Here is a 144,179-nt window from a genome sequence, read left to right on the forward strand (position 1 = left end):
AATTCCAGGTAGGAAGATGAAGTCCTAAGTGCAAGAGGGAGAGAGTTCCAGAAGGATGGGGCTAGCACCGCAAATCTGGCCCCCCCGGACTTCTGCTTCCTAAAACGAGGGACTGACAGGAGAGCCTGATGAGTGGAACGGAGCTCTCTGGTCGGGAGATAGGGTGAGATGGCTTCGCAGAGGAAAGCGGGGGCAGTCCCCGACCTGGCCTGATACGTGATGCAGCCCAACTTAAAGAGGGCCCTCTCCCTCACCGGTAACCAATGCAAAGACTGCAACAGAGGGGTCGCATGGTTGAATTTAGGAAGGCCATAGATCAGGCGAGCCGCCTGATTTTGTATCAGTTGGAGCCGGCGGATCAGGTAGGCCGGCGCGCCATTATAGATCACATTCCCATAGTCAAGGCGCGAAAGCACCATGGCCATAAGAATGAGCTTAAGTGCGGCGGCAGAGAAGAATCGGGAGACCTTTTGGATTATGCGGAGAGAGAAGAAGCAGGCAGACACCACTGAGTTAATCTGCGTGTGAAGAGTAAGCAGGGGGTTAATGAAGATGCCCAGGGTTTTGACCTTGGGAACTGGAAGGGGGGGGGCAAGGGAATGGGGCCAAAAGGAAGGGGACCAGGGACTGCAACCACCCCCCGCCAATACCAGTTCGGTCTTGTCAGGGTTTAATTTGAGGTGGTTGCAGTTCATCCACCTTGGATGAAGAGCATGACCCTCTGGAAATTCGAGGCAGAGGAGGGGGAAGAGGAGAGGTTAAAAATAAGTTGGAGGTCATCGGCGTAATTAAACACCGAGACCTCCATCTGCTGTAAGGAAAAAATAAGGGGTGAGATGTATAAATTAAATAACAAGGGGGACAAGGAAGAACCCTGGGGGACACCACAGGTCACTCTCCGAGGTGGGGCAGCAAAGTCGGCCAGGTGGACAGCCTGCTCCCTGCCCGTTAAGAAGGAGCGGAGCCAGGCAAGGGCCATGCCCCCAATGCCCGCCGCCTCGACACGGGTCAACAGAATGTCATGGTCCACCGTGTCGAACGCGGCGGACAGGTCCAACAGGACCAGGGCCTGGGGCCGGCAGGTGTCGATGCCCTCCCTCAGTTTGTCCATCACCGAAACAACTACCTTCTCGGTAGAGTGCAGCGGGCGGAAGCCCGCCTGACGGGCAGAAAGGCGACCCGTGGATTCCACAAAGGAGCTCAGGGTCCTGGTGACATGGGCCTCTGAGACCTTTGCCAGATAAGGGAGAAGGGAAATGTGACGGTAGTTGGCAGGCAGGGAAGGATCAGTGCCTGTCTTTTTCAAAATCGGAATGATGACTGCCGATTTGTGGGCATGAGGAACGGTGCCAGTGTTAAAGGAGTGATTAATTAGAGTAAGTGGAGGAGAGTAGCAGTTAGAAAAGAGCTCTTTCAGGGCAAATGCCGGACCAATGTCCTGGGGGGAACCCGATTTAACCTGGGCCAGTAGGGGGAGGAGAGTTTCTCGAGTCAGAGGAGGAAACTGGGTAAAGGATGAAGCAGGGGGAGGGGGGTGAACAACGGATGATACCAGAGGTGAGGAGGGAATATTGGCCTTAATGAGGGCTATCTTCTCGAAGAAGAAGGAATTGAGGGAATTGCAGAGTGTTTGAGATGGGGGGATTTTTGGAATTACCCTGCCAGAAGCAGCGAGCTCGTGGACTGTGGCGAATATCTCCTTAGATTGATTTTCCGCAGCCAGGATTCTGCCAGAGAAGTACTCCGCTTTTGCTTTTAATATGTCTCTTTTATATTCGTTAAGTGCCGAGCAGTAACTTGCCTTGAGAAGAGGGTAGTAGGTACGCCGCCACGCTCGTTCGGCTCTGCGAGCCGCTAGCTTTTTGTCTCTAAGTGGGGGAGTGAACCATCTATTGGCCGCGTGGGCACGTTTAATAGTCACTCTCTTGAGGGCGACAGTGGTGTTGCACGCCTTTTGCAGCCAGTTGTTGATGGCTGTGAGCTGAGTGGAAAGGGATAAGCCACTAAGCTCAGGGCTAGAAGCTGCAAGGGAGGAGCAGACCGCAGGAAGGTCAGCCTTGTCCCACTTTCTGGCCCAGATGTTTTTGGGCAAGGGGGGTTTGGGCTGATCCATTACGGCCCTCTGGTGTAATGAACCAATGACTGAATTAAGATAATGGATGCATAGACAGGGCAAAATTTTGGGAATAGAGAATATCATGTTTTCACGGAAGCATAGAAGAATTAATTTTTTAATAAGCTGGCACCCTCTATAATTAACCTGTCAATCAATCAATCAATCAGTCATTTGTTAAGCACACTACATACCCGCGAGGGTCTCAAGGCACTGGGGGGGAGGTGGGGGCCGCTACTGATCGAACAGCCAGGTCTTTAGTGTCCTCCTGAAGGTCAGCAGGTCTTGGGTCTGTCGTAGGTTGAGTGGGAGCGTGTTCCATGTCTTGGGGTGAGGTGGGAGAAGGATCTCCCGCCGGTGGTTGTTCTTCGGATGACCGGGACGGTGGCAGAGGGGAGCTGGTGGTTGGGGGTGTAGAAGGAGAGCCGTCTGTTGAGGTAGGCTGGGCCGGTCTTGTGGAGTGCCTTGTGTGTGTGGATGAGGCGCTTGAAGGATATCCTCTTGTTGACGGGGAGCCAGTGCAGGTTTCTCAGGTGGGGGGTGATTTGGCTGTGTCGTGGTACATCGAGGATCAGTTGTGCGAGGCGTTTTGGATGCATTGCAGTCGATTGATGAGCTTGGTCGGGGCTCCCGCTTAGAGAGTGTTTCCGTAGTCAAGTCTGCTGCTGACGAGGGCCTGGGTGACTGTCTTTCTTGTATCTGTCGGGATCTGTATGTAGATCTTGCGGAGCATGTGGAGGATGTTGAAGCAGGAGGAGGAGACGGCATTGACTTGCTTGGTCATTGAGAGCATTGAGTTGAGGATGATTCCCAGGTTGCGTGCGTGGTTGGTGGGGGTCTGGGCTACCCCAGTGCCATTGGCCACCAGGAGTCGTCCCAGGCTGACGGGTTAGAGCCGAGGATGAGGACCTCCGTCTTGTCCGAGTTCAGCTGCAGACAGCTGATCTTCATCCAGTCGGCGACGGCCTTCATTCCTTCATGGAGGCTGGCTTTGGAGGTGATGGAGTCCTTGGTGAGGGAGAGGATCAGTTGAGTGTCGTCGGCGTAGGAGATTATGTTGAGGTCGTGCTGTCAGGCGACGTGTGCAAGCCGGGCCATGTAAATGTTGAACAGTGTCAGGCTGAGGGAGGATCCTTGGGGTGCACCGCAGATGATCTCGGAGGCTTCGGAACGGAATGGGGGAGGCGGACGCTCTGGGTTCTGCCGGAGAGGAATCGGTGGTCCATTCCAGAGCCTTGTCTCGGATCCCTGCGGGGTGGAGGTGTGCGCGTAGTGTGCGATGGCAGACGGTGTCGAAGGCGGCGGAGAGGTCTAGGAGGATGAGTGCTGCAGTCTCCCTGTTGTCTAGCAGCGTCCTGATGTCGTCGGTGGCGGCGATGAGGGCGGTCTCGGTGCTGTGGTTGCTATGGATTCCTGACTGGGAAGGGTCCAGGATTCTGTTCTCTTCGAGGTATCGGGATAGCTGTCTGTTAACGATTTTCTCGATTACCTTGGCCTGGAAGGGGAGCAGAGAGATGGGTCAGAAGTTCTTGAGGTCTCTTGGGTCTGCCTTGGGTTTTTTGAGTAGGGCGTTGATCTCTGCATGTTTCCAGCTCTCTGGGAAGGTCGCGGTTTCAAGGGAGAGGTTGATGACGTTGCGCAGGTGGGGTGCGATGGAGCTGCTTGCTTTGTTGAAGACGTGGTGCGGGAATGGGTCTGACGGAGAGCTGGAGTGGATTGTGCTCATGGTCTTGATGGTGTCATTAATGCTCACTCTGGTCCAGGCTAGCAAGGGGACATGGTTGATGGTGTGAAGAGGGTCTGTTGTGTTGCTGTCTGTTGGGCCTGTCTGGGTGTTGAAGCTGTTGTGGATGTCTGCTATCTTGCGGTAGAAGAAGGTGGCGAGGGAGTCGCACAGGGCTTGCGACGGCGGGATGTCGTTGGTGTTGGAGCTGGGGTTGGAGAGTTCCTTCACGATGTTGAAGAGCTCCTTGCAGTCGTGTGCGTTGTTGTCGAGGCGGTCTTTGAAGGAGGTCTTCTTGCCAGCCCTGATGAGGTGGTGGTGGTTGCGGACGGCGTCCTTGTGTGCTGCGTGGCTGTCGGGAGTTTGTTCACTGCGCCATTTCTTCTCTAGTTTCCGGCAGGCTTGCTTGGAATCTAGGAGTTCTGCTGTGAACCATCTGGCCCTCTTGCTGGTGTCTCTGTGGGGGGGTTTCTTCAGCGGGGCAAGGGTGTTGGCCCAGTCCTCGTTCCAGCGTCTGAGGTTGTGGGCAGCGACGTCGGTGTTTGAGGGTTCGGTGGGTGGGCTGAGAGCGAGGTTTGCATGTAGTTGGTCTTTGGTGATTTTGCTCCAGCGGCGGCGGGGGATCTGTTGGGTGCGGTGGTGTGTGGTGGGTTTCTGGAAGGTGAAGTGGATGCAGCTGTGGTCGGTCCAGAGGAGTTTGGTGGTGTGGCTGACGGAGACGTGCGGGCTTGAGGAGAAGACGGGGTTCAGCGTGTGGCCGGTGTAGTGGGTGGGCATTGTGACGAGTTGTCTCAGTCCGAGGTTGGGGAGGTTATCGATCAGGGTTGTGGAGTTGTTGTCGTCGTTGTTCTCAAGGTGAAAGTTCAGGTCTCCGAGGAGGATGTAGTCGGTGGAGGTCAAGGCGTGCGTGCTGATGAAGTCAGCGATGGAGTCGCTGAACTGGGGGCAGGGTCCGGGGGTCGGCAGACGAGGGTGCCTCTGAGCGTGGAGTTGGGGTCTGAGTGAATCTGGAAATGCATTTGTTCGGCGGTGCTAGTCGAGACCCTGATGCTGTCCTCAGACATTAGGGACCTTGTATGGTGGAGATACCTTTGGGTGCACCATATATTCCCAGCCATTACTGGTCACACCCTGGATCACATGTGAATCCAACATGAAACCAATTGGTCACTTTGACTTGATTTCCAGGGGTGGTGGGTGAGACAGTTGGATAAATGTCGCTGAAACTATTTCATGTTGGTGTGGGGGACAGAAGTTGTGGTTGGTACCTAAATGGTTTATAAACATGTCCTCACCAGCAACTGGTTGTAGGTGAGTGTATGTTGCAAATTTAAACTCCAATAAATGCCAGTAGACTATAGAAGATTAAAAAACAGCATGTCTTGTGAATGGAATTCCACTGAGTTTCAAAAACAAATCTTTACCAACTTTTGTTTGCAATGCTCGGGGCAATTTACATTCCTCCAAGGAGGGCAGAACATGTTGGTCAATTCCTCTTTCTGATCTGGAAGGGAGCTGAAATGCAGATGATAATATAGCCCGAACATAAGGACAATTTGCGCCCGAAACAGCCGTTTAACATTCTGTTCCTTTTTCTTTGATTGACCAGAAGCCAACAATGGTGTCCGATAGGCATTTCAGACCCCTTGAGGGTGCAGATAGGCGGAGCGTTTTTTTATCACAAGTCCACAGAAGTGTTTCCTAGTGATTTTTGTATTTGGCTCCCAAGCAGAGTGCTTGATCAGTTGGAGTTGGTGCTGCACCCAAGGTGGATCTCCTTTTAACATGGATGTTTTTCATCTCCATGTCCCAGTGATAAAAGAACTGGTGGAAGCTGGAAGCCGATGCTAGTTATAGTGTTTGGGCCTCTTCTGAAACCCATATTAAAAGTTTGTCTATTGGCCCTACCTGGTCAAATAATCTGTGCAGTCCTTACTGATCTGCCGTGTAAGAGGTTCGAGTTGTCCAGGATGATTGTGAGTTTGTTGCCCAAAGATGGGTTCACTTAGAAGATAGTTTTAAACCTTTCTTATTTTTGTCTCCTCTTTGCCCCTTCAATTTCCCTATGTGTCTTCATCTTTTATACACTCCCTGCAAATATGTCTAACAACATGGCCATTTACTCTAACCCGTGACAAAAGGATGTGCTAGTTGCCCTTTCCTTCTAGGAGAGTAGGATCCGCAGGAACAGACTCCGTATAGTTGGGCCGCATCAGAAGTAAATATCAGGTGTTCTAGGATATCTATCATTGCCTACTGGCTATTTAGCCTGGAATCAACTTACAGTAACATTTACATGACTTGGATTAGAATATCACTTCACTTTTTCAATCAATCAATCAATCAATCAATCAGGATTTGTATAGCCCAGCTGCTTCACCCGTGCACTGTGAAGCTGTGTACTTCTGTGAAGAGGAACAAACTGAACCAGAGATAGGCCTCCATGTTGCAGTCCTCCATTAAGAGTCAGTGAACGCCTCTAGGCATTAGACTACAATGTGTGTGCTCTGAACCTGCCTCGGCTCATCCCGGGAACTGAAAAGGCCAAACTACCTCGATGCCTGCCTTAAGAGCCTTCCCTAGCTGCTGCCTAGTCAACCCAAGAGACAATGCACCAAGATGGAGGCTGCTCTCTAAATCAGTAGCACCATCTCTTCTCTGAGATAAAACTGTTCCATGATTGTGGTAGAATTGCAAGGAGTGTGGTAACATTAAAGATCCCCATGGGATGACCTACTACCTTATAGTGGTGCTCTTCCTCTCCCCCTGGCAGCCCTCCCCTTGCTTCTACCCCTGTTGTTTTGCAGGCCTTCCCTTGTTTTACTGCTGCTTAACTATTGTATATTGTTTTCTGTGCTGACTCTGAATCTGGTGGTCTAAACATAAATCCCTCCTCAAGAGTAACCCTTGGCTGTTCGACCTCACTACCTCTGCAAGGCCGAAGCCCTAACAGGAGGAACTTGTCACTTCAGTGAGCTGCACATGGATACAAAAGTGTTATGTCTGTTTTACTTGTTTAGAATGCTGTAATGGAAGTTTGCTGGCTTGTGAGCAGAGCTGGCTGTGAGTCTCATGAGTCTGCAGACAGATGTCAGCAGTTGCTGCTGCTCCCACGAAGCAGTGGGCGAAGAGGGAGGCAAGGGGGTAGTTAAAAAAATAATTAAAAAAAACACCTGCCGGCCGCCGCCTCTCTTCCGTGTTCTTCATGCTCTTCCTGTCTTCTATTCGTACAGGAAGCAACAAGGCTTCCCTAAGCCAATCAGAACACTGCATGCAGCGTTGTGATTGGTCGACGCTCAGATGGCGAATGGGAGCCTGGGCATTGTCTCCACTCAGGCTGTAAAGCAGCCTGAATGGATAACATGCAAAGTACGCATGAATGTTTGGCCGGCCCCATACGGCCAGACAAATATTCTTGCACACTTAGGAGAGTGCCACCACTCCTCCCCCTACGCTACCCAACCCTGCCCCACCCCACAAAACTGCCTCGCACGGAAAAATACAATGATAATAACATGGTGTTATTATGATTGTATTATTCCTTTTTTGCCGTGCTGAAACGCAATGGGATGATGCTCCTGTGCCTTAGTGGAGGAGCCGCCCCTGGATGGCAGGGTCCTGTGACTGGCACGTCAGTTTTCGTTAGCGTGGGCCTTCTGGCTGCAATAAACCTTCACTTAAATCCTGCGATTAGTGTCCTGCGTATCATTATAAGGCCATTGCCTTATAAAGTGCTACTCCTGTTTTTATTCATCTTGCATATTTAAAAGCGCTCCCCCTGTTTTTACTCATCATGTACATTTGTGCAATGCTGCCCAGCACACGGGGGCATGTTTTACTCTACATGTTGTTGTTTGTCACATGGTGGTATGTTCCACGCTTTTACGATTTTAACAAATCAAATACAATTATTTTAAATTCTTTCCTGCGTATCATTAGATAATTGAAAAAGTGGCCTGTAGGGTTGGCTTGTGGATCCTAGTGATGATGCTCAGTTTGCGGATATAACCAAATGCAGCAGGTTTCCTGAAAGCCACAATTACCCAAAGCTGCATTTGAGTAACTGGAGGGGTTGCGTAATGTTAGCATGAGATGTATGACGTTACAACGCATACTTTTACAACGCCTACCTTTACATCGCAAGTTTTACAACGCATACCTTTACAACCCATAGTGCTTTTAGGCGCTGGATAGTGAATAGTTTAATTTACTATTCCAACTCCAGTCCCCGTGGATAGTAGGGAAGGTTTTGGATAGTACATTAAACCTATTCCCTATCCTAGAACGCCCCCCAGCGCTATGCGTTGTAATAGTTTGCGTTGTAAAAGTTGCGTCGTAAAGGCACTGCGTGGTAAAAGTTGCGTTGTAAAGGATGTTTACCGTTAGCATGGCCATGTTAGAACAACTCAAGTGAGGTGGTGCTAGGTGAAGGATTGTGGAGGCAGACAGTGCAGCCATCCCCTCAGTGTCGGGCACTCACAGGCATGCCACACTTGACATCACTTTCCAGATGGAACAGGAAGCTCAGCACTATGCATGGTGTGCAACATGGGCCGTCAGTCAGGCATCCCACTTGAATATTGCAACAGAGGCCCAGAGGACAAGTGCAGGGCTTAAGTCTCATCCCTGTGCAACCACGTGTTTGAACAGGAATCGGAATTATGAGTTGTGTAATCATCATCACACCCTGGCAGTTTTCGCCTGAACAATTGGGGCAGGTCAAACCTGTTGTAATTTATGGAAGTAAATGCCAGTAAAAAGGCAAAACGTGCTTGATTCAGTGTGTTAAATACCATTTCTCCGTGTTAGGCCTTATTAGGAAGTTAAAGAGTCAGAATAGGACATATTTACCACGTGGTAAATACCTCACCAATTCTGTCTAACTTATAATGAGGGCTATAGTACGGGGTCATGTTCTCTTGACTTGCCTCGTGATGTTTATTACCCAGAGTGCACCGTTCTACGGAGTCGTGGAAAGTGTTTCAGGCCTTACGTGGTCCATTTTGGAAAACTGGAGGGTATGCAAAGTGATATTATACATTTGGTAAAACTCACAAAAAGTATTTTACTAACAGCCAGAACTAAGGGCCTTATTTACAAGGCCCCTTCCTCGCCGGATCATCACTTTTAGTGATGTTCCGGTGTTGTTCGCTGTAGGGCCATATCTACATGGCCCAGTAAAGCCACCCTGTGTGGCTTTTCATGGTTTTGTAGACATGGTGTGAGGCAACACAGGGCAAGTCGTTGCGTTGCCTCACCCTGCGATAGGGGCACATGCCATGAGCATTTTATTTATTTATTTGTATTTATTTTATTTCTTTATTTTATTTATTGAGCTTTTAAAGCGCGACAGCTACCCAAAAGGGTTTCCCGGCGCTGAGATAATGCAACTAGCAGAAAGAGAAAGAAAAAAACGACTTAATTATTGATTAAAAAGCCAGGTCTTGACAGCCATGCGAAAGCGATTATAGCAGTCCTCTGATCGAATATCGAAAAGGAGGGAATTCCAAAGCTTGGGCCCCAGGAAGGAGAAAGATCTTCCGCCCATCCTGGCGAGTCTAAACTTAGGGACAGTAAAAAGAATTTGGGAGGAGGAGCGGAGAGAACGAGCAGGGGAATAAAAGTTCACTAAGTTTTGCAAGTAACTGGGAGCTAACTTTCTCCTAATCTTATGCATGTAACTTAGCGCTTTAAACTTCACTAGACTGTCCACCTTCAGCCAGTGAAGGTCACGAAGACGACCAGTGATATGGTCGGTTCTGCGACAGCCACTGAGTAGACGCGCCGCGGCATTTTGCACAAGTTGGAGGCGTCGAACGACTGCCTTGGTCGCCCCCAGGTAGAGTATGTTCCCATAATCCATTCGAGAGGTGACCAAGGCATTCACCACAGACCTCTGGGTGTCACTAGGCAGCATCCATAAGATCTTATTCAGCCAGCGCAAGATGGTAAAGCAGCAGATTACACACATGCTCCACCGGGGAAGGAAGTGGACCCAGCTCTGCAGGCCAGTGTCTAGGGGTCCAAAGGTCAGGTTTATGCCCAAGGACAAGGACTTTCGTCTTCCCTCCATTCAGTTTGAGTAGATTTTGATTCATCCACTTGGCGATTTCCCCAAGTCCAGACTGAAGGAGGGAGGTAGAGGCCGTGTCCGATTTGGAAAGGGAAAAAACAACCTGCGAATCATCGGCGTACGTAAACAAAGTTAATCCGACGCTGTCTGCAATGTGGGCCAAAGGGGTAACATAAAGATTGAAAAGTAACGGGCTAAGAATCGAACCCTGAGGAACACCATGGGGTTGGGAATAAGTCTTAGAGGTAGCAGTGTGAGAAAAAATTTGAAAGGTGTGATCAGAAAGGAAAGAAGCCAGCCAGTCAAGGGCAGGGCCTTCAATGCCCATGGCAGCTAGAGACTCAAGAAGAGTTTTGTGTGAGATAGTATCGAACGCCGCGCTGAGATCAAGTAATATCAGCGCGGCCGTCTCCCCTCTATCAAGCATTACGGTGGGTGTTCCCATGTAATACCCATGGCATTTGACACATTCCCAGATTTACGAGATTTCATAAACCTGGGAATGCGTCAAAAGCCTACGCCTCCCCAGGAGTGGTGTAGGGGAGGTGCAACGAGGTGCAATCATAATATTTCTTCTAGTTTTTTCCTCTTTTTGCACAAAAACAATCACCCCTAAAATGCAGACACCTTTGCTCAATGGCGCAAGGCTGCCTGCGTTGGCGCATGGCAGCCATTTGAGCGCCAGCGCAGGGGGAAGGACAGGAAGGCGCTGTATCTGATAGATACAGCGCATTCCTACCCTTTTTCATTGACATAGGGCAGCACAGCAGGAAGGCTTGCGGCGCTGCCCTATGTCAATAGAGTGTAAATGAGGTCCTGAGTCTTTATTCAGTAAGGAAGAATTTACTTATATGGGTTGAAAGGTAATAGTCCTAATTTGATATGTTTTTGCAAATTTTTTTGTAGGAAGGTATGATCTTTCTGCATGTGTACCCCCAACCCACTCTTTGCCTGGTGCTAAGCTGGTTTTCGACTAGTCTGGCTGGGATCCTGCTAATCAGGACCCCAGTCAATCTGCTTTCTCCTTAAACTGTTATGCTATGTACTTAGGTACACACTAGATTGGATACTGGGGCACCCTTGTCAGTCCCTAGTATATGGTACCCATGTACCCAGGGCATAGGTACCCCAGAGGCCTCCCATGGGCTGAAGCATGTATTATGCAACCCGTGAGAGGCCATGCAAAATGGAACTACAGGCCTGCCATTGCAGCCTGTGTAAGTTGGTGCATTCACCACTTAAGATATAGGTTCACTACATCTAAGGGTCCCTACACTTAAAACCTTAAGTCACCCCTATAGCAGACCTTAAAAATCCTGAAGGCAGGGTGCTTGGTTCTACGTGAGACGGTGCCACTGCATGAGCAGGACACCTCTGCCTTCAATGGAGTCCATTCACCCGGGTTGTTAGTAAAGCAGCCATTTAGAACATATATAGTGGCATTATGCGACCCCGTAATGACCAACTCTAAAACGGCTGAAAGTAACCATATTGTGTTTGGCGTCAAACATTGTGGAATCATACCCCCACACCGGTATGATTCCACCCCTCAGAAGCAAGCTTTGAGGGGTCCCTGGTGTTCCCGGTACCATCCTTCTATACCCGGGCTGTACAAAATGGTTGCTACCGACCAGAGACACATTTCTGCCCTCCTGCTGCTGAGCCAAGCTTGAGCAGATGAAGGTGGAACAATAGGCATCCTGTCACAGGGAGGTGTGACCACCTCCCAGACAGGATTTAGTGTATTAGGGCTGGGTGGCTGCGCTTGCCAGCGACCGAAAGTCTGCATGAGGGGCACATTTGGTGTCCCTGTGCATAGTCCAGTTCAAACCAGTTCTGGGAGCCGTTGGCCCCTGCTATGGCGCAAAACTGGACAAAGGACATGGGAGTAACCTCCCCACTGTCCAGACCCTCCCCTGGGAGGTTCCCCTGAATCTGTCCAACCCTCCTGTGGGCACAAAAGGACTTACCTGGCTGTAGGACCCGAGAGTCGACGTGAACAAGATTCTGAACCGAAAACCACTGAACTTCGACCGTCCGGACACTCTGGACTTCATTTGGCCCGACTTCATCTCACTCTCAGTCTGAAGCATCGTCTGTGCTCGTGCACCATACAGGCTCTGTTCAGGATATGTGGAGCATCAAGGACAACCAAAGGTATGTCCCTTGGAGTGAAGGAGTCACTCCCCTGCAACCGCAGGTACCATATCACGATTGACTGGTCTGCTGCTCCTGAGCTCCTATGGACTCTGAAGCTCCAGCAACACAGAAGGTGGGTTTCTACGTCCCTCGCGGTCCGAGCTGCCCTCTTACCAAGTTTGAGGCCAGAATCCTTTGTGGGAGCTGCAATACCCGTACCCCGGTGCACTGTGTTCATTTGCAGTTGCATATGCTTGTTGCCATTTCCCGAGCAAGTGCAGTGGACTCCGTGTAACCCCAACCTCTGGCACCATTTCCTACCAAGAACTCCGGCCTCTTTGCACCGAGTGCTCCGTGGGCTGCTGTTTGGTGAAAGTGCTCGAGGTACTCTCGTGACTCCTGTGCCTCCGGCATGTGAGTCCACTTGAGGGTAAACTTTGCTTTTCTTGGACTCCCCTGGTTGCTCCAGGCCTGCCCTGACTCCCCTTGCTTTGGTGAGTCTCCTGGACCTTGCTGGTCCGAACCATAACCTTCCTTGACCTTCGGGGTGGGTTGCCATTGCCAAGGCTTGTTGGTGCTCAAGCCAGACACTGACCCCTCAGCACTCGGCATCCTTTGTGGGACAGCTCATATCCTGCTCCTGGTTGTCCTCAACGTCTCCTGGTCCCTGTGGCTGCAGAGTCAAGAACCCCCTCAATGTACCTGAAGCATCCGACATCTGTGGGCATTCGTCTACCGAGCCCCTGGTCACTCCTGAGTGACCCAGACTCTGTCCCCTCTACTTTCAGATACTTTCCAGCATAAGCTCTTCTTTGAAGTCCTCCAATGGGTTCGACGGTGGTTTCCGACGTCACTTCAAACCTATGCACCCGGCACTTCTGGGATAGGTAACTCTGGTACTATGGTGTTCATGGGTGGGGTGGCTCTTCAACATCCTAATTTCCATGAGATTTCTTTGAAGTCCATTGGGAAGGGTCCTTAAAACATTAAAACTTCAACTGCGACTTCCCCATAGAATTGTACGGAGCAGGTTGTTGTGTTCCCACACTGCACCCGTCCTCCGTGGGGTCACTATTTACTCACCTTGGGTGGTTCCTTGGGGTCCCAGCGATTCTACATCCACTAGATACTGTCTTGACTCAAGTTGTGGTTTTTATACCACTATTTTAGTATATGGTTTGGTCTCCCCCTGGATTCCACTGTGTATTTGTGCTATTAACTATTGTTTCTGCGCTACAGTATTGAGTGCTTTGTGAGTATATTTGTGTAGAAGATACTGTGTCGTACTAGAGAGTGTTATATTAATAAATACATATTTGTATAACTACTGTGTGGTTCTCCTTTCAATTAACCAATACTATACGGTTGCATTCTGGTAAAACAAGCTGCTTAACATTCCTTCAAAACTAAGCCTGAAGGCCGCTCTCCACAGCTACTACTTGGATAGCTTTCTAAGGTTATCTTTGACCTCTTAAATCACCATAAGGGTTGTTTGGACTGGTGCAATGTTCCCACTTTAATTAGTGGACAGCATATACCAGGCCAACTTCTCACAATTTTCTACATTGTTGTATCGCCAATAGCAATATGCGGCATCCCAACATGCCTGTAGTATCAGGGTGAAGCTGAAGTGACATGAGGCTGAGACCGGAAAGTTGAAAAAATAGGCTTTTATTAAACGAAGTCCAATAACAGGATCACGCGGCTACACAGGAGACAGGCAGGACAGCAAACCCTCAACTGACCTTTGCTAGGCAACCCAAGCCCACAAGATTCCAACGAATCAGAGCCCCATTGACAAGCCAGGGTTCTGATAAAAGTTAAAGGATGAAAACACATACCCATATAATACATATCACAACACCCCCTTGCTTCCACAAAAACAATAACAAAAAACAACAATTAGCTAAGAATACAATCATGCAATTTAGAAGGCAACTTAATGGTACGGTGGCTGCGAGAGGATAAACACTCCCCCTCGAAAACCTGGATTGCAACAATGAAGCATGGTTGCTATGTACATCATAGACAAGGTTCCCACCAACTACGTGAGATTTGGAACCTGGTCCATCACTTCCATGTCCAGTAAGAGATGAAGAAACATTCAAATCTGCAACTTCAGAAGAACCATGCTCAATAACAGCAGGATCAAATGTGTCACCAGCATGGACATCATAGGCCAGATTTGAGTGATTCCCATCCTCTCTGTCCGCATATGTATGCCTGAAGATGTCAACTTGATCATTTGTGAGCTTCACCACACAATCTTTACTCCACCAACATCTCCCTTCTAACAAAACAGAGGGTTTTTAACCCTTACCACTCATACCGGAAGGGAAAAACTAGATTGCCTTTAGAGACCCTAAAAGGTTTCTTAATGAGGACCCAATCGTTCACAGCTAAATGCTCAACTCTGACTTGCTGTCGTATAGTTACTTTTGCATAAGTTGTTTGCAAAGCACCGTATCGCTGCCAAGAAATTGGTCTTCCCCCATATGTCTCTTCCTGACTAAAGCAGATCCAGCAGCTAAATTGAAAAACCACTCAGTAATAAGTTTGGACCTTGCTTCTCCTCCCCGAGTGCTTTTAAAGGAGTGACTCCAGTGGTAGAATGAGGCGAAGTGAGATATGCCCAAACCTTTTCTCGCAAAAATCAGCAACATCAACGTTGGCTGCAACAGCAGTTTGAATGCCTTACTTCAAGATACAATTGGCCCTCTCAACAAGTCCATTAGAGGACGAACTGTACAATGCAACCTGACAACGATTAATTTCAAACTTTTCCAATAAACTTGTCACTTGCTTAGAGACAAAAGATAGACCATTATCAGTTTCTATGGAACAAGGAGGGCCTTCAATCTTGAAAATACTCTCAAGAAAAGAGATCACAGTGGAGTAATTAGAGGCCTCCACAAACGAGTAATATAGCCATTTAGAAAAATAATCAATAGCCACCAGAAGATGTCTTTTGTCGTCCGGAAGAAGATTGAAGGGTCCAGAGACATCTAAGGCAATCTTTTCCCAAGCCTTTTCATGAAAGGGAATAGGAAATAAAGTATTCCTGTTCAATTTCCAGTGTTTATCTGACGCAACACATTGGGGACATTTTGCAACAAAACTGGCAACCTGTCCATCCAGACCTGGCCACCAGTAAATTTGTTTGAGCCTTTTACCTGTAGATGACATACCCATATGCCCCCTCGTGAGCAATGGCAATAATCCTCTCCCTCAAGTATAGAGGAGGCACAAACAACCCATTGCTTATGCAAATACCGTTTTCAAAAGACAGCTCATTACTGATTTGCGCAAAGCTCCTCAAATTCCCCAGAGAGTGCTTTGCTAGCAGGCCACTTAGTTCTTATGAAAATCTCCACCTTCTTCAACACTTCATCATTTCCCATAGCTGCCAGCCAATCGTCCTGAGTGATAGTTCCGTCAAAGACCGACACAACATCGACCAGACCAACTACACAGTCATTGTCAACGTCATCCACAATATCAGTATCACAAGGTAAGGGAAGACGAGATAAACAGCCTGCTCAGATATTTCTTCCACCTTGAATGTACTTGACCACTAGATCATACTCCTGTAATTTGGATAGTAACCTTACCAAGTGTGCTGAAGCCTTGCCCAAACCATTACCAGCCAACAGGAATACTAAAGTTTTGTGATCAGTGAATAGTTCACACTTCTTGCCCCAAATATGTGTTTTACATTTTTTGCACCACCCAAACAATTCCTAACGCCTCCCATCCAATGGTGCTGTAATTACACTCAGCCCCAGACCGAGCTCTCGAAGCATAAGCAATGGTGGTTCTCTTCCCCTTCAACCCATTGTCCAAAAACAGCTCCAAGGCCTTTGAGACTAGCCTCCACAGTTATGAAAGACTTACCACTAGGAACAAACGGGCGCAAAGAGGGAGCATTGACTACTAGTACTTTGACCTTCTCAAACACCTCATGAACTGAGTCAATCCAGTCAAAGTTCACTCCTTTCTTGAGCAGACATCTCAAATATTGAATCATTAAGGCATATCCTGGAACAAATCTAGCGTAGTATTCACAAAGGCCAAGAAAAGAACGCTGCGTATCCTTGTCAGTGGGCGGTGGGGCATTTTTAATGGACTCCACCTTGCAAAATCTGGGTTTGATCCTCTCCTCAGAGATGATATGTCCTCAACCTCCTTTACTAAAAGTTTCATTCATTAGGGTTCACTGTCATACCTCTGGACTGTAACACCTGCAAAAGTTTGTATGTGTTCATCTTTGGTTTCAGTAAAAATCAGAATAATATCCTGGAATACCTGCACATGCGGCATATCACCAAACAATCCATCCATAAGTTTTTGGGAAAACACTCGCTGCGGATGCCAGTCCAAACAGCAACCTCAAGTACTTGAAAGCACCTAATGGAGTCACAAACTCGGTAAGAGAATGAGGGTGACAATCAACAAGAATGTTACAGTTGAGAGACCTCAACTCCACGCACAATCGGAGATCCCCAGTCTTCCTTTTATCCAAAACGACCGGATAAATCCACTCCGAGACATCAATGGGTGAAATGATACCCTCAGATTTGAGTTTCTCCAACACAAGTTTAAGATTCTCCCTAATGCTGAGAGGAACAGACCTAACCCTGTGTACAACCGGCACAGCTTCATTCTTGAGCTTTATGCATTGCTCAAACCCCTTCACAGTCCAACAACATCCTTGAACACCCCAGGGAAGGACGCAATCATGCTAATCACTATGTTCTTCTATATATCCAAAGATAAAAGGTCGGTGGTAGGTGGTCCTAAAACAATGGGAGGGTCTTGCCCTGGGCGCAAACGGATCCCCAACTATGCAAGATCTTTCCACCCTACAATATCTCTCCCATTCAATGCCACATACACTTTAGTTTTAATCGTTCTGCCCAGGCATTCAGCAACACTCCAAAAGAAACCCAACAAGCCGATATCCTGTTCCCCAAAAGCTTTGGGATTAATGTCAGGAGTCGGAAGAAGAGTTCCGGTTAGCCACAAATTATAAAAGGTACGATCCGCAAGGATAGTAACAGGCACACCAGAATCCGCCATGACAGAAATCGACCTACCACCTTGGCTACGCGCCTAAACGCTCGGATGTCCTAACGTGCGTCCTTGCGCCCTTTAACTTCTCCCCGGCCATATTGCTGTCTCCTAAACTACCTACCCCTGGCTATTACGCTTGGCTCAAATTCCCTCAGGCATGTAATTTTTCATGTCCTGATGATGATCCCAATACTGTTTCTACGAAATCTAAACATTGTCGACCTTAAATGCACCGTAAACGTAATTGACATAATTACTAATGTGTAAAGTTGTCTCTCTATATATTGTTGGCTTGTTGAATTTCTTTACACAAGTTAGAAGCATTTCTTGTCCTGCCTGAGCTCTTTTTGTAAGTTTGTGTATTTCTGTTTATTTTCTGTCTTTTTGATATGTTGACTTGGACGCAGGATTGTGTCCCACTTTATTCTAATGTGTCCTATGATTTGATACCTTATTAAATCCTCTGTCCGACTGGACAGCTTCAAATATAGCACTGATTTCAGGCCTATATTCATTGTTTTCTGTGTGAATTTCCCTTGTCAGGGACTACTTTGTAATTGTAACGTACTACTACCCAAGGTCCCTGACCATTACAATTGGGTTCCCTTGTTGTTTAAACACAGTGTGGAGTGTGTGGCACTTCTTAAATCTTCCATCTTGTTATACCTCTGTGCTCAGCCACCCACACCAAGAACCTCAGGATCGCCGATAGAAAATTCAACATGACCTATTAAGTCAATGCTGTCACCACCTCGTGCTTCCATACCCCGAAGATGCGGAGGAAGATTTTCAAATGGCTCCAGTCAACACCTGGAAAACTGCCATGTATGCCCTGGTCATAAGCAATCTGGATTACAGGAACATCCTCAATGCTGGGACCAACAAAAATCTCACCAGAAGGCTGCAGACCAATTAGAACTCAGCAGCCAGAATCACTCTTAACTTCCAACATCGCACTCACATAATACCACACGCCACTGGCTTCCCATACACAAACAAGCTCAATTCAAACTCCTCACCCTCACTTTCAAGGCACTACATATTACTGTCCCAGCATACATCAACAATATCATAAGCTTTCAAAAACCTTCCAGAAATCTCCGCTGTCTAGAATCTTATTTGCACACATCCCACTCATATGGAAAACCAGACCCGGTGCTCGAGCCTTCTACATCACTCCTACCGTGTGGAATGAGCTGCCACTACACATAACAGCCTCCTCTTCACTTCTTGAATTCTGCAAGAAACTAAAAAACGGACTTTTCGTGTAATTCACTAGGCCATAAGTTTGACTAGGCTCACACCTGCTTAACGCCAGGATACCTTCCTGGGTGATAGGGCGCTCAACAAATACGCATAATATAACATAACGTTACATATCATCACCATCAAGGGAGCACCTAATATTAGCATTAGAAAATGTCTTTCCTTCTTGAACAATTTTTCTCTTCTTCTGTAGGAGTCAGGAAAGTGTGTCATGAGCTCCTCCATCACTTTCCATTGGTTTCTGTCATAACTGGAGAGCAGGCCAAGTGAGTTGGTGAAATGTCACTGTGTAGCCACTCCCACACATTTATGAATGGCATTAGCCATTTTCCTTTCCTTATTGAGCAGAAGCATGTCACCGATAACATAAGTGAAGGTATTTTCTTGTGCCGTGTACAACCTGGGATTCTGATGGCACCTGCACCGGATGTAAGTTGGAGCTGCCTTACATTTGTTTTCTATGCACAGTGTTACAACTAATGTCTTCACTAGGGGCCCAATGTAGGTAATCCCAGATTACCGATTCTTAAATACTGAATCATACCGATTCGGTATTTAAGAACAGGCAAATGGGATGTAGGTAATTTTACCAAAAGAATTACCGAATCGGTAAGTTTCGGTAATTACCGAATCGGTAAATACCCATTCGGTAATTGCCATTCATTCCTATGGGCCTGGAGGCCCATAGGAATGAATGCCAATTACCGAATCGGTATTTACCGATTCGGTAAAAGGGGGAAACATTGAAGGGTGGCAGGGTGTCACTTTGACACCCTGTTGCACCCCTCAATTGTGTATGGGTGCACATGTTGCAGACATACATGCCCTAAGGGCATGTATGTCTGCAACATGGCACTGTTGGAAAAGCAAAAAAAATGCTTTTTCCAAGGTTTTCATTATTTACCACCAACTTGTAGTTGGTGGTAAATAACGAATCCTAAAAGGGGGAAAGCACTCATTTGAGTGCTCCCTACAAAGCAAAATCGGTAAATTACCGATTCGTTATTTTAAGGAATCAGTAATTTACCGATTCCTTAAAATACCGATTCGGTAAATTACTGAATCAGTAAAATGCCCACCTACATCTCATTTCCCGAATACCGGTCAGTAACGGCCGAAATTACCGAATTTCGGCCGTTACCGACCGGTATTTGCCTACCTACATCTGGCCCCTAGGTCTTTGAAGATTTCCACAGAATACTTTACCCCTGCTTAAAAGCATGCTAAATGCTGGTCGGACCTATCAGTTTCAAGAGGCTTTTAATAAGGAGCTGCAACTTTCCATTGTTGTGTTCTGATGCACATTGGATGACCGCATGATATGGAGTTGTGTCACCAGGAGTTATGTGTTTAACAAGGAATGACTCAACTGGTGGGTACACATTATATTCGTCATAGGGGTTTGTCTGATCTTCCAGGGTTTTCTAGTCTTGATCGGTGTGCATAAACTGAGTAGGTGTTGAGGAATGTGAAGGTGGTGGTTATGGCATTGGTTCCTTAGGCTTTTTCTGTGAGATTTGAAAGGGCCTCAGTTCCTCTGAAATTACCTCTGCTAAGGTAAGATGGCTTATTTTTAGCATGGGCTGGGCTAATGCGGCAGGCCGTGCAAGGATGTGCCTGGAGACAGAATCAATAGGCCTTCTCTGCTATACATCAGGTCTTCAGTGCAATTTGGCTCTATTAGGGTGGAGCTTGAAGCTGGTTTTGAGGATGTTTTGGAGTAGATTTTGGCTGCTGATGGTGGGCATCTCAGCTCTGAGGATTGGGCTCTTGGATCTCTCGGTGAGGGGCTGTGGTCTTGGCCTCAACAGTTTTCTTGCATCGAAAAGCCTTTCAAGCCAAACAGGCAGATTCATCATGGTCCCTCGTTGAGCGGTTGCAGGTTAGGCGCTGGTTCGGATACTGGAATTTACTACTACAATTTAGACAAAATGTGAAAAGTGTGTCCTCCAACCCCTCCCTCTCATTATTTATTCTCCTACGAGCTTGCTCAAGGCTTTTTATTTGATTCAGCTCTGAAGTGGTCTGTGGTGGTACCTGTTCTGCTGAAGGGATCAGCTGCGTCACAAAGATCTCACCTGTGGGGGTTGTCATTTGTCGATGGTGAATATCTCATGTGCTTCTGGTATATATAGCCAAACAGTCACAGAGCAATAAAGCATACGCCTGAAACCAATCTAACATGGAGTCTATATCCTGGTGCCTTTTAGGTTTAGGAAGCAGGATCAAGAGTCACCTCAAAACCAAAACATCTACTTCAAAGACAAACATTGGCAAAGCAAATAGGTTTTTTCTATGCAAGACTTATTGGTGTCAATGTTCTTTATTGATGTTGCACAGCAGCATGGGCAGCTGTAATCGGTGCCAAGCAAGTGACGGTGGAGGGCGGCATTATCCACTATTGAGACCCCGAATCTGCGGCGGTAAGATGTGAGAGCGGAGGCCGAGTGTTACTGGAGGACGAGACGAGGTGTTCCCGTCATCCGCCCTGCGGGTCGCACCGTTAAGAGACCTCTGATGTTGGTGGATGGGTGACTCCCACTGATGCAGAGGGCCCCCCTGACATTCAGAGTGTGTGCCTCCGATGATTCCTGGACCCCCGGGGACTCAGCACAGGCTGACCAGATCTCATCTGCCTGACCCTAAGATGGCGGCCATTGTGCACAGAGATCATTGTGCCCATTTACCTGGGTCTTGCCTGACTCCAAATGGCGTCCAGCTTTCAACTAATGACTATGAGACCCCATCTAAGCATGGGGCCTGTTATACTCTACCTTCTTGGGCCGCCCCCGAGGATTTTTACTTCCACTGCTGATCTGGCAGATCTGACCCTCCTACCATCCCCCTATGTTTGCATCCCCTATGCTTCTGAGTCATTGAGAATTTTGGGACTGACTGAACTTAACACCAAGGTCACAACCCACTTGCCTGAACTCAGGATGGCCGCCTCAGTTGGTCTCTCCACGATGCTCCACCACTACTGGACAATAGACCATCGACCTGATCTTAACCACATCCCTCACCTGACCTTGATCCTGTTCTCCCTCAAGGACATGTACTCTTCAAACTTTTCCTTGACTGTGGGGACCCTGCCATTTGACCGATGCCCTGTGGAGCTATCTGTTAGATGAAGAGGAGATGGGTTGTGGATCCCCCCTCGGCCGTCACTTACCCAGCCGGATTTTGGGCAAACGTTACTTCGTCTCTCTGTCGTATTTCCCTCCTACCCCTTCACCCTACCCCCTTCCCCCTCTACGCTCCCTTCTTCTTGCCTTCTATCCCTTTAATGTTTTTCTGTTGAGACCTAACTATTTAACCGATGCCCGGAGGAGCTACCCGATAGCTGAAGAGGGGATAGGCTGCGGATTCCCCCTCGGCCGTCACCTATCCAGCCGGACCTCAGGCAGACTTTCCCTTCATCTCTCCGTTGTATCTATACCCTACCCCTTTCTCCTCTATCCCCATCCCCTTCCCCTTCTCACTCATTTTCCTTATCTTCTATGCTCCTTAAATGTTTTTACTGATATCATTGGTAACTTGTAACTGATGTAAGTTTGCAACCATGTGGAACCTTATGTAAAGCGCTCTGATACCTTCGGGTCTAGCCAGCACTATATAAAACTCTTTAAATAAACAAATACAACACGGTTTAAAGTAAATAGAAACAAAGTACTATAGTGTGGTCAATGCGGGCTGCGCCATAATGCTTTTTTTAAATTTCCTTTAAGCCATGATGCTCAGAGGCCCCCGATGCTGTGCAACATCTTTTAAAAAACATCGACACCACCACAAGATCTCACATAGGCAAAACCTATTGGCTTTGGCAAAGCTTTTTTGTTGTTGAGCTGCCTACCGGTTTGGCAGATTATGTCTCTTCCCTTGTGATTTGTTGAAAAGCCACTCATTGCGGTGCTCCTTCTGCCTCGGTCTCTATGCTCCGTCAGAAAGCGAGGAGGGCTAGCTAAAGGTATGCACGCTGCCGGGTGATGGGCTGCTGAGTGGAAGGGCGAGTGGTAATGGATGGTGCTCATTAGCATAGATTGAGGGGGATTTCTAGTGTAGTAAGTGCATTAACCTACTAAGCTGTCATACTAGCACCAGCAGGTAACAACGCAGTAAACATCCACCCTACTGAGCTGTCACTTTGGTATAGGAACCTGCAAGCTAGAGGTAGTATGGGTCATATACAACAATCCAATTCCCGCCTTCCTAGCTCTCCTATTAGCATCTTCACAGAGTCAATACCAGAGGTCTATTAGTCCGGTCCAGAAGAGTGAGGGCCTGATTCACAGAACTAACTTAAGACAAAATCCTAACCTCACTACCATTTTGGTATTCACAGAAGGCACTTACTCATTGATGAGTAAGTGCCTTCTGTGAATACCAAAATGAGTAAAATTGTAAAATTGATACTTGTATAGCGCACTACTCACCCGCAAGGGTCTCAAGGCGCTTGTACGAATACCGCTGTGGAACCCATCCTGGCTTTCCCTGTGAGGTGTCCACTCCTGGGCACCCCCAAGGTGGAGGCCAGGCATCCTTAGCGTTGTGGGGGCCGTTGTGGAGATTAAGCAAGCTATTGCCCAGAGTTGCAGAGTGGGACTCCATGATTGGAATAGGCACCGAGGCGAGAATGATCAGGTCCGTGGAATTTTGAGCCCAAGACCCGCCGAGGCGGGGAATTGAACCCTGGTCCCAGGCTAGACCTTTGCATCAGGGTCTGCCGCTCTATCCATTGAGCCACACTTCTCCACAGAGTAAGTGCCTTCTGTGAATACCAAAATGTAAGTTTAGGATTTTGTCTTAAGTTAGTTCTGTGAATCGGGCCCTACGTCCGGATCTCACTATATACAGACCTTCCAACTCACACGATATTGGCTCCCTTCACACGGTCGCCCGGCGAGCAGACGATGTCACACAGTGTGAACAGAATTGACTGGGAAACTCCTGCAGAGCAGGCTTCCACCCAATTGTTCAGAGGCTGTGGGCAGCCCACGCCTAATAGGGGTTGTGAAACTTCCCTAGGACATCAGTGGCAGCCTCAGAAGTTGTGTTTTTGTAGGAGTGGGAAGTTGGTGAGTTAAAGTGCCTCAGGCTGTGCTCTGCACAAAGCCCCGCCCTCTCAAAGGCCCCTCCACAGACTCACGGATTGTAGTATCACCTTACCTCTGGTGTTCATTTCTGGTTTCCTCCTCTCGTGCGTCAGTTGCATTGTTTTTTATCACACCTTCCTGCTTCACTCTCCACGGTATAACCACCTTGATGACGGTAGCTTGCCCGCCAGCAGGAACATGTTCTGTAACCTAGACTGGTGGGATAAGGCACCGGATCCAGAGATGCACACTGCACGCTAGGATCTAGTCCGTGAAAGTTAGCTCAATGGATAAGTGTACTGCCTCAACATCTGTACGTAGACTGCAGGCCACAGCTGCCGATGCCAGTCAGATAGCTCACTGGTTAATGCACCTGCTCTGGAGATGCCAGTCAGATAGCTCACTGGTTAATGCACCTGTTCTGGAGATGCCAGTCAGAAAGCTCATTTGTTAATGCACCTGTTCTGGAGATTTGAGATGTAAAATGAAGGGTCAAAAGTTTGAATCGCAATAGGACAGCTCAGCAAGAAGTACATTCTTGAGTCTGTTATTAGGTTCTGAGGCTCCAGGTCAGGTGTGTGGCTTGGTCTCTGTTTCCTTACCCCTGAAATTAGCAGACTGAGAAACAAGCACCAGGATGTTTGCGCCAACCCCACCTTCCTTCATCAAAACGCCAGCGAGAGGGGAGGAGGATAGTTAAGAAGTATAGAAATCTGTTGGGTCTAATGAAATGCTGCTCAGCGGGGCTTTAATTGGGATGAAAACGATGGGAAGGCATTAAAACAGGCGTGGCCTAAGAAGCTTATCTATGAAACTTACAAGAGTCCTGGCCTGATACATGTGAAATAATACCTGTACCTGACAAATTCACAAATGGCCTTACAAGACATTCAAAATGTGCAAACAACAAGACATGTAATTAACAGTTTATTATGTACAACGATTAGTCTGCGCCGTAAACAATTACACACTGGTAGATTTAAAAGTAGGCATCACGTTAATCGCTCACAATTGTCACCCTTGGGGAGTCCAGCGTAAACCCCGCAACTCGACTGGAACGAAACAGTACATTCAGTAGTGGAATATTAATCGTAGACTAATTTAGCTCGCTCCATTTGTCACGTAGCAGACTTTAAGTGATATTACTTTGCAGCTTCAGCGTGTGACAGGTTGGCAATTTGTAGGTCGAGGACTCGTCGCACTGCTGTAAGCACTGGGCGGAGCTCCAAAGATTTTATGTTTCTTGTTTTTTTCTTTCAGCTGGAGAAATAGAGGGCCCATCTGCATGGCTTGGTACTGCCAGGCTGTGACCCACATAGACCCCTCCTGCTGTGAAACCCTGATATTTTGGTCTTCTTCCATGTTATACCCTGAACGTTAAAAGATCTTTGCAATGAAGAGGAGAACACAGGAAACAACATTGGTCAACTCTGATTTTTAGGGATTGCCTGTCACAGCTGAAACTGTCTGGTAGCGAAATACCTTTTCTCTTGTAGGTTTCCAAATCTGGCTTACAGCCCACCCATTGCTTACCATTGGTTGGCTTTATTGTCACTCTTGTTTGCTTGCCTCTTATTCAATTTATTTCCTCGTCTCATCATGTCCGCCTTATGCTGTTCACTCTGCTGGAGCATAGAGTCCACTCTTAACCATCCTTTCGATTGTTTGATTGTATTCTTCCACTGCTCACTTTTAGGGGACTGCTTTTTATTTTTGTTTAAGCACTACACGAGTGCATGTGTTTTCCAGCTCTATCACATGTGTGATTTTCCGCTGACAAATAGCAGCCCTTGCATTGTATCTCTCTTGTGTGGTTCTCTCTCTCCTTCTCCTACAACCAGAATTCCCTGTGTACTTCTCTCCCTCACCCCCTGTGTTGCTCTCTCCAGTGTGTACTGCTTTTCCTTTCCTCCCAGACTACCGCGCCAACGAAATGATACAGCTGCATCATCACACATTTGATTTCTTTTGGCAATCAGACAAAAATGCTTCTTTTGGATGCCATGCAGCATCGCCAAAAAGTAGTGGCAAAGCCAAAAGACCTCAAAGTTGAGCCCTATTTGAGCTGCCAGTGTGTTTTTTGGGAAGCTGGCAGGAGTAACGCAAAATATTCTCCCTATATTTATGGTTTCATTTGGGAAAGTAGAGCAGTTCGACGCTCTTAGAGTTCACAATGTAGCTGTTCCTATTTCCCAACTGTCCTGGCAAGAGAATCCATTGCATTTGGCAAGTGTGAATATATGTCGCATCAATTTAGGTAACAGTCCATTTTCCAAATGTTGGAAAGCACCATTTACTTTTCAGTGGTTGCAATGTGAGCCTGAGGCACAGGCAAGATGTTAATGATAGTCTCATGCACCCTACTTCCCAACTCAAGAAACACTGTGGTTAGAAGTATCCATCAGAAACCCGATTCCTCTCCTTGTGAATATTTTCCAGGCAACAGACTGGATTCAGAAACTTTAAAGCACTAACCATGCACGCTGGTAGGCGGCAGTTCTGGCAGACAGGGGCTACTGGGTGCCACTGTAGTGGGTGAGGTTTGCCACTGGTGTCCTTCCCGCTATGGCTTTTGACCAAGTGCACCCTTTCAGCACTTGACCTCTTAGCAGTGACATTGAGCATAGAAAGGCTTGTCAGGGACATAGTGGGGGCAGCAAGAGCCAACAGACACAAAAACATATTGTGGGCCCAGTGCTAACCATTTGGTAAAATAAAGAAGTTTAATCACACAGCTTAATGTAATATTGCACACAGCAATTAGGGTTCTTAGACAAACCCCCAGATTCATCATTGTCCCGTTTTGCGAGTCCTCAATAGCGATTAAGGAATTGCTATTAAGGACTTGCAAAACGGGATTCATGTAGAAAAAGCAATTTTATTAGCGATTTCTACAGCTTCCTTTTGCGATTAGCAAATTGCTAATCGCAAATAAGGATTCGATTTCAAGGGTGCCAGGGGTGTCCAAAGGACACCCTGTAGCACCCCTGAAATGTCAATGTAGACTGATGTTGCGCACACACATGTCCAAAGGACATGTGTGTGTGTAACATACAACTTAGAAAAATGCACTAAAGTGCATTTTTCTAAGTTTTCGCTATTTACCACGAAGTCAGACTTCGCGGTAAATAGCGGCCAAAAATATCGAATTCGCAATTTAAAAATGGTTAATGAATTGCATTTAAGGAATCTCAAATAGAGATTCCTTAAATGCAATTCCTCGCAATTTCGCTATTAGCGATTTTTGCATTTGGGATGATGAATCCCAGATGCAACAATTGCGCTTGCAAAGGGCCAGATTCTCAGAATTTGGCCCTTTGCAAGCCCATTTTTCAATGATGAATCTGGGTGAAAGAGTTGTAACCTTGTTTGCGATCTTCAGTGAAGTGCTACACCCTGTGGTGCTTTGCCCTGGTTGCTCATTTTTGGTACCTTCCGCCACTAACAGAGTTTGAGTTTCTTGCCTTGAACTGTGCCCTCATCAGCAAAGGGTTTTGATGACCTTGTGAAGGCATGCTTAGTATTCTAACTCCAGTCCTAGACCATATAGTGAAAATGAAACTTTCCATAAACTAGTTCCGTAGGCTTATTTACTACTGTAACACCAGTCCAGCCATATTTTGGTAATGTTAAATCTTCCTCAAACGTTTTAGGAAAAGTTGGTAATTTTAAATTGTGAGAAGTGCTGCCTGAGGGTGCCGTTGAAGAAGAAGAAAAACTCAGAATACTTTGTACAACCCCTGTTGTGTAATTCGGAACAAGGCATTGGTTAGACACCTGCTCCAAACGTTACATGCGCACAGCGGTCCAGTTCACTCTCATCACATCACGCTCACATAGTATAAAATCATTATGTGTGTATGGTAGAGTTATTTCTGCTATTACAGTCTCATTCCACTCACAGTTTAGCCCTGCAGTTAGCTACGTTGTATAGTTGGTTTCAGCAGTGCCGGGCAGGGATCCCGCTCCAGCGGTTCTTGAACTGCAGGGACTGCGGTTCTGAACTCACTCATGGGTGGGCAAGATATATATGGAAGGTCTAAAGGTGAAACTTGTCTGTAGAAGCGGTGGCCTCCACAGGCTGAGCGCAGATAGCATGCTTGGATGACTGGTGTGGCTCCAGACCAGTTATCAGGTGGGTGTCTTCAGCAGTTGCAGCCTTCAGGGGTGTCAGTGCTTCGCCTTGGCAGCAATGAGGAATCTACTTATTGGACGTCGGCAGCACCAGTCTCTTAGGCACATCACCATGATGCCAAACACACACTGCGCTTGGCAGTGTCAAGTCTTGGCAAGAACCACTCAGGGAGACTGGAGGCCTATGTGGGTCACTCCTGGCTTCACTCGCTTGTAGTTACTTGCATCCTGTGGTTATTCCGCACATCGAGAACATGCTCAGCTTCTCCTCCTGAACAGTCAGCCTGCAAAGTCAGGGACACTCCCTCCCTTTATCAGCAGGCAAGCAAGTTACTAGTAAGCCTGGGCGGACAACTATGCTACGCTAACATAATTTGCGCTACTTCGCACTAAGCGAATTGCACGTAGCACAGTGCGAACACGCGTAGTGTAGCGGTAATTTTTTGCTTGCTTGCGGTCCTCAACGCCAAGCTGGCGATCGTGAGCAAGCAAAATTGCATCCCGGCGAGACTTATTCCTCATTATCGATCAGCAACATCAAGTTGGCGATCGCAAGTGTGGAAAATAAACCTCCCGGCGAGATTCTCAACGCAGCGAGGTCAGGTTTCTCATTGCGAGAGGTCGCATATGCATACGATCACGCGCGATGAGAAACTACCAGTTCGCACTGAGAAAGTTGCTGCTCAAGTAAAAATCTACTCGAGCAGCAGGAAACGACAGCTCGCACTGTGCAAGATGCCATTTTCAATGATTGCACAGTGCGGACAAGCATCCGGGAGAGTGCAATCATAGCGAACCGCACACTACGCAGTTCGCGTAGCGCTACATGTAGCTCACGAAGTGCACTTTGCGTAGCTACGCATAGCGCTTCTTTGCAAACTACACCCAGGGTTAGTTACTAGGATCTCAGCAGACCCTTACCTTATCCCGCAGAAAGAGCAGACTTCAGGTGATGTCCCGTCAGCTTTGGAAGACAGTCTCACAGCAGTCCTTAGAGTACTCAGCCGGGCAGTGCCTTTTTTGGTCATGAAGAACGAAATGATTACTTACCTGTAGGAGTAGCTATGGGCATAAAGCTCCACCCACTTTCCGCCCATCTTTTTAATTGGCCCCTGTCCTTTGAAATTGGTGGCTTTTCATTGGTCAATAGGCTTAGTTGTCCCTCCTTAGTACCGCCTTGTCTGTTCTTGTAACCTCCCATGAGGACAACCCGTTACTTGTGTTACTCCCTAGGTTTTAATTACAGCCTCAAGGCACTATTTTCTTAAAAGGCTATAGGCAGGACACACACTGTCCTAAGCTAGGCTGGCAGTGGTTACTTCACTCACTAGAACATCTCACATTTCTATGATACTGTCTATAAATTTCCCTTCATCCACTCCACACAGAGTACAACCTAATCCAAAATTAATGTAATAATTATTTTGTCACATTTTAAAGCTTCTAATTGTATATATGGACATGGCTATTTGAATGTACTCTTAGTACTGTCTTGCATGCAATGCATTATGGGCAGGGTCGATTTACCATATCTTCTGACGGGTACAGTACCATATGTGACCAAAAGATATACCCTTTTGGCCGCATATGATGCTGCACCCTATAAAATGGCTAGGTAAAAACATTGCCATTTATAATGCCAAGACCTCCAACTTTGTAGACAGGCAGTGCTGGTGCCTTGCTCACTAGGACCCCTAGGAGCAGCTTGCGGTACTGCATCTAGACATGTAGTGCTGGTGCCTTGCTCACTAGGGACCTCTAGGAGGAGTTTGTGGTACTGCACCTAGACATGTAGTGTTGGTGCCTTGCTCACTAGGGACCTTTAGGAGCAGCTTGCCGTACTGCACCTAGACATAGTGCTGGTGCCTTGCTCTCTAGGGACCTCTACGAGCAGTTTGCGGTACTGCACCTTGACATGCAGTGCTGGTGCCTGGTTGCATTATTATTTGCAACACCAATACCTCAAACTATCAGTAATGCACACCTAATGCCCTGCAAATGCTTGTTTTCTTTGACTTGAAGGAACTTTTGTTTAACAAGAAAGACAGCGAAGGTCAACTTTGGTGCCGAAAGCTCCGCATCTCTGGGGTCTGGGGTCAGCCTGCCCGCCTGCCCACCCCCCCGCCCCGCCCCGCCCCCCCCCACACTCATGGGAACTTTTGGAGACAAGGCCCTTTCTCAGGGCTTGCCTCTTACTGTGTCTTTTGGTCTCGACATGCGGGATGCCTTTTTGCTTCCCTTTGATCACTGACACTTTCTGCTTCGAGGCTGCATTCACATGCTTAAAGCCCAAAGACTTCAGCACAGCTGTGGTGTGCCCTTGGTATATTGGCGCTTAGTAGGAAGTTTGATTTAGAATGACCTGGCGGCGTCTGTAATTAATCCATAACTAACATTCGAGAATATCCAAACCTATACATTGTGTTATCTATCATAGGTAATGGGTGACAAGGGCTAAAGAAACCGCACATGTCTAATTTCGAGTACGTTAGGCACTCTAAATCAGGTACATATCAGAAATAGTCGGACTTCAAAAATAAGGTACACTACAACTGGTGCACCTATGACCCTAATTTAGAATCTCGAATTATCATAACGAATAATGTACAAATACACGATAAATCATACCCTAAATGCAATCTTTTAATTGTAGACTCTGCTAATGTCGAGAGTTAAGAATTAAAAGAAACTAATCGTGGCCAAATATATGAACAAAACTACCTCCGAAGATCCCACCTCCATCTGAACTAATAAAGGTTGGTGTAAATATACAATCTCGACTTTCTCTGACCTTTAGGAGAATCTATCGAATAAGGAATATAATCTAGGTTTGTCTTATTAAAGGTGATCAGAAATAAGAACTACAGAGAAATATCTGCCTCATCTGTTCCTATACGTGAAAAGAACCGCCCAAAAGTGATATATGTAAGATAAAACTGGGGTAAGAGCCGTTTTAGTGTACTGAAGATTAGTAGAATAATATGTAGGACAAGTGATACATTCTGAGTTTATTTTATTCAGAGGAACCAACAGTGGAAGCCTCAACAGTACGATCGTTTCAATTGGCTATATATACCAAAATAGAGAATAGTCCCCAAAACCACACCTCTACAATAAATCTGGGGTAAGAATTGTTCTGGCTTTTGTCTATCATCTTGGCAATCTATGTGCACAAGGTGTCAAAAATAGGTTTCTAAATTATACATTTCTTCTTTAGGCATGTTTTTAGATTTATCTCTAAGGAAAAGTTATTACCTATTAAAAGACATTGGACACAGTCAGGTGTTCTCGAACTTAAGGTAAGACTACAACAGGATAAAATCATTTCCCTAGGAATCCTGAGTAGATAATGTAGATAAAATCTGAACCTGATCAGAACCACCCTAGTACGTCGGAAAATATGGTCCCTTATCTGTCCAAAATGAGCTAGAGGTTGGGGTTGTAGTGGACTGATGTCGTACCTTGACCAACTAAACTTAATTTTATATATATATATATATATATATATATATATATATATATATATATATATAAAAAATTTGAGCCCTTTACCCTTTTGACGCTACTTGTTTTCTGGTGGAATATGATGTCTCAGAACTAATGTACAAAAGAATTTGACAGATGTAATACTAGAGATTAGATCAAATGTCCTTCAAATAAAGTCTAGTTACAGGCACATTATATTTTATTTATCCCTTTGATGTTACTTGTTTTTTGGTGGAATGTGATGTCTAAAAACTAATGTACAAAGGAATTGTTAGATGTAACACAAGAGATCAAACTAAATGTCCTTCAAATAAGGTTTAGTTATAGATACATTACATCTTGTTTGTAATTGCAGGTACCCTGTACACATACAAAGAGAGTAGAGCGAAACTCTTTCTGGTTTGGTCCTGAGGAAGGTGGTCTGAACCCACCGAAACGCAAGTAGACCTGGCGTGGATATCGCACAAATAATATGTGTGTTACCTCAGCTTTAGAAATAGTTTTTTTGAGTTTGTAAATTTGTCAAGTGGTATGTATGAGTAAGTGTGTATGTTGGTTGGTGTGTGACAACCAGGGTGTTAGGTTTTATTGTAAAGCACTTTATGTTTTCAACACATTGTATTTTCACTGTAATTTTTAATATGAATTGGATCATTATCCATGTTTATGAAAAGATGTACACATAAGTAAAGATTTAAAAAGGAAAAAAATATTTTTGATAAACTAACGAAAAAAGAAATAAAATATGTAACATGAAAGAAGGGATTTCGTTGTACCTGTATTAATTTGAAGGGTCTCTGTTTAATGTTGTGAGTTTTGCCACACAAGAAATTATGACTTGACCACGGGGGAATATCATTAGTATTGCCCTTGGTATATTACCTGCATTTTTCAGTGTCGGCCTCCTTCGCTGTCTTCAGTGTTTTCTCTTGCTTGACCTCAGTGATTTCTTCAGCAACCGAGCCTTCGCTTTTAACCAGTTAATTTAATTTTGGGTTGCCCTAGTTCCTTGGCAAGCCCAGAAGTTTGAGATACCAACATTTGTGCAGATTGCACCAATGCAGTGTGCTCCTCTCCACTTAGCCCTTGCCTTCAGGGTCTTTGGCTGGAACTCAGTAATCACAGTGCACCCCTCAGACTTGCAATACTTTGAAAGAAAAGTTGAAGACGTCATGAGCGTCCTTCTATGCAAACTTGTGGTGGCAGTTAAGCAAAATCTAAATTGGGTGTGATCCGCCCCCCTTGCTCAGTCTCAGGACCACGTGATAGATGTTACCTTCACAAACTCTTTGAAGATTTTAGGTTTCCTTAAGTGTCTTTGTGATCTTCCTCGAAGACAGTCGGCAAGCCAGGCCCAATGACAGAAAAAAGAACCTGGAGATGCAAACCACACTGGAGGAGCTTCGGAAAATAGGTCTGACATCATGCAAGGAGTGACCTACCATCAACTGGTTGCTGATGCTCACAAAAAAATGTATATATATATATATATATATATATATATATATATATATAACTCCGAAACGCGTTGGGCACCTGTTTGCATTTAAACGTCTATTTGAACTACGAGGCCACGGCACCAGTGAGTTTTATTTACATCTCTTGTGTACTGGAGTTCGAGAATATATATATATATATATATATATATATATATATATATAAAAAAAGCGAGGGAGAGAAGGGACTAAAATATGCATTTCTGGACCCAACCATAGATGGCGGAATCCTGTGTCGCATGTAAATCCAGAAAAGATTCATGCTGCAAAACATGGAATTGTAACAAAGTGTGGTGGGTTGAATCCTACTTTTACACACATTACCTAGACAAGGCATATCAATCCGCTATCATTCCAATTGAATACACATTTTCCAGACAGCGAATGGCAATCTGCTTTTCCAGGCTTCAGAACCAGTTTGGGTTGGTTCTCTTTCAAATTACATTTTTGGGCAGCTCCTCAATCATAGCTGTTGTGGAAAGTGATGACTCGCAGCAGGTAGCAAGGTTGTGGGAGCCAAGCAAAGGAATCCAAAACAGGTTCATAATGAAGTTTGGGCTCTCTACATCTGGCTGTCATCAGAACTCCTAAAGCAGATTCAGTAGCCGTAGCCAGGAACAGAAATGAGGCAGGCCCTGCCTAAAAACTTCCTCAACTAGAACTGAAAATGCTGGGAGTGCCATGGAACAACCAATCAGCAGTTCTTTGCTAACAAGCTCGCCATTGAATTTCCTCCTTCACTTCTGCGTTTAGATTTCCACGCTCCAGCATTAGGAATGCCAGTCAGCATATTTCCACTGTAAGTAAAGTCCACATTTGTAAAGCGCACAATCACCCGTAAGGGTCTCTAGGCGCTGGGGGGCCGTCGGGAAGATTAAGCGAGCTATTGCCCAGAGTCACATGGTGCTGGGCTAACCTGCCGCCGGAGCCGGGGATCGAACCGTGGTCCCCAGATTCCAGCGTCAGTCGCCCTGGCCGCGGCGCCACACCTCTTCCACCTGTCTGGAGGACTGTCTCCAACCTCAGTCTTGTGCCATGCTAATCCAAGGGTCCCTGTAGTGAGACACATTACACGGTCAAACAAGCGTATATGTGCCACAAAGTCACAGCATATACACAGAAAGTCTGTGTAAGGACCTTGGATTGATGTAACAGCTGAAATGTGCACGAGTAGTCAGTAGGCTGCACTGCACTCTCCCTTATACAAAGAAAAAGATTTGTCCACAATAATAATCCACAAAAACTTGGTAAGCTGCCACTAAAGCTTTGTGCGACTTAGCAGGCCATGGACAGTAGTCATAGGCCTGCTATAAAGGCATCCTTCGTGCACTGCTGCAGGTTACAAAACAAGTTCTGGAACTTGCTTTACCAGGGACAGGTCTAAGCATCTGCGCGCACACTAGATTATAGTGACGCTACGCCCAACAAAATGGTCAGGATATCACTTTCAGGTACATTTGGGCACTCAGTGCAGGGGTACATGCCAGTTTACCATTAATTGGCATTCCTGTCCCAACACTCCTACTGACAAACTTTTTCTTAGTCTAGTGCTCAGCTTGTCTTTGAAGTCAGGTTCACACTAGATCAAAAATCCCAACCAAACTAAAAATAAAGTAAGAAAAACGTTGTTACTCACAGAAACGCATGGATGGATGGATAGGTTTTTATATAGCGCAATATCACCGCCAGGTCTCAAAGCGCTTTGCATTGGGAACCCGTCCTGGTTTTTCCCTGTGAGATAGCCCCTACTGGGTGTCCCCAAGGTGAAAGCCAGGCATCCCGCCGCGGGGGGCCGTAGTGGAGATTAAGCAAGCTATTGCCCAGAGTTGCAGAGTGTGAACCTGTGATTCGAGTAGGCACCGAAGCGAGAATTACCGAGTCCGTGGACATTTTGGCTCAAGACCCTGCCGCGTCGGGAATTGAACCCTGGTCCCGGGTCTGATCTCAGCGTCCGTGTCTGCCTCCTCTAACCAGTGAGCCACACTTCTCCACATTCCATGCACTTTTTGCCTATGGTCCTTCCCCTCGCTTTGTACTGCAGGTGTGTATTTTCACTGCTCCTTTATTTTGCATCGCTCATTTTTTTTTATTAGTAGACATTTTCATTATTGGCCTTGTATAACACAGTGGCCCGAGTCTCTGCAAATATTGCGTATATTTATATACGCAAATAAGTGCGGAACACATCAACTTCTCTATCAAACTGTTGTTTCTTTGTATTAAATGTAATTGTGTTTTCTCGTTCGGTTAAATTAACCTCGACTAATGTTTCATTTAGAAGGCTGCTGCAAGTTTGGTTTCCAAAAATCTATTATTTTAAATCTTAAGTGTTCCTGCCCACTTTATCCTGTTTTACATATAAAAAACTGTGTATGGATTTAAAAATGTTACTCCAAATTATTAAAACTTCAAATTACAGGTAGGGACGTATGTAGCACTGGACCATAAGAGACCAAAGAGCAGTCTGCATGTTTTCCCTTTCACGAAGGAGATGATTTACATGCACACAATTACTCTAGTTTTCTCAATAGTATTGTTGACTGTCTGCATTTGAGATTTTCCTAAATTACTGATGCAAATGTTTGTGCCCATATTCTCTTCACTTCTGGGTCACACAACGGTGTTAAAACTGCAGCCAGTTGACTTCTTTCAGGCCACATAAACGGGTTTCGCTTATTGGCTACCCCAAAACAAAGCTACATTTAATGACTTATTTGAGAAATAAGAACACTGAAAGCTGATGCGATGGAACCAACAAAGATAAGATAAATGAGAAAGGGGGAGAAGATGCTGTGACAAGGACTTAACATTCCACCCCCCTTCCAGAGGTTCTTTTAAGAGAACACACTATCACCGTGGGCATAGCTCAATTCCTAATATTTGGCAGGCCCCCAACATATCGCTCATTTTTATGAGAAGACATTTTTATTATTGGCCTTGTATAACACAATGGCCCGAGTATCGGCAAATATTAGCAGAGCAATGCTTCAACCCCATAAATGTGCGAGGCGCTGTACAGTGTAGAAGGCAGGGTAAAATAAATTAATTTCAGCTTGTAAACCAGTGTGGATGTCTTGTAAAGAGCTTGTTTTCCTGCTTTTGTAAACGCTCCAATGTCAGCTTTTGAACAGCAGCTTTTTTAAATCCAGGATGTACACAGGAAGTGGCAAGCCCCATTTAGCTTGGTGTTTCAAAAGGGGAACCTTTAATGTGAGACGCTCGACCTGCAGTCCCCAAAGCCGAGTCACCGTGCACACGAGGTAGCTGGTTTGGCAGTATTTGGTTTGTACCTCGGCATTGATCGGGTTGCTGCCATTTTGAAGGACCAGAATCCAGACCCACGTGTAGTGTAGGTCACGGTCTGACGAGTGCTTAATTTGTAGAAGAAGTGCCGGAGCCCAAACGTTTGCTCCGCTATCAGCGGCACTGTACACGGTTGTGGTGCTAAATAGCATGGCTGCGTAGTCTTGATTAACCCTCATGCCTCTTTAATCCACCACCAGACACTCCTTAGCCCTCCAACTCACTCCTGCGCTTTTTTTCATCCCTCCTTTTTCCCTTTGTCATTGTTTTTCGCCTTTCTCTTCCTTCTCTTCTTTTCCCCCTTTTGTGATTTTCTCTCTTGTTGCAGCTCAAAGTCTGAAGAGGAAAGAAATGTGCCTGTGCCCAAAAAGAGGTGTTGGTGGGCCCCACCGTCAACAACGGCATCAATTTAGCATTGGTCTGACATATTTAAGGCCTTTGTGTCTTTTACTGTAGTTCTACACATTAACCCTTTGGCTGCTGCCGTCGGCCAACAGTCGTCACGTGCACTACCTTGGTAGTGCTGCGAACGTCCGTTGGCCGACGGTGCCCCACCCGATTTTTGAACGTTCAGCACTGGAGCTGAACGTTCGACACAGGCAAGGTGTTAACTGGTTCTTCAGTGAAACCAGTGTTTCTGTACTTGTTAGCATTCACTGCAGCCGCCAACCATGCTATGTCCAATAACTGAGGGACATTGTTGCTCTCTCAACCTTGTACAGGGGGCAGGAATATCCCCTGCATGGTTTTACAGTCAGGCACCCATGCCCGACTTAACCGCTTCCATGCGGCGCCGATTTCCCCCCCTGTGCTGGACATTCCAGAACAGGGTGCGGTCGTGACGGAACCATTCCGTCATCAGCACAGCTCAACCGTGACTGATGACGGAATGGTTCCGTCACAAGCATCGAAGGGGTTAACTAAACTGCAGTTTTCACTGGTATTGACTTTTTTGTGAGTCCAGCACGCAGAAGCAGCTGTGCTTGATCACCGAGGCCTAGGCTGTGTGACAGGTTCTGGGACCCAGGCAAATGGCTCTGTGGTCTGGAGGTGCGCAGTCCAAAGCAACTTAGTGAATCTCAAGACAACCAGCCCAAAGACGTTGCCCCTGTGTTGAACCATGATCTGCTGATCAGGAACACACACAGAGCAGTGAGTATGCCAGTCCTTAGGAAACACAACAAGCATTGGCATAGCCAATAGGTCTCGCCTTTGGGGCCTTATAAGTGTTTAGCCATGCAACAGTTGATGTTGTTGCACCAAGGATACTGTGCTGGATAACTAAACACTTATAAGGTCCCAAAGGAGACACCTATTGGCTATGCCAATGCTTGTATCTCACTATCCTCAACTCTTATTTTTGTCTCTTTCTTAGCTTCTCCTGCCCTCATCGGCCGGTGGATGTAGGCGAGGTAATCTGTACTGTTCATCATTTTCACATATTCAAAATCAATAAAACATGCTTTAAACCAAAAATCGTACGCTATCTCAATGGGACGGAGGTCTATAACCTACAGGCATCTCCGTTTCGACGACATGCGCTGAACTCATTGATCTACTTATTACCAACTTTTTTTAACCACTTTTACACAACACACTGATACCCCAATGCGCAGATGGATTTTGAGCTTTAAAAATGTTTATTTTTCGGAATATTGTCCTCCACCACACAGGCACACCTAACAGCCCTGAAATATCTCAGTACTCCTCTTCCTGCCCATCTCCTCGTGTGCGCCTCATAACTTTTTGGTTGGGTACACTGCTGTGATTGCCGGGAAATCTCAAACACACTTAGTCCCATCATGAGAAACCCCTATGTACACAACAGAAATAGCTCAGAGTATATCTATGCTGAGCATGACTTCCTATGAATATCCTATAGGTGCCACTAATGCACTTCATACCAGGTGTTATAGCGCCATATGCCATTAGCAATCCTGATCTACATGTAAGACTAACTCTTTTGGGTCAGTATTACAGATGCTGTAACGTTACCCGCCACGATGGGTTATGGTTGCACACACCAAATATCGTCTGGCCACTTGGTGCCATGGGGGATCTTATACACCTGCATATCTCTAGCTCTCACCCCAAGTGGCTCAGCGTTTCTATGCAGTTCTGATCATTCCTCTGAACTTCCCCTCGGATGGTGTTGGGGTTTACTTCCTGAATGGAGAGGTAAAAGGTGACTGTAGTCCATTGGGATATTGGACCACCAAGATCATCCTGCTTAACCCCAAAAGATTTTCTTTTTTATTTCTGCGCGCTTTAGTGCACACTAAACGCATCCACAAACCATAGCCAGCAGCACCTCTAAAAAATGTTTTATTTCACAATTCAATCCATTGAATAAAAATAAAATGCACCCTTAACTTAGCTAAAAAAGTTCCTAAAAAACACCCCATAAAATTAAAAAAAGAACATGGAGCGAAAACCTGCTTAAAAAAACGAGGTCTAGGGGTAGAGGTTTCCAGACCCCCCCCCATCCAGACAGGATGCCAGGCCATTATCAAAACACTAACCCGGATGTGGATCAGTCTAATTGTCTCTTTGATTTTGGCAGGCTTTGTGAAGGAGCTGCACGCTGCTGCCCCACCACCACGCAAGGTGGATCCACTGAAATGAGCACCTTCTCAGACATTACGTTGGGCGAGAGATCTTTCCCATCATGGCTGCAATCCAACCCTGGCGTGTCCGTCTTCCCCTGGTTGATCGGTCACTTCTTTTGTGGCGTGCTGAGCTTCTGCATGCCCCTGATCTTGTCCAGCAGGTCGTTCACGAAGGTCTGAAACGAGAAGATCGATTTAAACCTGGAAGGGACATCTCAGACATAAGCCCACCCCCAGATGATTATTAATGTGTACATAACTAAGACTTGTTGGTGGTGCACCTAACCAGGTAGGAGTATCTGGACTCGCATTCACACATTTTGTGTTGAGGTTTGTCATTCCATCTTTCCTGAACGACAACTTCAAGTAAAATGACCTGGGATGTCACAGTCCAGTAGGTCATATGAAACCATTGCCTTTGCTAAACATATCATACACCTGCCCCGGGCACTTTGGTATTACAGAAGGGGCCCAATGCTTGTGCCACCCCTTCTGTAATACCAATAGCACTGGCGCACATAAAGCACCAGCATTTTCTAGAGGGGGTGTTCTGTTATTTGCCTGGGGGCGTACCACATGCAAATGAGGGAATCCCTTTGCCTCTGCACCCTTGCCCCATTACAGACGCGGGTGCAGAGGCATAGAAGCGGTCAGGAGGAGCACGGACAGTGCGCCAGTTAAGAGATGAGAGCATCCCTCTGCAGGAGGTCCTATGGATCGCCCCAGACATCCCCTTGTGGGTGGATGCAGTCACTGACGGCACCCGCCTGCAAGGGGATCTCTATTCTCCATTAAAAGTGCAGGTGGGTGCTGCCTGCACGGTGAAAGCCTGGATTGCGCTGGGTGCACCCTTAGAAAGTTGCACCCAGCGTAAACTTGGAAAATGTGCCCCATGTGTAATATGGCCCCTGATGTATCCTTTAAGATTAAACACTGACATAAAACAGGGAAATTCAATGCGACCCAATACTGCATTAATGGCAGGACTAAGTGTTGACATCAGTGGCGCTGGAAATAGGGTTGCAGGAGGTGCTACAGCACCCCTTAAAACTTTAAAGAGTTTAGCTAGGAAAGGCCCAATTAAGGGGCCCTGCAAAGGTTTCTCATTGGCCTTAATTTCTGTGAGACTTTCAAATATCCCCTCTGGTTTTCGTGAGGAGACATATGCCAGCGCGCCACTCTAAAAATCGTCCCAGCATCACTGGTGGAAATACTGGCAAAGCTTAGTACGAGATGCTACAGAGATTTACAACATTAACTCGTGCATGGACTACTAAATTAGCACACACCACGATTAACAATACAAATTAAAAATAAATGTGGCTGCCCGCGTTTTGTGCGTCCTGTACACCACGTGGAGCTACCTACCACCTGTACAAGTGTGAAAGAGTGAGTGCAGTGTGCAGGATCACTGCATACGGTGTCAAGGCATTCTGGATTTGCCAGGATAGAACCGATTTTTCACCAGCTGTCCCAGCAAATTTAAGGAAATGTAGTTCATGTCCTGGTTTTTAGAGAGGGTCGACTGAAAACGGTGGGAGGCATATTTTTATGTTTTGCAAAGTAGGGAGGGTAGGCAGCTGTTATAAGAAAGCAATTTAATTAACAGGAATGCTACTGGCTTTAAAAATTGAATAAAAGTTTTTAAATTAAAAAAAAAAAAAAAAATAATTTGCATTTTATTTTTCTTCTGTACTTCCCTGCTAAGGAGAACTGCCATTCTGTGCGCTTGGGTTAAGTAAAATTGTAGTCCTTCTATTTTTGGGAAATATCCCGGTTTTTGGCTTTAAAATTCTGGTCACCCCATCACTGCAGCATTTGCAAGGGTCTGCGGTGCCCAGGGAGAGCCAGGAGTCCAGAGGCCCTGAAGGAAGACAAACATGGTCTCTATCAGGGAGGAAGGATGAGGTAAGGGTTGTGCTCGAGGGTGATTGACGGGGACTGCTGCTTCCGGATGGTGGCATTTGCAGGAGCTTGAGTGAATGTGGAGAATGGAATTTTCCAGAGTGAGCTGTTCTCCAGCTAGAGAGCAGGTGCTTGAGGTTACTGCCCACTGCGTAGCCCTCACACCGCCAAGCCTGGCATCGGCGATGGACAGTCCTCCTGCCTTGCAAGGCGATTAAAGATGGCGTCTGGCCCGTTTCTAGAGGCAGGACACTGAGCGAATCAAGGGCTGGAGCCGCTGGAAGCAGGGCTCGAGTTAGGGTACCACGCGGGTGGACGGCATCCCCCCCACTGATTTTACCGGGAGCTCGATACCTGGAGCAAACGGAACCACACATTCACTCTTTGGCCTCTCTGGGGCGATATCTCGCCCTAGAGAGGCCAAAGAGTGAATGTGTGGCTCCATTTGCTAAGGGGTGAGCGAGGGGAGGCAATGATTCAGATGGTGCAAGCCACCTTTCGTGACGTCACTTTCTGTTGTGACGTCAGCGCCCCTCCACCTCTTTTTTTAGGACTTGTGGCCTGGCTGGAAGGGCATTGCATAAGGCTTTTTGCGAATCAACAGCTGCAAGGCTTCTTGTTGCGGACTCTTTTAAATTATGCTACCACTCCATAGTATGAATTGAACCCTTCTGGAATACACAATCAGATGGAGGAAAGGGCCCTGCCCCAGGTGAAAGAGACGCAGGATGTTATAAGTGTGCGTTAGGCACAAGGCGGAAGAATGTGGTGTGCAATGCGACTCAGTGTTTTATGAATACATGTGGATACTACCTGGCTCTACGCAGGGTTCTTATTTTTTTCCCCAAGGATGATAAGACTTAAATTCCATCTACCCTTTTTGCACATGTGTAATTCTTTTACCTCAGTGTGCCCTACATGGAGAGTTTCTTGAAGCTTTAAGAAGATGAAGGCGCAAAAATTGCTCCTGCAAGAGGAATGCTCTTGAATCGCAGTGTTTGCCCACATTGGACATGGATACAAGGCCGTCCCTGTTCAAAAACTAGATTTCCAAAGGGTCAGTCATTAGGTAAAGAAAGTGGTAAGTGAGTATTAGCTTGGTTAATTTCCCAAGTCCTTCTTTTGCTCCACTTCAGGGTATCAAAGGTTGAGATCTTCAAGAAAGGTAAACTGGATGACAGGCCCTCAGTCTCCTGATCACACAATTACACATTATGCCCTAAATCTAAGCCACATAATTCAGATAAACGGGGGGTTCTTCAGTCCTATTCGTCTTCAGGAACAAGCTCTTGTGCCACAGCTCTACGTTCAAAGCGTAATCCAAGATCACAGGTCACACCGCGGCATACATCACACGTGTAACACAAAGCAAATTTAAGCCAATATAGTGTAACCAAAGTGTAAGCCGCTGGATAAGGTAATCTGCGGGGCCAAAGTCCCATAGGTCATCTCAGACCTGCTTATTCCACCACAGTTAAGCACAGTTAATGTCAGTAAGTAAAGCAGACTGTTCTGCTGCAGCCCTTTTTCCGAAATCTGGAAAAGCTATCCTGCAGAACCTATTTCCCTTTTAAAACAAGCTCTAACACCACTGCCACATGTCAATCATTAAGTGAATTGAACTGAGGAGTTGATATTCGGTTAGGCATATGCTCTCTGCGCTTGCAGCATCACAAAACAGTCAAAGTAAAATTGGTTAAGTAAAGTGGGGTGAAACGAGCTCTCACAGCACTAGAATGTGCAAGTGTACATTCCATCTGATGGTTTAGGAAGGAGCACCATAACACAGAGAGAGAGAGGGAGAGGGCGAGAGAATACATAAAATATATTCTTGTGTGTACTTTCAGACTGCTCTCTTCATCCATTGTTCAGTCAGTGTGTCAATCGCATTTTACTCCTGCCCACTACAGCATAGGGCACTATTGTGACCTAAAGTATGAACCTGTTGTGGTATTGTCCTCACTGTATGGAATCCTGGAACTCGACTTAACAGAACTTTATTCCACACTTATAGGCTCAAGTACTCGGAGGTACTACAATCTCCTTCTCCATCACTGCTCTCGCTTCACCAGCAAAACACAACTAGAGATTGTGCGCTAAGTTAGTTAACAGAAGATCTGCAGTCCTATTTGTCATTTCAAATTTGCTCTCACTACAGTAGCACATCCATAGTGTAAACCAATGAGAACATTATTCATATCCATTTCAAACTACTCTACTCAAAAAGAAGCAGTACATATTCACAATAGTTACTACAGTACTGGTGAAACACCCTCACCCCCTCCGATACAAAATTTGTATTTGGCTCCATAATCTTCACTACCGTTTTTTAAATCAAAATGACTCCACATAGCTTTTGCCAAAATCCAAAACTTTGATATCCCAAAAATGACATGCAGAGTTTTACAAATATCAAAATACATTTCAATTTGATACAACTGTATAGACTTTTTTGGATGACAAAATACAGTTTGGGATTTTAAATGAACTTTTGGATTGGCTACCAGGAGTAATTTTGATTCCAGAACCGTGCAGTGAAAATTATGTAGCCAAATGCAAATTTGGTGTCTGGAAGATGGTAAGTGAACAAGTGGGATGCCATGCTATTTGTAATCTGAAGCCTGGCCTCACACGACTTTTAGCCATTATTTCATGCATATGAAACCAGTCCTTGAATCTTCCTTTACATTCAGAGCATAAGGCATCAAGTAAAGTAAACGGTGGTACCGCAGTCCTTTTTGTCATCTGAACACAGCTTGCACTGCAATATCCATCTAACGTGCGCCCAACGTAATTGGAAGTATCACAGATCTATTTTTCATCTGAAGCCTGCTGCAGCCCCAGTTCTATGTAAGCAACTGCTATGTAAGCCATCAACAGAGTAAACTACATATTCTTTTTTTAAAAAATTGCTTTAAAAAAAGTTGGTAAACTTTTTTTTCATTTTAAGAGCTTTTTCATTAAACAAGACTTATATGGCACGAGTAGTGACTGCCAAACGAGGGGTAACCGATTTAAATTGTTAAGCCTCTCTAGGTTGAATGCATCATTTACAACTGGATATATTTTGTCTGTAGGGCCGGGCTAAGATGCTGTTCTTAAGAAGAAAAAGAAAAAATAAACAGCTTAAAATTTTTGATATATAGATGTATATATAACACACACACACACACACACACACACACAAATTAAAAAAACAGATTCTAACTAGAACGATAGCTAGATCGATAGATAGACTGACTTGCTAGCAAGGTTTGGGTGCTTTAAAAATCAACATTGGCAACGCCAGCAGGTCAGGCGCTGCCCTGCATCCTTTTGGCTTTGCAATTGTTTTTGCAACATTTTAGTTTGTCGGGAACCTCAAGGACCCTTGTCATGTTTAATAAATGTAAAAAAAACAAAAAAAAAAAAAACACTGTAGCTAAAGGGAAAAAAAGGAATCTCCCAAAAAAAAATTGCTAAAATAGTTCCTAGCGCAGAAAAGAACTAAATTGTGTGGGTGTGCTTGTGAAAGAGTGGAATGCCATCACTCACAGGGAAGATAGCCAAAGGCGGAGGTGGGTTGATACACCACCCCAGGCTGTACGCTGTAGTAGACCAAGAAAACTGAACGACACAATGGAGGAAAATTGCTGGCCGAAAGCATATTCTACATGTAACTTTAGGAAAATAAACAGGTCCTGACATTATTGCCTACTGCACACGCCTTCACTACAGGATGTAAAAGCTGGGCAGCACGGTTTGCTAAATAATGGAGGGCTGGGCGAGAGGACTTTCGATTGTGGCGAAGGCAAGGACCCGATTTTAAAAGATCGGATTGCCTAAGCTTCCCCATAACCCTTCTTAACAGTGCATGTCAGGACTACACCTAATTATTAGAGATGCAGTAATAACCCAGTTGTGAGGAGGGAGGTGGTGAATAAAGGAGGGGGCGCGGAGAGGACTGCCTGGTGCCAGCCGGAGCCGAGGGAGCCATGGCAACCGTTGCCCTGCCACACCCGCCCCCTGAGACTGCTCCACCACAAGGGGGCGGGAAGAGCTGCTGGCAGCTGCCACGACAGGCCACACAGGCCCATGTGAGGTAGGCTGCAAATAGACGCTGATATTAAATCATCGCACAGCTCTGCTAATGCCCTTCAACCCCCGTCATGCACCTTCTACTATTCTGTGGCTTGGCTCTTACACACAAGTCTGCTAAAGCACCTTGATCCCGCCTGCGCTGCACCCTATGCACCCTATTATACTGTCAGTCAGAGGCCTACATAGTTATGCATGGGTACCTCAATCCTTCCCTGCAGCACCCCCACTAAACGAGGACCCACAAAGAGCTCTGCTAGGGCACCCCAAATAATTACAGTGTATGCCCCTTACAAAATCAGCACTTTACTTTTCAGTGTATGTACCCACATAGGATTCTGTGGATGCACCTCTGCCCGGGAGTCGCCCCGAAATTGTCACATCTCTGGCTTCTCCTCCCCCTAAAACACAAAGGAGCAGATTCACTTACCTCAGTGGGTTTAAAGCACTCCACCAAGAGCTCCTGCAAATAAGAAAAGAAAATTGTTACAAATATTCGCCCACTTTCAATCTGGAAACTGATCATACCTGCAAGTTCTAGGGTCACCGTTGGCTTCACTCAACTCTGGTTGGAGCCTCCACTAACTGATCCTCGCAGCCGCAATTCACCCGTTCATGAACTCCATATGCACCACGTCCTTGTGATCTGTACTCGCTCACCTTGGCGCAAAGGCTTATCCGCTTACCTCGGGACTACCACTCCCTAACTCATCAGATCTCCACTCATAGCCTCCACCCACCTCCATTGACCTTCATGTGCCATGCACGTATCTCCACTCGCTGCTTTCTCATCACCCCTCATAGCGGTCACACAAACCTCTTCCAGCCGCCACTCCACACTAGTCACACGCTCTACTCACTTTGACCCGGGAGCTCCTGTCTTCATCGTGCTCCATATCCAAGAGCTCGTCCACGTCAATTTCAAGCTCCGGAATTTCTTCCTCCTGCGAGTAAAAAGGGAAACCATTAATGGCTGGCAAAGTCCACATGAGTGTGTAATTAATTCTTCTCTGATCCAGCCAGTTTGCTGAAACCACTTCTACCCATTCACCCAGGTCATTAGCTCTACTGGGTCTAAGACTGGCCCAGAGATCGGTTTACTATAGGTTCTGTTGTGTATGGGTTGGGCTCATCCTGTGACCTCCAGAAATGAATGGTCCAGGGTTTGTGTCTATTTACTTGCATTGGCCTCCTCTCTACCAGCTGTGTAAGGAGCTCTGCTGGGTCCAAACATGGTTTTAGGGAGTGGCTCCCATAACTAGAATAATGCTTATTGGTTATTTAATTTTAAAGTAGATATGTTAAGTATGTGCAGGAAGGTATCATCTCAGTGCTACTCGTGAAAAAGTGCTTCAACACCCCATGAGGGATAACAAGCTCTATATAAATACAAACCTTTTTTCCCTCTTCTATCCTTCCGCTATCCTTCTGAATCCAAATAACTGACGAACCTATCCACCACTCAAATTACTTTCATATTTCACTATACTAATTCAACAGTAATCCTTTATGGGTTCCAGAGTAGCGTACTACTCGCCGAAAAAAGCACTTCAAGGGTAGTAAGAGCTATATAAATGCAATTACAATACGATACTAAGAACTTCACAAGGACTGTGCTGAACAGCGAGCAGATTTCAGGTTTCTTTTATTGGGGTTTGTAGCTTAGATTACTATTGGTGGGTTTAGCTCGTGAACTATGTATGCACCAGTGAAATAGTCCATGCCCATTTCAGTAGCCATATTTAAAGAAAGGCAAGCTGACCAACTGCAATGTGGCAGCCATTTTACATTCGTTCATCTACCTTACTCCAAAATGGTTGCTGCACTGTTCAGGGATTTATTCAGAAATTAAAAAAAATAGTAAGTAAACAGACCTCAAGAGCGCTGATACATTATTTTATAAAGGCCTGTTGGGGGAAACTCACACGTAAACCAGTGCTGCATTTAAAAACCCACTTGTTTGTATTTCTTTTAGTGCGTTAGACTTTAAGCGTATGTTATTGATAATTCTTTGCACTAATTATATTTATGGTCCATGTGATAAAAAGAAAGACTATGTTTATGGCACAAGCAGGAAGAGTTCAGGCTTGGGCCTGCGCTCACACATGCGCTAAAAACAAACAGAAAAACTTAACTCATAGACAGGAAATAGACTTGCCTTACACTTTAAACATGGTGTTTCTTCTATGTTTCGAGTGTAACTGCACAATTAAAAACAAATGCTTTATCCTTCACCCAAGGTAAGCAACTTTCCACAAGGCTTGGAAAAACACATCAATGCAGAAATGCCTGATAGTGCTTACCCTCCACCCAGGACACGAAAACGCACTCCCTGTATTGAACTGCAATACCATTTATACAACTTCGTACCCTCGACGAGGCATCGAAGTTTATTTTCGAGCGAATAGTACGCTACTCCTTGGGAGTGGGATGGTTGGAAATGTGGCCCAGTTATGTAGGGCAGGGTTCTCCACTGTCCGGCTTGGAGGGCCAGATTTTTAGCATATCCACATTTAGATAAATGTAGTTTTCTTAAAAATCTAGCATGGATCTGGACATCCAGGACCGACATTGGAGAGCCCCGATGTAGTGTTTAGATGTGGTTTGTGATAACCAAGTCGAACTATTATTGTGATCTGTGCTGCCCTCTAGGCATGAAGCTGAAGTGAAAGGGAGTGAAAGGGCGCTTAACCATTAAAGCTGTCTGTGGATGGGCTGGGAGGGTGTGAATACAGAGTGGACTCTTTGGGAAGTGCTTGTGTTAAGTGAGTATGTCAGAGAAGTTTCAAACTGTAACCGCACAGTATATAAACTCAGCGCACAAGTTGGGGGTACACTTGGGTGGACGGTGTCCACCTACTATTTTCAACAGGGTGAACACTGTACACCCTGTCAAGAAGTTGAGCCCCACCGAATACCTTGCTGAACTCGTCCCGATGTAATTTACAAACACCGAGACACATTCAGCAGCACCTGCACATTGTCTGCTTTCGATTCCCAACAACGTGCAGGCAGCTTCCTTGTTTCAGACTCCTACTGGGCTCATAACAAAGGCTGAATTTGATGGGTCATCAGGCTTCCTTTTGTTCAAGTCTCCTGGCTGAAAGCAGTCAGGAGACTCACACCTGCATGCAAATGCAGCAGAGCGGAAACAAAGGGTCACACCTTGTTTGCACTTCACACATACTTAGGAGAGGCAGCTTTTTTTTTTTTTACTAGATATGCCTGCACTGCAAGAATGTCAGATGTGTTGGTCTTTCCCAGTATTTACACAAAATAAATAGACTTTATTTAGCGCCTACTACCCCTGAAGAAGCGTTGAAATAATTTAAGTACTACTTTTTTTTCCTTATATATTGCAACTCATCCCAATGCAGGGTGTCAGAGCACTTTACATCACACATACATATTACTTATACAATAAATTAAATATGTTTGTTAAGCAATGTATAGGATGTGTTCATAAAACAGTGGAAGATTGCACGGTGTAGAAGTCACATATGTTCCATAACTCACTGTGCTACATTAGAAGGATTACAATGTATGTTACAAGGATGTAGCCTTATGGGTAGAGGGTCGACCTCGAAGCTGGGAAATCCGGTTCGAGTCTCGGCAACAACGCTCAACATCCTGTGATTCTGGGCAAACCACTTAATCTCCCTGTGCCTAACAAAAATGAATGTGTCCTTGTGTAACAAAACTGGTGCTCATGTTAAGCGCTCTGATACCTTCAGGTCTAGTTCGCGCTGTATAAAAAACTCTAAACAAAAAAAATAATTAAAAAAATGCAACTGCAAGTAACATAAGGATCTCTGTGTTCAAAGCAGTAACACACTTACCTATTTAAAAAATATAAAATCTATAATTTGCATATTACATGATGTGCTTTGCAGGCGACACACATGCTACTTTGAGTCAAAACGGAGGCTAGCCAAACACAGATCTTTCCAGCAAGTGCATTAACCTCCAGAGTTATCTTTCCTATTATTGATCACTCAGATTTACTGAGAACACACAGATCTCTGCAGCAGGTGCCTTGACCCCATAAGATACTTTAAAATGCAGTCTTTGCAACCAATTAAATAGAACAGATTTAACTGTCACTTTTCTTCTTCTTGCCACTTTCTTTGTGGCAGAGTTTTTAAAAAAATGACTGTATAAGTCGAGGGCCCGATTTTGCGTTGGGGTTAAGTCCATTTTCAGGTACAACCCAGACGCAAAATCTATTTTGGGATTTACAGTACCACTCAAATCCGGTTTAAATGGGTTTGCAGCACATTGCCTTGCCATGCGTTGCGTTGTGTTACCTTACGTCAGGAAGGCATTACATGGGTGGTGTTAGGGCATTAATGTGCACACACGATTTATTTTAAAGCAAACCCACCCTCATTTACAAAGACTTTGAAATATAGGTTTGCACCAAACTTGTGATTCCACCTGGGGCTAGCGTAACAAGGAGAAAAATATCAATTTCTCCTCGTAATTTCAGCTTTGCATCTATGCTGCGTTTTACAGCCCACGTACAAAGAGGAAATAGCTTCATAGGATAGTTTTTGCGTGGCTTTGAGAAAAAAAAATACACAAGGCAGCCAACTGCGCTAGTGCATAAGGGAGGTTTTACATAGTATGTGCATTGGTGTTCCCGTATATCCACCCTTGTATTTTGTGTGTAAATTATTATATGCAGTCTTCTAAAGGCAGGCACACTAGCATTCCATGGATCAGCTCTCCATTTCCACTTTCCTGTAAAAGAATCAAGGTTATTCTTCATTTATGCGAGGCAGCTAGGGGGTTCAAGCCTAAGAAGGTCCATGATGGCTTTGAGAAAGTAACAGTGCCTCCTCTTTGTAGTGTCAGTCTGAGCAAGCCCAGTATTAGTGGTACAGTATTCAGTCTGATGCGCTTTCACTGGAGTGGAGGGACAGTGTCCCATCTTGCGTCTGCAGCCTGGTGCTGAGCAGAAGGTGGATGCTACGGTAGAAGCAGCAAGTGTCCACAAGCTCCTCCGCCTATGTAGTAAGCCTCCATGAATCCAGCGGCAGGTCTTGGGTCCTTCTGGATTGTTGGGTAGTTGAATCGTTGCTCTTCCTCTAAGAGCATTGGCTTGCTTCTCCTAAGCTGCACGCTGCGCCAGGGCGACCGCCCTCTCTGTGTCCCCACGGCCCACTCCTGGCATAGGGGGGTTTGTGACAGCGCATAAAGGAAAACAGCCCCTTCAGGTCACAGTACTGCACAGTGCAACATCCCTCTTCTCAATAGAGCATTGCACCAGAACGACAGCCCTCAGGCATTAGTCGTCACCGCAGCCCCCACCAGCCATACAAAGATAATGGGCAGCACACAGGTTTTCTGCATTCACTTTGCGCAATTCAGCCACTAAATGGACATCTCTTTATTTCTCCTATTTCCCATCAAAGGTTAATTGTTTTTCTTCAATTCTTGGTGCATGAGGTTAGGGTGTGGCTTTAAGGCAGAAGCCACTTGAAAGCAAAGTGTTAAATGCATTATATATGTGGCTTAGATTCTTATTACTGTATTCTAATCGGGAATGACTGAGAAGTGATGCAGGATTGTCACACCTTCACAAGCACCTAATCATAGAGAAACAATAATGAACCTCTACCGTGTTTAGCCCATCTCTCGATACCAGCCCAAGTGGGTCACCCGATGGTATTAAAAGGGCTCTCACCCACTGGAATTACAAGTGGCATGCTTCATCATAGAGTCCTCGTCCAGATAGCTAATGTATCTGGGAACCTTGGTGGCTAAGGAAGCTCTTTGGTTAGTGGGTACATTTAAAATAGTCTAGGGTGTCTTGAGGATTCATTTTATTTTCCCGCGCCGCGCCGCACGGCCACCAGCTGCTGCGTGCGCTTCCCCCTCCACTGTGCCTTGCTGCCCGACTGCTGCCTCGTGACCACGCCCCCTCCTCCGAGCGGCGTGGTCCGTGATCGGCGCTCCTCTCCTTGTGCCCCTGGTGTATTACTGTATTGCCTAAGTAGAATTGTTATTGTCATAATTGTTGTTTCACCCGCTGTATTTGTCATTATTGTTGTTTCTCCCGCTGTACTTGTTATTATTGTGGTTTCTCCCGCTGTTTTTCCTGTTTTGCCGCCCTCCGTCGTCCCTCCCCGCTCCCCGCTCCCCGCCACCACCGCTGACCCCGCCCCTTTTTTTCCTTGTTCCCTCCCCGCTCCCGCCTCCCAGCTGCTCCGCCCACCCGCGCACTTGGCCATATATGGCGACCGTGCGACGCAGGTGAGTGTGTCCTAGTCCTAGGACGCTCCCGCGCCGCACGGCCACCAGCTGCTGCGTGCGCTTCCCCCTCCACTGTGCCTTGCTGCCCGACTGCCGCCTCGTGACCACGCCCCCTCCTCCGAGCGGCGTGGTCCGTGATCGGCGCTCCTCTCCTTGTGCCCCTGGTGTATTACTGTATTGCCTAAGTAGAATTGTTATTGTCATTGTTGTTTCTCCCGCTGTACTAGTTGTGGTTTCTCCCGCTGTTTTTCATGTTTTGCCGCCCTCCGTCGTCCCTCCCCGCTCCCCGCCACCACCGCTGACCCCGCCCCTTTTTTTCCTTCTGTTCCCTCCCCGCTCCCGCCTCCCAGCTGCTCCGCCCACCCGCGCACTTGGCCATATATGGCGACCGTGCGAACGCGCAGCGGGCGCGCCGACTGTGCGCCGAAGGCGCGCCAAAGGTAAGCCCGTCTGCGCCCGTCCGCGCCTGGACCGCGCCCAGTGCCAGGACCCCTGGCCCCCACCGACGGAAGCCGACCCGACGAACCTACAGCGCCGCCGACCTCATCGCACTCAACACCGGCGCCATCCCGAGATGTCACCGCGCCTCCCCGAGGCACACCCACGGACCCTTCAGCTGCCACGCCTGCAAGTTCACCTGCATCCGGACCTACCCTGCACCAGCACTCGCCAAGCCGAACACCAGCAGCAACCACCTCAAGTGCATCCTGCTCAACACCCGCTCCATCCACAGACACGCCGTAGAACTCTGGAACCTCCTCGACACCACCGCCCCTGACGTCGCCTTCCTCACAGAGACCTGGATGAACGCCTCCTCAGCGCCCGACATCGCCATCGCCATCCCAGAGGGCTACAAGATCACACGGAGGGACCGCACCGCCAACCAGACGGGAGGAGGCATCGCCATCATCCACAGAGACACCATCCGCATCATGACCAACACCGACGACACCCTAACCACCGCCGAACACCTGCACTTCCAGATCCACACCGACCCGAAGACCACCCTCAGAGGCACCCTGATCTACCGACCCCCGGGTCCACGCACACGATTCAGCGAGGACATCGCCGACTTCATCAGCCCGCATGCCCTCCCCTCCGCCGACTACATCCTCCTGGGGGACCTCAACTTCCACCTGGAGAACAACAGCGACCGCAACACCAGCACCCTGCTCGACAACCTTGCCAACCTCGGACTCAAGCAACTGGTGACCACCCCCACCCACCTCGCCGGACACAAACTCGACGCCGTCTTCTCATCCAGCAAAGACGTCACCTTCAGCCACGCAACAGGACTCCACTGGACGGACCACAGCTGCGTCCACTTCACCTTCAAAATAACGACGATCCACCAACACCAGCAACAGGTTGCCCGAAGAAGCTGGAACAAGATCACAGCCGACCAGCTCACCGCTTCCCTGAGCCAGCACCCTCCCGCCAGCTCAGCGAACCCCAGCCAGGCCGCCGACAACCTCACGAAGTGGATCAGCAACTGCGCGGACGAACTCGCCCCACTGAGAACCCCGCCCAGCAGACCCGGCAGCAGAAAAACCCCATGGTTCACCGACGAACTCAAGAGCTCCAAGAAGAACTGCCGAGCCCTCGAGAAAGTATGGAGAAGGGAACCAACTACGGACAACATGACCACCCTCAAGCTCGCCACCCGGAAACACCACCAACTGATCCGCGCCACCAAGAAAAATACATACAAGGACCGGCTGGACAACAACGCACACAACTGCAAGGAACTCTTCAACATCGTGAAAGAGCTCTCCAACCCCAACGCCGGAAACAATGATATCACCCCGTCGCAAGACCTCTGCAACTCCCTCGCGTCCTACTTCCACAACAAGATCACGGACACACACAACAGCTTCAGCATCCAACCAACGCACGCCACAACCGCAACAACGCCACCCACCACCACCCTCCGCACCTGGACTCCGATCAGCACCGAAGACACCATCCGCACAATGAACTCCGTCCACTCCGGATCTCCGACTGACCCCTGCCCTCACCACATCTTCAACAAGGCCGACGCTGTCATCGCACCCCACCTGCGGGACATCATCAACACCTCCTTCGACACCGCCACCTTCCCGGAGAGCTGGAAGCACGCAGAACTCAGCGCTCTTCTCAAGAAACCTACAGCAGACCCCACCGAACTCAAGAATTACCGTCCCATCTCGCTCCTCCCGTTCCCGGCCAAAGTCATCGAGAAGACCGTCAACAAACAGCTGGCCGCCTTCCTCGAGACTAATGGATCCCTCGACCCCTCACAGTCTGGCTTCCGAGCCAACCACAGCACCGAGACCGCCCTCATCGCTGCCACCGATGACATCCGAACCCTGATGGACAACGGAGAAACAGCGGCCCTCATCCTCTTGGACCTCTCCGCGGCCTTCGACACTGTCTGCCACCGCACCCTAGTACAGCGCCTCGGCAACATCGGAATCCAGGAGAAGGCACTGGAATGGATCACCTCCTTCCTCAACGGAAGAACACAGAGAGTCCGCCTACCACCGTACAAGTCAGAGGCCACCGAAGTCATCTGCGGCGTCCCTCAAGGATCCTCGCTGAGCCCCACCCTCTTCAACGTCTACATGAGCCCCCTCGTGGCCATCGCACGCCAACACAACCTCAACATAATCTCCTACGCCGACGACACCCAGCTGATCCTCTCCCTCACCAACGACCCCACCGCCGCCAGAGCCAACCTGCACGAAGGGATGAGAGATGTAGCCGAATGGATGACGACCAGCCGCCTGAAACTGAACTCAGACAAGACGGAGGTCCTCATCCTGGGCTCCTCGCCCTCCGCCTGGGACGACTCCTGGTGGCCCCCCGCCCTGGGCACCGCACCCAAACCGACGGACCACGCACGCAACCTGGGCTTCATCCTGGACTCCTCCCTCTCCATGACCAGACAAGTCAACGCCGTCTCCTCGTCATGCTTCAACATCCTACGCATGCTACGGAAGATCTTCTGGTGGATCCCCACCGAGACCAGGAAGACTGTCACCCAGGCCCTCGTCACTAGCTGACTGGACTACGGCAACGCCCTCTACGCCGGAACCACCGCCAAGCTCCAGAAGAGACTCCAGCAGATCCAGAACGCCTCAGCCAGACTCATCCTCGACATCCCACGGAACAGCCACATCTCCGGACATCTGAGAGACCTGCACTGGCTCCCCGTCAACAAAAGAATCACCTTCCGTCTCCTCACCCACGCGCACAAAGCCCTACACGACCAAGGCCCGAGCTACCTCAACAACCGAATCAACTTCTACACTCCCAAGCGCCACCTCAGATCAACCAGCCACGCCCTCGCCGCCGTCCCCCGCCCCCCGCATCCGAAGAGCGACAACAGGAGGAAGGTCCTTCTCCTACCTGGCCGCCAAGACCTGGAACTCACTCCCGACCGACCTGCGCCTGACCCAAGACCACCTCTCCTTCAGGAAGAAGCTCAAGACCTGGCTGTTCGAGCAGTAACGGCACCCCCCCCCCCCCCCACCTAGCGCCTTGAGACCCTACGGGTGAGTAGTGCACTCTATAAATGACTTGATTGATTGATTGATTGAAAGGGCACCCTGACGGAGTTAAAAATAGATGGGGATGAACTTAGGATTCTCTGTAACCCTGGGTCAACATGTTTCAGCCATCATAACAATGCCTCGCCGGACAAGTTGGCTTTCATTTAGACTTCACAAGGATCCCATTCACATCCAATTTGTATGCATTCAATTGTACAACTTCCAGTCCACATATACATGCCATACATACTGACCCATTTGGTGGCTATGTTCACATTTCTTTAGTATCGTCCTATTTAGAGCTTAAGAGGGTAAGGAGGCAGGTGGACCTTGTAATCAAACTTTTATCATAGGTCTCTTCCCAGCTGTGAACCTATTTGGTTCCTGCTTGCCCTGCATCCTAGTTTCTTATTACATCTGGTGCAATATTACAGCCTATTAAATTAAACATAAAAGATTATCAGATTACAGAATTTTGTCAAGCCGGGATTGATCCCTGGTTTTCTGCTTTCGCATTGTTCATTTCAGCCATCAGATGGACATCTTTATTTCTCCTATTTTACATCAAAGTTTAATACTTTGTTTGAAATTCTTGGCAAATTAGGTTGAAGCGTGGGTGGTGGGCAGATGCCGCAACTGTGCACTTTTCACTTCAAATCGGGACTGCCTGGCAAAATCCTGCTTGCTCCTCCATGACACAGATATTTCAGTGTTGTGCAGAAGTACCTAAACATGTCCCACTACAACAAAAATGATTTCCTTTTTTTTTTTTTTATTGTGTGCTTTATTTAAAAATTCCAATCAGTAAATGTTGAAGAGCTGTTTTCCTTAAAAGGAAGACAAGTTGCATTTTTGTAACTCTGGAAATTCGAGAGCACTGGATATGGCGGTGTTAAATTTTGCCAAGTTTGTCCGAATGAGGTCGCACACTGCTCGGCGTGTGACCCCGGAGCATGATGGTCGATGTAGTCGGTATCAGCGGGTGCGCTTCTACCCAGGTCTTGAGTCTTCAAGGTATTCACTTGGTGTGCTCGCCATCCCTGGACACGTGTTTCGCGTTCATTAACGCTCATCAGCAGGGATTAGGCGTGTGCACGGGGTTGCTGCGTGGGCTGCCGAATTTTGCCAAGTTGTTTCCCTGCCGAGGTAAGAGTGGTTTTGTTTTTTGCCCTGCTCACACACTTACTGCAGCAATGTTTGCCATGTACTGTATTAAAACATAATAACACAGGATAGCGTTGTTGCTGAGATGCTCTTAGGTTTGGGAGAGTGACGTAATTCAGAGTTATGCGATCTATGACATGAAAGATCATGTGTGCTTACCTAGCACTGGCTCCTTCAGGATGAGAGTACAGTGAATAGGGGAGCCCACAGGTCACTGTTACTGTAAACAAGTAGGCCATCTATGGTTCACCATGTTGGCAGTGTAACATGTCTAGAATACACAGACGTCTTATTAGCGAGCATAGTCTAGTGTAGATTCTGATTACTGGCAATAGTTGGTGGGGTCTCTGGCTGTTCCTGCATTTCCCCCACTAGGGTAGTTTTTCAATGCAAACTAGAAATATTTCCTTCGGAAGGCCAATATTTTCTTGAAAGTGCTAGTTGGGACTGGAATTGCATGTGCCTTTTTCTTGTGAGTTACCTTTGTCACCATTCCTTTTCATCCTTGGATACTGTGCCACTTACACTTATTTTGACGTGGAGCGGATACCTCTTACTTTGAAATTTATGGTCCATTCTTTGTGTGGGCATTCGGGTGGTACTGAATACAGGGTGAGCTATCGGGTTGCTCTTGTAAATGTGAGGGAGGTTTATATATAGTTATTCTAACAAGAAGAACACGAGAGATGTCTGCTGCTAAATGTGGAGGTGACATTTTTGGGGGCAGGGTGTAATTTGTAAAAACATAAATGCAGATCCTCAAACTTTTCTTAGGGTCCTATTGCTGAATGCTAAGGTTAGCATCATTGCTTATTCTTGCATGTTCTTTTTTTGATCCCTTTTCTGCAATCATTGTTTTCTTATATCTCTCGTTTCTTCACCTTTCTGTCTTTAACTCATGCTTTGGGTCATGGTCTGCGGCGAAAAATGAGACCCAATCTCCTAAAATGAGTGCAGGTGGGCAAGGCAGAGTAAGAATGCTTCTCATCTACATGTGAATTTGCTGCATATGCAATATTATGCCTGGTTAAGTAGTACTGGCAAAGAGAGCCCATGCATGGACAGTTATTGCTTCGTATGGTATGCTAAAAACCCAAAGATATTTAGGAGACTCACATAGCCAAAGGGCAAAGCTGAAGCTGATGAATCTCAGATTTGGAAATAGCCAATTTCTTGGAGACGCCCCCTACATGGAAATTGATGAGTAGTGAGAGGGTGTGTTGCCTGTTATTACAAGAGAGAAGACAATTTTCATATCATCTGTAGTTGCCCTGCACTAATAGAGGAACGTAGGAGGCTGCTAAGGTCGGACTTTAATAGTGAAATTATACGAACATGTCGACAAGCAGTCATAGCCAGTTTACAAGGAGAAAGCTTGCAATTTACTGGTAGACTTTTGAAGTTCTTAGAAATAGTGGAGAAGAAATTTCTTAACTGTGGACAAGGAGGATGATTTTATTTATACATTGATGAAAAGTTAATTTTAATTATGTGGGCTTAATGTATGAAATGTTAGAAGAATTGTATAATGTTGTTTTTAATTGTAAGTTTTTAGTAACTGAACCATAATTTTTTCATTCAAGTAGGCTGGTAGTAGAGTTAGTTTGTTCAATTCTTGGGTAAAGGAAGATTTAAGAGGACAAAAGGCAACATTGGTTTATGTGTAGCTAACAGAAGTGTGAAACTTCTGCCTAAATCAGGAGGGTTTGCATGTATACTTAAAACACGCTCAAATGTACTCATGAGAGACCTGCTCAACATAGATGTGAGGGCTTAAGATCTTAAGTCACTTCTTGTGAGGCTACTTCCTGTAAACTCGTGGCTTTTGCTGCCACTTCCTGTGATGTCAGTTCCTGTGCTGCCACGTTGGATGTCATGTGCCGTGATGTCACTTGCATACTGCCTAAGTTAGCCCCCCCCACTTTTTTTAGGACTTGTGATCTGGCATAACTGCTAAAACGGGCCTCTGTCAGGGTGTACGGGGTGAAGGCCCACATCCGAGGGTCATAGAGGGGCTTGAGCAGAAACCCAGCCACGGCCCGAACAAAGGATCGCACCTCTGTAAGGGCTCCAAAGAAGGCCTGATATGGCACCCCCACCACCTTCGTGGGCGAGAGGTGGGGGGGTGAGGTACAAAGGGCACCAAAAGCAAGAAAAAGGCATGAACCCCAATCTGCCAACTGGAGAAAGGAGCAACTTTTGAAAATAGTCCCAGCTGGAGTTTTGAGGACTTAAAAGAAGCTACCATACCCAGGACCCAAATACATCCACTGGGGCAGCCAGGCAGTGTGTTGTGCATCCCTGGGGCCATTGAGGAGCCACACAGAACTGCAGGGGCAGGAACTCTGCGCCTGTTCCCCCGTCTGATAGGTCTGAGCTTCCAGTCCCATTAAGAAGCTGGGAGAGGCTTGAAGTGGAGTTTCCTCTGAGCCTGACCCTGCTGCTCCATCTGGCTCCCAGTTAGGAATCATCGCTTGCTGGTTCCCATGTTCAGTGCTAGATTCCTGTCCTGCTGCTGCCATGGAACTTCGGAGCTGCCAGCAAAGTAAAGAAAGGTATGTAAAAAGAAAATATGTTGTTTCTCTGTGTATGTAAGTGATGAAGAGACAATGAGATTGAGTGGTAGTGTGCATTAGTTTAATTTGTTGGAGTGTCAATGAGAGTGAAAGCTTGAGAACCAATAAGTGAGTGAGAGTAGAGTTCAGTATGAATAAGGAAAAGCTAGGAAAGTGAGTAAAGCAGTGTGAGAGAGTTAGAATGAGTGAGTGAGTCAGGCGTAACCATCAATGGTGCAACACGTGCTGCTGCACCAGGGTAAAGAGGCCATGGTGCACCTGCACCGGCTGCACTATTTAAGCATAATGTCTGTACCCCAGGAGGTCAAATCAGAGCCCCTGTAAACCAATAGATGTGAATGAGGGTCAGTGATTGTGATAGTGTGAGTGTGTGCCAATGTGTGAGGGAGAAACGGAGTTTGAGTGTATGGGTGCATTTGAGCACGAGGGCACCCAAGGCATTTTTTGAAAACTATTAGGGGAACTAGTAGAAAGTATACAGCCATCACCTTCTGCATGGAAATACTAAGGAAAAAAGTATATCATCTCTTCCAAATTATAGAATTACAGAGAAAATAAATGCTGCTCATGCTGTGCTTAGGGGCCCTTAACCGAGGAGCCTCTGGTGTGCAACAGAATGCTGGAGTATTACAAGACTCCTCAACAAACAGCATAATATTAGGATGCCTTATGGGAAATAGGGAGTCTTAGACTAACTGGGTCAGTGTGTGTGAGGAACAGTGTTCGGGGTTTAAAGCCTGGATAGTGTTCATTTCTGCAGAGTGCTCTGTTTTTATGCTTACCAGCCTTTTTCACATGATTTATACGAGATTAGCAGTGGATAAATATTAATGGATATAGATACATATAGATACATATATACATAGATACATATAGATACAGACAGACAGACAGACATATATATATATATATATATATATATATCCTCTACGAGGGCAAGAGGGCAAGAGAATTCTCTGGCAGGTCTGTTAAAAAACAAAACCCTAACGTCTGGAAGTAAAAGTGCGGGATTGAAGATTGAAAACAACTGTTTCTGTTCATGTTCCATTTTCTTCAGAGGTAGAAGTCGCCTTTGAGGCTTAAGAAGTGTATGGGGTTCTCCCCGAGAAAGGACGGGGTCCACAACGGAACGGTGGTACTTGGTCTCCTGTCCTTACAGTCCTGGGCATATTGCCATTTGGCTCCTTCTACCTTAAACATCAGTTACCTGCACCAACTTGTGCAACCGTGGAGACCGCTAGGCCTGCGAGTGCTGCCAGGGACCAGATCTGTTGGCCTCAGCTGCCCATGAAGTTGTGTTCAACCCATCCCAGCAAGTTCTCTTTGATATGGAACTGTGGTATCAATTGTGATGCACAACCTGTTCCTTCTTTAAACCATGTCCCTTTGGACATCGACTAGCGGACCAATGGTGGTCACGAGATTTGACATCAGTCCCCTAATATTTCACCATTAGAACTCGGGGTATGACCCATGTACCTGTTTGGGTGGTGGGCTTTGGACGGTTTTAATTAAAAACTCAGCAGCTGGGACTCAAACACACTTTCTTGTGCAGTCCAGCATCCCACAGAAACAAGGGGTGACAGCAGACATATGGTATAAACTGGGTAAGATGTCACCTACCTCTACACACAGACATGTGATGGAGCTAGATTTCGCATATTACGCGACTTGCTTGAATTCAAGAACCTCAAATAATTTTAATCATGTAATCCAACCTGTCCGTCTTACTAATTTCCCTTTATTTTGATATTTGGGGTGTCCTAGTGACGCTTGCCTATGTGTTTACTAACTCAATAACCCTTGTTCCTAAAAATGGCCGCTGCTTGGCGGGTTTTCTTCTGCGCATGCGTTAGTCACACTCACGTGACGTGACGCACTTGCAGTTTTGGTGGGAGTCTTTGCGCTTGCGCACTTGCTTCTAAAATGGCTGTCTGTGTACTCACATGGTGAAGCTTGCGCGGATGGTTTTATGTTGTTGTCTGTTTGCACTAATCATTCACGCAATAGTATATTATACAGTAAGGGGTATAGAGTAGATGTTCATGGTATACAGTGAATTCATTTATATTCTATGTTTTAATTTGTTTTCGCGTACTTTTCATGTACCGCGATATTGGGGGTCTGAGGGAGACGCGAACCATCTTGAAAGTCCCTACTGCGCATGTCGCCATGGCAGAGAGAAGGCAACCTTGAGCAGTGGAACTCAGCCAGCTGGCAGCCACAGTCAAGATGCTCCTGAGAACACGACCTGCGACCCAGCAGGATGGAGTTGACTGTACCGAAATTGTAACATTTGTTATTTTTCCACTGTATTCCGAAGATTGTCTCATGAGAACCCCAAAATCACTAGGCGGTCCCAGAGCATGCAAATTTAGGCTTGTAGAATTCGAAGATGATTGGTGTGTTGACCTATCCTACCTGGGGACCAATCGAAATTGGGGATTCTGACACTTGCAACATTTGGGGGGTGGTACACTGACCCGAAAACAGTATAACTAGCCTAGTCTGAGCTAGAGAATTTGTCCGACTTGTCTGAATAGCTGACCTGTCACTGACCCAACGCACTCAATAGGTGACTGATACAGAGGTGCTGCGGAGTACCCTGTTTGAAACTGACCATAGACGCAAAGGTTTTACTAAACCTTAAGTGCTGGCGGAGCACTTTGCTGGGGAGCTCGCTAACCCAATCAGGGTTCTGGGCGATAGCTGCAGAGTGGGTGGAACGCAGGCGTTGCTTCCAAACTGCGGGTGCTGGTCGTGCCTTGGTGGTCCTGTCCTGATCCTAATCTGGTTTTCCTGTCCTGTCCTGGGGTGTCCATTCTGCACCTGCTGTCCCATTGATGACTGTCCTTCCTTGGGTTTTTTTTCCTGTCCTTGACTGATCCGTAGCCAGGGTTGGTCTTCACACCATTCTAGGTAAATATATAGTGCTGAAACTCTATACTGCACTTTCTATTTTTCTGTCTTTTGCTTTAATAGACATACTCTTGCACATAATTGACTTTCCATGCTTTCGCAAAGCTACTGAATGAAAGCTAATACGTTATTGCTGTTTTCTAGCATGTTCCTATGTTACCCTTCCTTTTAGTACAATTCTTCATCCCGTTTATGAAATATAGATGTGGTTTATAATTTTCTCTTCTCAAATTGATCGAAGTAAGGTTTCTAGAAATATAGCGTGTTCCAATTTTTCCCCCTCCTATAGATGTATAGGATTTCCCAAATTGTTATCCAAACCTTGGAGTATTTCCCCATAGTAAATTTCTAGTACATGCATAAATTTGCCCAATTTTAGTTATACTTTCTTAAGTTCCATTCTTGAAATCTGTTTAGCATTATCTTCCTATAGACTCATAAATGGTTGCCCTAATATATTTTCTATATGGTTATGTGCTGTTCGTTATCTTGATTGCCTTTTAGTTATAAACTGTATGCTTTCCGAATCTGAATCTTAGATAAAACTTTAAAACTTTCCAGTAGTTTGTGGTCATTTAATGAAAAGTACAAGAGTATATGTTGGTATTTTTGGTTGTCTGCCTTTCTTTCACAGCTTGCTCCCTGATCCATTGTGGTCATAGGTACCCGTAAAGGAGGATTGGTAAGTCGGGTACACGAGAAATAAATAGGAAAGGACTCAGGGTTACTGGTAGTAGAGTGTATGGTCACCCGATTAATGTATGCGATAAATTGAAATTAGTATATGGGCCTGGTACGTGTATGGTGAAATTATTGACCGGGTGACCTGCGATCTCTATCAGTATGGTATAAACTGGGTAAGATGTCACCTACCTCTACACACAGACATGCTCATGAACACAAACTAACCCAGACACACATACTCTGTCCACACAACTAACTGCAGTCAGGCAGCACAAAAGAAGGCTACCATAGAGGCGAATACTAAAAAAGACAACTCTTATTAAATCCTAAAATCTGCCTTCCGGCCCTAAATCCAAGACCCAATCATGCCACAATGATTTGAGATTTTTTTTTTTTTTGAATTAACATTGGTCATGGCTAAGCGAGGAACAGCTGTTCACTGAAAGTCCTCACATGCACCTGACATTTTTTGGTGGAAATAGGAACTGCATAATTTGGTGCCGGCTGAAGGGCCCTCAATATGGCTCCTAAGACTCCTCCAACAGAATCCTCTGGAACTGACAGAATGAGACACTGTCTTACTCCAGATAAACCCCAAAAACGGATGACAGACTGCCCTGAACTGGACAGAGACACGATTATTGACCTTGATTATTTTTTGCGCAATTGTATACTGCACCCAAGTTCTTTATGATGCATCCGCTGTTCTATTTGTATAGCTCGCCCACATTCCAGGCTCATGTAGGTGGTTGGTCTTAATTGTTGGTGGATCACGCAGTACTGCGTGGTGCCACCATAGTTTATGATATATTATGTTTGCTGCTCACTTGTGATACTGACACGAGTATTAACGCACTGCATGCATTGTATGCAACATGGTTTTTGGTTCTCTCTGAAAATCAATAAAAATACATTTTAAAAATATTATTTTCTGAGAATCGTGAGCATATCCGGATCTATATAACTGGTGCATGGCGCACTGAACACACACACGCAAACACAAATTTGCTTACATCTACAAAAAAAAATGGATGAAACAAGTTACTTTAGAAAAGTCACGTTTGTGTGCCCCTCCCTTATACATTTTGACCGGTTTGAGCAAACTGAACCAAATTTGATTACTTTATGACGGAGGATCGCATGCCGTTTCTGACAGGTTTTGTGCAAATTGCTGGAGAGTGGCAAAATGCTATGGATCCAAAAACGGGCAATCCCGTTAAGTGAGATGTCAGCATTAACTACAAGAGTGCGACTGCCGCTCTAATTTAGTTACCTCTTGTGGAAATTGCATGCATTCAGGTGGCGGAAAAATTACAGAACCCGTGCCCATTTACAACTTGGCCTCTCAGTGAATGATGAAATACTCCAGTCTCCATGCCCTTCCAAAAACTGAGTTAAAAAAAAAATCGTAAAGTCACGAGGATCATGGCGTGTGGGTGGCTGCTTTGCAGCGAATGTGCCTGTCACCTGTTTGTAATCATCCGTTCTTAATTGCGCACGAGTCTCGCACCCTGGTAGATTGCGAAGCGATGGGGCAAATCTGAGCATGCCTTTCAGATTGCCGAGTCATGAGTGGCAGATCTGAGCAGTCATAGAATTAGTGGGGATGAGCACACATCTGGGGATGAGTACACATCTGGGCATGCGCGGAAGACGACAGCAGAGTGACTGCTACAGTATGGGAAGCGGTACAAAAGGGGGTGGTGATGGACGGAGCATCTTAATCAATCAAACACTCAAACCCAGTCAAAAGATCTGGGTTTAATCCATCACCGTCAGATTGATTTGCATATGGCCATGTCTGAACTGGGGTGGCAGAGTGGGCTAAAGAACGGTGATGGATTCAACCCAGATCTGTTGACTGGGTGTGAGTGTTTGATTGGTTCAGATGCTCCGTCCATCACCACCCCCTTTTGTACCACAGTATGGGAAGCGGCATGTTTGCAATAGTGTACATCTAGCACCTACCACCACAATATGGGAAAACAGTCGCTGAGAAGCTAATGCATATTACAGCCTCCCAGCTGACCAGGCAGAACAAACAATAAATAAATAGATACAAACAATTGCCTATAGAAAACCACAGTGGAAGGAGTGGCAATGCTTGGAGCCAGGATGGGCTCGTGTGTCAAGAACAGGAGGGAAAGAAAAATGGTAAATCCAAATGAGACTAGCAGTTTTGGTATGCTCTTCTATTCCATATCTGTGTGAGTTATGCCCAGTTGTGCAGTCCCTTGGCAGTGCTGCATTTTTCTCCTGAGAAAAAAAATGCATATATGCCTAGAAAATAAATGGCTACCTGGCCAGCTAGACAGATCAACTGGTTCAGGGGACATTTAGGCTTCGTGTCGTTTTGAGTGTCCCCAGCAACCCCATTCAAACAAAAGCAGCCTAACTCCTAAGGCAAACATGCATGGAATGTTGCAAATAAAGCAATTTCTGCATAGTTTTACCCAAAGGGCGTCTTTCTGTTCCCAGGGTTACCAATGCGTACAGAACTGGAAACACTAGGGGAAGTGGGTGAAACATCAGGCCGGAATCCACCCTTGTCTCACACTTTGGAGCAGAAAGCAGTGGAATGTTGATGCCCATTCAACCCTTGGCCGCTCCATGGAAAGTAACACTGCTTCCTCTGGGAGATGAGTCTTTTATTACCTTGCTCGTGAAGTCCTGGCCTTCTCTGGGATGGCCCCTTTAAAATTACATTCGGTCAAGCGAAGCAAGCATAGACAACTGACACAACATGGTGTTTCACTGATGTAGGCAAGATCTGGCAAGCCTACAATCAAATCTGCAGTTACATGTCTTATCGAAACAAAGTTTTATTTTCGATATATGGTTTTTATTTACTGTGTTGCAAGTGTTACTTCATTTGACTTGTATTGCTACTTTGAAACAAGAAATATATTTTGGCAATTTGCAACAAATTAAATGAACATTTTAAACTATTTCGCCCAGCCATGAAACATTTTCAATGCCCTGTGTTCGTTTACACACAGCAGGGACCTGCTGAATGCAAGGAGTCTTTGGAGGGGCTACCAGTGCGAGAGGGGCGCCCTAAAATACATGACTGGTTGCACTGATGAGACGAGAGCACAGATGAAACAAGACAGAACTTGATTTCTACAAGTCCCTAGTAATAAAAAGACAACAGATGTCATCTAAAGAACACTGTGTAGCAGTTGACCAGTCCCTGAAACCTGTTGCTAGCAAACCTCTTGCTATCATCCAGTCGCAAAACTGGCAATTCCAGGTACTGCACATGGGGCCATATGTATCAAGCAAATTCGCATTCGCAAAGGCCGAAATTTGCAGAATTTCAGCCTTTGCGAATGCAAATTTGCTAAATGGTATGTATAAAGCAAAATCTGGTGCAAAACAAGAAATTTGTGATTCCTTATTTTGCAATTGCATTTAAGGAATCGCAAATTTTGCGATTCCTTAAATGCAATGTATGAAGCAAAAAAAATTGCAAAATGTCCTTAAGGAATCGCAAATTACCAGTTGCGAATTCCTTGAAAAATGCAAATTTTTGCATTTTTCAAAGTGCCATGTGTCGCACATACATGCCCTTAGGGCATGTGTGCCACATGTGCACCCATGCATATTTCAGGGGTGCAACAGGGTGTCCTTTGGACACCCCTGCACCCTTGAAATGATTCTCAATTTGCGATTAGCAAATTGCGAATCGCAAATTGAGAATAACTTCCCATTCATTCCTATGGGCCTCCTTGCCCATAGAAATGAATGGGAAAGTATTCCTTAATTGCGATTTGCAATTTGCTAATCGCAATTAAGGAATTTTAAGAAATCGCAAAAAAAAATTTGATTTTGTACATAAATACCTATTTGCGATTCTCAAATAGCAATTTCTTAAAAATCGCTATTTGAGAATTGCAAATCAGGTTGATGATACATATGGCCCTAGGTCACTTATTTTTTGCAGCTTCTGAATTTAGCATCTGAAAGCCACAAGTGATGCTTAAAAAGCCAAACCAAAAAGTAACATAGGTTAATCTTAAAAATAGGTTTATACTATGCCAGCAGCTTTTCTTTAAGGCACTGTGTAGATCATGTGCTCCCTGATCCTTGCTTTAGAAGCACCTTTGACTTCTGTATTCCTCCCTTATAGAAAACAAAACATTTTCGGTATGAATAAATGCGGTACATTTGGAGCACCTTCGAAAATGGCTGAAAACAATAGTAACAACTCAAGAAGAAAACAATCACAATAACGTTTTGCAATATTAAAAAAAATAAACAGGAATTTAACCTGTGGGATCATTATTATGCTTTCTCTTGCTTTGGTAGCAGGTAATCCTATTGTTATAAATGTGTCCTTTTACTTTGAGTCCCGCCCCCCCCCTTCAGACTTGACCTTAAAAACATTTCATGTCCCTTCCGTTTGGAACCAGAGCGAATATCTGAATGACTCCACTCTTTCAGTATGGCTTTTGAGGCTTGGACCATCTTTAATGCAGAAACTGCATTGAAACACAGACACACACAAAGTGTTGAAATAAAAAGAAAAAAGTAGTTCCCTGTATGTAAGCAGTGGAAGGATACAAGTATCCAATCCAAAGAATGGTAAAGAAGCTGTGAAAGAAAGCCATTGACTAAGAAGCAAACAAATAAGAAGGACAAGAAACACAATCCTGGAGAAATAAGTTGACCCAAAGCCCACTTGAAGTATTGGTATTGTGAACGACCGGTCTTTCGACAATAGACAGCTGAAGGCCCCTCATAAGTGAGAAGTAAAAAGAGTGCACGTACTGCACGTTTTGACTTGTGGGAACGTTTACACTCTATACTGTAGGCCCGAGTTGGTTGTGGTGACTGGCCAGCAAGAAGACTGATTTGCGATTATGAAATATTACAAAGCAATAGATTGACATTCACAGTGGTAACCACCTACTAAAAGCAATAAGACTTTAAGGCTAGATAGTTATTGCACAGAGCCTGTAGAATGGTATTTCATTACATGTAATCTCACATATTACCATATTCAGCAAGGGGTTTGATGTAGACTCCCACCTCTGATAAACCCTGGGTGTAGAGGACTTGCAGTGGGATATGGTTAGCTTCAAGGGGTTCATTGGAAACCACCAGTACAAGTCGGCCGTGGGAAAAAGCAGTGGCGAAGCTAGACCTTCAGCCACCTGTTGCGGCCCCTGCATTTGCCACCCTGTGGCGGCCATATGAAAGAGCGGGGGAGGGAAGGGAGACCGTCACCCCCCAAACTCCTCCCGCCCAGGGAGGCTTGCCCCCATCCCCTTGCTATGCCACTGGAAACAAGATCTCTTGCTGCATCTTAGTAATGAGCATACCACTAGATTGTATGTTTCGTCATTACTAAGTGTGACATCAAGTCACAATCTATGTCACATTGCACTTCACTATTGTCCTTTGACAATTTGTATTTAGGTTTTTATGGAACAATAATGAAATGCAACGCAACAGAGTGTTACTGGATGAAGCAGTCAAATTATAGTTACTTTTAGAGGCGTTGTCCGCTCCTTTCATTCTTTGGTCTGTTCTATCATTCACATACATGTATCACCCACTACAGAATACAGCAACGGACAATGGGTCAGCCCACTACATACACTGGCTAATTTCACTGGCAGTGACAGCATTCTGCTCTTTCACATGAAAAGTAGTCCTTTTCAAGCCAGGGACTACTAAGACAATGAGTGAATTTTGAAACCAAAAAAATTCTTTGCCAAGCTCCTCCAACAATAGAGATTTACAAAAAATATTTTTAAAAAAAAACCTGTTTCAAGGATTCTGCTGAGTTACAGAACTATGCTTGGGATCATGGAACCATAGTAGGTAGGAAGTGAGCCATCCTACCACCCGAGTACCCATGAGCTCGGGACATACTACCTATAGGGTGTCACTTGCCCTCCTACTCACTCAGAGGAACAAGCTATTAGACACCCCAGATCATAACACTCATGACCCACTCAGGAATCGCAGTTGCAGGACACACCCTTTCGCTCTCACACTCGTACTAGTCCACAATAAGATCTAACAGACACGAGACAAGTTTTAAATACATATTTTAACTATTGTGATCTAGTATGCAGTATATGTGCCACAATGAGTAAGAAAATGCCTAAAACAAATATGGTCAGCATAGTAATTATTACAGAAATCATAAAAGGAACTGTCATTACAAAAGGCAGGGTGGCCTAACTCCCCTCGCCCCCTACAGAAGCAAAATACTTATATATCAGAAGATCTCTGGGTGTTTGCTGCAGACCCTTTACCTTAGCATGCACAGATGAAAGTTCTACATCTCAGGTGCTGTCACGATCTCTTCCCTGGAAAGATCCCTCTGCAAGTGTGTTACGTATTCTTTACATAGCCTTATGACAAAGAACATGTTCTCAACAACAGCTGCATTTGTGTGTTTTGTCTAGGTGCTGAAGCCTGACCAGAACAAAACAACAAGGGGCACTGTTTGACCTTGTCTACGGTGTGCAAACTAAATCCCAGGAAAGAACATAAAACCAAAACAACAGCAGTTTGTGTGAAAGTACAGCATGGAGCAAAGCAAAATACGTTTGTATAGTAATGTGCACAAAGAAGAGGGCAGTCTACAACATGCTCATGCTAACCTAGGTAAAATGACAATGGGCCTGCACAGGACATATGACAAACCCAAACAACAAGAATTGACATTCAAAGGCTAACAGCCAAAGGCAGACTGAAGGTCTCTGCCAATGCTTGTTGTAATAGAGTGAAGTGACTGGATGCATACAACATTCCTCATGGAATGGTCTCTCCCGACATACCTATCACCTTACATCATTGTACTGTCTTAGAGAAACAAACTTTAGCTCCTGCTACTTGGTTCAGGGAACTTATCTCTACAGCATCATCTTCAATAAAAGGCAAGTTAACAGGACTACTTCACATTGTGTTAGGGACAGATTTTGTTCCTCTAGGCCCTCGTGCAGCCCAAGCAAAAGTTCCACGGTCTCTCTTCTCAGCACAAGCATCTGGTTGGTGAAACACAAGGCCATCAGCGCTTCATGGCTGTCAGTCTCATAGTTCTCCCCAGTATAAGCTGTGCTGCGTCCTTCACTCAGTAGCAAGTCTATTCTCAAGAGTGCATGCTTTTCTCTCTGCTCTTGTACGTGTGGATGGATGGCTCAGTGAGCTGCATAAGCACATTGCAACATATGCAGGCAGGAGGTGTAAACATAACAATGCTCCGGCCCCAGTAGCAAAACAAGATGCTATATGGCATAAAGTACCACCACCATACATTATATGGATACTGCAACTCACTAAGGAGTTGCATGGCCGTATAGATGAACAGGGCCAAAGGGAGAGTTCCTTTTGGAGGTCACAGAACTCTGAGGTGACTTGCAATACCCCTTTACTGTCAGTAGAGGGTATTTTATCCCTTATAATACATTGTCACGCCATCAATTTTCCCATAAACTGCTTAAATAGTATTTTTCTTTTACATTGCATACAATACTAATAAAATTAGGATCTGTTCTGCAACCTTAATACACGAGCAAAAGCAGTAAGTAATATTAGCAAAGAGACATCAGAATCAGTGTAACGTAAATCAGATTGGGAAAAAAAATATATCACAGTTGAGCAACTATGGCATTTCTTTATTGCAGGTGACTAAATGAGTCAAACATAACCCTTAATAAGGAAATTAGAGACTGGCGCTTTGCACAAGTTTCATGCTCCCATGTAATAATAAATATAGAATAATTGTAATTCACTGCAAACATGTACAGCAACCTCTTTCTTCCCCACACACTTAAGAAAAAAAGCTGGAGTGGGTGCTGGGGAAAAGAGAGGTCAACATCAAGCACTTGAGCTGTTTTGTGGCGTTCTGTCCTGCGTGTGTGGGTGTCTGAAGAGCAGCAAATGAAGGCATCCAATAAGAGATAAACATCTCAGAATTTAGCCTAAAATCAGGTTTATCTGTGTAAATCATCTGGTCCCAGGTTCAAATTTCGGCGGGGCCAGCCACTGAGGACGCCTGGTCAGGGGTAGGAAGTGCTATATAAATGCAATTGCAATACATCTCCAATAATATACAATACTGTGTCGCCTTCTCATGCCTAAAAATGTGAGGAGGTAGGATACCAACATTTAGGTTAATCCTAGCCCGCTTCCTCACTCACTCCGAGATACCATCCGGGACAGAATCACTGTATACCACAGTAACCAGGTCAGTGGTTCTTTAATCCGCTGCATCAAATAAATACTCCAATATTTCGCGTAACAACTGCCTGCATTCGTAAATGTATTTTTTTTTTTAACATGGGTTCTTGTCACAATAATATTATATTGAAGACTTTTCAAAGGACATCATGGTAGCTTATAGTTTATAGCAGACTCACGTTTCATGACAGGCATCAGAGTCCAAGGAGGCCTTCCTAACCGCATCGGAATCAGGCCCTATGTGTAGGACATGTGAGTGCAGAGACAGGATACAGAGACTATATACCTGGAGCCTAATTGAGTTATTCGTAATATTCGGACCCATGCGTAAAACCCTTCTTTACGCATGGGTCGGAATTATGAATTTGAAGAGGAAACAGCGTTTACAACTTATCATTTACCACGCAATGCCTTTACAACGAAAATGTATGTATATATCAGGTAAGTGGAACCCCTTTTTAGGAGTATATCTCTCAAGTCCATAAGTCCAGGGAAATCCTGGACATACATGTCCATAAATTCACAGGATTTCCCAGCCACTTGATGGCAGCGGACCACGGCGGGGTAGCAAATCTCCAAATATCCGAACAAAGGGTTTTCTACTTTTCTCAATAAAATCCCCCAGGGTCCGGGGGCTTACGAAAGACTAGACGTAGTCCAAGCTTTCTTGCCAGCAGTGGTTTAATTTAGCAATATGGCAAGAATACAAGCCAGACGCGTTTTGGGGACCTGGCCTGGCCTCCTTGATCACAGGTCAGGAAATGCATACACCTTACGTGTTTTAAATCCACCATAGTGCTAAAAAAACACGACTGATAACGGACTATGGTGGATTTAATGCCACTGGAGGTGAGGGGCATTTCCTTGCTTGAATTAGGGCCCATTAAGCCTTTCCTACTGTACAGGGGAACATATTTTGGGGGGCTAAGAGTAGGGAAGTATCAAAAAGGAGGAAAGGGGTATTTGGCTGAAGTACAAAAAAGGAGAAAAATGGGCGGAGAGAGCTAGAAGGTGAAAAGAGGCATTTAAGAGAGAATAGAGGGCCTACAAAGTGTGTCAGACTTATGGGGGAAACATGCAGTCTGGGGGCTAGAGAGGAAGTAGAACAAGCATTTGCAATTCAATACGTCTTGGACTTGCGAGACTTTGAGCTGTTGGCATTGTAAATAACAATGCCTTTTATTTATGTGTTTTGCATGTTTTCTAAACACACAACAATGCCTAGAGCCCAAACTCTGGCAAATGCGAGACTTATTCCATGTCAAATGCTTGTCACGGATGTGGTCAGATTATAAAGAGCAAAATAAGTTTGTGAAGCACTAGGGACAATTGGCAACAGGGTGCGGGGAGTTAATATCATTAACGGAGCATTGATTGTTCTTCAGGGTGATAACTTACACTTCAAACCTTTCAACATGTGACTGACAATTCTTCATTGCAGCAGGAGAGTACATCACAGAATAAACATCGCCTTTTCACTCATTCCAAGTGAATTTCATCATCAAAAATGACAGCTCCCAAACCACTGTGCAGAGCTTTACCACTGTTAGGGCTACTAGGATTATACAGAATGGTTATACGACCCTGGTGAGGGCGGCAGCAGAAGGGCCCTCCAGTATATCTATCGGCTACGCTGCCCGCATTGTTTAGGGTGCTGCAGATAAAACTTCTCATCATACAGACGAAGGATGTCCTTAACGATAGTGTGCATTCGAGAGGAGACCGAACATTCATTGCGAGAGTTTGCACTCACAGCACCAGAATCATGCACTGCAAGGGGCCCCATTCGCTAACAATGTGTAGGCGCACAAGGATATACAAATCCTCAATACACAGTGGAAGGGGTTAAACAAGCACTGCGGGAGGCTCTGCGCACATTGAATGATGAACGGTGATGGATTAAACCCAGATCTGTTGACTGGGTGTGAGTGTTTGATTGATTCAGATGCTCCGTCCATCACCACCCCCTTTTGTACCGCTTTGGCCGCCATAAGTGTGGCAGGGTATGCTCAGACGCGAGTCACTTGCTCACTTTGCCACTGGATTCAAGCAAACCTGGCTGAAGATGGCTGAAATGCCAGAAACCGGTCCTAGGAAGCTGGTTTCCGGTCCACGGAAGGCATGGCTTGGCAGTTCGGGCTAGACTGTCACCATGAGGCACAGGGTCAGACTGATTTGCATACGGCCATGTCTGAACTGGGGTGGCAGAGTGGGCTAAAGAACGGTGATGGATTAAACCCAGATCTGTTGACTGGGTGTGAGTGTTTGATTGGTCCAGGTGCTCCGTCCATCACCACCCCCTTTTGTACCACATTGAATGACAAGACATTGCATGTGCTGCACAGGACACATTTATCACTGGAGACGGTGCACGAGCATCAGGGATGAGGTGCACATGCTGCAGAAACAAAAGACAGGGCGCACACTTGAGAAGGTGGCACATGATGAGCGTACAGTACATAGAACAAGGCAAGAGGTGGGATTGCATCCAGTGGTACAAGAAGCGCTGTGAGCTCCAAACAGGGTGAAAACGCAGTGCATGATCCACTGCATGCAATTTAAACCAAAGCACTGCAGTCGGGTAACCGTATTTTATGGTTTATACATATTAAGCAGGAAAAGCCGGGTATCCCATACCGTTCCCACACATGGGTGGATATGGAGCAACCGGCGAGGATGAGAGGTGGAGAAAACCCTGAGGTAGAAAAACACTCGCTGCCAATTGCTTTTTGGTTCCCAGTCAACAAAGGCCATACTGCCAGTAGTGCCAGAGTAGAAGAAAGTGGGTGGAAAAAAAGGAAGCATCATGTACGGGTTGTGACGTCTGACAGGTGCTGGAGAAGGGACAGGGTGGAGAATTAAAAAGCGAGTCAGCAAAAGAAGGCACATGCATGAGCTGAGAAAACAGGGGGGCGGGAGAAACTATATAAACGGTGGTTAACGAGGGGCGAGCAAAAGGGAACACAGGTATGTCATGTGGGCAAACCAAGATGAGTGAAAGAAGAGGTAGGGGTCTGGGAAGTGTTTCTGAGATGCATGCTTTTTGGCGGAGGGGATTGCAATGACCACTCTGTCAAAAATACGAGTTTACTACATGAAATAAACAGAGGAAATGCAAGAAGCCTCGTGCTGAGATTCGAGCAAGAAGTCCTGGGTGGAGAAGACTTTGTGATGTGTTCATGCCGTCCACCCCACCCCCTTTCCCCTCTACACACACAGTGTGTATGTGAACAGAACAAAGTGGTTGGATTCATAAAGCCTAGCCCCGCCTGGGGGGAGTGTGACCCTGGGATGACACAGGGAGAAAAAGATCTTCGGGGAGCTCCGGGGTCAGAAGGGGCTGGTCTGGGAGTATTTCCGCCAAAATCGACCAAAAACAGATCCTGGGAAACCTCTTAAAAGACAGCAGAGATACCTATGTTCTCGTGTCAGAACTGGGAGACCTTCAAAGACACCGTAGCAAAATAAAACACGCAGCCTCCCTAAACAAGCATTGGCCGTGCGGCCGTGAAAGTGACGCGTCCGCGCAGCTGTGAAAGTGATCGCCATCGCGGACTGTAAGGGTGCCCGCGAGCGATGCACTTAATGAGCCATGACGAGACTGGAAAGCCAGATGGCACCTGTGCTTGTAACTGTGCGCGTAACCGCACGCTCTAGGCCACACAAAAAGCTGTGGTCAGCTTTTTGAAGCCCACTTACTAAAAGTCTCGCCAGACAGCGCATGGGCTGGCTCAGGTGAAACCTAGAAAGAGTTTAAGAGAAAGGGAGGTGAAAGAAGGCGGTAGAGATTGAGACGGAGGGGATAGGTTTCGAGCATGAGCAGGAAGGAGAGCATAATAGGTGGCAAGCAGGAGGGAGAGCGAGAGGGATGGAAAGGAAGCAGGAGAAAAGGGACTGAAAGATGAATACAAAAGTGAGAACGAGATAGAAAGAGAACTAGGTAAGAGAGCAGGTAACGAATAATGCAGAAAGGGAAAGGGTGACAGTGAGAGTTGGAGAGAGGGGTACAAAGTTTTCATGCCTATGAAGGATAACACCGAACAAGAGATCGAATTAGATGGGGAAAGATGTAAAGAGGAGCTGTGAGAGTTAGAGACAAAGATCATGACTAAAAATACAATATATGCTGAGAAACGAAGGGGTGAAAGAGGAAGGAAAAGAACACCTAAGGAGAGGGAGACTTCTTGAGGTGATGCAGTTTGGACGCCAAGTCTCTTTAGTTCATTCAGACAGGGTAAAAACATTTTTTTTTTTTTTAAAGATGGCTTTTTTCTTCCGGCCCTAAGCGCTATGGAATGTATTGGTGCCTTTTAGTCTGGCAAATTTAAACCCCATGTTTGCTATTTTTTTTTTAGGAGGTGTTGTGACAGGAATGTGTCTAATTTTTTTACTTGTCAAAAGAAAAAATGCATTTTTTATTGGTAAATTATTTAGGGTTCAGCCTCAGACAGCCACTGCCCCCTCCCGAGTTTCCGCACCAATTTCAGCAGGTCAAGCAAGTGTACAACCTAAAAAACATCTCAAAGCTTTTTGGAGCTGTGTAAAGAAGAAAGAACAATTAAATGGGTTTTCCTTTTTGGAAGAATGGCACTGTGCGTGTGGGTTGGTGCCTTACAATCAGCACATGTGGAAACCACTGGGAAATCAGAGGCAGCAGTGATATGGGTGGCAGTGTGGCTTGCAGGCGGCTGAACATCGAGTATACTGCCAGGGAGACAGGGCACTTTGATAGACCTTTTAAGCAACAGCACTTTGCATTCTGGAACTTATGGTTTCATCTTTGTTTAATATACACTGTGGGCCTTTAAGTCTGAACAGGCAAAGTGGCGCTGCTTGGTGGCTTAAACACCAAGGATGACTAAGGTTTGCACTCTATGTCCTCTTCTGTGTCCCCAAATCCTCCCTTGTGAGACGTCAATGGGTTCCTTCCCCTTGTGCTTACCGAGCAGGGACATGATTCACCCAAGGCGGTCAGCAGCCAGAGCATGGAAGATGGGTGTCACCTGCCTGCTCTTCAGTTCAGTCATCTTTACGGAACCGGATAGAAGCTAAGCAGCAGGATTGGTCCAGGGCTGCTGTTTACGGCAACATAGATCTGCAGAACACTGGATTTCTCCACCCTGCCCTTCCAAGTAGATTCCCAGAAATTAAGTGAAAAGGCTAGATGTAGGGTGACCAGATTTTCAGATGGAAAAACGGGACGGGCACGGACATAGAAGTAGGACTAAATGTCCTATTATGTCTTAGGGCATCATATATAGAATGTGTTTTTTCTTACATTCCCTCCCCTGCCTATGGAGAGCTCCAGGGTCCGGCCTGGCTCTTCTGCAGCCTTGATTCACACCTCATCAACTCGTGCTGTGCGGATTGAATAATGCGAGGCAGCACAGCAAGGGTGTAAACAAATGAACTTCTGCCCTTGTTTCTAAGAGGGCTGTTGAAATGTAAACTTGCACAACACTGATTAACGTGCAGGTTCACCCGACCCTCTCTCAAAAACAAGGACATTTTTAGATTTGTCCTGCACAGCGCTCCTGCAGTGCTTGAGAAATCTATTGTTTTTAATATAAACTTATATGACTATTTGATTGGCTCTCATCACTTGGAAAAGGTGCATTCATTCTCATATCTGGGGATTTTATTTGATACACGCCTCACTTTTAAAGCTTTATTAGAAGAAAAGTGCCGCACATTTGTTAGTTGCTCTGAGTTGATCATGAATTTTGTAAGAAGGCTGGGTTATTGGTCCCCGGAGCAAATTCTGAGACTATATAGTTCTATGTGCTGTGCTAAAATCCTCTATGGAAGTGAGGTATGGGGTTTTATTGACACGCATCACTTACAAACCGAAGAAAAGAAGTATCTTTGGCGATTACTTAAAGTGCCCCAGAGTACACCGTCCCACATTATTTATGAAGAACTTGGGGTCAGTTATGTCAGAGACAGGTTAAAAGTTAAACCCTTAACCTGTTGGGTCAAAATGTGGACAAACCCAGAGGCCTCACTTAGTGAGCAGATTATAAAAGATTGCCTTGCCTGTGACCGGGCACTGAATATCCCATGGCTTAAGTACGTTAAGGAGACTAACAGGCATGGGATGTGCAGACATTTTTAATAACCCCACAAAAATGTTAATCTAGGACAAGGCCTTGGTGAAGGATCGATTCCAGAAGCATGTTACATCCCTTAGGGAAGATAGGGAGTTGGTCAAGCCATCAGTCAGAGCACCTCTCCTGACTAAATCATGTCTGGGTATTAAATCTTATTTATCTTCTTTTCACAACGCCCATGACAGATTTATTATGACACGTTTTAGGCTCAACCTTTTACACCATATACTAGCTGACCCGGCAGGATACACTTCGTCTATAGAGCTGAAGGGTCCGTGCGGCTGCGACCATCTATCTCTGCAGAATACCCTTCACTTTGTTTTATTATGTCCCTTTTATTTATGCTCAAGGAGTTGGTTTTCAAAAAGTATTCTAAAGAATGGCAGATTCAAACATGCAAAGGTGGCCCTGTTTTTGAAATTGTTCACTGATGCATTAACCCTGTTCTGTAATGTGAATTTTTTAAGGGCAGCCCTCAGGCTTAGAAACACAAGAGGTATCAGGTGAATAAATGTGGCTTGTAGTGCCAGACTGCTAAAGGCCCTAATAATGAACTGAATGAGGGGAGGGCAATTTTAATCATGGTGGAATTGATCACGCATGTATTTTATGTTGTTGATTTTATATGATTTTTAACCCACCATGATATATTCTAATCATGTCAACCTTTTAATGACCCTAGAGATGAATTTTATATCAGAGGTGGTCTTCATCTGTGGATGGATTGTACATGTATCTTGTTATCTGTCTGCCTAGTTTTTTTATACTCAGACGTATTTTATCTGCACTTTTATGGTATTCTTTTATGCCGAATAAAGTATTTTGATATAGCTAATATAAACTTAAAAAAGGGACTTGCATCTCGCCTCTTCTCTTTCCTGGCTTCTCATTGGTTCCTGTGCGTGCCACTTACCATTCCTCCATTATTTTGGCTGTAGCATTTTTCCTGCATTTACCAATGCTTGACCCTCATCTGCTTCTCTTATCAGTTTCCCGCCACCAAAATACTGTTAACGTTCGCTTTGGTGGAACTATATTTTCATAAAGTTTTGCCTTTACTATTGCAGCATATTAATAAAAATGTATTACCCAAAGAGATTACTTATTTGCAAAGAATCACAGGATGTTGTGTGGCGCCGCCGAGACTCGAACTGGGATCCCAGCTATTGTCAGCAGGTCTAGCCGCTGCGCCACATCCTCTCCAATCCAGTGTTCTGTCAGGGAGCTCTTTTCTTCTCCCATATAATGATTGATGAAAATAGCTATTTATTATATAGGCGAAACCGATGCATTACCAATGCTGGTTGTGTTTTAGGAGAAAGTGTTGGGAAGCCAGGACTGTCTGGGCAAATCCGGGACGTCTGGTCAACCTAGCCAGATGCATTTTGATAAATGATAATAGACCAGGTGAAAGTTATAATCATATTACTGCCTGCAACATATATAGGGCTTCAGTCCTTTTTTTTTTTCGGGAAATTGTGCTGAAATATCTACTGCTTTGACTAGCTTTCAATGACCTCTTTTTGTAGGTGAGGGGGAGCTTTGGGTCAGTTAACCCCTGGGGATGGTAAAGTACGCCCGCCACGATACAAAAGTACTGAACAATTTCATTAGTGTCCTTCACAACCATTGGAAGGTTAGAAAATGTATGTAAACATTTGCTGCTTAATTCACCATATGCTATTTTTTTTTTTAAGTCAATGGGTAGAGAACGTTTTTTACCAGAGCTACTAAAAGACTCGGGCATGATCACTTCGCTTGCACAGTCCTATCTGATGCAGTTATTAGTTGCCAACCACTTTGAAAGGTCACCAGCCTTGCAAACATGTCTTGAACTAACACCAGTTGGTGGAGCCCCTGGTACAGTGGATGGCATTAGTAGTGGGGCTGGGCCACCTCAGCTGTGGAAGTGCCCATCTAAGAAACATTGTGCCCCTACCCTGCAATTATTTTACTACAAATTAAGCATTGGTCCCTCTTAGGAGGTGTTGTACAGCCAAGAGGCCTTTGTATGTTTAACGGTTACTACACTGTGTTAAAACCTGTAGAAAGGTTTTTCATCAAACGTTTTTCAATGTGAGACATCGTAAAAACTCAAAAATTAAAACAAATCATAATTACATTAGAATAAGTATCATATAGATTAATAAATTAAGGGGACTGTGCTACTATAAAATGTCAACATACAGAGTAAAAAATATATGTATATATACACATATACACACACACACACACCCCTAATGGCTGAGCTGTAACAGTCCTATTAGTATGTAGTAAGGACATGTCCGGACGGCAATCATGTATGGCTAATTTCAGAAGGGACCCCACACTAAAGCAGACATCCCCATCTCCTAGAAAATAGCAAAAACCTTGGTGCTACTCTGCACATTCAGAATTTAAATTTCCGCAGTAACAAATTAAAATGATACTACTAAAAATGGAATACAGTTTGCAAAACTTGAAAGAGTTTATTTAGGTCTGGAGAAACCGGCTGTCGCGGAGGCATGTACTCGTGGGGGTATAATTATGAAACCCCAGCAGAAAAAGCATATTAAAAAGTGTCCCCGCCCTCTATCGATACAGCAATGAACTTTCCCAATGTCCTAGCAGTAGAGAAAGTTAAGATGATAACCCTACCTTACAAACAAGCCTTTGCTAATGCCTAAGATTATCCACATCTCACATCTTCCTGAGAAATGAGCAGGTTTAGTAAAACATTTTGTTTAACCTTTTCTTTTATCTTCTCCATTAGCAAGTGTGGGATTATGAAACAGCGATGATCGTTGGAGCCCTACAAGCGTTTTGCATATCACGGTATTCTAAAGCCCTAGTCATACGACAGGCAATCTTAAATGGAGCTAGGTTCAGGCTAGTTCCAGGTTAAGCCAAAAAATGAGAGCCACAAGGCAATTGGGTGCCATGTTATATGATTTTCAATATAGTGGAGCCATAGTTATTTGAGACATATATAGTCAATCAATCAATCAATCAGGTCATTTGTAGAGCGCACTACTCACCCGTAGGGTCTCAAGGCGCTGGGAGGGGGGGGGGTGCCGCTACTGCTCGAACAGCCAGGTCTTGAGCTTCTTCCTGAAGGAGAGGTGGTCTTGGGTCAGGCGCAGATTGGTCGGAAGTGAGTTCCAGGTCTTGGCGGCCAGGTAGGAGAAGGATCTTCCTCCTGTTGTCGCTCTTCGGATTCGGGGGACGGCGGCGAGGGCGTGGTTGGTTGATCTGAGGAGGCGCTTGGGAGTGTAGAAGTTGATCCGGTTGTTGAGGTAGCTCGGGCCTTGGTCGTGTAGGGCTTTGTGCGCGTGGGTGAGGAGCCGGAAGGTGATTCTCTTGTTGACCGGGAGCCAGTGCAGATCTCTCAGGTGTCCGGAGATGTGGCTGCGTCGGGGGACGTCGAGGATGAGTCTCGCCGAGGCGTTCTGGATCCGCTGGAGTCTCTTCTGGAGTTTGGCAGTGGTTCCGGCGTAGAGGGCGTTGCCGTAGTCCAGTCGGCTGGTGACGAGGGCTTGGGTGACCGTCTTCCTCGTCTCGGTGGGGATCCACCGGAAGATCTTACGTAGCATGCGCAGGATGTTGAAGCATGACGAGGAGACGGCGTTGACTTGTCTGGTCATGGAGAGGGAGGAGTCCAGGATGAAGCCCAGGTTGCGTGCGTGGTCCGTCGGTTTGGGTGCGGTGCCCAGGGCGGGGGGCCACCAGGAGTCGTCCCAGGCGGAGGGCGTGGAGCCCAGGATGAGATAGTGAGATGACGAAGGGGGTACAGAAAGAAGCCACCTGCAAAAGGGATTCCCCGTCGTCCTGAATAGATGAGCAGTTGGGAAAACCCCAGACTCCTGCCACATATGTAGCAGTGGAAATGCGCTCGGCCTTATGAATCTCAAGTAAAGGTGTGATTGAGTGGCCATGGGGTGGACTTAGTATGTTGAAAAGGGCCCCCACCGATCAAGAAAGCTTTATGCTAGAATTTAGGATATTAGAAGGCCAGGCCCCCAAGCAATTTATTTATTTATGTTTGTAGAGCGCACAGCTACCCCCGGAGGGGTGTCCCGGCGCTAGAACCTGAGCCTCAGAGGGAGAAGAGAGGGGAGGAAAACAGCAGTGTGAGGATCAAAGTCCGGAAAATAGCCAGGTTTTAAGTCTGGCCCGAAAGATGGATTCAGAAGGGCAGAATCTGAGATCGATAGGAAGACCGTTCCACAGCTTGGCAGAGATAACACTGAACCCTCTGCCGCCCATTCTAGCGAGTCTAAAGCGGGGAGAGATCAGGATGCGGAGGTTGTTGGATCTTAGGGATCTGATGGAGTGAGATATCGACACTCGCTTTTTAAGGTAGTTGGGTCCAAGGTCGTTGATAGCTCGATAACATCAGCTGAGTATCATCAGCATAAGAGACCACTCTGACCCCGCAGGACTCCACAACAGCGGCAGTGGGGCGAGATAGATGTTGAAAAATAGAGGGCTGAGGGCAGAGCCCTGTGGCACACCACATAAGGGTTTATCCTCAGATTTGAACGGCCTCAGCAAGACCCTCTGACTTCTTCCAGTAAGGAAGGACTCGATCCAGCTGATAGCGGTAATGCCTGTCTGTTTGAGTCGGTCAAGGAGGATGGGGTGGGAGACCGTATCAAAAGCGGCAGACAGGTCGAGGAGGACAAGCATGGCCTCCTCGCCCCTGTCCACACACTCACGGACAGTCTCCGACACCTCCAACAGAGCCGTCTCAGTGCTGAATCCCGCTCGAAATCCAGATTGTGAGTCGTGCAGCAGAGAGTTGTTCTCCAAATACTCCGTAAGTTGCAGCTGCACGGCTTTTTCCAGGACTTTAGCGGGTTTGGGGAGAAGGGAGATGGGGCGGTAATTGGCGAAAGTTGTGGGGTCGGCATCGGGCTTTTTCAGGATGGGAACCACCAGAGCCTCCTTCCAAGCGGTTGGGAAGAAGCCGTGGTGGAGGGAGGAATTCCAGATGGAGAGGAAGGAGCTGGCTAGTGAAGGAGCCAGATCACCCATAAGTTTAGCAGGGACAGGGTCGGAGGGGGCACCCGATTTGCATTGGGTGAGTAGCCTGATAGCAATATCAATGGTCAATTTATTGAAGGATAATAAGGAGGAGGATGTTGAGGGGCTAGTGTAGGGGGGGAGGGGAGATATCCCATTAGGGAATGAGACACAGAGGTTGTTTATTTTTTCGAGGAAATAATCAGAGAGTCCATCGCATAGGGCCTGACTGGCAGAGCTCTGTGTGGCCCTAGCGGGGGGGTTAATGAAGTCTTTGACAATGGTGAAAAGGATATTTTACGAGTTATTGGCCTTTGCAATTTGAAGAGAGAAGTGATCTCATAGTGGGTTTTTTTTAGTTTGAGGAAGTTTTTCAGAGCAGATTTATAAGTAATTTTGGCTACAGGGTCGTAGTTCTGTCTCCACTTACGTTCGAGTGCCTTGCATCTGCTCTTTTCCTCACGGAGGGAGGTAGAGAACCAAGGGGCGGATGGGCGGGATCTGGTGGAGGAAATGGGTTTTAGGGGGGCGATGGCATCAATAGCTTGAAGTAGGGCGATATTGAGCCTAGAGACATTTCCATCAATGTCAGTGGAGAGATGTTCCGACTGGAAGTGGAATTCTGGGTCTAAAGTGGCACTGGTGACCTTATGCCACTTTCTTCCCAGCTCTTTTCTGGGGACCGTAGGGGCAGGTTTCGAGCCCAAGGCAAGGATAAAGGGGATAAGAAAGTGGTCAGACCAGGTGAGGGGGAGGGGGGGGGGTGGACTGTGACATTCGAGAAGTTGGCGAAGATAAGATCCAAAGTGTGACCCGCAACGTGAGTGGGGCCAGTGACTAGTTGTATGAGATTCAAACTTTTCATGGTTTCCAACATGTTGTTGGCTTTCACGCAGAGAGAGTTGTCTACGTGGAGGTTGAAATCACCTAGCACTAGAAAGTGTTGGTGTTTAAGGGAGAGATCAGCCAGCTGGTGAGTGAGTGCAGTAAGTGAAAGGGAGGAATCAGTTGGGGGGTTGTAGACTAGAGTACCAGCCAGTATTACTGCCGAGGAATCAGAGACAGAGAAATACATAGCTTCAATTATCCCGATGTTAGTTAATTTGGTGGTAGTCAGATGAAGATGGGATTTGAAGATAACGGCTAAACCGCCTCCCGATTTGCCCCCAGACCGATTGATGCACTTTATGGCATACCCTGGAGGGGTGGCAAGGTGGATGTCAGGGGAAGAGGAGTCGGTAATCCAAGACTCGGTGAGAAATAGAATGTCCCAATCGTCCGAGGTGATTGACATCCAAATGTCGTTGGCATGGCGGGGCAGTGACCGGCAGTTGACCAGGCCTGCTTTTAACGTTCGGGGGTGAGACGGGGGGTTCTGCAGTTTAGGACAAGGAGGACGACGAAGGTTATAGGGCGGGAGTGTAAAGTTACATTGAGGGCAGTGGAAGGGGGCATCTTCCAAGTGGTCAGGACTGCAACGGGTAGTAACCGAGCATGAAGAAGGGTTTAAAAGGAGTAATTGAGTATTGGTCCAGCACGTGCGGGCCGAGTCAGCTGGACGGGCAGGGTGACTGGCCCTAGGTACGGTCCAGGCGCAGACGGGCGCAGACGGGCGCGCCTTAGGCGCGCAAACGGCGCGCCCGCTGCGCTCGCCCGCTGCGCGTTCTGAAGATGCACATATTAAATAGGGAGAAGGTATGGGGGGGGGGGGGGGCGTGGCCAGATGGTAGTGGGCGTGGCCTGTGTGTCCCGGGGGCTGGCGGCAACACGATCAGGATTCCCGCGGCAGCGTTTCTGGCCCGCTGCGCGGTGGTGCCCAGGAAGAGTGAGGTGAGATTTGTTGTAAAATCACAAAAATACACAAGTTTAAAATTATTAAAAGCAGTGAGTACCTCTCCCGGCTTTTCGCCTCAGGAGGTCAAGGAGTTCTGATCAATCAAACATTATCACTGAATAAGACAACCTATTGGTCCTTTCAAACAGAATATGATCAACAGAAAAGAGGAAACACTCTGTTTTTTCGGATCACAGGCCATAATACAGGATTTCAAGTAGTTGATAACCAAGTCAAGATCAGCCATAAACTGTGCAATAGTAGTAACAAGAAGACGTAAATCCTTCAGCATATCGAACATCAAAACTGCATCATCGGCATATAACAATGCAGGCAATGGGGAACCCTCCATCTTTGGAATGATTGGGCTTGCCCTGCCAAGGGTGGGGTTTAACGGATTGATATTTACTATAAACATAGGTGGGGCGAGAACACACTCCTGCCGCACACACCCTGTAAAATTGGAACATTACTGAAAGATCCCCACAGGTGACATCTTATGGAGAGTGTATAGAAAACTAACTAGTGCCTCATCTAACCCCAGTGCGAGTAGGGACTTCCGTGACTTGGACCGATTAACACAGTCAAACACTGTTGATATGTCAATAAATGCCTGGTGCAGTGGGCAGGGCTTGGCAATGGTGTATTTGCCTGCGACCAGATGGAGGTTAAGTGACTGCTCCACAGTAGCCAGCCACTCCCTAAATCTGTATTGGCAGAGATTAGGAAAGCAGTTGTCATGGGCCCAATCACACATTCTGTGATATATGACTGCCAATAACTTTAACAGAGGAATCAATAATGGAGATAGGCTGATAACATCTGGGATCAGAGAGTCTGCCCTTTATAAAGACAGGACCAATAGCCAAAGCGGACCAGGATGCTGGCAGTTGTTTATGATCTGGGTTGCTAAAGACATTTGTCATCAGAGGAGCTCATAGATCTATGTTACATTTTAGGAGGTCCACAGGCACCCGGTTAGGACCGGGAGGTGGTAAACAACTGTTACACTGCATGTGTTATAACATGTTTTTACCCTGCATGCAATTACAACAAAAACGGCTTGCAGTAGAGGGGTACAAGGTGTTGGATTTAACTCCCACCACCTTCCCTACTGTTGCACAGACTGGAGTTGGAATAGTAAATTATACTATTCCAACATCCAGCGCAACCCCGACAGCAAGTCAGGGTAAAAAATTGCATTGTAAAAGCATGCGTTGTAACATCATGCCACCCTGGGAGGTTTGCCTGCGGCACTCTTCTGTATTGCTAGAGTTCCTTCGAGGATAAAAACTGGTTTCCCATTCAGGTATGGTGGTAGTTAAAGGCTTCATGGGCACTACATTTTCCGAGCAGCAGGGGGGTGGGGGGGGGGGGAGACAAGAGAAGCAAGAGCATGAAGAGTCAAACCAACAAGCAGCATCCATAGGAGTCTTAATAGGTTTTCGTAGGGTAGCTTTAATATAAGCACTCAAATGATTCTATTATATTCAGTCTTTCCCTCGCAAGAAAGAAAACCTAAGAGCATGCCAAGACATTTTCCAAGTTGAAAAAAAAGCACAAAACTGGGAAGGATTCCAAAGGCTCCATGAAAGTCTAAGCCCCCATGGATGAGAACGGGTGGAGGCTTCTGTGGGAAGGTGACCTTTGACAGAGAAAGGATAAAAGATGCTACAAGGGGGTTATGATCTCCAAATGACTCCAAATCTAACTGTGTACTAAATACTTACTCAGGTCTGTAGAAAGGTCTTGTGTTACCATAAGTGTTACAGTGTACCTATTGTAGTCAAGAGTTTTGATGTTGGTTACTCCCTCTGACAAATCCTGTGGATGGATGGATTTTACTTGGCGGATCCCGGTTAGACACTTTTAGGACAGGTTGCATATTTTTCCAAATTGAATCTGTATACATTAGCGGATGTTTAATGGGATAGTCTATTAACCCCGAAGCAATATACTATATTGTATTAAACACCACATGAATCGTTTGGTCTATTGGAGTCTCGTTCTAGGTAAATTCTGTTAAAAATACGAAATTCATTTTAACTAGACTTTTACAAAAAATAAAAAAAACATAATGAAGACCTACGGAAACAAAAGTGCAGTAGTATCTAGCTTTTCAACGTCCTATGATGTGACCGTTTCCAGCACCGACGTCCCCTGCTGTAGGTCAAGTGGACTCTCCGAGGCGGTTGCGTCAATCGTGTCTGAAGAGCCCAAAACCAACTGGGAGGGGAGGCTCCTTATGAAACAGAGGGGCTAGGGGGCTTTCACAACTGCAAGGAGGCGTCGCCCCGACCGCGCGCCCCCTTCCAACAAACAGTAAGTGGGGGGCCGGGGTCAGGGGATGTGAGCAGGAGACCCCCACGCGGAAGAAAGTCTCCCAACATGTGACTCTGAATGGGCCAAGGGAAAGGCACGTGCTCAAGCTCACGAGCTAAACAGGTGGTCTTGTTGAGGCGGTGGGGTGGGGGGGGAAGAGGGCGGGAGTGGCCTCGTGCATGGATTTCCCAAACGAACTGCGGGACGGGGTGGAGAATGGGGAGGGAGAGAGGAAACGGTTGGGAACGAGAAGGGAGTCGGATGTTCTTACCGTTTTCCTGTAAATTGATATTCTATTTTTTTAACACTTTTTTTAAACGGGTCTTTAAATGTAAAAGAAACACAAAAAGTGCAATGGTGACCCAACACCCACCCCTATCTTTTTTCTCGTCGTCTTTCTCGCCCACTGCCCTCAGTGCTGCCACAGAGCGTGTTGGCACAGGAGGCCGCAGCTGCCGGCCGGCCTGTAAAGCACCGGAGACAACTGGATGGCGCCCACCGCGGACTCTGTGCCCATAAACGTATGTTTAACACCTCAAAAGACAGCTGTGTCCGGGGCGCACTTATCGGAAATGAGCTTTGAAACACTTTAACGACACGGTGCTTGTATGGAGGCCGTTTATAAAACACTTTACAGTCAACGTGTTTGTAATGTAAACTGTCACCGTCTTCAACTAAGGTTTTCGACGCAGTGTCTTTATTTCAGCCTAAGTGGGAGTTAAGAACTTGAGACAGAACATCGTTCACAGAAAAAATGTCTTCTAAGCGCTCTGCAGACACGCCTAACATGAACCGTATTAAGAAAGCATTTTAACACGGCTATTTTCACTTGGACAGAGTTTAAAGACGCGTTGACACAAACTGTCTGCAGAGTACTTTAGAGTTACACACAAATATTTCCAAAACTACATCACCTTCTATGCAAACTGTTTAAACCACTTTATTTATTTATTTATTTTTGTAGTTTATAAAGCGCACAGCTACCCCCTAAGGGGTGTCCCGGCGCTAGAACCAGAGCCTCAAGGGCATAGGAAAGGAGAGGAAGCAAAAAATGGGAATCAGAGTCCGGAGAACAACCAGGTTTTAACCACTTTAAGATTCAATGCGCCCATGTGGCGTTTCTTGAAGCATTCTAGACCTATACCGGATTTCTTAATAAAAATAAACTGAGAGGCACTTCTGAGACACTGTGCCTTTCACGAGTTATCATAAGCAAATTACAAAATCGTGTCCTTTCATGGAAACCCCTCCCAAATAACCCACGGACGCAGCGTTTTTTTTATGCAAACTGTAGAAAGGCACTTTAAAGTAAAGTGTCTGCCATGCAAAGTGTACATTAAGCACTTTACCGGTAGAGGAAATACGTAATGAAACTGTATCTAAAAATCTTTCAGGACTCGACGCCTTTCACGTACACTTTCTCCGAACCTAGACAGCAGCTTTCATACATATAGTATATTAAGCACTTCAAAGGCTCAGCGCCTCAGCAATAATAGGTAGGCTCTCTAAAGTAATTTGAAAAAATAGTGCCTTTTTATACAAACTGCCCTCCAACCACTTTACTAACACAGTGAATAACACAAACTGCACAGTGCACTTTATGGGGACCGTCTGTTACACAATCTGGATTTAAAACACTTTTATTAAAACAGTTTTGTGTGTTTAAGTGCATTAAGGACACTCCGCCGTAAGTGCAAACTGGCTGCAGAGGCTTTCACAGACACTACATAGTGCCTAACATACAGCCTCTCTCTCTCCAAAGCACTGTCAACCAGGCGCATTTATATAGACAGGCTGTCACCAAAGCACTTTACAGACTCCGTGCGTTTCACACCAACTGTTCAGTGCACTTTGATAAAGAACCATAAACACTGAAATAATTTTATAAGGCTTTATCCATGGCACTTTAAGGACACCTTGCATTTCATTTGCGCAGTCTGCATAGCCTTTCACAGACCGCACCTGTCACAAGCCGTGGATACACTGAGGTTTGCACAAGCGTTCACCACAGCACTTTAGGGTCAAGCTGCTTCTATGAGCAGGCACGGCACCATTAACATGGCATTTATATAGCACTTTACAGAGGGAATCTTTAAGTCATAGATAAAGCACCTAACTATATATACACCTTTCAATCATAAGTTCTAAGACGCTTTAAAGAAAAAACATCTTTCAAACAAATTACTTTTACAACACTCCGAAGAAATACATACGACACTCCGAAGGAATACATTTTTCACACACACTGAATCGAAAGCACACTTAAAATGTATGAAGCACTTTACAGGCAAAACCTTTCAAACACAAAGTTTTAAAATACTAAAACAGCACCCTTTTATTTTTAAAGCAGTCAGAGAACTGCATTTGTAAGTGTATTTAAAGCGCCCGACAAAGATAGCGCTTTTCATTCAAACGGTCTGCAATGTATATTACATGAACCGTGCCTTTCCTCCAAACAGTCAGTCAACGCACAGTCTGAAACTTCTGTACAATTCGACAAAAGACAGAGACCCCTAGCCGAGTTTTCATTTCAAACATAACAGACCCCGAGGTTTTGTCTGGCTCATATCGTGCATAAAAGGAAAGCCGCAGAGCTAAATATGTCACAGTGTAAACTAATTAGTTTCATGTCACCACGGGACCGGAAGCTGTATATTTAACTGAAGGCCTCCATTGTCAAAGGCCCTGTGGCCGACAAGTTTCGGTCTCGCTAAACCACATGATGCTGCAGCAGGACATATATGTTCTAATGAGATGTGACTTGACTGCACAGCGGGTGGAATCGTCAAGAGGTTATGGGGCTGACTTATTGCAAGGGGGGGGGGTCTAAATGCTAGGATTGGCAATACGTTCGAAGAACAACTTTGCTTTCAATCTTATCCGTCTTCAGTCTTTCACATTAAAATCACTTACACAGGTATCAGAGGTCATTTTATCCTTTTGCCCAGACCTCACCATTATTGTCATCCAAACAATCTCCCTCCTGGTAGAGGCATTACTCACCAGGAGAGTTCAGTACCCAGGTGGGTGACCCGATGAGGATGCTACCCACTATATCACTCCATTGGAGATCATATCCACTGCTGGTTGGAAATAGTGGTTGAGGGTTTCCCAGATAATCCTTGCGAGACCCTGGTATCAAGAACGTTGTGGTTCACTCTTTTTTGATTTGGTATTGTATTTGGAAAGAGTGAACCATTCTTCCGCTTCTGTCACCCCACCCCCCTATTAATTTGCAGGAAAACATTGTCCACAATTGAGGTTTCAGATGAGATCAATTCCAATGCATAGATAATGCAATCTTTAGAGGTACAGTCCTGGCTTGTTTCAGCTGCAGAAACTTGGAATGGTGTACCAGATTAGTGTATTGTAAAAGGAATAGCGAAGACTGAAAACTTGTTGTCGCTGAGACCCACCGATCTTTTGCGATTCATGACTGTGGGGGTTGGCCTGGTATATGCTGTCCACTAATTAAAGTCGGCACCTTGCACCAGTCCAAAGGACCCTTATGATGTATGAGGTCAAAGATAACCTTTAGAAAGCTATCCTAGTGGTACCTGTGGAGAGCAGCCTTCAGACTTAATCTTGAAGGAATGTAAAGCAGCTTGTTTTACCAGAATATCACCTCCTGAATGACTAAATGAAGGAGAACCACACAGTAGTTATATCAAAATATGTATTTATTAATATAACACTCTCTACTATCCTCTACACGAGGATAGAACATAAAGCACACAATACGAGATCAATAAAACAGTTGTAAGTAGCACAATACACAGTGGGCTCCAGGGGGGAGACCAAACTATATACTAAAATAGTGGTATAATAATCACGACTTGACTAGAGACAGTGCCTAGTGCACGTAGAATCCCTGGGACCACAAGGTGATGACACAGCGACCCCACGGAGGATGGGTGCAGTGAGGAAACAACTGCGTGCTCCGTACAACTCTATGGGAAAGTCACAGTTTAAGGACCCTTGTAGGAGGACTTCGAGCAAACCCTTTGGAACTTAAGAGGTTAGAGAGCCACCCCACCCGTGGATAACGTAGTACCAGAGTTACCTATCCCAGAAGAGCCAGGTGCATAGGTATGAAGTGGTGTCGGAAACCGCTGTTCTCAATAGAGGGCTGTGAAGAAGTACTGCTGCCGTGAAGGTGAAAAGGGTCCAGTGGAATCCAAGCCAGTATTTTGGATGGAAGGAACCTGAAAGCAGAAGGGACAGAGTCTGGGTCACTTCAGAGTGACCAAGGGCTCGGTAGACAAATGCCCACCGATGTCGGGTGCTTCAAGTGCAAAGAAGAGATGTTGGACTCTGTAGCCACGAGAACCAGGAGACATCAAGGACTACCAGGAGCCAGACACAAGCTGTCTCACGAAGGATGTCAAGTGCTGAGGGGTCGGTGTCCGGCTGGAGCACCAACAAGCCTTGGCAACAGCAACCCACGCAGGAAGGTCAAACAGGTTACGGTGTGGACCAGCAAGGTCAAGGGGACTCATCAAGCAATGGGGAGTCAGGGCATGCCAGGAACAACCAGGAAAGCCCAAGAGAAATCAAGATGACCCTCAGGAGGACCCACAGGCCGAAGGACCAGGAGTTGCAAGGGGACCTCGCGCAAGATTGCAAAGCACCAGCCCAAGAAGCACTAGGTGCGAGGAATCTGGAGTTCTTTGGTGCAAATACTGTTCAGGGTCCGGACTACACGGAGTCTAATGCACAAACTCGGGAATCGCCAACAAGCATATGCAGCTGAAAATGGATGCGCTGCACAGGGGTTCGGGTTATGCAGTCTCCACTAGGGATACTAGCCTCAAACTTGCTGGGAGGGCAGATCAACCTCAGGAACCTTCAGAAGCCCACCTCGTGTGTTGCTGAAATCTCTGTAGTCCGCAGGAGCTGAGGAGCAGCAGACTGGTCAGTTGCGTTAAGGTGCCTGCGAGAGCAGGGGAGTGACTCCTTCACTCCAAGGGAGATTCTTCAGTTGTCTTTAGTGCACTGAGCCTGTAGGGAGCAAGGGCACAAACTAAGCTTCGGACGGAAAGGGGGACGAAGTCGAGCCCAGTCGAGGTCCAGCAAAGTCCAGCGTGTCCAGACGGTCGAAGGTCAGTGGTTTCTTCTTGTAGAATCATGTCCACATAACATCTAAAGTCTTACTGCCAGGTAAGCCCTTTTGTACCCACGGGAGAGGGTTGGACAGATTCAGGGGACCATCCTGGGTGAGGGGCAGGACAGAGGGGTGGTTACACCCATGTCCTTTGTCGAGTTGCGCACCAGAGCAGGAGCCAATGGGTCCCAGAACTGGTTTGAGCTGGACTATGCACAGGGACACCAAATTTGCCCCAGGTGCAGACTTTCAGGCACTCTCAGAGTGCACCCACCCAGCCCCAATACACTAAACCCTGTCTGGGAGGTGGTCACACCTCCCTGAGACAGGATGTCTATTGTGCTGCCTTCCTCTGCTCGAGCTTGGCTCAGCAGCAGGAAGGCAGAAATGAGTCTCTGGTCAGCAGCATCCATTTTGTGCTGTCAGGGTCGCGAAGGCTGGCACCGGATAGACCGGTGATCCCACAAAGCTCGCTTCAGAAGGGTGGAATCGCACTTCCACACCAGTTACGAGGTATGATTCCAAACACAATATGTTTCTATGCAGCAGTTTTTGAGATTGCATTTACAGTGAGGTTATAATGCACCTGTACCTATATGTCCAGCTGAGTCGCAGACAACCCGGGAGAATGGTCTCCAAAGGCTGCAGAGAGGCTCTGCTCATTCAGGAGCACTTTCTCACATAAAACCCAGCACACTGAATTCAGGATTGTTAAGGCCTGCTACAGGGGGGACTCATAAGTTTTAAGTGTAGTGACCAATAGATATAGTGAACCTATTTCTAAAGTAAGTGGTGCAAGCACCAGCTTACACAGGTTGCAGTAGCAGACCTGTAGTTCCATTTTGCATGGCCTCTCACGGGTGGCATAATACACGCTTCAGTCCATGGGAGGCCGCTGGGGTACCTATGCCCTGGGTACAAGGGTACCAAAGTATCCAATCTGAAGTGTACCAAAGTACATGTATGGTAATTTAAAGGAGAAGCTTATAGAATTGGGCCCCGATTAGCAGGATCCCAGTCAGACTAGTCAAACACATTATAATAATAATAATAATAATCCACATTTGTAAAGCGCACAATCACCCGTAAGGGTCTCTAGGCGCAAGGGGCCGTCGGAAAGATTAAGCAAGCTATTGCCCAGAGTCACATGGTGCTGGGCTAATCTGCCGCCGGTGTCGGGGATCGAACCGTGATCCCCAGATTCCGTAGTCAGTCGCCCTGGCCGAGGCGCCACACCTCTTCACACAGTGAAAAATCAAGCAAAAAGTGGGGGTAACCATAAGAAGCAGATCCTACTTTCCTACAATGGCTGAAGGCTATTTGCAAGGGTGGCCAGCAGCAGGAAAGGGGTGTTTAGAGGAAGAGGTTTGTGAAGGCTACATCTGCAGATAGCCAGGGAATAGGTTTACACCAGTGGTGGAAAGAGGGCTTGGACAACAGAGACTGCTGGGAATCCAGTCCTCAAGAAAAGGTACATATCAGGGTACAGATTCAGAAACTCTAGGCTCCAGGCCTAGTGCGTTGTGCACCAAAATCAACAGCCAAGGTTCCCAATGGTATTGTTCTCAGCCAGACTGGGAAATAGTACTTTGCTTTCTGAAACTTGCAGTTTTACATTACAAGCAGAAGTGTAAATATCCCTGCACGCCAAACCACAAAAAGGAGTAACATTACCAGCAGGCACTTAGCAGATAGACCATAGAGCTATTTGAAAAGCTCAACCACAAATTCTGCCAGAGGTAGTGGAGCAGCTATGTACACACTGACCCAGTCTCCTAAGAAAAAAGAAGATTGGCAAAGCCAATAGGTCTGGGGCATTGGCTGTCAGCCTTTTGGCTTTACCAATGCTTGTTTTGTCACGGTGTTTGTAAAATATTCTTGTGCGAAATGCAGGGCCATGGATAATAGCAAAAGCAAAAATATTTCAGGTCTCAAAAAGCACACATTGCTGTAGTAGTCCCCGGCACTGTAAGGATATGGTTTTTGTGAGAGCAGAATGCCGTCACTCAATGCGAAGTTTGCCAAAGACTGAACCACTGCGCCATGCTACTCCCTGTAATGGGAGGAAGATGAATGTGAATGCCAATAACAGGCCAACGGATGAAGAGGGGTGGCAGATCGCTTTTGTTAGTAAGTATATTACATATATTGTTTTGGAAAATCAAAAGGTCTTGGCTAATGCCAGACGTTACAAACACATCTTGTGGGAGCTTCTCTTCAGTCCTCGAGCTCATATCCAAGAACTCCGATTCCAACCCACCACCCACCTTCGATCTGCATCCCAGGCTTGAGCACACCTCCCTCCCATCAGGAGGACCAAGAGCGGAAGACGCTGCAGCTCATAACTCGCAGCCCAGACCTGGAACGACCTCCCGGAACATATCAGAACCTCCCACTCCATCATAGACCTCCAAAGGATCCTCAAGACATGGCTCCCACAACAGACAACCCCCCACGCCCCCACCCAGGCCTTCCCTGCTCAGCACCTGGATACCCTCATGGGTGATTAGCCGCGCTCTACAATTTCACATAACAGATGATCACCGCACTGGTAAAGGGTCTCTAAGGCAGACCTCTACCTCTGTGCCAAAGGAGAGGCTCCTCCCAGACAGTATTCTCCTTGCCAAAAAATCCATCCTAAGCTGAAGCCCTGCTGCAGTCACTCGCCCTCACCACAGGCACTTCAAGAGCCCTGCTCTCGACCTTAGGCAGCAGCTCCTCGTGGATCTTCAAGTCCCACAACTCTAGCTCAGGCAGAGCAACAGCTCCTCACCAACTTCCAAGTTTCTCAAAAAGGCGTCATGGGAGGAAAATAGCCAGGTCTGTAAGTGGGCAAGGTCCTGCCGGTCCTCTGCACCGGCAGTTCTAAAAAGCAGGTGTGAGACTGGTCCCTATCAGGCTTCACATTTTTGCCCTCACTATTAGGGTGAAAAAAAATCTTAACTCCAACGGCAGCTCCTCCGCTAAGGCGGAGGAGCGTCGCCCTACTGCTTTAACAGCAGTGCAGAGGAAAAGTAAAATGATAATAACGGAATGTTCTTTTATTTTTTGGTTTCTGCTCAGGGGCTGGGCTGGCCAGAGCAGGAGCCAGGGGGAGGAATGGAGCACAAGATGGCTTGACCGGCAGTCTTGGGCCGGCCAAACAGTCATGCACACTTTGCATGTTCTCCACTGGCTGGATTGCATATCCTGGGTGGAGAACATGGTCAGCCTCCCAATCCCTCTCTGATCGCTGAACCACAGCACTCAGACCAATCACAGCGCTTCTGTAATGCAGCATCGTGATTGGCTAGGGGAGTCTGGGAGCTTTCTGTATCAGAGAGGCAGTGGCTGGTGACCGGCAATCAGCATACAAGTTATTTTTTTTTTCTAACCCCACCACCGTTACCTACCATCCGCCACTGCTTAACTATGCAGCAGTACCACCCTTCACTGCCTATGACGTAACGTCAGAGAGACTGGTCATAGTTCTTTCAGAACTTAAGCCTTTTCAATACTATTTGCAACGAAGTCATAGTTGGTGCTCGTTTGTCTTGTGCAACTAACACCAATTGGTATAAAGCCACTATTCCTGACTTGTAGGTGTAGTGTTACTAGCTGTATTACATAACTGGATGCAATGACAGAAGCAGCAAAATACCAGTTGGATGGCAGACTATGCTAAGCACAGATTTTCAGTTTACCTGTTTTTTAAGCCTTGCCCTTAATTAGATTGACCACGCCCCTTTGAGACCACCCCACCTTGATTTTCATCCCACGTAAAGCCCTGAAAATAGCGCTGTGCCACTAGTTTGACAGTAACTATAGATCCACAGATGAGGAGCAGAAGACCACACACATCCATCTACCCAACCACCCCAGGGCACCGGTGCCAATGCACAAACTGCACAACTGATAGCTACTAAAACTAACGTAAATGGGCCCGGTTCTTCCCTCACAAACTCTATCCTAGGCTAGCAGTTCGACACTTACACAGACTTTTCACCTTTATTCGTGAGCTGAAGGACAGCTCTTCCCGCCCACTCACAGGCTTTGCTCACGTTGAGGTCACGGAAAGTATCCTCGCTACTTTTGCAGTTTTGGAACCACTCGTCTTTCCAGTGACCACTAAACTGCACACCCTCAAGGTGATCTTTGTCGCGGCTCATCTGCAGACACCCAGTGTGACCGTTTTAAGAAATACCAATGGCTTGCTTGCAGACACCCTGTGTGATCTGCGCCAGGGTGACGACTGCGGCCATCCCTGTTCAGGTTATGAGGCCTGCGCTGGATTTCTCCTGTCAGACTCAGTAGTGTACTGCAAAAATAATACCATTTTGTTGTGAGAAATCAATATTTAAATTTAGTCGGATCACTTCAAGGACATATAAAGGGATAAGGCATGTGATCCCCGTAAAAAAGCGCCCCCTGTATTCCTTTGAACTGGGACAGAGAAAATGGCTTTCACCAAGTGTAAGTAAACATGTTTTTCAAGTGTATGTACATTATTTCATTGTACTAAATACAATTACTGTATTGTAATTGTATTTATATAGCGCTTACTACCCCCGACGAGGCGTTGAACCACTTTTTCGGCGAGTAGCACGCTACTCCGGGACCCATAGAGGATTAGTGTTGAATTAGTAGAGTGAAATATGCAAGTAAATTTTAAGTGGTGGATAGGTAAGTCAGTTATTTAGATTCGGAAGGATAGAAGAGGAAAAAAAAGGTTTGTATTTATAAAGCGCTTGTTACCCCTGATGGGGTGTGTTGAAGCACGCTACTCCGGAAACCCATAAAGGATTAGCGCTGAATTAGTATGGTGAAATATTAAAGTAATTTGAGTGGTGGATGTTAGTTATTTGGAGTGAGAAGGATATCAGAGGGATAAAAGGGGAAGAAAGGTTTGAATTCAAGTAGCACCTGTTACCCCTGATGGGTGTTGAAGTGCTTTTCTGGGGAGTAGGACGCTATTCCGGAACCCATAAAGGATTAGTGTTGAAAATTAGTATAGTGAAATATGAAGTCATTTGAGTGGTGGATATGTTATTCAGTTATTAGGATAGAGATGGGTAGGTTGCGGGTTAGACGAGGAAAGAGGTTTGTATTTATATAGCGCTTGCTACCCCTTGATGGGGTTTTGAAGTGCTTTATTGATAGCGCTTGCTACCCTTTGATGGGGTTTTGAAGAGCTTTATTGCAGAGTAGCACGCTACTCTGGAACCCATAAGGAATAGTGTTGAATTAGTATGGTGAAACGTGAAAGTAATTTGAGTTGTGAATATGTTAGTCAGTTGTTTGGAATGAGAAGGGTCGGGGAGGGGTAGAAAAGGGAAAAAGGTTTGCATTTATGTAGCTGGTAATCCTGATGGGGTTTTGAAAAGCTTTATTGGCGAGTAGCATGCTACGATGGAACCTATAAAGGATTAGTGGTGAATTCGTATAGTGGAATATTGAATTTGAGAAGTGAACATGTTAGTCTGTTATTTTGACTGAAAGGAGTAGTGAATGGATAGAAGAGTGAAGGATTTTTTGTTGAGGTCATAGCAGTAGGAGGACGGTTTTGGATGAGTAAAAAGTGTTTTTTGAGGGGAAAAGTCAGAGAGAAGAGTTTAGAAATGTTTGTTTTGGGGGATCGGTATAGTAAAAGAGGTGTCATTGTATTTACTGCTATTTAAAAAGTGATTCCCAGTGAAGGTATAATTTGGGGAGTAGACATGGTACACCCGCCAGCCTGTCTCCGGCCTTCCCCATGTCTGTAAATTGTAAAGTCCATCCTCGCCTTCCAGGAAACCACCTGATCTGCGATCTACACTGGAGCCACAAATACAGTATGGTCTCCAGAGTTACATGGCTCCCTCGTCCGCCCCCTAAATCCACCGTTGCGTGGTCGCCAGCTTGAATCTTGCATCGCTGGCGCTCAGGCGCCCATGTCCCTGTGGTTTTAAGGGTGGTTTCTGCCTGGGAATGTGTGGCAAGCACAAGAGGGCGTGGTTGCCACGACTCCCTAAACGCGGTGACATAGTCGGATGGGTTTCCTCGGGCCCTCATTGGCAGGAAGCGGAGCTCCCATCCCCGAGGGCTTCTTACCCCATTCCTGGGAATCCATCCCGTCGGGAGAGCGGGCCGGGGCCTGGGAAAGTGATGGCGACGCGAGTGCGCATGCCCGGGCGGGCTGCGGGAAGGGCAGCACGTGGGAGCAGCGGCTGAAAAGCTTCAACACCAGGATGTGAGCTCATCAGAGACGGGATGAAGTCACTTCCAGAGCCCCTTCCTTTTGGAAATCCCTACTCGTTATCTTGTGCTCTCTCTCTACCTTTAGGCCTCCCCCGTCGCATCGATCGCCCTGCTGCTCACATCCTCCACAACCTCCCTCCATTGTTAAAGCACTTTTACTTTATTTCTCGTATGTCGAAGAAATTAGTTTGACATCTCCTGAAAAGAAACAGATGGCAACTTGTCCCACGTGACAAATTTAGAGGCGAGAACCATCTAGTTAAACACAATGTTTAGTTTATTATTTAAGTATTTCCAAGGAGGCAAACGTGTGTGGGGTTTTTTAGGGGGGGGGGTGGCCGCGAGCAAAGCGGGGCACCAATTACCATGTTAAATTTTGATTACAGTCCCCCTTCCTGCCCCCCGCAGCTCCAAGTGACAAAACGCCTGAGATCTGTGCAGTAACACCCAAGTGTCTTGTGTTTGCGAAACGTCCAGGACAGCTGCTGCTGGACAGGCCGCATCCTGTCTCCAGCCCCCAACCCACTTCCGGTGCCCGCTGGCCTTCCGGCTCTGGCGTGTGTGTTGCAGTCATCCTCACAGGCATGTGCCTGACCCATGGCCTGCCCTTTCTTCATACAATGCATCGGGGTCACACGGTCGGGTAGCGACCGTGTGATTCCCAGAAGGGGTCACATACATTGCAGACCAGAGAGAGGCATGAGTGCGAGAGGCAGCACACAAGTAACTAAGAGACAGCACACAAGTGACTGGGCACGGATTGTAGTCTAGAGCACATGGCCCTGAGAAGATACCCACACTACACACCCGAGGCAGGGCTGCATGGCCCGACGTGCTCCTTGCTTCCATGTAGTTCATGATGACATAATTGCCTAGGTTAAGGGCAGTGCTTTAAATGAGCCGGTACTGAGTACCGGCACTTTTTTTTTTTTTTTAAAGGGAAGCACCGGCACTTCTCAAGAAAAACATAATACTTTTAATTGGAGAGTACCGGCACTTCTCATAAACAAGCAGGTACTCTGGTACAGATTACCTGCACTACTTTTTCTCGATTTCAAGCACTGGTTAAGGGAAGGAGGGGGAGAGGTGCCTCCACCTGTCCGGTTGCTGGGATTTTAAGCGGTGGCTCATGATTTCCTGGGGTAGGTATACGTGGGGGTGATTCTCACGCCTGTCCTTGCCCCCAGTGCCTGGAAGCTTGGACTCCATAGGTGTTAACCGTCAGTGGTCTAGAAGGGCCGTGGGCTCCCTGGTGCACTGGTTATCATTGTCTAGTTGCTGAAATATATCGGTCGGTGGTGGTTGGATTGCTGCCTAAGTGTGGGTGCCTATTTGTCGGGTGCCTTCTCACCTTGCTGCAAGGTTAGCGGTACTCTAAAGGGGGCGCAGGGGCTACTTCAGAGTGGGGGGCTCCCTCTTACCTCACAGTCGTACAGCTGGACGAGTTGCTCCAGGATCCACTCCTCCAGGTTGAGTCGCTTGCGCAGCTCCTTCCGGTCGTACTTGACCGTCACCTTCCCCTGCCGCCGGACAGGGATCTCCTCGGGGTCCTCCCCAGCCGCCCGGGGCCCCGAGGGGCTCTGGAAGTACACGCGGGGCGAGTGGGGCCCGCTCTCGGGGCTGCTGACAGTCGCCATGGACGGTGGACTCCGGAGAGAGACGGTCCCTTTCAGAGGTCAGCGCTTCAAGACAAACGAGGATGACAGCGCTGTCAAGAGGCCAGTCAACTGTCGGGGCACTGGAGTGCTACGGGGCTGTCACTCCCGGAGAGAAGAGTCCTGTAAAGATTGTCACCTCTGAGGGGACCAAACAACGAGGACACACGTGGCGGAGCAGCTATGTCCAGTCTCACCTCTGGCTGTTTTCCTCCTGCCAGGCTATTTACAAATACTTATGAATTATGTATGAACACGAGGATTTCCTCGCCTCCGGCAGAACAAGAGCCTTAAGGTGTCCAAGTTCAACTCGCTGCTCTGTCTCTCACCCCTGTGTCTGTGGGGCTCCTCGGGTGATTGCCTGTGTCTGTCTACAGCCCACTTACTGCCAGCGGTTCTCTCGCGGCGCCGTCTCTTTGTGCCTTCTCTTGTTCACCCAGGATGCCCCCAGTCAATAGACCTCGCGTGCTCTCGCTGACTGTGTTTTTTCCCTGCTGGTTGGATCTTACTGTTCCCTGGCGAGTTCCCTGTGTGTCTTGGTCCTGTCTCTTGCCGTTGCGGAGTATCTTCTTTTGGCTGTCTATTGTAGTGTCTGGGGATTTCCCGCAGACAGTGTTGCACTCTTGAATTTGTGCACGGGTTGTCTTTTGCCTTCCCTCCTGCACAGCCTTCGTATATCTCTGCTGCTGATAGGTCTCCGTGCTTCACCCCTGTGTGTGTGTCAGCCTCGTGTGCACCCGGCGGCGGCTGTCTCTCCCTCTCCTCTTTGTCCCTGAGCCGGTCTCTCTGACCCTCCCTCTCTCCACCCATTCATGACAGTCTCCCACAGCCCTCCCCCTCCTTGACTCCTCCCCCACACTCTCTCCTCCCTCACATGGCTTCCTGTCCCTGTCTCGTGCCGTTCCTCCCCTCCCCCATCTACGGTAGCACACTGAAGGTGTCTGTCTGTCTGACACCCCGAGCCGGTTCTCCACGGCCTCCACCTCCTCGGACGGGGGCGCTAGGGGTGTGACTGGTTTCACACAATTCAGGGAAAGCCCCCACCGCCTCACAAAGTTGCCACAGATACATCTGCTGAATTAATTAATCTGGGTGCGCCCTGAAAGCAAGCTCACACATTTCCCATTCCCACGTGTAAATATGTCACACCAGGATTTTGCTTTACCCTCGGTACATGTAGACTTGTTTAATCTCAATAGAATATCAGGACTACAGGTCCCAGAATGCAAAGTACAAACCAAGGACTGGATGAATTACGCATTGTTAAGGGAAACTAGAGCCCTGCTTGGAGGGGGAGTATGAAAACCACTCCAGCCACAGGAGATTCCCATTTCCCTCTTCAGCTGTGGTGCACAGTTCCCCATTTCTTATTCGCTCCCTAATATCCTTCTTGTGCGGCTTCTACTTTACTTGATGTTCACGATTTACACATGCCTATCATTTGGTGTTTCATGTCTCTCTTTTCTCGTTGAAGTTTCCAGTTTTCCATCCTGCTTTATTGGTCAGAATTTAGAATTCTGGTTCCCCGTACACTTCCCAGTATCCCAGCCTGTTGGTGTATGTAAATCTCCCTCTCATATCCTAGTTTGCTGCCTATCCGTTATGAGTTTCCAATCATGTTGATGATTCCTGTTTTCTACAATGTTAGTGGTTCCGAATTCCAAACTCAGATTCCTTCCACCCGGCTGAAGATTCCTAGTTTCTTCCATGTTTGTGTTTCCTAGTTTTACATAGAGTTCCTAATTTCACAACCTCCTGATAGTCTCAGTTTCCCACTTTATTGATGGCTCCTAGTGTCCCACACTGTCAATGGTTCTTAGTTTCCCACACTGCCAGTGGGTACCAGTTTCTCACAGTGTTGGGAATCCTAGTCTCCCACAATGCCAGTGATTCCTAGTTCCCCACACTGCCAGTGGTTCCTAATTTACCACAGTGTTGGGAATCCTTTTCTCACACACTGCCAGTGGTTCCTACTTTCCCCCATTGCCAGTGGTTCCTACTTTCCTACATTGTTTGTAATCCTACTTTCCCAATTTGTGTTTTCTAAATTCACATTCTGTTTCATCATTCATTTTGTTACTGGTTTGTATTTCTGCGTCTGCTAAATGCATCTTACCCCCCTCTCTGCTTGTTGGTTCCTGGCTGCCCACCCCTGCTATATTTCTCCATCACCTTTTAGTGGTTCATCATTGTCTCTCCTGTTCATAGATTCCATTCTCCTACCTCTTGTTGATCCATCCTGGCGCTTCCTGTTTGTGGTTTCTAGTTCCTCATCCTTCAGGCAGTTTCTTAATCACCATTTGTTGGTTCGCAATTTCATGTCAAGTTGTTACTTGTTCCTTATCCTGCTAATGGCTCTTAGCTCATAATCCTGTTAGCTATTAAAACAAGTTTTAGCAATGTCAATATGTCGCGGCTACGCAAGAGCTATTGGCCATGCCAATATGTTTTAGCCATGTTGTACACAAGCGTGGCTGCTGTTCAGCATGGCTAGAAGTTAGTGGGGTAAAGAAGAGTGTGGTTGGAGAGGAGTGCCATAAAGTGGAGTGTTAGTTGAGTGATGTGGAGAGGAGTTGAGTGTCGTGGAGTAACGTACAGTGTTGTAGAGTGCCGTGGAGGGAGTAGAGCGTCATAGAGTAGAAGGGCATAGAGTGGAGTACAGTGTCAGAGTTAAGTGGATTGGCATACAGTGTCATGGAGTGGTGTAGAGTAGAATGGAATGGCATAGAGGGTGTTACGTAGAGTGCCGTAGAGCGTAGTAGATTGTATTAGAGTGGAGTGCAGTAGAGTGGAGTAGTATGTCATAGAATAGAGTGGAGTAAAGTGGCATAGAGGGAGTTGGTAGAGTGGAATAGTGTTGTAGAATAGCATAAAGTGGAATTGAGTGTCAGTGGAGCAGAGTTTAATGTAGTTGAGGATCATAGAGTAGAGTGAAGTAAAGTGGAGTAGAGTAGCGTAGAGTGAAGTGGCACAAAGTACAGTGGTGCAGAGTAGATTAGAAAAGAGTGCAGTCGCGTAGAGTGCATTATTTTGAGTAAAGTGGTTCAGACTGCATTGGCGTTTGAGTAAATTGATTTAGAGTGCATTGGTGTATAGTGTAGTAATGTAGAGTAGCAAAGAGTTTATAGAGTAGAGCGGTGCAGTGTAGATTGCAGTGGTGTAGAGTTTAGCAGCGTGGAGTGACACCGAGTGACATAGAGGGGTGTAGAGTGAAGTGGCATAGAGTGGAGTAGTGCAGGGTAGAGTGGAGTAATGAAGAGGCATAGAATGCAGAGGCGCAGAATGCATGGGCATAGAGTGCAGTTGCTTAAGGTTTAATAGAGTGACGTAGAGGGGAGTGGTGCAGATTATAGTGCAGTGGCATAGAGTGCTGTTATGCAGAGTAGAGTGCACAGTTGTTGAGTGCAGGCTCCTAGAGTGCAGGCTCATAGAGTGCATGGTCATAGAGTGCATGGTCGTAGAGTGGTGCAGAGTGGAGTGGCAGAGAGAGCAGTGAATTAGAGTACAGTGGTGCAGAGTAGAGTAAAGTGGCGTAAAGTGCAATCACGTAGAGTGCAGTGACGTAGAGTGCAATGGTGTAGTGTGAAGTAGTGTACAGTGACATAGAGTAGAATGTTGCAGAGTATAGTGTTGTAAAGTGCAATGGTGCAGAGTAGTTGGCATAGGTGCAGTGGTATAGAGTGCATTGGTTTTGTGTATAAAGTGGTGTAGAATGCATTGGCGTAGAGTGCAGTGGTTTAGAGTACAGTGGCATAGCGTAGACTGCAGAGGCGTAGAGGGCAGTGGCCTAGAGTGTCATAGAGTGCAGTGGAATTTAGTGCAGTGGCATAGAGTAGATTGTTTCAGAGTAGAGTGGAGTGGTGGAGGGTAGAGTATAGTGGTGCAGAGTAGAGTGCAGTGGCATATAGTAGCGGCATAGACCACAGTGGCATAGAGTAGAGTGGTGTAGAGAAGAGTGGTTATGCGTTAATTGCAGTGTTGTAGAGTAGAGTGGCATAGAGTTCAGTGGCATAGAGTAGATTGTTTTAGAGTAGAGTGAAGTGGTGCATGGTAGAGTGGAATGGTGCAGGGTAGAGTTGAGGGGTATAGAGTAGTGGCCTTGAGTGCCGTGTTGCAGAGTGGAGTGGCTTAGAGTGGTGTGGTACAGGCTGGACTGGCCTAGACTGGAGTGGCGTAGAGTGCAGTATTGTATAATAGAGTGGGGTAGAGTGCAGTGGTATAAAGTAGAGTGGTGAAGAGTATAATAGAGAGGCATAGAGTGAAGAGGCATAGAGTGCAGTGTCATAGAGTGCAGTGGTGCACAGTAGATTAGAGTGGCTTAGCGTGCATTGACGCAGAGTACAGTAGAGTGGTACAAAGTAGAGTGTAGTAGCGCAGAGTAGAGTGGCATAGAGTAGAGTGCCATTGAGTTCAGTGGTAGAGAGTGCATTGCTGCAGAGTAGAGTGTTGTAGAGTGCAGTGGTGTACAGTGGTGTAGAGTGGTTATAGAGTGCAGTGGTGTAAAGTATAGTGGCGTACAGTGCAGTGGTGCAGAGTAGATTGGCATAGAGTGCAGTGGCAAAGCGTGTATTGTTTGAGTAAAGTGGTGTAGAGAACATTGGTGTAGAGTGCAGTGATATAGAGGGCAGCGTTGTAGATCAGAGTGGCATAGTGTGGAGTGTCGAAGAGTGAAGTGATGCAGAGTAGAGTGGCATAGAGTGGAGTGGTGTAGAGAGGAGCGTTGCAGGGGAGATTGCAAGGGGAGAGTGCAGTGGTATAGAGTGGAGTGATGCAGAGTATAGTGGAGTAGAGTGCATTGTCAGGAAGTACACTGGTGCAGTGGTGTAGAGTGGCATAGAGTGCAATGGCATAGAGTGCAGTGGCATAGAGTTCAGCCACGCAGAGTAGAGTGTTGTCAAGCGCAGTGTCAGAGTGCAGTGTCGTAGGGTGGTGCAGAGTAGAGTGGCGCAAAGAGTAGTGACATGGAGTACATTGGCACAGAGTAGAATAGAATGGCATAGAGTGCAGTGTTGTAGAGCTCAATGGTGTAGAGTGACATACATGCAGTGGTGTAGAGTGCAGTGGCCTAAAGTAGACTGTTGTAGAGTATAGTGGCGTAAAGTGCAGTGGTGCAAAGTAGTTGCCATAGATGCTGTGGCGTAGGGTGCATTAGCTTTGAGTAAAGTGGTGTAGAATGACTTGGCATAGAGTGCAGTGGGTTAGAGTAGAGTGGCGTAGTGTAGAGTGCTGCAGTGTAGAGTGCAGTGGCGTAGAGTGGATTAGTGCAGAGTGGAGTAGAGTGGCATAGCGTGCAGTGGCATAAAATACATTGTTTCAGAGTGGAGTGATGTGGAGTGGTTCAGGGTAGAGTATAGAGTGCAGTGGCATAGATTAGGAACATATAGCTCAGTGGCATAGAGTGGAATAGAGTAGAACGGTGCAGCACATATTGCAGTGGCTTCAAGTGCAGTGGCATAGAGTAGATTGTTTCAGAGTAGAGTGAAGTAGAGTGGAGTGGTGTAGGGTAAAGTGGTGAGGTATGGAGTAGTGACGTAGAGTGCACTTGCGTTGAGTGGAGTGTTGCAGAGTGAAGTGGCATAGAGTGGAGTGGTTTAGACTGGAGTGGTGTAGAGTGCAGTGGCGGAGAGTGCAGTGGTACATAGTAGAGTGGGGTAGAGTACACTGGCATAGAGTATGGTGGTGTAGAATTGAGAGGCATAGAGCGAAGTGGCGTAGTGTCAGAGTGCAGTAGTGCACAGTAGATTAGAGTGCCGGAGAGTGTATTGGCATAAAGTGCAGTAGACTGGCACAGAGTAGAGTGGTGCAGAATACAGTGGCACAGAGTAGAGTGAAGCAGAGTAAAGTTCAATGGCAGAGAGTGCAATGCTGCAGAGTAGTCTGTTGTAGAGTGTAATGGCATACAGTGGTGCAGTGTACGGTGACATAGAGTGCAATGGTGTAGAGTAGAGTGGTTTTGAGTTCAGTGGCAAAGAGTAGAGTATAGTGGCACAGAGTGCAATAGTGCTGAGTGGAGTGGTCCAGAGTGAAATAGAGTGGCTTGGAATGCAGTAGCATAGAGTAGATTGTTTCAGCGTAGAGTGCAGTGGTATGGAGTAGAGTGCAATGGTGCAGAGTAGATTAGAATGGATTGGTGTAGAGTGCATTGGCGTAGAGGGGAGCAAGGCATACTAGAATGGCATGGAGTTGAGTTGCGTGGAGTTCAGTGGCACGGAGTAGAGTGGTGTGGAGTGGCATAGAGTAGAACTTTTTAGAGTAAAGTGAAGTGGCATAGAGTGCAGTGGTATAGAGTGTCGTAGAGTGCAGTTGTGCTGAGTGGCTTTTAGTGGATTGGCGTAGAGTGGAGTGATGCAGAGTAGAGTGGTAAGAGTGGCATAAAGTAAAGTGACAGAGAGTGCAGTGTGGCAGAGTATACTGTCGTGGAGTGCAGTGGTGTTTAGTAGAGTGGTGTAGAGTGCATTGGCATAGAGAGCAGTGGTGCACAGTCGAATAGGGTGGCATAGAGTGCAGCTACAGAGCATAATGGTGCATTGGCATAAATTATAGTGGCATAGAGTGCAGTGGCACAGAGTATTGTGGTTTAGAGTGCACTGGTTTTGAGCAAAGTGGTGTACAGTGCAGTGGTGTTGAGTGCAGTGGCATAAGGTAGATTGTATCAGAGTAGACCGCAGTGGTGCAGAGTAGATTGTTTCAGAGTAGTGTGCAGTGGTGTAAAGTAGATTAGAGTCATATAGAGGTTTGACATCAAGTACACTGGGGTGCAGTGGAGTGGTGCAGAGTAGAGTGCGTAGAATGTAGTGGCATTGAGTGCAGTGTTACAATGTTGGGTGGCATAGAGTAAAATGGCGTGGAGTGGTGTAAAGTGCAGTGGTGCATAGTAGAGTAGTGTGGGGTAGAGTGCATTGGTATAGAGTAGAGTGTAATGGTGTAGAGTAGAGAGACATAGAGTGGAGTGGTACAGAGAAGAGTACAGTGACGCAATGTGAAGTGGAGTGGCGGAGTGTGGAGTTATGCAGAGTAGATTGCAGTGACATTGAGTAGTGCAGAGTAGAGTGGAGTGGGCTAATGTGGAGTATGCCTGGTATGGTAGTGTACTGCCATTACAGACAACAGTTGAAATAACCATTACATTTGCACTCACGTACAGTTTTACTGATAAAAGTATACAGTGCTCAAATGATAACGGGGGAAATGTCATCACCAGTGGCGTAGCTACGCCTTTGGCTGCCTGTGGCGGCCCCTGCGTTTTCCACCACGGCGGGCGAATCGAAGAGCTGAGGGGTGGGGAGGGAGGGGGGGCGGTGCTGGTTATTAGCCCTGTGACAGCCGCAGGTAAGTGTGGAGAGGGGGGCCAGCTGCCACCACTAACACTTGTGCTACCTGGGGCGGTCCGTCCCCCCGCACCCTCCCTTTCTACGCCATTGGTCATCACCCAATGTATTGATTTGATCATTAGCACAGTTCATTTACAGACATTTACATTTTGTTGTGTGCTAGAAAAAAACTAACATTATACAGCCGTCCTCAAGCAAATCCCCCCAGTAGCCAGCATGATTGTCACATAAATCCCCTCACTTTGAAGTCAGAGAAAGAAAAATAAACACCAAGCTCCCTGGAAGACACAGCCTGTTTTTGAATGCACAGCAAATGTGACCAGATAAGAACAAACTAAAAGGCCTGTTTACAGGAAGCTCGTTTGTGGAAGAATACAGTAAGCAAAGTTTGGGCAACGGGTGGGACAAACTAGAGCTGGACAGCCAAAAGCAAATAATGCCAGCAAATAGAAAGCCAGAAAATGTGAGCTACAAACCACAAAATCAATGGTAAGCAACACACAAAATGCACTCCTAGGTCAACTTTCTGATTGTCCTCAAGATGTCTTTCGCAAACCAGTAAGCTGCGCTCTTTGGTAGACTGTGACCTAAAGAGCCATCCTGTTACTCATCTTTAGTTCCCCATCCTGCTGGTGGCTAGCTACTCTGCATCCTGTTAATGATCCCTAGTTTCCAATCCTTGCTGGCTAGCAGTTTCACAGTCTGTTAATGGTTCCTAGCTCACAATACTATTGGTGGCTAGCAGTTCCTCATCCTGTTAATTATTCCCTGGTCTTCTTCCTCTAGGTGGCTGGCTGTGCCACATCCCATTTGTAATTCTTAGGTCTCCATCTTGTGGGTGGTCATTTGTGACTCATTTTAAGGACTCACCTAAGACAGCCCTCATGCACTGTTGATTGTGAGAGATATTGTTTTCTACAAGTGGGTTAGAGCCCGCCCATTGCTTGCCATTTGTTTGACTCATTGTCACTCTTATTTGCGGTCTCCAAATTGGCCAGCGCGTTCTAGTTTCACTTCTTCTTTCATATGAAGCATGGAACAAGTACCAATTGCTTAATTTTGAGTATTGCCTCAAGCCAGCTAGAAAGCGCGAGCAGGAACACCGGGAGGACTTCATGCCCCATAACCCTTGGTACTACGCCCGGAAGTGCTGATGCTGCCTGTGCGCCCGGAGGTGCTTTAAATTTCAGCGCGCCCCATCTCCGCGGGAGCCTCAAGCCAGCTAGACAGCATGAGCGGCAACGCCGGGGGGACTTCAAGCCCCATAACCCTTGGTACCGCACCCGGCGGCGCTAATGCTGATGCTGCCTGTGCGCCCGGAGGCACTTTAAATTTCAGCGCAGGCCCCACTCTGCGGGACGAGCGCGGGTAAGCCCGGGCCAAGGGCGGGCCGGTCATCGCCCGGAGGAGGCTGGGCTAGGCCACCCCTCTTACTCTTGTAGTTTCTGCTCACGAACTGCCGTTTACAAGGTACTGTCTTGATAATTGATATTTCTCTAACTGGATCACACACGTCTTTACTCTACTAACTAATACCTTCTGGATTTAATTCCTTGTCCTACTGCCTTTTTTGTCTGACCATTGTGCGCTTCTAATTCTCTTCCTTGGATTTTCACTCTCGGCTGCGAGCCGTTGCTTGGGGGTACAAGTATAATGAGCAAGCGCAAGGGAGTGGCGGGCACCCTGGATGCCTTCATTGTTAGGGCAGAATCAATGCTCTGGCACAAGATTGAACTGACAGGGAGGTGCTTATCGCTAGAACCTTTAGGTTTAAAGTATTTTATTCAGCATCTCACACAAAGACCAGCAAACATCAACACAGGGCGTTCTATTAGGGTGGGGCGAATCCCAATCCTGGCTGAACCGGTTACATGCAATGAATGTTATCAGCCCCTTGCAGCTACATCTGAAGCGCCAGTCCACAGTATGAGATAATGTTCATTTTCAAACTCCCCCCCCGGACCCCAACAACCCAACTCCCGGATCCCAACCTCCCCCCCCCCCCCCCCCCCACCCACATCGTCCAGTGCACCAACCTCAATTCAGTCCAATCACAAGACCCCCACTCGCCGGGGAAGTACTCCTCCCACAAAGTTACAGAGCCTGTGCCTCAGGACTCGTGAGCCGCAAGAGGCGGAGGTATTTGGGGCAGGTAATTTCCGTGAATTCCATCAACAGCAGGGAGTGAAATGGCTGCCAAAGCTCAGAGAATTGTGATATATTCCCTGCCACCATCAGCGACAGTTTCTCCATGCCTAACACATGCCACAACCTATGGAACCAGCCCGAAACCGAAGGTACCGTGGCCGTGCGCCAATGGATCAAGATATTTTGTACCGCTGAGCCTAGTGCAATGGCAATCTGCCTACCCCTGCGGGATCTAAGTGGGTACATTAGGCTGTTCGGGAGCCCTAGTAGTGTGTAGGCAGGGAAGCGCGGCAGTTCAATGCCAAAATGCGTATCAATGTTGTCCAGTACCTCCTTCCAATATGCAGCCAGGAGAGGGCAGTCCCATAGAATGTGTGTAAGTGTACCTCGGTGTCCACACCCTCTCCAACACACTGCCTCCTTGCTGCGGTCGAATTCGTGTACTCGCTCCGGCGTGTAGTACCAGTAGGTGGAGACTTTAGTTAGAGTGTCAGTAAGGCCCATATGGTACGCTGAATGCCGTGCTCTGTAAGAGATGTTCTCCCATTCTTTAGGGCTCAGTGTCCTCCCCAATTCCCTTTCCCACCTCTCCCTACCCGGGTTATAGAAGTGTGTGGACGGAGGTTGCAACAATTTATACAGGTCTGTAATCAGTTTAGAGTCTGAAGTGCGTGTAAGCAGCCATTGTTCATAAGGTAGGAAGCGCCTGTCAGCAGTCTCCCGCACCTGAGGCTGGAGGGCCCAGTGGCGTGCCTGCATATAGCGGTGTCTCTCAGTCTCAGGGAGGGAAAACTCCTGTCGGAACTCTGTGAAGGGGATCACCCCGCCCTGATCGTACATATGGCACAGGGCCCTACAACCTGCCCCTCGCCAGTGCGCAAACGCGCCCTGTTCCATGCCCGGGGTAAAATCAGGGTTATCCACCAACGGCGTAAGCGGCGACGGGAAGGAGGTGAGACCGCACGTAGTGGCGGTAGCATCCCAAACCCGCAAAGGCACTCGTGTAACAAAGGAGGCGTACAGATTTTTAGGACGATGAATCCGGCGCAAGAACGGGATCTCCTGCAAGGGTCGCCCCGCCACCGCCTGGTCCTGAAAGAGCCAGTTCTTGTCGGACTCCCACCTACTCCATTCTACAAGACAACGTAACTGCACCGCTCGGAAATATCTACGAAAGTCCGGGATCCCCAACCCTCCCATCTCAGGGGCCAAGAAGGAGAGGGGTCTACGCATTCTGGGCTTTTTCCCCTGCCAGACAAAACGTGAAACGTCCGCTTGCAACTGCTGGATCCACCCGACCGGAGGCTGGAGTGGCAGAGCCCGAAACAAATACAGCACCTGCGGGAGAATAGTCATTTTAACCGCAGCAATCCTGCCCAACCAGGAAAGGATACCACGGCTCCAGCGGTGCAGCTCCTCCTTAATTTTAACACCCAGGGCCGAATAATTGGCCGTAACCATGGCCGGCAAGGTGGGCGCTATCTGGATTCCAAGATAGGGTACCGCCGCCGATGACCAGATCATTGGGAATCGGCTCTGCAAATCCACCCTGGTGGATGGCGCTAAAGAAACATCCAGGGCCACCGATTTCCCCAGATTCAGCTTAAACCCCGCAACCGCGCCAAAGGAGGCCAGCTCCTCGACGCAGGCCGGGAGGGCAGTCCGCGGCTCATCAAGCGATAGGATGACATCATCAGCGTAGAGGCTAATGGCGTGTGTAAAGCCACCCATCCTGATACCGGTCACGGCCTGGTTATCACGTATACGCTGGGCGAACGGCTCCATATAAAGAGCAAAGAGCAGGGGCGAGAGTGGACACCCCTGCCTGGTGCCCCTCTCGATATTAAAGGCCCGGGAGGCGAACCCATTCACCCGAACCACTGCAGTCGGGTGCCTGTAGCAGTTGAAGACCATAGTGCGGAACCTGTCCCCTATGCCTGCCTTCACCAACACCTGTTCCAGGTAGGGCCAGTGCACTCGGTCGAACGCTTTCTCAGCGTCTACCGTTAACATCATCCGCTCCCCCGGGATCCGGGAGGCCTTTTCGAGCAGATGAACAATCCGCTTCGTGTTGTCAACCGTCTGTCTCCCCGGGACGAAACCTGCTTGGTCAGGGTTAATAAGACCTGACAAGTGCGGGGCCAAACGAGCCGCCAGTATCCCAGTATACAATTTCAGGTCGACGTTGAGAAGGGATATCGGCCTATACGAGCCACAGTGCACCGGATCCTTCCCGGGCTTGGGGATCACCGAGATGGAAGCCCGCAAAAGATCAGGTGGAATAGCTCCCTCCTCGGCAAAGGAGTTGAAAAGTCGGGTCAGGATAGGGGCCAGTGACGAGCAAAACGTCTTGTAGAAAAGCGCGGTATACCCGTCCGGGCCCGGCGCCTTGCCATGCTTAAGCCGAGCGATGGCCGAGATCACTTCCTCAATTCTAATGGCCCTGTCCAGGTGTTCAGCTTGCAGGGGATCCAGGGAGGGCAATGCGACCGTATCCAAGTAAGCGGCCACAGCCGGTTCATCCGGAGGGTCTCCAGTGTAGAGGTCCTCGTAGAACCCACGGAAAACGGCCGCGATGTGGGCGTCCTCCGTCTCCGTGGTCCCCGTACTGCAAGTGATCGCCTTTACCAGCTGACTCTGACGCGCCGCGCGGAGTCTGTTGGCCAGGAGCTTACCACAGCGGTCACCTCCCGTGTAAAAGGTATGGCGCAGCCGGAGAGCGGCGTATTCCGCTCGGTCCAAATCCAGAGCCGCCAGGGCCTTCCTAACCCCCTTAAGCTGTCGCCATATTCTAGGGGCCCCTGTCCTGCGATGGATCTGTTCAAGCTCGCGAGCCTTATCAGTGAGTTCCTCCCTCTTAGCCTGTCTCTCCTTGTTATCGGCGGAGGAGATCGCTAAGAATTCCCCCCGGAGGACCGCTTTCAAGGCTGCCCACTGTGTAGCCCGGGCGGTGTCTTGATTGTCATTGTGCACCAGGAATTCCCGGAGAGTCCCCTCTATGCGTTCCACTACCACCTTCCTGTGCAGTAAAGTATCCCGCAGGCGCCACGTGCGAGGGGGGAGGGCCACGGGCGGCAAACGCATCGTGGCATCGACCGGAGCGTGATCCGAAAGGGACAGCACTCCTATGTCCGAGCCTGAGACCAGTGCCTGAACCGGGGCAGTGACCAGCAAGTGGTCCAGCCTCGCATACGTCTTATGCGCATGGGAGTAATACGAGTAATCCCGATCCGCTGGGTGCATGTTGCGCCAGATGTCTAAAAGCCCCACCTCCGCCAACCACTCCTTGCCGTCGGCCGAGAGCTCCCCGACCTGCGGGTAGCGCTGTGCCGACCTGTCCATAGCCGAATCAAAGACCAAATTAAGGTCCCCTCCCAGAATAACATGTCTATCCTGTGAGGCCGTGATATCCTCGACCGCCGTTCGCAGGAAGCGCTCCTGTCGTTCATTGGGGCTATACAGGGATCCAATCGTAAACGCAAGACCCCCTATCCTGAATCTATAGGCCAACAGTCTACCCTTTATTTCTGTAAGCTTGTGGAGGACCTCCCCTTAAAACGACTGGACACCAAAATAGCCACCCCCGCAGACTTAGAGGAACTAGATGAGAAGAACTGTGACGGGAACTTACGGGAGCGTAGTCTATGTGTGTCGTGCTGCAGCAGGTGTGTCTCCTGCAGGAGGCAAATGTCAGCGTGTGTATTCTCTAGGAGGGAGAGCACCGCCCGCCGTTTGACAGGGTTGTTCAGCCCCCTGACGTTCAGGGTAACCACTTTAAAAGAAGAAGGAGGCATAGAAGAGGAGAGGCAGCAAGCAATAGGGACCCCTCCCGCGGGGATGGAGCGCAAGAGCCCACAATATGAACACAAGCAACAAAGCAGAAAGAAAAGCACAAATGCAGAAGCAGCCTCGCAACGCAGGCAAACCAAAGTGTAGGGCCACCTGCAAAACTCCCAACAGGCGCACCGTGCACTGGACGACCCCCCTTCCCCATCCCAACTCCCGGATCCCCCCCCCTACCCCCGAAACAACCCCCGAACTGTCCCCCCACATCCCTTCCCTCCCCAGTTCCCCCCCCCTACCCTGCAACTCACACCCCAACTTCCCCAGAACTTCTCCAAATAGTCCCAGACAGGCCCAAGCGGACCAATCCGTGGAATGTTACCTTAGTGGACGTCCAGCCACACGTGCCCAATCCGGCGCCCCCTCCCCCCACCCCAAGCCAGCAATTGGAACGGTGCTATGGTGAACTCCCCCCGGAGCACATTCAAGCGGTCAAAGCCACCTCCTCCACGCTTCCAAGCTCCTCAGAGGCTGTCCGGACAGCATCTTCCTGTGCAGCCCTAATAGTCGGAGATCCCGGTCTTCTCGACCCTCCCGTCGTCCTCCTACGTGCCACTCGGTGCCATCCCCCGTCCGTCGTGCGCCGCCTCCTCGGCGTGTGGGATTCCTCCTCCGCCGCAGTAATGCCCAGGATGTCGCAAGTGTCCTGTAGGGATCTCAATTGGTGAGTCTCACCTTGCCACTTGAAAATTATACGGAAGGGGTGACCCCAGGAGTAGGGCGTGTCATGCTGCCTGAGGAAGTCTGTCACAATCTTAAACGCCTTGCGCCTCTGAAGCGTGAGAGTGGACAAGTCCTGATACAGCGCCACAGGGCGATCGCGAAAGGTGAGTGAACGTGCTTTCCTTGCCTCCCCCATTATCCTCTCTTTCAATGGGAAGTCAGGGAGGAACGCTAGAATGTCCGGAGGAGGGCCATTAGCCCTTCTGACGGGCCCCACCCTGTGAGCCCTGTCAATTCTGATGGGGAAATCATCCCCTTCGCCTAGGACTGATCGAAAGAGTTCCTGTAGGTACTGAACGATGTCCGGGGTCTCCTCCGAGGATGGCACACCTCGGACTCGTATGTTGTTTCTGCGTGACCTATTCTCCAAATCCTCATTATGCAACTGGAGGTCCAAGTGCTGCTCCCGGAGAGTCAGCACTTCTTGCTGCAGAAAGGTGATCTCCTCATCTTGTCTGTGCGTAGATTCCTCCGTCGTGGCCACCCTCTCGCCCAGTCCGTCCACCTCCCTGCGGAGCTCTCTCACCTCTCCCGCTACCTCCTGCTTCAGGGCCTGGAAGTCCTCCCGCAACGTGCCAAAGAGGGATTCCAGAAAGGATCTGGTGACCGGGGGTTCCGCCACTGCGCCAGACTGGGAGCTCCCAGCTGTTCCAGGTGAGGAGGAGGCCCTATCTCCTCTGTTCTGAGGTCTGCCGAGCATCTCCGGCAGCGTGCGATCGTTCTTTTTACCACCCTTGGGATTGGCCATGATGCAGGTCCTTCCGCCGACCCGTGCGCCTGTCGCCGCGATGCACACCACCGGTCCACGCTCCACCAGAAGTCTGCTTTCAATCCGGGGCGGACGTTGGCTTGTGCCACTCCTAAAGTCCGTAGCCTACCAGGGTCGGGTGATGAACCACAGTGCAAGACGGGGCGCCCCTCGTTCGAAATCTGCTCCCAACGCCGCACCCCCGGGGGCGGGTCGCGGCGCGGAGGTCCCAATGCGGCGTCGAAGCCTGCGGAATCCGGGGCCAAGGCCTTCACCCCACCATCATGGCTCCCAGCAGTGCTGCACTACAACTCTCCCCTCTCCTTCCTAGGCTGCACCCCAGTCGTGGCTCCCCCAGTCGGGGCCCGCCGCATGTACCTTCAAGAAGTCCGTTGTCGGCTCCCCTGGCGGTGTCACACAGGAGCAAGCTGGCGCCGGGAAGCTGTGGGGGTCGCCGATCCGCTACGTGCCTGCGGTCTCCTGGTCACAGTCAATGCCCGTCAGGGGCGCGCCTCCGCATTCGGCCGATCCCGGCCCTCCGCACTACTCGGAGAGGGCCGCCAAGCCGGGCACTCCCGTAGGTCCCTCCCCCGCAGAAGCAGCACCCCGGGCGTAGAGAGCACCAGCCGGCAGCTAATGTATCCGCTGCTTCAGGCGTTCCGTCCGGGTCGCCGCGAAGAGCACCAACCTGTTGACGGGGGTCGGCAGTCTCAATCCCGGTCTCCACGCAGGACTGGGCGAAGAACCCCGGTCTCACTTTGCCGCCATCTTGGGCCGCTGGGGGAGGGGCGGAAGCTCCTCAGGCACCTCGCAGTGCCGTGCAGGCACGGTCGGGCCCCCGGTCCAGGGCCCGCCAGCTCCGATCAGCTCCGTCCACTCCGGTTGGGCAGGCCTCCGCTACTCCGCCGCCCCGCAGTCCTCCACACCGCCGGGACGGAGGCGCCCCGTCAGCTCAGGTCGGCACCGGCCAACCACTCGGCCCTCTGAACTCGGTGAGTTCGCGCCCTGCGGGGTTCAGCCGGCGGCAGTCAGGCAGCCCCCGGCTCCCTCGCTCCTCCTGCGACACAGTGCAGCTCCGGGGGGGAGAATTCAGCTACAGATAGGGCTCGGGGCCTTGGACGGGGTCAGGAGCTCCGGCAGACACGTCCTTCTACTCCGCCATCTTGGCCACGCCCCTCGCTAGAACCTTTAGCTGTGTCGAGGCGCCATTCTCTCTAGGCATTATTGATGCAGGCACTGACCCTTTGAAATGCCCTAATCCCCCGTCAAAGGCCACCCTCAGCCTTCCCCCGAAATTGACACATCTATCACAATTATTCCATCCGGGACAAACATAGCAACAAGGTCGCAGACCCTAACCTCTCCCATTGAGGAAACTGAGGATCCCAAGGACAAGCTGAGAGAGCCTATAGGGAAGCGAAGGAGAGGCACGGGCATCCAAAAATCAAAACAACAAAAACAGCCACGCCAAAATGCCCACGAGGCACCTCAAACTAGTACTATCAGCACACAAATTGACATACAGTCTACTGATACCCCCTCTTTATGGAGTGTTCCAGGGCCCTCTGCGGTAGACATTGTGGGGGGTAACCCTGGACAATGTTTTTGCACAATTAAAAGACTTGTTTGATAACAGCGTTGCCTCATTTCGGGGGCGCCTGGAACATTTGGGCTTTGCTATTAGCAAAATGATCGGCCTATATGAGACATTACAGCCTGCTGTTGCCGCGGGGGAGAGTCCGGGTCCAGTGGCACCACACACATCAGCCATAGCCCCACTCAAAAATATGTTAGCTAGGATAACAGAACGTGAGGACATGTTACGTAGTGGTCAAGGTGTACATGCTGGAAATGTGTTGCATAACCATTCAGTATCGGAGGGTAGAATAATAGTTCCCCCTTGTAGGGCCAAGCCCCCTCATGTCCCATATAACGTACCCATAGAATCAAAGAGATCCTCCAGACCAACATTAAATTCCGTCCCTGCTCATGTTAAGCCCCCTGACACTGTCCTGCCACTTATCTCGTCCGCTGTCGCTATGCAGAATGTAGAGGCGAACTTGAGCCTGCCTCCTGAAGCCACCCGATTGACCATAATTTTAGCTAATGCACCGCCCCTCGCGCAACTGAATGTTGGGAGGCGTTGAGAAACAAGTCACTCTGCTGGCTCGGGACCAAAACCGGGCAAACAGAGTCCTTGTTCACTGAATTTAAAATGGCAAGAAGGGTAGGCTGGGTAGGAAGAAGGGGGAAACACTCCCTGGGGACTGTGTTGTTCTTACTTTTAAATCAACATGTTTGGTACACGAGATTCTCTGTAGACTTGGTAGTGATCTGATAGCAACATCTGGGATAAATGTCCTGCCTCTGGGGTATTTTTATCCCCCTAGGAATCAATCTTATCAGTCCTTACATCGGAGATCGATAACTACTAATACCTATCAACAGTTTAGCTTACCTGTTCACAACAGGTTCGATATTCTACCTTCTTTAGAAGATATATATTGACTTGTTTCCTTACCTACTCCTGTGGCACAAGGTAGGACCATAAAAAATATCCACCCCCTTAAATCTAGTATCTATGGATCAAATGAACCCTATCTCTAACATCAGGCTTAGTATTGAAAATCTAGTTGAGTCCCCTCCCACTTATCAAAGCCTGGGTCCACCTGATAATGTCTTACCAGTGGGCCTAGTGGGGGCCGCTCATCTAGCTACTGATAATAACGAGTTGGGACTCTACACAATAGATGTAAACATGCTCCTTAAGTGATGCCGTGCCTCATCCCAAAGTAATAAGCATAGATAACGGTTCTACCAAGCGTGTAAGCAAGGGAGATCTCAGGTCCGGTCTATTAAGCGTGCTTTCATGGAACGTGGCAGGCCTAATAACCAAACTGTCTATTCCTGATTGGTTTAAATTCATTTATGACTTTGACGTTTTATGCTTTCAGGAAACATGGGCAACTGAAATTATACATATTAATGGGTTTAAATCTTTCTTTACTGCGGCAGTGCCCTCCAGCCACGGAAGGAATAAGGGTGAATTTAATATCTTCATATCCCACAGGCTGAATGAAAGTAGTATGTCCCTTGTTGCATCTAATATCTATTACCAGGTCTTAAAAATACATATTAATAAACATTATAGTATTGTCCTTTTAAACTTTTATAATAATATCCCTGCCTCAGGTATGAGGGAAGTTATTAGGGAGGTAGAGGTAGTTCTGGACGTAAGCCTAGGGAATACATCCAAAGATCATTGCATAATTTCGGGAGGGGATTTTAACGTGGGCCCCTGTAGTTATATGGAACGTGGTCACTGTGGCTTGCTACCAGATGATGGTACAGATTTCTCCCATTTCTCTCATTCTCCTGCTGGGGAAACGTTAAATTTGATGAAATATTCCATGGACCTAGGCTTTGTAAATGATCTGTGCTCACCGCCCATACCGTTTACTAGCACTTTTAACGGCCGTGGGTTGTTATCTACCATTGACCTTTTTTTAATATCAAATAGATACGCTGACAGGATTTACAATTTTAACACTCATGATGTAGCTTTTAGTGATCATTTTCCAATTAGTTTTACTCTAGAATTGCCAGTTCGAGCACTATTCACAGGATCTCTGCCAATCGAGCCCTTAAAAGATATTGTTATTAACAGGCCCAACGGATATACTATCAAATGGGCTGTGCTAGACACTTTACAACTAACCAAGTCACTTCTAAATACTTGCAAAGCAGACTTCTCGAATTGTTTGGATGAGACGGCCACAGACCTAATCATTTTTAATTCCTTTTGTAATATCTCAAAGGCCATTCAAAACAACCTGTTAACCAAACTTAAAAGCACAACCAACAGTAGGTCAGGTTGGTTTGATTCCCAGTGCAGCAAGTCACACGCAGCTTTGAAATCTGCCTTGCATGAGTCGAGGTTAGATCGGGAAGCAGTTAAACGGGCTAGGGTGGCATATAACCAGGGCTCGAGTCGGGGTACCACGCGGGTGGACGGCGTCCCCCCACTTATTTTACCAGGAGCTCGATTACTGAAGCAGATGGCGCCACACATTCCCTCTTTCGTGACGTCACTTACTGTCGTGACGTCAGCGTCCCCCCACTTCTTTTTGTAGGACTTGTGCCCTGCATATAACTCATCTCTTAAAAACGCAAAGAGGCCATCAGACTTGAATTATGGCAGGCACTTAAGTAGGCTTCTGCCTTAATGGATATGAAAGGTTTTTGGAAGGTTGTAAATGCTCTGTTCCTGGCCGCCCAAAATTCACCAACCTTCGCAAATACGATCGAGGAGGATAAATGGGTGTCTCACTTCTCTAGCCTCTACTGCAACAATCCCCGTTACCAACGAGGGCCCCAGTGTGGGCTCCTGTAGTTTTTTTATTTTTTATTGAGATTTTCAAGTTACAAATAGAAACAATAGGAACCGAGGTTCCAACCAAAAACCAGCCAGCACATCAGCAAATGTCTACAAAAGTCGTCATAGTACATAACATAGGAAGGTCGCATACATAATAGAATAAATCCAATTAGTAGCATGCACAGTCGAGGTAGCAATACGTTCATACAGAGAACCACAATCTTTAGCATAATCAGACACATAATGCAATATCATGTACAGTATTGGTAGTGACCAAACAGCAGGAAACAGCCAAACACGTCCTATCAGAGTCCCTCGTGTGGGAGAGTCTGCAATCACAAGTCACTCCGACACAGTGGCAAGAGGCATTGCAGCACTAAGCAGATTCGCTGGGGCTGGAAATAGGGGAGTCAGATCTATTGCGCGCCAAACTTAAGAACGGTTCCCATATATCCCGAGGCCTCGAGGTCGGGGGCATTAATTCCCAGAATACACCAAGTTGAGTGTGACCATACGTCACATCAGTCAGCCAATCTCTGAAATCAGGTATCTTTTTCCTCCCCATCTGATAGCTACCTATCTTCTTGCATATAATAAGAGAAGTGCATGCAATTTGCGCTGTTTTGGTGGTGTGTCTTTCACATAGCCCAAGAGGCCCAGTGCAGGGGAAGGGGTGTCCGTTCTGCCAACAATCTGGTTAACCACGGTAAAGATCTCCTGCCAGTATTCAAGAAGAATTGGGCAGTCCCAAGCAATATGTAAAAAGGATGCAGAGGCATACCCACATCGCCAACATCTATCATCCTCCCTAAGCTTCATGCGATAGAGACTGATTGGTGTTCTGTAATATCTGTGTAAGAATTTAAAGTGGATCAGGTGCAGCCTATAGTTTGGGGAGAGTTCGGTCAACTGCCTACAGCAGAATTCCCATTGTTCTTCTGTCAATTGGGGGTCGAGTTCACTATTCAACTGCAGTAAGGACTTTGGCTGCACCACCGGGGCTGTGGTTTGCATACTGACATACAGACGCATGACTAATTTGCGCGGTGAAGATGATTTCAGGAGTTGCTCTAGAGTGTTGGAGGAGCCTTGGGAAATCCCGCCCAGAGTGAACGACATGCAGTTTTCAATTTGTGATATAAAAACAGTTCTGTGAAGGACGCAGCGCTATCTTCAGTTCCAGCCGGTGGGGGCCTAAACTCACCGTTCGGATACAGGTCAGCAAATGTGTACAGATTCATTTCCTTGACCAGGGTTTTACTCACCCTATTTGCAATGCAGGGCAACATGAGGTTTCGTGCCAGCGGCACAGACGGCCCATACAGCAGAGGGACATTAGCTCTCTTCTGAAGTGTAGCCCATGCCCATCGCAGGGTGCCCGCCGAATCGACATCTCCCCTGGGATGGCATGACTTCTGATACAATGCCTCCTCAAGCAGCACAGGGGCCACCGCATCGATCTCAACCGCCATATGAGGCTGATATGGCGTCCTATGCACCCAGAAGTGAAGGAACTGTGCTTGGGTGCAGATAGCATATAACTGCATATCTGGGGCGCCCAGACCACCCTGTCTCAGCGGAAGAGTCAATAGGTCCCATGAAACCCTTGCCTGCCCCCCTGCCGAGACCAGTGGGCTCCTGTAGCTACCTCCCTATCTGCCTCGACTTTGAGGTGGATGAAGTGATTTCGGCCATCAATGCTAGTGTAGGCTTTAAAGCCCCGGGCCCAGACAGTGTACCAGTGGACCTTTTTAAATCTTGTCCTCTGCTCTGGGGCCCACTTTTAACCAGGGTCTTGAGGGCTTGTTGTACACAAGGCTTTACCTCAATCTGGACGGAATCTATCCTGGTTCCCATCTTTAAGAAAGGTGACCGCGGGGGGAGGAGCTACGACACCGACCAAGATGGCCGCATAGTCTCCCAGCTCCTCTGACCTCCGTCCTACGCTCGCTTATCCTGTCGAATATCCTGATCTCCTGCCCCGGATTCGTGTGGGTGAACTAGTCGGCACCCCGATGGTGTGACCACGGAATTTTTCTGATGTTCTGGGGTGAAGTAACATCAAAAATGTTTTGAGGCCTAACCCAGACTGGAAGCCGGGGACTCGATTGCTGCTCTACCCGGGTCCAAAGTGAACAACAACGGACTGAGGAGAGTGGTTGGGTACGGTCCTTGGAACTTTTGAAAATTTCTCTGGACTACTTTGCAATCATCTGCTTCCTGGTGCTGTACCTGAGGTGAGGTGACGGGTGGCGCGCGGTGTTGCGTCGCGGGGGGTCCCGGCCCGGGGGCCCGGCACTAGCACCGCTGGTGCCCCGGGGTGGGAGGCCCGCCGCGCGTTGCTGCGTGCTGCTGGCCCGTCCCTCACGGCTTGTTTCTGCTCCGGCGTATCCTGCCTCGGAGAAGGCGCCTCTCCGTGGGGATCGTTATGCCTGCGGACGTATGGAACTTGGCGGAACGGACCCAATGTGGCCCTTCCTTGCGGATGGTAATGGCGGAACTTGCGGCGCTTCACGCGACGGTGAAGGCCCAGGTCAATCATTTACTGTCGGCAGCAGATGGGATCATAGGACCGGGAGCAAGCCCTGACTTGATTTTTTAGACCTGGCAGCCGACTTGCCTCCTGTTGGGCGCCCTAGTGGCGCGTTTGGACCCGGTGCTGGAAGCTGTGCCTGCCCCCGAAGAAATGGATCTCATCGTGTGTGCTGAGATTGGTGACTCTCTTACGTTCTCGGAAACATCGGTCCTACAGTTATCGGAACATTTCACTGCTTCCCCCATCCTGGACACTGTTGGCCCACACTATAATCTTTATCGGAACGAGTCGCACCCCTTCCCCAATCGGTCTCCCAACATGGCGGATGTAACGATGCTTGGCTTCGGAGACGGGGAGGGACGTCGTTTGTGCAAGCCGTGTGCGTTGGGATCTGCTCTTCCTCTCCCATTTACTGGCCCAAGCTCCGGCTGCTTCTGTGTGACTTTTGACTTCCGGGGGATGGGGCTTTACTTATCCGAGGGACTCGGCAACTTTGATAGACGGGGCCAAGGCTGAGATTGTGGGTTGAATTGTCTATGATGGATCTATTGGTAACGGGACTGCTTCATTAACAGACGGATTCCGGGGCGGGGGGTTTGTGGTTCCCCCCGGGGCATTTTTGTATGGTGGACAACTTTATTCGTGCTGGCTTAGGGGGGCCCCCTTTGTTAGGGCGGGGGGGGAGACCGGGAGCATATAGACTATTGCCCTCCTCCACTTCCCCGTTGGGTTTCTTTCTCATTTTTCTCTGTTTCTTCTATATTCCGGGTTTGGTTCTCGGGCGACAGGCACACTGCTGGGGGGGGGGGGCGTAGTCATCTGCAGGGGTGCAGGGTGGGGGAGGGGATTTTTCGTTTTTATTTTGTTTCTATGGCCTTTTTTCTCTTCTCTTATTTTTCTTTGTCTTTTTCCTTTTTCTGGGTCAGTGCAGTGGGTTTCTTTTGGTATCAATCACTGCTTTTTCATCTGTGCCTCAATTTTCGTGGTGTTCTCTGGGTCTTAGGGCGGGTGACTAGCAGGCCCGAATTGACCGTAATATTCCCTCACATCCTGAACCGCCTGTTCCAGCGCCATTGATTTGACCGATTACTGTTTACTGTTGACACGTTTACTATTCTGCCTGCCATTTTTCGTTGCTGGGAAATTGTTCGGCACCTGATCCTTCCATCCTATACTATAAAATGAAAACCTTTTACATCCTGTTTTTCTACTTGTGCTGTTCAGTGACCAAGAGTACGCTAACATGGTGATTCTGCTCCCCGAGGTGCTGCATGTGATTCAAAATTGCTCTCTGTTAATCTAACTGCTTAGCGGCCAGCCCTGGGGGTTGTAGGCCCATACCTGTATTTGGTTAAAATGTCAATAAAGGTTTAAAAAAAAAAAAAAAAAAGAAAGGTGACCGCAATGACCCGGCCTGTTATAGACCTATTTCTCTTTTCGATTCCTTAGTGAAAGTGGCCGGGCGTGTGGTCCTAAACAGACTACAGGTATGGGTTGAGGACTCCGGTATCATCTCAGAACTCCAGTATGGATTCCGTAAAGGCATAGGCACCGTTGAACAGGTCTTGAGCCTGAGCCTTATAAAGGGAAAATACACCCAGGCGAAAAGCTGGAGTCTTTTTTATGTGCTTTGCCGACCTGAGCTCGGCGTTCAACTGCGTTAAACACCAGAAGCTCTGGTGTATCTTAGAGGACATGGGGGTGGAAACTCAAATAGTCAACTTCTTAAAACAGTCCTACTTAGAGGCCAGTGCCAGGGTTAGCTATGGCAGAAACGGTGAACTCTGCCATAGCTTCCCTGTTACAAAGGGGGTGAGGCAGGGGTGTGTGCTAGCTCCACTCCTCTTCACTCTCTACATAAATAGCCTTGTTGATACTTTATCACGGGAATGTTACGACCTACCCTGTGTCGATAAAAAGAAAGTTGGGGGCATTGTTGTATGCCGACGACACAGTCTTGTTAGCACGCACCCCAATTGCCCTACAAAAAATCGTCACAAGCTTTGCTTTCTACATGTCAAGCCTATATCTTCATGTTAATATCTCCAAAACTTTTATCATGAAAAGTAGTACGCCTAGTGGTAAGTTTCGCGAGATTTTTAAAAGTAAAGGAAAACTTGAATTTGTTGACAATTTTTCATACCTGGGTATTGTTTTTGATAAACGGGGCACATGGGTAAAAGCCGTAAATTGCGATTCTCCTATTAACTTGACCAGAGAATCTGGATTTCATTAAAGACACGGAGGCTGACATTATGCATTAATCCTTTAATGCAACTCACAAGCAGCAGCTTACATCATAAAAGAAGAAATAGAATGCAGTGACAGCATAACAACAATATAAGCCATGAGCAATAACAGAGCTGCCTCTTTTAAATGCAATGAAGCAAGGAGAGAGTCAGGAAGTTCGAGATGAAACTTGTGCTGGAGAACGATGAAGAAGGGAAATGAAGAGAAGACCAGGAAGATCCGTTATGAAGAGTTATCTGAAAAGAGAGTGAAACATTAGAATGGCTCTTGGCAAGGAAAGAGTGCAAATTGTAAACAACTACAAGATCAAAACCATGTAAAATTCAACAACATGAGAATATAAAGAAATACTCCGTCCAAGGGAGGGACGGGTGGGATAATGTTAGCCTCCGTGTCTTTAATGAAATCCAGATTCTCTGGTCATGTTAATAGGAGAATCGCAATTTCATTACAAGACAGGAGGCTACATTATGCATGTTGGTAGCCTTGAAGAACACGTCAGACAAATGTTCAATAGGTTTACAATAGTGGTGAGCAAAGGTGGAGGCATTGGACCAATCAGCAGCTTTAAGGATAACATCTTACTTACCACCAGACCAGAAGGACTTGCTAGCCATAGCACCTCTGAGAGAGTGTGCTTGAAATTTCGAAAGGTCAATGCCAGTAAAGCTCATAGCTAACTTAACCCATCTGGCAAATGAACAGGAAGAGATAGGTTTAAACGGTTTTACAAAAGAAATGAGAAGTTGATTGGCATCAGGAGGGCGAAGGTCTTTCATTCTTGAGTCGTATTCTTTCATACAATCAACAACACAACGTTTTTTGCAGTAGTCAAAACGAGGGTAAAAGATAGAATCTGACATGGTTTTAGTTCTCCTAAGGATTTCAAATTTAACACCAAACATGTCATAACATCTATTTGAAATATCTTGAGATTTAACATCGGATACTCTACGACAAGAAATTAAACATAAAAGAGAAGCAAGTTTAATGGAAAGACATTTTAAGGAGAGAATTATCAGGCCATGAGCAAAACAGGTCAAGCATAAGTTTAACGTCCCACAAAGATTAGTATTTAGGCCTAGGAGGTCTTCTTAGTCTAATACTCTTTAAAACTCTACAAATAATAACATTCTTACCTACCGTCTTACCATTGACAAGAGAATGTCCAGCAGAGATAGCTGATCTATAACAATTAATGGATCTATAGGAGAGACCATTGTCGAAAAGTTCAACAAGAAAATTAACTATATTGACGGTAGGAGCCTCCACGGCATCCAAGTTCCTCTCAATGCACCAACAAAACCATTTTCTCCAAATGTTATTGTTTCTGTAGTGGGTCTCAGGTGCCCAGGACTCTCCGAGGAGAGTGAGAGCTGATGACGAAAGTCCAGACAGTTCATTAGATTGCCTGGCACTTTCCAAGCAAGAAGGTTCAAACTCCCTGAAAGAACTAGGTGGTGATCTTCTCCGTTTGCGTTTGAGACCAGACCCTTCATTGCCGGAATTAGGAAGAGAAATTCGCACAACAGTTCCAAAGTTGTGGGAAACCACACTTGAGAAGGCCAGAATGGAGTTATCAGGACCAGAGAGCACTGGTCCTGTCTCCCCTTCTGAAGAACCCTCTGAATCATTTCTAATGGGGGAAAGGTGTAAGGCTGAAGAAGGGACCATGGCTGGAGAAAGGCCTTCACTGCAAGAGCGCATCTGGCAATTGTAGAAAATTACTCTTCACAAAAGTTATAGGCGCCTTGATTAATTTCGCTAGGAGACTGGGTCAGCATCCCATCAACGATCTATTGACAATTTACAAGGCCAAATGCTTCTCAGTTGCTCTGTATGGAGCCGGCATCTGGGGGTATGTAAACGTGGAGTCCCTTCAACAAATTGAAAATCAGTTTGTGAGGTACTATTAGCTGTTTCTGGTAGTACAGCTACATATATTGAGGTTCTGTGAATTCTGAACCCGTGGGTTCCATTTTGTGTTTGGCAGCCATTTTGTGGTTGCCCTCACATAGGCCAATGATTGCGGCTGAACTAGTCTTTTTTAGGACATGTACACCTTAGCTCGAGTTCGTGCTGACTCCTGTTTGACCTGAGTGAACTGACCCTGTTGCCTGAAGCTGACCTTGTTAAACCAGTTCCTGCCCTTTAGCTGATCAAGATTAAGGATCAGAGCGCAGGACATCATACATTTTTACTGCACACAAACATGCCTTATCCTACTTCTATCTGTTTCTGTTCCTTCTTTTATGGTCTGTTTATAATATGGGTTGTGGTCCTTTTATTATGGGTTTGTCCGGCTTGTGTAAGAAGGAATGTTAGGCATTTTGCAGGACTGCCCCTTACTTTTATGCTGAGTTTTGTTACCCTGAAGCATATATAAGACCTCTGTTCTCTGTACTCCTCAGACTACCTCATTCAGTTGCTACGGCTTCTGTGTGACGTGGCCTCACTTATTAAATTTAATAAAGATGTCTTTTCATATTTTCAGCTTCTGTGCCAAGTTCTTTTTATTAGTAAGTATTCCCTGAGAAGGAAGATTTAAGTTCTTCAAATGGAGCGGCCAACGTGGGCTTCATCAGAGAAGTGACTTTCTGTGGCAGCGATCTTGTCAGAAGACTGAAATCTACTGAGGAGAACAGGACGGGACTCTACTACTCTGTGCACAGGAATTCTGGAGGTTCTCTGTTTCTGCAGCCCAGTATATTTCTGCTCTTCCTGATTTTGATCCTCCACATGATGTCACTCCTGACTGAGAACCTTTTTGGCGTGAGTATTCTAAAAAAGACCGTTAGGTCATGTAGAACTTGACAGTTAGAATTTGGATAACCTTTTGATTAGTAAAATTAAGAAGTACAAGTGGGTCGCTCCCACGACTTTGTTTGGTTTCTTGGTTTTGATTTGGTTATTGCAATTACCAAAGCCGAGGGGTTGGTTTCTTGGTTTTGATTTGGTTATTGCAATTACCAAAGCCGAGGGTCTCGTATATTTGCGAGTATATCGTTTTTGATAACCCCTTGAAGTTTGAAGATAGATTAGTGAGCTATAAGATGCCTGGTCTTAGCAAATTTAGGACTGTAACTTTGGAATTTGTGTTGGCCAACTTTTGGATTTGTATAGGTTTGTATATGCGAATTGCAATTTGTGTAGAACAGGTAATGAGGAGAATTTTCTCTATTTGGTTTAGTTGAACGGTGCACGTACGAAAAGTACATTAAGCACTACATTGATTATAATATTGTATATTTTGCAATATTTTTGGCATGCCTGTTTAAAAGCTCACATAAGAATGTGTGGCTTTATTTGGAAGGTACCATAGTGTGATGTGAAATTAATTAGCCGGCTCTCCTAGAAGGAATACTTAAATAGGTTTAAGTATACAAACATATTTCTTCCTTGGTGATTTTGTATCCCCAGGGAATTAAAATATGGACATAATACATATAAGGATCCTTTGTTCTGCGCAATGTTATGAAGGAAGATATGCAGAGCGATTTTTTTTTGGAGTGTTCTGCTAGCCAAAGCTAGTGAATTGAGTGTATTTTCGCTTCGTGGACATACATCAGTCTGTTGGGCTGTTTTTGCAGTCTTTTGAAACACAATTGAGAAGCGTTTCTTGTAAATATGACTTACAACTAGTATTTACAAATGGTTTGGTTTAAGTACAGTCTGTGGGCTGTCCTTTGTTTTTCTGTCCTAAGTATTGATTTGTGGGTTAAATGTGTGTTTAAATGTATGTGGTTTTCCCATTAGTGCAACTTCTGTAAGTACATAGCGATGGCGCTATTCACGAAATGCATGGCTAAAGAGCGCCGTATTGTGTGTCCTGAGTGTTTCACCCCTTTCTGTTTATGTCTGAAATAAGGGATGCAGCTTGCTTTTATATGTGGTATTATCAAAATGATTGGGTTTACTAAAAATAATTATTAAATTATGAAAAATAATTATTAAAAATAAGTGCTACAAAATTCGTTTTTTTCTATTCATGAAGCCTAATGCTCATACTGTGACCTCCTAGCATTATAATTTAATTTGAGTTGTATTGCACTGCATAATGAGGACATTAGCATATGACATCTCACTTATCGCAGGCGTAAAAAACTCATTTTTCTAAGGATTTACATGAGATATGTCTAATGTCTAATATCTGTAATGTGTAAAGAACATTCTGAGGATGATTAATATGTAACATACTTATAGGATATTTATTTTTAAGTGCCCCAAATATCAAAGTCGATTTTGGGTATTTTTGCCATTTATAATCGCTTTAAAGTGCTTTTAGGCTTCAGTGAATGCATACATTTAGGTATAATACAAATTTGCAGGCTGTCCTCATTTGGGGTTTGCTTTTAAATGGCCCAGTGAGATTCATTTAAGGTTGATGAAATAAGTACCATTGCAACAAGCACTTGTTCTAAAACTGGTATGTGTGTTATTAGGTTCTGTGAATTATTCACAGTAAATGTTGTTTAATAATCTGGAAACAGAGATAATTTTTTTAGCGCCTAAAAAGGAGACATTATTTTTCAAAATAGAGTGAATTATTGCAGGTTAAGAGGAATTAGGAAGGCCTTTTGCCTTTGTCAGCCTCAGAATGAGCAGAGGGTGGGGGCTAGAAGAAGCTGCAGCTGGCTCAAGTCGCGCTGAGATGCTATTTTTGGTTTCCCTGTAAACAATGGAAGGAGGCTGTCATGTTGACATTTGTAACCTTTTAAATTAGGGACTTGTCTCTGTGAAATTCAGAATGACCGTGCTAAACAGGCCTCTAAAAGGAAGGGTTTCTGGTTTCTCCACAAAATTAAAGAACTTAATTCCAAAGGGAAAATATGAAAAAGGTTTCTTTGAAAGTCCCAACACATGCTAAATGCTCTGCATAAATGATATATTTGTATCTCTGCCTCTAAAAAATAATGTCTGCTAGTTGCTTTTATTTGACCGAAAATGAAGCATTGCATTAAGTCTTAGACAGAAAACAAGACGAAGCTTTTTATTGAAATTTTGAAGGCTACATGCCTAAGTGAGAACGAATTGTGGCGCAAGGCTAACATGGAGTGTCAGTGACAGAATTTTACTTTTGGAAAGTTAAAAGGGCTTCATGTTGCAAGGTGACTGACAATATGGTAACAGTTAAGTAATGGGAATTTATTTTTGTGTCTGTTAATGTGTATTATGTTTTGTCTTCTGATTAAAAGTTATAATTGATGTCTGTTTGTTATGACAAATGTCTCTCTTTTGTGTGTTGTGTATTTTTTTTATTTTTTTTGCTTCTGCCCACAGATCATTCATGGATTGTTCTGGGTGATTTTAAGGCTGACAAGACACGTGAGTTTGGTTGGTTGAAAAGAGATGTGTTTTTGCGTAATTTCTTTGAAAAGAAATGTTTGTGCATTTTACATATTTTTGCATTTTTTTCCTTTTATGAATTGTTCCTGCTGGTCCTGTGTGTCAGAAGTGACACACAGTAAGTTGCATTTGACAGCCAAATCTCCACTACCTGGTGATCTGCTGTCAAAAAGGAGGGTAAGGAAAGTAAAAGTAAGTGTGAGGAAAGTAAGAGAAAGTGTGTAAAAGAAAGTGTAATTTTGATTTTAAACCTGACAAATTAAGAAGGCCTCAATAGTGGGTTTTGGGCTGCAGGTTCACAGTGCAGAAAGTACAGGACTTGAAGTGGGTACGTCACCGCTCATTTACATATGTTATTGTCTTGTCTATGTTTTTTGTGCTTGATATACAGCAAGTATATCTGATGGCTTGACATGTGCATTTTGTGCGTTTTTTGTGCATGTTTTTTGTTTTATATTGCTGCTTTTAATACTATTACAAGTTTACCTGTGTTGTGAAGGGATATACATGACGATGTGTATCCTGCAAACAGTTGGGTAGATTTGCTTTGACACTAAATTTCACAGAAAGACAGACAACACTTCACCAGTGCATGTCTATTTTGGCTATATAGTATTGAAGTAAAATAAAAGAGATATACAGGAAACAAGGTTTCACCTACAGTCACGTTACTGCCCCCTTTCCTGTAAGGAACAGGTAGCCCTAAAATTATGTATCCTGAATTGGACGTAAGGATAAATTATAGATCTGTGACTTTTGTACATGGTGACCTAATTTTTATATTACATTAGTCAGTTTTGTTCTGCTTCCTGAATAGTGTATGGCTTTGTACCATAAAGGAAACAAGGCTTAATTTTTTTTTTCTTCCTCCCTGAAAAAGGAACTGGAACATTAGCTGAGATTACCGTATATGGTGTAGAGGCCAGCGGTAGAGCTAACATTCATGAACTATTTTGATTTTTGTGTATCACCCCCCACTTTTGGTGTTGTGTCACATGCTTGACTATCACCCAAGAAATTTCTTGTTCTTCCTATAGATTTTTCATTCGTCACTTCTCCCCTGATTGATGTTGCATCGGGCCTAGTAATTGGGGATTTTAGCTATGTCCTAGTCCAATTTTCCCTTTTCCATATTCCTTTCACCAGTTAGCCTTCTTTTATTGTTATTATTGTATTAGGTTCACACTTCCAGATTGCAGTAATGTACTAGGAACCCCATATTCTGTATAAATCCCTTTTGTATAATTTAAGAATTTTCTTTAGGCCTACCTCGATGTTTTCCAGTCTGACCGTCATGGTAGTGATGGCCTGGTTAACTGACTCAATGCTATTATAAGACAAGTTTCCACATTTTGATCATTAACTTGTGTATTGCATAGTGCACTTGATGCACAGTTATTAAAACGGAGGTATCTACATGTCCCTGATAATCTGTATCATGTGATTTCTCTTTTTAGATGTTCTAGATAAGGAATTTAGGAACACCTAGACTTACTCATTGATAAATAAAAGTGTTTACCCCATTAGACGATGTCACTATGTGTGAGGACATCCATTTAGATAAAATTCTCATATAGTTATCTACCCTTAGATGGTAGAGGATATGCTCTCACATGGAAACCCAATTGAAGAAATTAGAGGCACTGTTTTGCTTATTGCCTTTGTCTTGGTATTCTATGAGAATGACAGTGTATTTTAGATCACAATAGTTCCATGGCGTATAGCCACTCCTTTGAAGATTGCAGGCCACCTGTTTGCAGTCCCTTTGTTAAATGAACTGTTTTTGTACTGAATTGAAGGAAAATAACCAATTATGTCATTTCCTACGTCACTAGGTTCTGCGGGATTAAGTCATAATAACCTGCGGAACTCACCCACAATCCCATTAGCGACAGCTAACAGATGAAAAGTCCCAGCACCCAGACAGCGATCGCCAGCGTGCCATCAATAATATCGCCAAAGCATTGTGCTTGCTTCATCAGAAGGCGTTGAACATCAAAAAAGAAGGAAGAGCTAGTTTTGCCACAGAACCAGAGTTTCAGTGCAAAAGAGCGAAAGAATTGAAGCTTCAGTCTTCCACCTGTCATGTACTGGTAACCTCTGACAGTGTGCAGTTCCTTGAGTCCCTTGGCCTGAGTTTTGGCCACCCCCCCCCCTTTTCCTTTGTTCCAACGGAAGTGCAGTGCACCGGAGGATTCGAGATTGGCAGAAGGCATTACATTATGGTGCCCATGAAAGAGCAGCCTGAGCGTTCTCTGACACTGAGTAATGAGTGTTGGAGCCTGAGAATGTAGGCCCGGATCTGCATAAAATGATCTGTGCCCTTGATCAATGGAGAGCACACTATCTGTAGTGCCTGCCGCAGAGAAGAGATATTGGTGCACTGCATTGAGACATTGAGACTTTCGAATGAGCTATGAGTGTTTGCCAGGAGGGCACTCCAACGGTACTGAGAAGGACCATTTTCATCAAAGGCCTGAATGAAGAGGCCCATGCGGAAGAAAACAACAGAAGAGGATTTGATGAACAATAGAAGCCTGCCGGAGAGGCTTGGACGGACTCTGGGTATTTCCCGTGCGATTGCATAGGGTGGGTGTTGGGAGACTGATTTTTGCTGTTTTGCTGGCATTGTTTTAAAGTAGTATTCTGTTTAGTAAAAGCAGCGTAAAGTCCATTCTCTGTGGAAGAGTATCCCTTTTCACCTCAGAGCATTGATGGGGATCACCACTGTTTCACCTGAACATATAATGGGTTGCTGAAATGCATAGGAGCCATAAAGGTGTTACTAGATAATTTTGGGATTTGCTTTCTGCTTAGAGTTGTGAAAAATGATAGTTTTGCTTGTAATAGTGGTCATTGCTTTCTCCTGTTGTCTATATGTTCTTAATAACGTGTTCTCTAGTGTTTTTAGGCATGACGTTGTCTTTTGTGGGTTGAATGGTTTTTGCTACCCAATTGACATCTGTACCCACCTCCCAACCTATGTCTCTTCCTACTACTACTTCTTTACATTCTTTCCATACTGCACCTGAACATGAACTGGTTAGGAGGTCAGAGTTTACTATTAATTCCTTTGTACAGCTTCTGCATCAACACCAATTAGTGGTAAACACCACTAATTGTTGGGTGTGTGGTCTTATGCCACATACTACAGATAGAGGTATTCCCTATTTGGTTCTGCCATTTAGTTACAATGGGTCTGTATGGGCATATCAGACGATGTTTATTTATGCCAGCGAAGTCTATCCATTGCGTTCCAGGAAAGATAACTCGAGTAAAAATGCCTTAGTGAAGGGAATAACGGATAATATTGATATCGATTCAGACACAGACTGAGTGATTGCCTATGTAAGGGCAAAAGGAGGGTCTGAGGTTCTGTGAATTCTGAACCCGTGGGTTCCATTTTATGTTTGGCAGCCATTTTGTGGTTGCCCTCACATAGGCCAATGATTGTGGCTGAACTAGTCTTTTTTAGGACATGGACACCTTAGCTCGTGTGTGTGCTGACTCCTGTTTGACCTGAGTGAACTGACCCTGTTGCCTGAAGCTGACCTTGTTAAACCAGTTCCTGCCCTTTAGCTGATCAAGATTAAGGATCAGAGCACAGGACATCATACATTTTTACTGCACACAAACATGCCTTATCCTACTTCTATCTGTTTCTGTTCCTTCTTTTATGGTCTGTTTATGATATGGGTTGTGGTCCTTTTATTATGGGTTTGTCCGGCTTGTGTAAGAAGGAATGTTAGGCATTTTGCATGCTTGCAAAAGCAAGGACTGCCCCTTACTTTTATGCTGAGTTTTGTAACCCTGAAGCATATATAAGACCTCTGTTCTCTGTACTCCTCAGACTACCTCATTCAGTTGCTACGGCTTCTGTGTGACGTGGCCTCACTTATTAAATTTAATAAAGATGTCTTTTCATATTTTCAGCTTCTGTGCCAAGTTCCTTTTATTAGTAAGTATTCCCTGAGAATGAAGATTTTGCTTCTTCAATATTTGTCATTCTGAATTGGGATTGCTATAACTTTCCGATCTTATTAAAATACAGCCAATCTTGTTGTGGCATATGGTCTGGACAGGCGTGACCACAGGTTTTAACCGGGATGTGATTTTAGATTGTCCGAACCTGCAACAAGTAAGAAGTATCCCTTGGCTTGCCTATATTAAAAACTTTATGTGCAACTTAGGCCATCCTGAGTTTTTTGCTAATCCTGATAGCCTGTGCCTTATTACGAGGATGGAATTAAAATCAATATGCCTAAACCACCTGGAGATGATCAGGCTGTTTTCTAATATCATGAAACCTTCTGTGAGAGTCAACCAATTGTTCCTGACTCAGACACAACCATATTTATTACGCACTACCAGTAAATATGACCTGTTTTTAATGACACGGCTATGTTTAGGCAACTTTCACACACTGGTTACTTTTCCCCGTGGGGATCACGGTTCGATCCTCGGCTCCGGCGGTAGGGGTCTGCCCAGCACCATGTGACTCTGGGAAATAGCTTGCTTAATCTTCCCGACGGCCCCCAGCGCCTTGACACCTTTGGGTTATTGTTAGCGTTTTTCAAATACTGGACATTTACATTTACATTTGTGACGATATTTCAGCACAGACAACAATCCACATCATGTTCTTCTGCAAGTTTTACACCTCACTCAGGAAAAGATGGATTCTGTCTTTTCTGAAAACACAGGGCTTGAGAACTTGCCGATCCGCTTTTATCAAGCTGCAACTTTTGGATGATGTAATTGTTAGTGAACATATTGCTAAGTTTCTGAAAGGGGTGGTCAGAACTAGAAAAATTATGCATGGTCTGAACCTCGATTAAACGAGAATGGTTATAAATTTGTTTTGGTGGTGCACTGAACTGAGATGGTGGTTTTCTCCTTTTTATCGATTGATTTTATCCATGTAAATTGTATTTGTTGCTACATGTTTTACGTTTTATGATTTTATTTATTTGCTTGTAATATTTTGTCTGTATTAATTGACATGTTGCGTGCATTTATGATCTGAATTCTCAAATCGAATAAAGCGTATCTTGAACTTGAGTAGTGCCCTTCCGCTTCTCGAGCTGTGATTCAGGTACTATTTTTCTTTTTTCATTCGGATTGTCTGCGTGGTTTCTTCTCTCCCCTGTTGTCCTTGATGCTTGTTCCCTCCCATCTCTACGTCCCATTGTCCATCTTGCCTCCCACATCCCACCCTCCTATTGTCCATGTTGCTTCTTCCCTTTCACCTCACACCCCCTCTGGTGTCTGTTGCACCACCAACGGTCATGATTCGTCTTCTCTCCCACCCTCCCGTTGTCTGTTTCTCACCCACCCACTTGCCATAAGAAAAGAAAAAGCAATATGACGTTGCCAGTGCTAGCCATGTCATGTTGCTTTTTTCCAAACTTTTAGCCATGCTGCACTTCAGACCCACTACTTTACAAAATGGCTAAAAGATATTGGTAAAGGCAGTAGCTCTTACTTAGGCAAGAGCTGTTGGCTTTGCCAATGCATGTTCTTCATGGGTCCAAGTCCCCCTTCTGTAGGCCACAGCACTGCTTGTGGATCCACATTCGCTATCATCTTGCTGGTCCAATACGGTTAATTGTTCCTAGTTCTGTATGCTGTTCCTGCCTCCTAGTTCCCCATCTTAATGGCTGGTTATTCCCAGTCCTGCTCCGAGTCCCAGTTTCCCTTGTGGATATTTTTGGTGACTGAAGTATATTCTTGGCTCTGGATGTCTTATATTTTTTGCATGGATGGCCCTTTGCATGCCTGATCCATTTCCGTTAGTCCCTGGATGTTTGCCAACATTGTTTACGCGTACTCATAATCACAATATTCATCATTGAGGGTTGATGCAGTGCTTACTTTGTAAAAAAACATTCTGTATTGGAAACTAAAGTTGTTCTGAGGGCCCGTCATCGGTGGTGCTGAATGGTCTCGATTCTATGTTGTGCCTCTTTGTTCCATAACCCTTTACTTTCTTCTCTTTATCTTCCTCTCGCTGTTTTTTCTTTATCCCAGCTTCCTCCCTTTATTACTGTTTCCCCATCTTTCACTTCCACCTTTTTCTTCCTATGCAGCTTTAGAGACTCTTGCTCCGAGACCTATTAGTCCCGGTCTCCAAATATGACTTCTGGTGCTCACCACCAGCGTAACATAAGCACTAGATGGATGATAAGGAGAAGAAAGGAGATGTAATGTAGTAGTGAAGGTTGGTATTGTTTGTTGTTTTTGGGGTATTTGAGAGCATAGGTTCATTTTTGGATGACTGTTAATATCTAGTTGTCCCTTGCGTTGTAGTGTCATGTTCCTACCGGATGTTTGGTCTGTAGATAGTGTCAAATTCATTATCAATTACTTTGACCTTTTCAGTTGCTGTTTGGGCAACTGTGTTTGTCTTAGTGTCTATTTTTAGTTCGAACCTACTACACAGTACAGTTGTCTGGTTGAAAAGGGCTTATTGAGGGTGTATCAATAACTTACGGTGGGACCAAAGCTTAACCATTGTCTGGCTTTGTCGTTCTCATTCATTGCGCCTTATTCAATTGCATACCATGCCCATCTTATTCCATCTTGTGTTTGTCCTTCCCCTCAAGTATAGCCTCTTTACTATCCTCTTGATTTTGCGGGGCATAACCTAACTCACAAAGGAGTGAGGTGCACTATTGCAAGGCTCTGGAGAGAACTACCCAGTTGATACCATTAATCCTGTTGAATTGCCACAGAATTGCCCTCACAAGCTACTGTGGCCCCCCCGACGCTGATGGACGCCTGTCGGACGAGGCGGATCCCTCCTGTAGACACAAGCTGACCAGGAATCTAAGCTGGCCCCGTGGCTTAGACAGATCTCGTAGCCGCTTAATGCTCACACCGTTGATGAGTAAGGGTCCCCCTGGAGTAGGCAAGTATTCCAAACAGTTATCGAGGGTACTGATTGGCATCGCTGAGGTGCCCTTGCAGTGATATTGCTGCTACATAATTTCACATCACGGACCGGGCATCCAAATCTAGACTCGACCATGGGTGAACTCTTTGATCCCCCTCACTGCAGAACTGGAAGGGACTACAGCCATTTGCTGACTGCAGGAGCAGAAGTGATGGGGCCCGCTATAGCTGGCTGTTCTGAAGAAGGGATGATTTGATGCAGAATCAATTCGCTTGCAGTGTCAGGCTGAAGGGGACTGATTCCGGTGCTCTGGTGGGAGGTTCACAGGGTGAGCTCCCGCCGGAGTCCCCCTTCTGATGACATCCTGCAGGTGATAAAGGCCTGGGGAGCACCGGTGATCTCCGATGGAACCCCTCTGGATGCCCCAGTGCTGAGTGCTGTGTCCAGAGCAATGAGCAGCGTTGATTTTGTCAGTCAGCGGCCAATGGCCACAGAGACGTGTACGGCCCTCAAGATGGTGGAGGAGGGCTGCAAATCTCAGCAGAGTCCTATCAGCACTGGAGGCTTGCTTCCAAGAGAGGCCCAGAGCCTGATGGTGTAACAAGTGTGCCCCCCCCCACCCCCACCCCCAGGTGTGCCTCAAGGACAGACCCTGTTTCTTAGAGGTCGGGACCCAGTGGGGCTGTGGGTGCTTAAGCCCAGCGGTAGACTTGACTACGTGGCACGGATCCGCCTGCCCTGAGTATCCTTCCCCTTTCCACAGCTGGAGCCCACCACAAGCTCAAGATCAGCCCCAGAATCCTGCATGTCGCCTTTGACCACCACCACCCCCTTCTACCACTACGGCTATCGCCAACTCGGAGATCCTTCCAGACCCAAGATCTCCACTGTGAGTTCAACAGCACCCTGAAGGCCTGGCTGAAGGATGGTGAGAAGCTCATGCTCTGTAACTTTGTTTCGTTCATACTTTTATGATCCACAGAGATCGAAATAAAGTTCATTGATGATGATGTAAATGATATAATTGTTCAACCCTAATTGCGTCTAAAAATGTTACCTTGAGTTAATTTGTATATATTTAACTCTAACCACTAGTATCTGTAGTAGATTTTTGTACTTACTGCCATTCTTATGTGAGAATAGAGTTTATCTGTTTGTATCTTTTATGTTATTCATGTACTCTGAAGTCCTTATTTAATCTAACTAGTTCTATTGTAAAGCGCCCTGACAACTTCGGGTAAAGTTTGCACTATATAAAAACGGATAAATAAATTATGACATAATGCTCTCCTCCCTTGCCTTCCGGGTTTTTCAAAGGCACTGAATATCCTTGATGCTCCCTGGCATATCATTGACAAGGAGACTAAGTTCCTGGGAGCCACTGGTGAAGCCTAAAACTATTAGGATATGACTCAGCAGGGACGGTCACAACCCTCAGATGGGAGGGGGCAAAGATAATGCAGACTTAATGAAATAGGCGGGACAGCATTAGTAGGGCAACTAGGGCCTTATTACTGGCCTGTGACAAATTGGGTTATTGGTTAATGGGGTGAAACCTTTCTCACGCAACAAGCACAATCTTTACTGGGCTAAACCACAAAAGTCACAAAGTTCACCAAGAATAACCCTTTGGTAGCTTGGCACTAAAGCAGCCAGACTTAACTTAGAGGCACTGTGTTAAGTATTTATGGAGTACACAAACAGTAATAAAGTGGAAACACAACACAAGAGATATCCCACACCAATGTAGAAAAGGAGAGTGACATTTAATTAATAAAATGAGACCAAAAATGACAAAAACCCAATCAATGGAACTGGAGATATACACTTTGAAAGGTTTGTGTAGAAATAATACCAAGAAACAGAAATCACTAACTGTGGGTATCTGGTTTCGCTAGACATGGACAAAGTCATACGTTCAGGCTGACCGTAATGGAGTGCGGCCAGATACAGGGACCAGTTAAGCCCCAAAGAAAAAGTTACCTTCTCAGAGTCCGGCGCTCAGAGTTCAAAACTTCAGGATTTCACAGGAAGAGCTCAACTGATGCTAGCCAAGGGTCCAGAAACTCACTCCAGCAGCGCTCAGGCAAGCCCAGTTACATTACCAGGCAGGGTTAGGTGTAGCAGGTCAGCTGGTCAGTCTCAGGAGGTAGCTGGAGCTTGTTGTGTCCTTCTAGTTCAGAACAGGAAGTCAGCCAACTGACCCTTGAAGTCACTCTGGTAGTTCTGGGTTCAAAGAGATAGTCCTCTCTCCTTCAAGCAGCAGGGCAGTCCTCTGAAGAACAAGACAGGCCTCAAGCATCAGGGCAGTCCTCTGGTAGCAGCAGGGCAATCCTCTGAGAAACAAGGCAGGCCTCAAGCAGCAGGGCAGTCCTCTGAGAAAGAAGGCAGGCCCCAAGCAGCAAGACAGTCGTCTGAAGTATATAGCAGTACTTCTGTAGTCTTCTGCAGGTCCAGGAGTGAACTGAAGAGTGGGTCTGAAGGTCCATGTTTTATACCTGGTACCAGCTTTTAAGTGGAAGTAGCTTCTGGAGTTTCCCCCTTCCCCCTCATAGACGGTTCTGGAATTTCATTCCTCTCTGACGAGGTCCCAAGTCACTGAGGTGGCACGATGTGCAAAATAACAATGGCTAGGGATGCGGCCCGAGTGATTACAAGTGGCTGAGATTATTTCAAGCATCCCACCCATCACTGTTTTATATACTTCCTGCATGAGATCCAGCAGGGGACAAATGTGAGAAGTTGGCCTGGTATATGATGTTCACTATTCTAGTGAGCACCTTGCACCAGTCCAAACAACCCTTATGGTGATGGTTGTAAAGTCAACCTTATAGACCAGCTATCCTAGTGGTAGCATGGACAAAGCAGTCTTAGGCTAAAACTTCAGAGAGCATGTGAAGCAAGCTGTTTTACCATATGTAACCCCTTGAATACCAAATGAAAGGACACCACACAGGTTATATATAAAATATATATGTATTTATTACTAACACAACCCCTCTGAACTCTTTATGAGGTCAGAGGACAAAGCACATAACAAGTTACTTAATTATCATACAATAAGTTGCACAAAATACAGGGGGCGTTGCAAACCATATACTATAGTGGTATAAGAACCATGTCATGAACAGGGAGTAGGCCTAGGGAATCGCTGGGGCTACACTGAGCTAACAAGAGTTAGGAAGCAGGAGGCCCACGGGATGCATGTGCAGTGTCTATACACACACGTGAGTTACCATAGGGATACAATGGGAACGTAAGAGTTAGAAACTTTTTCTTTTAGGACACTTCCGGACGTACTAGGAGAAAGCCACTGAAAACTAGGACACTAGGATAGTCAATACCCACAGGAGCACCGGAGTGCCCGCGTTACCTCACCCACAGGAGCCGTGTGCATAGGTGTCAAGTTGTGTCGGGTTTCGTCGCTGAATCCTATGGAGACCTGTAAAAAGATGCTGCAGGCGACCAGGAGAGAAGTGTCCGGTTGGATCCAAGGGCGGATCGAGGATGAAGAGTACCTGAAAGCAGAGAGGACAGAGTCTGGGTCACCAGCCAGTGACCAGGAAAGAACCAGGAAGGAACCAGGCGATGTCGCGAAGCAATCAGGTGATGTCCTGAAGCTTGACTCTGCAGCCACGTGGACCAGGAGGCGTCGACGATGACCAGGAGCTGGATACGGACTATCCCAAGAAGGATCTCGTTGTTGGCGGCGTCAGCTTCCGGATTGGAGTCAACAGGCCGTGGCAAATGCAACCCACGCAGGAATCGAATATTTGCTTCGAGTTAGACCAGCAAGGTCTAGGGGGCTTCTCCTTTGCAGGGAAGCAGGGGCCCACCTGGAACAACGAGGCAGGTGGTTCAAATTCAAAGGTTCGTCGTCACAGAGGCCACTAGCCAACGGGCAAGTAACAGGACAGACGCGTCGAGCACAAAAACACTAGCAGGCCCCACGCGGCACTCATGGAGTGTGGAGGGCTGTGCGTCGGTGCAGAAGGTGCTCGGGGCTGGGGCTTCTCAATCCCCAATGCACAACTTCGAGGGTGCCTCAGAAGCTGCACAAGTAGCAAAGAGCAGGTTATTCAACATGGCCGGTCCCACGTCTCTCGTCGCCTCCACGGGTCTCAGCTTTGCTGTGGCTGTGGATCGGGGTCAAAGAAGTCTGGAAGTCAGGCTCTTGTCGGACTCTGTGTTCGGGCTCCGGCTGGAGCGTCGACAAAGTAAACCGCAGATCGCTGGATGGTGCCTGTTTGCACAGGGTGGTCACTCCTTGACCACAAGGGAGATTCTTCAGTCTTCTAGTTGCAATAGAATGTCAAAGGTCCAGAGTTTCGTTTCAAGTTTCAGTTCAGGATAAATCTAAAGTCTCTTGACTCAGCTCCTACCTATATACCAATCTGAGGGGCTGGATTACCTGCTAGGTCCCTCCTATGGGTGGGACCAGGGAAGGGGGTGGTTACACCCCTTTCCCTTTGTCCAGTTTCGCGCCAGAGCTGGGGCTGGAGTGCCCCAGTAACTGGTTTGAACCAGGCTATGCATGGGACACCTTGTGTGCCCCAGGCAGTGTCTCATTTCATTCAGCCCTCCCTGCCCCAATACACTATGGCCTGTCTGGGGTGGTGCTAGCTCCTCCCAAGTCAGGAAACCTATTGTCCAAGCCTCCCTCGCTGCAAGGACTCACAGCAGCAGGAGGTCAGACTTGTGTCTGTGGCAGCAGCATCCATTTTGTGATGCTGAGGCTCTGGTTAACTTTAACCGGGATTAACAGGAACAACATGTCTTCTCCCTCTAGAAGGGTGGAATTCTACCCCCGTCGCCAGAACTGGCGAGGGGGTAGTATTCCAAAGCGTATGACACCTTACACAACATGTTTTGATAAAACCAAACCAAAGTTAGCATTCAACCACGAGGATTATAATGCACTTAAGAGTATATGGTATGGCTATATCATAGAACAGCTATAAGGAGATGGTACTGAAAGCTGCAGACAGGCTCAGCTCATGCTAGAGCACCATCTCACATAAAACCAAGCACTCTGCCCTCAGGATTGTTAAGGCCTGCCATAGGAGTGACCTATAGGTGCATATGTGTCTATATATAAGGTTAGATATAGGAATACTGTACCTAAGCAAGGTGTGATTACACGACTTTGCCCCAGCTGAGTTATCAGCCAGTTGTGTCAATTTGGATGGCCAGCCAGGGGTGGCATAATTCATGCTGCAGCCCCTAGTAGGCCTTGGATGCACCTATGCCCTGGGTACCTATGGTACACTATACAGGTGCTCACAAGGTGACCCAACATCCACTTGGAGATGTACCTAAAGTACATGGAGTCCATTTTATAGTGAGAGCAGATAGCCTGGGGCCCTGAATAGCAGGATCCCAGGCCAACCAAGTCGAAAACAAGCTAAACACTAGGCAAAAAGTTGGGGGTAACCATAGTTAGATATCCATCCTCCTACAACAACATCTATGTGGGCCCTCCTCTCCCCTCTTTTTAGCCATTGCAAAGTCAATTTCCCCATCCTCATTCTCAGAGTCATCACCCTCTTGGTCCTTTATTGAAGCATTCCACCAGAGCACTTCCTCAAAAGTGTATAGGGCTGCCCGAAGGTGCTGCTTAGCGGACCCCTTCTTCATGAAACCAGCCACTCTCCTTACAGAACGCTTACAGCTCCCTCATATTGTTGCATAATAGGTAGTTGAGATCCATTATCATTCTGGCAATGTATTGCAGGCACAACAACAAAAAGTTACAAGTGCAAAAAGGTGAGGCAGGAATTAAATTTGAGAAAATTACAAATTGAGAGAAAAACGAAAGGAGAATTTTAAAAGAGGTGGCATCTGGTATCAAGTTATTTATATGGGATTTTAGTCTTACACAAAAGCAGCTAATGGCACTACAGAAACACAAGTACTGAACCACACCAATGTGAAAAACTGGGATATTGGTTGAAGGGGTGAAACCCTTCTCAAGCAACAGCCACAATCCTTGTCAGGATGAACCAAAAATGTCACCAAATTAAGCAGTGCTCTGGTAGTTTGGCACAAAAGCTGTGAAGCTGAACTTAGAGGTAATGCGTGAAGCATTTATACAGCACACAATCAGTAATAAAGTGAAAATACAACACAAGAAAAATCCCAAACCAAATTAGGAAAATAGAGTAAGTTTCAATAAATAAAATATCAGAAAAATAAAAAGCCAATCAGTAGAACCGGAGATACTTTGATTTTTTGGGGTGAAAATAGTGCCTAAAAGCATAAACCGCCATTTGTGGTCATGTGGTAATGCTAGACATGGGGAAAATTCACAAGTTCAGGCAGACCTCAATGGAATGCAGGTCAGATCCAGGGACCAGGTTAGACCTGCTGAAAAAATAACTACCTAAGTCAGCACAGAGAGTTCCATTTGTGTTGCAGGAGGCCACGAGGAGGAGGCTGAGGGTCGCGGATGGTCGATGCTGTAGCGCGAAGAGGAGGTCGAGCATCATGGATGGTTGTCAATATAGTGCAAAGAGCCAGTCTGATGTGGACCGTCATCGCTGTAGCTTTGCGTTGGAGGTTGTCACAGCTGTCATTGTAGTAGCGCTAAATGCAGGTCTTGCATTGCCGGTCGCTGCAGACTGCCAGTGTTGGCATGAAGAGTAGGGTTCACTGGAGCTTCACTCTGGCAGTCATTGCGGGCGGCAGAGTTTCCATGAGAATAGGCTTGTTTGCAGTCGCAAGAAGGGAAAACTTCAGGATTTCACCTTTTCTTTAGGAGGAGTGCACTCTGATGCCATCCAATGGTCCAGAACCTGAGGAGGCACTTCCTGGGCATATGGACGCATTCTAGCAGGGGCCAGAAGGGCTCAGGAAGGTTCCCTTGCAGCAGGTCACCTGAGCAGTTGCAGGGAGGCCTCTGAAGCGTGTCCCTGTAGCTCACACAGGAGGCTGGCCAACTGACCCTTGGAGTCACTCTAGTCAGCCTGGGATAAAGGTAAGCAGATCCAGTCTTGCTACTCAGACAACAATGCAGTCCTTCAAGCAGAAGGGCAGTCCTCTGACTGCAGGGCAGGCCTTCTTCTATAACATCGACAGGTCCATGAGTGTTATGATGAGTGGGTTTGAAGGTGCAAAATATATTCCTGGTGACAGCCTTTTTGTGGGGGGACTCCCTGTTTACTCCCATATCTGGTTCTGGAACATTCTTCCCCTTCCCCTGTCAAGCTTTAAATTGTCAGGGGTGACAAAAGGCAGGCCAGGCCCGGAGTCAGGCCCCTTTGTGTGTTCAGGAGGCAAAGTCATTTGAAGTGTAGGTGGGGCTGGGGACAGCCCCTCTCCTGTCAGGAATGCACATACTGTCCCAACCTAAGCCCCCTTTCCATTACTGTGTAGAAACAGTTCACCAACCTCAACTGCAGAGCCGTTCACAGTCATGTGACACAGGACACTGACTTAAATGGTTGGAACAAGAAAAGGCCAACTTTGTAAAAGTGACTTTTTCTGAATTGTCACCTAAAATTCAAATTTGACGTTAAAGAGAATTTTAAATTACAATTCATGTGACTGTATACAGCATATCTCTATCTGCTCCCAATCCAAAGTTAGCACTTATTAAAAGTAACAAGATAACCCACAGTTAGTCAGTGGGCGTGATAGGCCTTACAACTGTGAAAAGCTACTTAATTAGTTTTTTACTGACTGGACATGTAGCATTTAAACCCACAGGTTCCTCGTTTTAAATACTAAGCACCCTACACCCTACCCTCTTAGGGCTTACCTTAGGGGTGGCCTCAATTTAGACCTAGAAAAAGTGTGATTTTGCCAGGTTGAAATGGCAGAATACCACTCCAAGGATGTCAGGTCCAACACCCCCATCCCTGCTGTCATTTTTTAAATTCTTGCAAAACAGTCTTAATTTCTTTATTTAACGATCCAAGTGGCATCTGCCATCTTCAATCACTAAATAAAAAACAAAGAAAAGGACTATCATATAATTGTTTTTACAACTGTTGCACATCATACAGAAACGCCCCCCCCCCACCACAGCATTGAGAAGAGCCATTGGCAAGGATGATAGGTTCCAGAGAAGTGACCTATTGACTTTGTCAATGCTCATTTTCTGTTGGTCTTCTAGTGTCCGTTTTTAGGTCTCGCCTTTACCATTCCGCAGGAATGGGAAATGGGGAGAATTCAAGTGCTCAAAATACTCGTCAAACTACCGCTTTTCCCGTGGCGTTTTCTTCGAGTTCACGTGGGCACAGGCACGCGCTTTTGTGCCATAAACTTTTTTTCCCCGTGCCTTTCCTTTTTTTCATTGGCTCTCCACTTTGTCCACGCCTCATTGAAGCTGCTTCCTCCGCCCACCATCTCTCTGCCCTGCGCGTGCCTCTTGCTTATTTCATCGTAGCTTCACAACATTGAGTCGTGCACTTTTTTTAAACCGTAACACCCTGTCTTTCACTTGCTGAAACACGTACACCAAAACATCTCTCTGTTCCATTCACGCATCGCAACACGCACACGAATACGCACAAACAGCCCAGTAGCTTCACAACATTGAGGCGTGCATTTTTTTTTACGCACACGAATACGCAACAGCCCAGTAGCTTCACAACATTGAGGCGTGCATTTTTTTTAAAACTCTAACACCCTGTCTTTCACTTGCTGAAACACGTACACCAAAACATCTCTCTGTTCCATTCACGCATCGCAACACGCACCCGAATACGCACAAACAGCCCAGTAGCTTCACAACATTGAGGCGTGCATTTTTTTTAAACCCTAACACCCTGTCTTTCACTTGCTGAAACACGTACACCAAAACATCTCTCTGTTCCATTCACGCATCGCAACACGCACACGAATACGCACAAACAGCCCACAGACTCTCTCTCTTTTCATTCACGCATGGAAACACGCATACGTTGACATACGTGCATCTTGCAAGCATACCCCCCGGCCTTACCTTCTGTCTAATTCATTCATTTATACGTGCATTTTGCAAGCATACCCCCCCTTCCTTTCCTTCTGTCTCATTCATTCATCTGCACGTTTCTGCCTTTCACTCGCGGAAATACGCACACACACAAGCAGCCCACAGACTCTCTCTCCCCCCCCCACACTCACAGTATCTCCCACGGAAACACGCACACCATAGCTTGTCTCTCATTCATCGGCACGTTCTCCCACCCCACCTTCGACTTTTATTTACGCACTGCATACACGCACAAAAACATGCCAGAGACTCTCTGTTCCATTCACGCACGGCAACACGCACACGTTGAAAACATTTAGACGTGCATCTTGCAAGCATCCCCCCCCTGCCTTAGCTTCTCTATCATTCATTCATCTGGACCTTTCTGCCTTTCACTCGCAGAAATACGCACAAAAACACAACCAACATTTTCTAGACTCTTTCACATTCATGCACGACATGGCGGTCTTCTTTTTCCCCTCTGTAAGGTGGGGAGGGGGCGAGAGCAAAACGTCTGGGGCCTAACCACCCCAGGAGACTGAATTGCTTTCATCACAGTCGTAAAGATTCTAATCTGTTGTCGACCATCCGCGGGGAAATGCAAATGTAAATTAAAGAGACCGAAAGTCGCCTTCTCCCTGAAAACCATAAAACAAGGGAAGCAACTTTAGAAACAATGTGTCAAGCACCACGTTCTTTTACACATTAGATTACATGCACGTAAAATGGTATTTTTTATTATTTTTTGGAGGTTTGCTAGTGCAAACTTACACGCATAGCAACATCCGTAACTGGCTGCTTAAGCCATTCACACACTACACAAATTAGATAATGCATAGACATTTTACGTTACAAGATTACAATACCACATTCAGTATGACCCAACAAAAATGTTCTAGGATTACGCGATTCACTTTTGAATTTGGATAATAGTGTTGTGAGTGGTGCTGAAAC

General features: G+C 46.6%; 1 protein-coding gene across 1 annotated transcript; it reads right to left on the minus strand.

Annotated features, from left to right (window-relative positions):
* Positions 1-38,207: 38,207 nt before the first annotated feature.
* PPP1R14B (protein phosphatase 1 regulatory inhibitor subunit 14B) lies at positions 38,208-98,858 on the minus strand. Its single transcript, XM_078660739.1, has 4 exons — positions 97,838-98,858; positions 45,351-45,434; positions 44,921-44,953; positions 38,208-38,684 (listed from the first exon to the last, which is right to left on the minus strand). The coding sequence occupies exons 1-4, from the start codon at positions 98,051-98,053 to the stop codon at positions 38,616-38,618; spliced, it is 402 nt and encodes a 133-aa protein (XP_078516865.1). The 5' UTR covers positions 98,054-98,858; the 3' UTR covers positions 38,208-38,615.
* Positions 98,859-144,179: the final 45,321 nt, after the last annotated feature.

This window comes from Lissotriton helveticus, chromosome 9 (assembly GCF_964261635.1).
Source record: "Lissotriton helveticus chromosome 9, aLisHel1.1, whole genome shotgun sequence".
NCBI lineage: Eukaryota > Metazoa > Chordata > Amphibia > Caudata > Salamandridae > Lissotriton > Lissotriton helveticus.

Coding starts and splice junctions, on each gene's coding strand:
- PPP1R14B (XM_078660739.1), bottom strand. CDS start 98,053: ATGGCGACTGTCAGCAGCCCCGAGAGCGGGCCCCACTCGCCCCGCGTG. Junction 45,435..97,837: donor TCCAGCTGTACGACTGTGAG/GTAAGAGGGAGC, acceptor TTTTACTCGCAG/GAGGAAGAAATTCCGGAGCT. Junction 38,685..44,920: donor AGTGCTTTAAACCCACTGAG/GTAAGTGAATCT, acceptor TTCTCGTTTCAG/ACCTTCGTGAACGACCTGCT.